This window comes from Mirounga leonina, unplaced genomic scaffold (assembly GCF_011800145.1).
Source record: "Mirounga leonina isolate KUSES-001 unplaced genomic scaffold, KU_Mleo_1.0 Mir_114, whole genome shotgun sequence".
Lineage (NCBI taxonomy): Eukaryota > Metazoa > Chordata > Mammalia > Carnivora > Phocidae > Mirounga > Mirounga leonina.
Genome location: NW_023270265.1, coordinates 16,550,746 through 16,694,924, shown reverse-complemented (window position 1 = coordinate 16,694,924; position 144,179 = coordinate 16,550,746). Strand labels below are relative to the sequence as shown.

The window sequence follows — 144,179 nt, the reverse complement described above, 5'->3', positions numbered from 1 at the left end:
GGGAGGCTTCAGGATGAGAATCACAGGTGTGGGCTGAGGCAACAAGGGAGGAGGGGACCTGGGGTTTTCAAGGATGGAGGAAAGGCAGATCTTATGAGCCCTTGACTGCTCTGCTCGTACCTCGAAATGCACTGATGAGGACCCCAATTGGAGGCAGGATCTGTTATGAAGGTATTGTATGTAATCAGGAAGACAGATGTTGGAATGAATTAACGCAGTGGTAGTGGGTAGAGAGAGGGTTTAAGAAATCTAAAAGTGACAAACCTGAAAGAACCTGGGAACTGACTAGCAAGCCGAGGGAAGAAATGCCAGAGAATGTGGGGTTGTGAGGGGCAGACTGAGGGAAGAAATGCCATGGAATATGGGGTTGTGAGGGGTGGGCTGAGGGAAGAAATGCCCAGGAAATATGGGGTTGTGAGAGGTGTGGGCTGAGGGAAGAAATGCCCAGGAAATATGGGGTCACGAGAGGCGGGCTGAGGAAGGAAATGTCCATGGAATATGGGGTTATTAGGGATGGGCTGAGTGAGGAAATGCCCAGGGAATATGGGGTCATGAGGGGCGGACTGAGGGAAGAAATGCCCAGGGAATGTGGGATTATGAGGGGCGAGCTGAGGGAAAAAATGCCCAGAGAATGTGGGGCCGTGAGGGGTGGGCTGAGGGAAGAAGTGCCATGGAATATGGGGTTATGGTTGGCAGGCAGAGGGAAGAAATGCCCAGGGAATATGGGGTCATGAGGGGTGGGCTGAGGGAAGAAATGCCATGGATATGGGGTTATGGTTGGCAGGGAGAGGGAAGAAATGCCCAGGGAATATGGGGTCATGACAGTGCCATTTAGGTTGGGAAGAAATTGTGAGGGGAGAGCCCTCCACTCAATGATTGCCCTGTTGGAACTAGACGCTGGGGGAGGGTAATCACACCAAGAGGGTGGGGTGGAAGCTGTGGCCTTGCAGCCATCCCCTGCCCCATGGGGTGAAGGTCTGTCCCCTGTGAGCTATTCTCGGGACATGGTGTGAGAATGCAGCAGGAGCTCCAGAGCTGCCTGGGACCTGCCCTGGAACTGGCTATGTTGGCAGCTGCCGAAGGGAGGAGGGGCCAGAAACTACTTCCAGGGATACTGCTAAGGAAAACAAACTAAAAAGAATGAATGACTGAAAGAAAAAAAGGAAGATTGGAAGGAATGGATGGAAGTAAGTAAGGAAAGAATTTATGGGTCGCTTCCTATGTGATAGTGTTACACATATTATCTTATTTACTCCTCATAATAATCCTAGTTTGTTGCCCTCATTTGAAAGATGAGGAAACAGAGGTGTTATGAGGGTAAGTCATGGTCGAGCTGGGAATCAAACCCTGGCAGCTGGGATTCATGCCTCTCAGCTCTGCTGCCTATAAACGGGTAATGAATGAAGCGAGTGGGATGGGGAATAAGATGTATAACATAAGTAATTTATTGATTGCATAAAGAATAATAAGGTAACTGTGATCTGAATGGTCTATCGTGGATTCATCTATGCTGTTAGAAGACAGGACAGTGGTTACCCTTGGCAATGCAGGGGCTAGGAAGGCATGCCGGAGGCTTCTGTGGCACTAGTCATTCTGTTTCTTGAGCTAGGTGCTGGTTACCCGGCCTGAGACATGGGGAAGCTTAGATTATTTAAACGTGAAGTCTTACTGGCGGGCATGGCATCTTTGGGCAGTTGAGATTATGGTGATGCAATTAGTAGAGTAATAGACTGTGTCACTGAGTTAATGGTTGCAGTGTTCCTGAAATGTGAGCACAATTTTCAACTTTCAAGATCTATTGCCATGGATGAGGGAATCTGTTAGAACTCTCCAAGCTCCATGGGGCTAGAGACACTCGAATGCTGAAGCAAGGCAGGTTGTTGTGTCGGTTCTGAGACGCAGCTGCCAAGAGCCTCATCCAGCTGGCTTTGTGCAGGTTGGGATCGGAGATCCATCCATGCACAAGCACTTCTGGACACAGATGCCTTGGCTTCAGTCTTTGGTTCAAACAAAAGGCATTTTTGTAAGCCTCTGTCTCCTTGCCCAGTTTTGAGTAAGTTCAGCTCAAACTCTGAGAGTTGCTCTTGGCTCTGGCCAAATTCTGCTGTTTGGAGATTTGTTTTGTTTCTTTTTGATGCTCTGTAAGTCAACAATCACAACATACACCAAGGAGAGACCATGTGGTGAAGACAATGAAAACCAGATCCATGGCTGCCAAATAAAGAGGTGAAAAGACAAAACCTTCTAGTTACATAAGAGCACAGTTCAGGGTGTGCCCTTCCAAGGCAGAATACTCTCTGGCCTGGTGGTGGAATTCCTCATGGGCGAGTGCCTCTCTATATCTGGGTTCAGTAAAGATAATTCATTTCATCTAGTGTAATCTTCAAGCATTCTGTGGCTTTTTCCCCAAGATCTTTCACCTACTTTTTAAGTGCAACTGAGTGTGGATTTAGGGCTGGGCTGGAAGAAATGATGAAAAGTTGGTGATTTGGGGCTTTATGTTCCAAAAGCCATCTGCATCTCACCATTGCAAGGCGGGCTTCTGAAATCCTTTTTAGTCATAAAAAAAAACTCATGAAATTCCATGAACAGAAGAAGACATGACACCCCACCTCCCACAGAATCTGTTCCACCAGGTGGATAGATGTTGGCATTCCAGTGATTTGAAAGCATTGCCCATCTGTAAGGCTGATTTGCATTTACAGAAAGAGGCAGGAGCTCTCCAGTTTGTCACTCAGGCTTAGAGTATCAGTGAAAAATTTGAGTGAGATCCCCTTTGACATTAGAACACAGGACAGAAACACATATTTCTGACTTCTTGAAATCTGGCTGATGGTTCTGGTAGGGGGAAGTGAGGATACTAAGAAATGATTTATCATCATAAGGTGGATGACACACTTTCACAGTTAATATAGCATCCAAAAACAAAACAAAAAACCCCAGCCTGGTGGGGTGGAAACAACAGAATATTCCTTCCTAACATCCTTAATCATTTTAAATTATATATCCATATGTTTATGGTATTAGACATAACTATATATCATTTTTCCCCCCTGAAGATTGTTAGTTCCCTGAGGATGAGGACTCTTCTCCCCCTCACCCCACTATTTCTATTTCCCAGCTCTAAAACAATGCTTGGAAGATTGTAGCTGTGTAATTTATATAGTCATTTGCTTATTTAACCAAGATTTATTGAGTGTCCACTATATCCTGAGTACTGTTCTAAAGCATATCATAGTGAACTGTCCTCCCAAAGCTTACATTTGAAAGAGATGAGAAAGACACCCCTCCCTCTTTCTCCCCACCCACTCCCCTAAAAAAAAAAGGGGAGATGTTCTGCTTAAGAAGAACAGGAAAATAATAAGGTGGGAAAGAAGGTTATAGATTATGTGAGTATATATACTTACATAATGTGGGAGAATGTGGGGAGGTATTGTTGGAATTTATATAGAGCTGTCCAGGAAAATCTTCATTAAGAAAATGCCATTGTGTAGGATTATCAAGGAGGTATGAACTTATGGGGGTAAAGTATTCTAGCTGCAGGGAGCCACAAGTGCAAAGGACCTGCAGAGGAAGCATACCCCAAATTCAAAGACCAGCTCAGAGGTTAATATACTAGAGCAGAGGGATCAAGGGAGGCAGAGATAATAGATGAGGTCAAAGAAGAATGGGGACTAGATCATGGGGGGTCTTGTGGCCATTTGATATTATTAGCTTTTATTCTGAATGAAATGGAGAGCCAAGGGAGGATTTTGAGCTGAGGGGTAATTTGATCAGACTTGAGTTTAATGGGATCACTCTGGCTGAAAATACATTAAAAGCCAGCAAGAGTAGAAACAGACTGGTAAGAGGTTACTGTGATGGTCCAGGAGAGAAGTGATTGGGATGTGGACCTGAGGTCACTGGTGGAAGTGGTGAGACATAGTATGATTCTAAATATATTTTGACATAAAGCTAATAGGCTTTCTGAGGGATCAGATGTGGTATGAAAGAGACAGAGGAGTCAAGGATGGTTCCAAGACGTTTGATCTAAGCAACTGGGAAAATGGAATTATCACTAATGGAAATGGGGCACCTGTATGAGAAGCTAGTTATAATGGAAGGAGGGTTATATTGGATTCTAGGGTATGCTAATCCTTAAATTTACTGGATATTTCCAAATTTTTCCCCAATGTGGTTGTCTAAATTATAATTCCACCAGCAGGATATGAACATTTCCATTTCTCTACTTTTTCTCCAAGGATTGCTGGACTGATGGCTATAAGGGATATTATGTAGTCATTTCAAGTTGTTTCCCTGATTGTCAGTGAGTTTGAAGCTAGTTCCTACATTTATTGACCTTTTGGATTTCTTCTTTTTTGAACTGCCTATTCATATCCTTTGCCCATATTTTCCATTTTTATTTTTTCTTATTTTGTAGGAGCCCTTTATATACTCTCTATATTTCTCTTCTATCTGTTACAAATGTCTTCTCTCAGTCTTGGGTTGATTTTAAATATTAGTTTTGCTATCTTTAGTTGGAAAGATTTGTAAACTTTAATGTAGTCCAGTTCTTTCATCTTTGTCATTACGTTCATGATTTTTGCGTCTAGTTTTAAAAATTCTCACTTTCCCTGATGTCACAAAGTTATGTGCATATATTTTCCTCCAGAAGTTTTCAGTTTTGTCTTTAACATTTGACTTTAGTTTACTTACTTAACAAACACTTCAATGTGCCAGATACTATTTTAAGTGCTTTACAAATAATTACCTCACTTAATCTTCATGACAACCATAGGAATTATGTACTATTATTATTATTCCCATTTTACAGATGAGGAAGCTAGGGGATGGGGAAATTAAACAATTTGCTAAAGATCGCAAACGGTAGAATATTTAGTCTATCTGAAATTAATTGATAGAGTATGAAATAATTTTTCTTTCTCCATATGCATAGCTGGTTGTCATGGCACCATTTATTAAATAGCCCATTTTTTATCAACTGATTTATAATGCCATATCTGTCATATTTCAAGTTCCCATAAATGTGAAGGTCTATTTCTGGGATATTTTGTTAAATTAGTCCCTTGGTGAATGCCATACTATTTTAATCACAAGAGCTTTTTCGTAAGTGTTGATATTTGGTGTGGTATATCAATTTTTCATCTTTTTCTTTTTATTCTTGACTTCAAAATTGTCTTGGTTATTTTGTGCCCTTACTCTTTCAAATGATCTTTAAGATCACTCCAACAAGTTCCATGAAAATTCTATTTGGAATTTTGATGGGAATTTCATTGTACATGTGAATTATTCAAGGGAAAATTAACATCTATATGATATTAAAGTCTTTACAACCATGACTATGGTGTCCCATCCAGCTTATTAGGTCTTCTTTTATGTCTTTTAAAAAAGCTTATAAAACTTCTCCATAATGGATTTGCATCTCTTCTGTTGGATTTTTCAACAGATTTCATATCTCTTGCTATTGTAAATGCAATCCTCTTTCTTAAAATACATTTTCTATTTGGTTGTCCATAGTGAATATTTTTTGTTTGCATATTAGTCTCATATATAAACACTTTTTTCTTAGTGGTCCTAATAGTTTTCCTAAAAACACTCTTGGATTTGGGGGAGTTGCTCTTGCCTTATGCCATGGTCTCTTCTATGGGCCTTTGGCATTTGCTGCTCCCTTTCTCTATAAATCTCTCCCCCACTTTATCACTCCCAGCCAATAAGCCCCTTTCTTTCCCTTGGCCCATAAGCTCAATATTTATTTTGCTAAAAAATATATCCCAATCTCCCCAATATGGTCACTTTCATTAGCATTGGGTATTTACCACAGAGGCTTAAGAAAGTAATATGTGTTAGTATAAACAAGATGGATAAATGAGTCCCAACCTAAACCAAACACAAGTACAACAAAACAAAAATTAATAAAATGGCTTCTTTAAACAACAGAGCAGTGAGTGACAATGATTTCAGGAAACATTTCATAATGGATTTTTAGAAATGATTGTAAGTCACAACAAAATGAAGCCATAATCATCAGTTGCTTTAGTAGATATCATCTGACCATAAGACTGGGTTATTTTAAATGAGTCAGTTATTCATTTGCAGGATCACTGGTCTGGGAGAGTTGGATCTTGTTTGGGTATTTGAGGTTCAAGACATCAAGAAGGACCCTTAGTGTTTCTGTTCACTGCTTTAGTTAACCATTTTGGTCATTTTCATGGTAACCAACACCTAGCACACATTTTACACTGACTATCACTTGTTAAATAATAAACTCAAATTTAGATTTGTGTGTACCTGGATAAGTGAAACTATCTGAGGAGTGATATCATGTGGGAGGGAAACTGTTCAGAGGCATTTTAGTGAGACAGCTGCTGGCTTCTTGCCTTAATGTGGGGTTGATTCAAAATTGACAGAACTGGGAAATATGTTGGAGTACAGTCCAAGATTGAAAAAGAATGTCTGTGACTTTTGGCATGTGGAAGAAATTAATTGCATCTTGTCCAAGTGGAGGACAACATGTAGAAAGAAGAGCCATCCAATTATGAGACCAGACATACTGTGACTTTCCTTTGTAAAGTGCATTCATAGGGCATGTTCAGGATGAGGCAGAAGCATTGCTTGTAGGTAAGATTGTGTGACATGTACTGTTCTTTTTAGCCATCACATTCCCTTCATTATGAGATTAGTACTGAGAGACCCAAGGGAAGATAAGCCTTGCCTCACTTCAGTCCTGGTTTCACAGGCCCATAGACTGCTGTGGCACTTGTTGCCTGCTATGTAACAAATACCTTTCCCAGTGAAGGAGTTTCTATTTAGCGTGCTTTTAGCAAATTTGTTTATACAATGGCAAAGGATGAAATCAGCAGCCAAGTCCCAGGACCTGTGATCTCAGGTGTGTTGATCCTCAGTTTCCATGTGTAAAGAAATGAATAATAACTGCCCATAGTGTTCCTGAGAGGCACAGTGAGATCATGTATATAAAATCTATGGTGACAACAATTATGACAGCCATGAGATGCCAGAAATATTCTCATTGGTGCTTTTATTTGATAGTTAATAATAATTTGTTTCAAAATTTCAGAACTCCCAACAGCTACATAGATATAAAAATTATCAAAGAAACTCATAGCTTTATGTTGGGTATTTTCTTTTTGTTTTAAGATTTTATTTATTTATTTGATAGAGAGAGACACAGCGAGAGAGGGAACACAAGACGGGGGAGTGGGAGAGGGAGAAGCAGGCTTCCTGCGGAGAATGGAGCCCGATGCGGGGCTCGATCCCAGGACCCTGGGATCATGACCGGAGCCGAAGGCAGACGTTTAACGACTGAGCCACACAGGCACCCCTATGTTGGGTATTTTCAAGGATAAGATAGATGTCTGTTAAGTATTTTGTGTAGATACAAGGGAATGAGATCCAGTGATTCTAGAACTTTACCCCATGTATAAATATCAAATAGCTATGAAAAGGGAACTGCCAACCTGCTAGTGGCTCCCCAAGTCCCTAAAATTCATGGGTCCTGAAATGCGTGAGTCTTCCTACTGTCCCCTGGGCCTTAGAATATCTCCCTCCAGAGGGGCAATAGGTATCCCCCAAACCTGACCTCTGCAGTTGTCCACATGTCCTCATCCTCATACCTCAGCAGACACTGCTGCAGCTTATGTATCTGTACCATTGCAACCCTTGCATTTGTTGAGGTGGCTGGAAAATGTCGTGGCGGTTACTAGGTGAGAGGAAGGGCAGAAATATCTACTGTTCTACTTGTAGCTACCTTCACACACACACCGCAGACCTGTATGGAGATGACCAGAGCATTAGTCAAGATTTGACCAAGGCAGATTTCTCTTTCAACTTGCTTGACCGTGTTCAAGTGCTCATATTCTATTTCAGAATTGGAAATGATAAACTATGAGTCTCAAATTAATTCAACATTCAAACATTGATGAAGTGTTTACCATGCTCTAGGTTCTGTGCTGAATTTGGGGTAAAAAAAACAAGATTTCTACCAATCAGAATCTGGTGGAGGGGCAGACACATGCACACACTACACTGTCACACATATCCCATCACACTCCTCGCCACACACACATCCCCCACACATCATACACGCACACCTCGCACACTCCCACACACTCTCCCCCCCACCACACACACACCACACATATACACATACCATACACACACACACCCCTTCCACACACACCATACATATACACACACCCTCCTTCCTACAGCACATGCATACATAGTCAGTGTGAGAGATTATGAGGACCTAGGCTAAAGGTAGTGGAGCTAGAAGGAAGGCAAGTAATAGTCATGTTATAGTTATACTATGTGTATCATCACATTCAATAATAGTTACCCAAGGTCACCTGTACAGAAATAAAAGAAAACAATGGGCATTGTGAGTCTATGGATAAGAATTGTCCAGACAAGGAGTGGGGTGGTGTTATTGGACCAGGAAGTGGGATTATCTCCTTGCTGCTAAGTAATCATAACTGCTGTCAGCCCTGAACATGGTTGCCAATCCAAGGAAGGCTTTTAATGGGCAAAGCATCCATTCCTCAGATCTACCCTGAATTCACTCACCTATCTGCTAGGTTAACCCACAGGAAAAAGGGAGAGTTGGAATTGGGCTGTCAGTCATAAGTTCTTGGACTGGAGGAGTCAATAAAAATAATCACAGCTATTTTATTTTTTTTTCTTTTCAAAGATTTTATTTATTTATTTGACAGGGAGAGAGAGCACAAGCAGGGGGAGCGACAGTCAGAGGGTGAGGGAGAAGCAGGCTCCCTGCTGAGCAAGGAGTCTGACGAGGGGCTCAATCCCAGGACTCTGGGATCATGACCCAAGCTGAAGGCAACGCTGAACCGACTGAGCCACCCAGGCGCCCTGATCACCGTTATTTTAACAGTGATAACACATGGGATTGTGATGAGAAAAGGGCACCCAAGGGAGAAATGCCAGCGCTCTGAGTAACCAGGGAAAGAATGTTTCCCTGAAAATTTTTTATTTTATTTTATTTTATTTTATTTTACCTTATTATATTTTATTTATTTTTTTGAGAGAGAGAGAGCACAAGCAGGAGATGGGCAGGGGAGAGAGGGAGAGAGAATCTTACCGACTGAGCCACCCAGGCACCCCCTAGGGAGAGAGAATCTTAAGCAGGCTCCATGCCCAGTGTGGAGCCTGACATGGACCGCGATCTCATGACTATGAGATCATGACCTGAGCCAAAATCAAGAGTCAGACGCTTAACCGACTGAGCCACCCAAGTGTCCCCTGAAAATTATTTTATATCAGAGCTGAAAATAATTTTAGAGGATGAAGTGCTGGGAAAGTTACAGGAAAACATGACCTCTCTCAAGCTGATGAAGGGAGAATGGGGCAAATGCAGGTAGAGGAGCTGTGGGAGTGGCTGGAACAAGGACAGGGTGCAGCCAAGATTGGTCATGTTTATGCAGGATGACCATGCTGTGGTCACAGCGACAAAGAGGGCACATTTGGCCTTCATCATTTTCTCCCCAACTGCTAGCATGGGGCCTGTGCATAATAAAGGATTGTCATAGGGAAATACCTGCAGGGATGCAGCCTGGCACAGCGTCGTCTTTGACTCTCAGCTTTGGGGGGGTGGTTGGCGTCAAGTGGAGTTGGGATGGCTCTAAACCTCATGCTTCTTCATGCTGGCATTTATCCCTCTCTTCTCCAAATCCAAGGGGAAATCTCATCTTCCTCCACAATTAGTTCCACTCAATCTTGTGGCTTCTTTGCTGCTGGTGATGCTGAATGTCCTGAGGGGCTTCTCTGCAGGTCTGCCAGGCCCCATCCCCAAGTTCTCAGTGGTGGCTAAATCAAGATTCAAACTCAAGTCTGTTGACTCAGACCTTTCTACTCCTTCCTTTGGGCCATCACCTTCCCTGGAGCAAGGGAGGAAGGAGCATTTGAGCCATAGTCATCCCAACTTTGATAGAAAATGTGGCTTCAATCTGGAAAACAGTATGGAGGTTCCCCCAAAACAGTTGAAAATAGAACTACCTTATGATCCAGCAATTGCCCTACTGGGTATTTACCCAAAGAATACAAAAATACTAATTTGAAGGGATACATGCACCCTGATGTTTATAGCAGCATTATCAACAATAGCCAAATTATGGAAAGAACCCAAATGTCCATTGACTGATGAATGGATAAAGAAGATGTGAGATATATATATATAACGGGATATTACTCAGCCATAAAAAAGAATGAAGGGCGCCTGGGTGGCTCAGTCGTTAAGCATCTGCCTTCGGCTCAGGTCATGATCCCAGGGTCCTGGGATTGAGCCCCGCATCGGGCTCCCTGCTCGGCGGGAAGCCTGCTTCTCCCTCTCCCACTCCCCCTGCTTGTGTTCCTGCTCTTGCTCTCTCTCTCTCTCTCTGTCAAATAAATAAATAAATAAATAAAATCTTTTTTTAAAAAAAGAATGAAATCTTGCCATTTGCAACAACATGGATAGAGCTAGAGAATGTAATGCTAAGTGAAATAAGTCAGTCAGAGAAAGACAAATACCATATAATTTCACTCATATGTGGAATTTAAGAAACAAAACAAATGATCATAGGGGAAAAAAGAGAGAGGTAAGCCAAGAAATAGATTCTTAACTATAGAGAACAAACTCATGGTTACCAGAGGGGAGGGAATGAGGGGATGAGGATTAAGGAGTGCACTTGTGGTGATGAGCACCGGGTGTTGTATGGAAATGTTAAATCACTAAATTGTACACCTGAAACTAACATTACACTGTATGTTAACTAACTGGAATTTAAATAGAGACTTAAAAAAATAAAAAAGAAAAGAAAATGTGGCTTCACACATTCTGACCATCGACCCATCTTCTCTTCTCTTTGGAGCCCGAAGTTCTTTTCTGAATATTTCAGCTAGATCCTAACAAAACTGGGGCCATGGGTTGTTTTGAGAGAATCTTGGGGCATTTTCTCCTGCCAGAACTCTAGCTTGGAGCTTAGCAATTCTATTTCTGATGACTGCATCCCACAATTACTTCTGTCGTAAAATGGAACTTTGGCAGGTGCATAAAAGAGGAGCTGATTTACAACACACCCCATTCTTTTTTTTCTTACCATCCCTGCATTCTCTTCATAACCTCTCTTTGAAATAGTTTTTTTTTTTTTTTTTTTTTTTTTTTTTTTTAGTGGTTTATAGTCTTTGTTTTAGGTTTGTGTTTGTTTTAGATGTTCATCTTCAAAGGAGGATTGGCATACAGGGCTCTCTGGTTATTTCCTGATAGAATATCCACAATGCAGCAGATAGTCTTGTTCTTTTATTTTGGAAGCAGAAGCTCCCAGAGTTTTGTGCTTTTCACAATGGTGTCAGGTCAAGCTTAATGGCCCAGGACCATTGGAAATCCACAGTGGGAGTAGAGCCCACCCCCCCAAGCTCTGTATAAGTGGACTACTCACCTCACCAGGGTACCCATCACCCCCGATTTACCTTTCAGTTACCTAAAGTTAACCTACTGACAAGGTCCTGGGGCAACAATTTAGTTTGCTTCTTCAGGGCCGGATGTCATCAATGGGAGAGAATGGGACAGCTGAGTACCTGTTCATGGAGTGTCCTGGTGCCCAGGATCTCCCAGATGCACTAAGCCTTCCTTTCCATCTGGAAGCTGGCCCTCAGTCTACTTGCACCCACTGCCCACTGCAGAGGGCACACAGGGTGGGATTCTGGCTCCAGCTTCTCTCTGGGGGGTGGGGGGGTTTCCTTCAGCCTCAACAAAGGGCACCTTCTGCAGAATTGCCCAGATAGTGTTAGGGAGTGCCCTCTTTTTAGAGAAAAATGTGCTATTTTTCTGACACGTTTCACCCATACAACTTTTTCCCTCTGGCATCCATCTGCCTAGATAGAGATCCTCTCACAGAGCTGAAAAGAATCCTGCCATTAAGGATTAACCATGAGTCTTGAGTGGGCACTGATGAGGACAGCAAAGAAAGGAGATTTGCATCTTTTGTTGTATAGGATTGTAGAAAGAGGGGGCCATGAGGGAGGAGAGAAGCAGATGTGCACAATGACATTTGTTCCCTGGATTTGCCCCAGACAGCAGATATGCTGGAAAGCAGAGAGCAGGGAAGGGGACAGGGGCCTGGTTCTGCCCTGCTCCCTGCGTGGGGGGCAACTGCCATGCAAGGCAGGGTCAGACAGAGAAGGATCTCGTTGGATTCTCTGCTCAACCTTGGGCTCCTGTTTGTGGGGGACATTGAGTTGAAAGCCAGGAGTCCTGCCATAGGGTTCATCATGATGGATAAACAGTTACATCACCTTCTGGCACAGGTGAGACAGAGCATGAGGCGGCATCATGGGGCTGTTTTATGGTCAGCTGATTCAGCGGAGAGGAATGCTGGGCCCGACTGAGCTGAGAGAGGATAGACTTCCTTGTGTAGCTGGTTCCTAGTACTGGGTCAACATGTTCACACACTAGAGATGTTGCTTGGCACCTGAGCATATGTTGTGGAACTCATTGCCTTCCATCCACTGCTATAAGACTATGTGATTCATCTCCACATCCATCCAGAGACTATATTGGAGAGAAGTCAGAGAAGGATGGTGGGAATAGGAGAGATTGAACAGTTACCCTCAGAAGGCATTATTGCTCTGAGGGAGGCTGACACTCTGGAGTGAAAAAAAATGGGCACCTTCTGACTGATGAACCAGGGCTGTAACTTATAGGCCCTTCTATGCTTTACATAGTACCAATTTATTTTGTCTATTTTCTCTAACATTTTGAGAAAACAACAAAGGACAAACTAAAAAAATGCCAATTGTTAGAAACTTTCCAGAAGCTTCTTTTGACAGAATCCCTCTTTGTCTCTCCAACAATACTTCCTGGAGGACGAAGAAATAATCTCAGAGTCACCTTAAGGGCTCTGGTGGAGCCAGACATACTAGTGGGCTGTGTTCTTGGGACGTGAATAGCATGCTCGTTTGCTCATTCATGTAGTCAACACCTCCTGCTTCCTCCTTCCTGGGGCAGAACATGAGGGCCATATAGTGGCCTTTTTTCTTTCTCTCTCCCATCATCTGCTCACATAACAGATGTGATAACCAGAACCAAAGCCTGTAGCCCCAGATCAAGCCTGACTGCCTGATGTCTGTCTTTGTGGCTTCCTCTGCCCTGGGGGGGAGCCTGGAGTGAGGGGAGGGCAGGGAATGTGTCTGAAACTGATGGGATGGGGTAGTATGAGCCTTGGTTGCTGCTCTGGAAATAGGAAGAAAAGAGACATAGATATGGTGGGTTCTGACCCCCTGGCTCCCGAAATTTCCACAAGGATCTGCAGCTTATTTATTCCCTTAATTACTAAGATCTGTACAGGGGCTGCCTTGTCTACTCAGTGCCAGAAACAGTTAGTGATTCTTTAGCGTTCCCCACACATTACATGCTAACGACATCAAGATAAATGAGATTCATTCCCCGTTTTCAAGATGCTTGCAGTCAAGTGTGGAGAAAAAAAGCTGCAGTATCTTAATTAGTGCCCCTACAAAGCACATTACAGTTGTAGAAGGAGGAAATGATCGGCTCTAGAGAAGGATAACTTAATACATTAATATAAAAAATTTAGGGGCGCCTGGGTGGCTCAGTTGGTTAAGCATGTGCCTTTGGCTCAGGTCAGGATCCCAGGGTCCTGGAATCGAGTCCCGTATCGGGCTCCTTGCTCAGCGGGGAGCCTGTTTCTCCCTCTCCCTCTGCCTGCCGCTCCCCCTGCTTGTGCGCTCTCTCTCTGACAAATAAATAAATAAAATCTTAAAAAAAAAAAAATTTAGGTAGGTGGTTGGGTGGCCAGGGTCCTTAATCATAAAATTTTTCATACATTTATTTTTTTGGGGCATTTAAAATCAGAATATTTTTTTTTAAAGATTTTATTTATTTATTTGAGAGAGACAATGAGAGACAGCACAAGAGGGAAGAGGGTCAGAGGGAGAAGCAGACCCCCTGCCGAGCAGGGAGCCCGATGCGGGACTCGATCCCGGGACTCCAGGATCATGACCTGAGCCGAAGGCAGTCGCTTAACCAACTGAGCCACCCAGGCGCCCTAAAATCAGAATATTTTTAAATGTATAAAAACATAATAAAATCCCACAGCCCTTAGACACTGTGGCTGTTTTATATTCATAAATATGCTCAGAATAATACATTTATGATGCCAAAAGAGAGACATGCTGAATTTATTGAGCCAACTAAAGAGAAAGAGAAGTTTCTTAGGGTATTTTTTTAAACCACCTGGCATTAAGTGATATGCATGCCAAATACTAGGAAGCCGAATAAGATGAATAGTTTTGACCAAAAATACCTTTTTGATTTTGTATTTGGTATATCTTATTTTTTTTGTATCGGGTGTATTTTATTTATCTAAAAATTATTTTTATGATTTTAAAAGTGGATGAGGAAACGATGTAAAAAATAGCAACTCCTCACTGAGTACTGACCTCTGTGTTAAGTGCTCATTCCAGGAACAGGAAGCCCTTGAAGAGAGAGACTTGAGAATGAGTAGAAGTGTTTCTGATGCGAACGGGGCGGGGTGGTGGGGGAAGGGTGGCATGGCATCACACAGGGGGCATGTCAGCCCTTGTTCTCTTGTCTGCAGGGATAAGAGGGGAAGCATCTGGCAAGGCTGGGGGAAAGGAGTGATGAATTTCTGTCAACTGCATTATGGGGAGGGGGTCTCCAAGTCTGAGGAAGGTGCACCAAGAATCAGGCACACCAAAACTGATCTGCATGGCCAACGGTCATAGCAAAGCCAGGCTCTTACCCGAGGGAGGGCAATCTTAAAACCAGCTGGTTTTAAATCATTTCCTAATCCAAGGGCAGTACAGTTCAGGGTCAACAGGAAGTGACAGGGGTAATACAGAAGCCCGCAAATGCAACCTGCACATAACAGCTTTACTCAGCCCCTCCCATTTAGGAGATGAGCATCCTGAGGGAGAAGGAGCATGGCATCTCAGTAAGAACTTGTGGTTCAGTGTGACCAGAGAGGGTTCTAGACAGTAAGAGGTGGTGGTAGTGAGGGAGGAGCAGGGCCACAAGAAGAGCTTAAAGCATAAGGAACTTGAATTGTTCTTTTTTGCTGTAGACAATAGGAGCCTGACAGATTTTTAGCAGGGGGGCTTTGTTTCTGCTTTAGAAACAAAGGGAAAGGCTCAAAAATCCTGGAATTATGATATCAGAGCTGGAAGTGGTATCAGCCTTCATTGAATCCTAATGCTCTCCTTGTATAACAAGCAATTTGTTAACATAATCAAACCCTTTATTTAAAAGCAAAAACAAACAAAATGAAACAAAGCCAAACAATACAACCACAAAACCCTTCCTGTTACTTGGCCATGGGTCAACATCCTTTTTCTAACAGACGCATCTTAATTTTTGGTAGCACGGCTTCTTGATTCTATTTCTGTAGCAGGCCTGAGTCCTTACCATTAAAGAATCCTAGAATGGTAAGCTGATGTCCCATTTTTCCTTTATCCCTTAGGCTGTACTGACCCTGGGCAGAAATGTGATATTGGTGACATTTATTTTTTACTCTTTCACTCTTCCTATAAGAAAATATGAATTAAATAACATTATTTAATTATGAAAGAAAGTTTTAATGAAAACAAATTTAAAATGTTTACATAGAATGAAAATGACTTAGACTTACAGGTAACTGGTCTAATCTCTTAAATTAAAATATTTCCCCAAATAAGACCTAGAGTGGTTATATGACTTCACTGAACCCACACAACTAGCTAGTGTCAGAGCTAAGACCAGAGAACACAGTTCCTAATGTTCTTTCTGTTTCACCAGGTATACTGACCTATCCATCATTACTTCTTTACTTTGGTATTGATTAGAGAGTATTCCTGTTAGCCACTGTTGCCTAGTAACTTAGTGACTTGAAACAAAGTCTCAAAGTCTGGGTCACATGACCACACACTAGCTCAAAGAATCCTTGTCCCTTCCTTGGTGGGAGGTAGGCTGAAGGGACTGAATTTATCTGAAAGCTCAACTGGGTCAGACATCCAGGATGGCTCACTTGCCTGGTTGAGAGTTGATGTTGGGATTGTTGGCTGGAGCTCTTAAACATAGACTCTTCATGTGGCCTCTGTGTCTCATAGCATTGCAAATGGGTTCTGATAATGAGAGTTCCAAGGGACCTGCACAGTAGCTGCAAGGTTCTTTATGACCTAGCCTTGAAGTCCCAGTAGTTCCCTTCTGCCATGTTGTTTATTAGTCAAGCAAATCACCAAGACCAGCCCAGATCCAAGGGGAAGGTAATCAGAGCCCACTTCTCAGTGGGAGTGAATCAAAGGAATGTGGCTATCTTTAATCTGCCACAGGGAAAGTAGAGAGTGGGGTAAGGAGTGATTATACTGAACAGCTGAACTTGAGAACCATGGCAGTGAGAGCATAGGACAACAGAAATGGGTTGAATTAAGTCAGCAGAAGGCTTGTGTCATAGTTTTAGGCACTAAGTATATAAGAACCCAGTCTCTGTCTTTCAACACTCATATTTTAATAGGACACAGACATTAAGCAATAGTCACTCAGATTTTCAGTGTTATAACAGAACAACAGAAGTACCTATTGATTCACCTACCCCCATCCATCCATCTGCCCATCCTTTATTGAGGTCCTAGAGCTAACATCACTGAGATCAGTGAGCTTATATTCTTATGGAGGAGAGAGAGACCACACCACACCACACCCAGAGAAGAACCATTGTAGGCAGCGATAAAAAAAAATGAGATGGGGAAATAGAGTGAGAGGCTGGGACGGGGGTTAGGTAGAGTGATTAGGGAAATTCTTTTAGAGTACAGGAGAGAGAAACTCTTACCTGAAGGATGATAAGGGCTCAGCCGTGTAAAGATCTGGGAAAAAAACCTTCTAGGCAGAGAAGACTAAAAATAAAGGCCCTGAAGCATGAATGGTGTTGGGGTGTTCAAGGAACAGAGAAGGAGGGGCTGGAGCTCTGTGACTGGGGAGTAAGAGGTGTGATGTGAGGCCAGAGAGGGCCTGCCTCAGTGCTGGAGTGCAGAGAGTTCTCCTTGGGAGGCACTGCTCCTCACAGAGCAGGTGGTTTGTGAGTTGAGTCTTGAAGGATAAAAACTGCATTTGGGTCAGGTGGGTTTATGATGATGTGGGGTCATGGAAGGCTCAGGTTGGAGGCAAGGAAGGATAATAATAAAGACTACTAATATTTATTTGTCCCTAATTATGTTCCACACACAGTGCTTCAGGCTTTATCCCATTTAAACCTTATAATCTCTTTATTAGATGGGTCCTGTTATCCTTATTTTACCAAAGACTAAATAAAGGTCAGTGGTCAGATTTGGGGTTTGTTAACTTTGAGGTACTCGTAGGAGGCCTTTAGGTGGAGATACATAAATAAACCATTGGAATTGTAGCTTGCTCATATCAGGCACTGGGTAAATCAGTGTTGAATAATATAGGGGTGATATATGGACTTGGAAGTAAACCTTCAATGGGTGGTACTGACCTTGAGAGGGTAGATGAGTGCCTATTTTGCAGCTTCGTGAGCACCAAGATTGTGTTGCTGATATGCTAATTAAAATCTGCTTTACTTTCCAATAATGACTTTTTATGATCACTGTGGTGGCCATGTGTCCTTTCTGGTCAATAAATCTCTGAACCCCATTCCTGTGTTTAGGCAGAGCCTTTGTGCCTTTATGAGCAGAGCCTACCTCCCACCAAAGAAGGGACAAGGCTCCTTTGGGCTATTGTGTGGTCACGTGACCCAGACTTTGAGAACCAGATGCACCTGCCTGAGCTTTCAAACAGAAGCTGGGCCACGCAGCATCTATTTTGGAGGTGTCATTAGAGGGACTGGATGTGGTGTGCCAAAGCTGCCTGGATAGAAGTTCCAGGCAGGATCTAGTAACCAGGGTTGAGGCCCTGGGGGTCTGAGGTACAGATCTGAGCCCAGTAATGTCCCTCTGGTCTATTCAAGTTTTCTCATTTTGGCTTAATTTTGTTTATATTTCCTTTCTTAAAAAAATTGCCCAGTTCACTTACATAATTATATTTATTGTGTAGAGTTGAACATGGTCCTCTCTTATAATTACTTAGTCTCCACTGTGTCTGTGTTTATATATCCTTTGGTATTCCTTTTGTTTTACATTCATAAAGGGATGTATTTTATTGAAAGATACTTATCAAATGTAACATATGAAAGATTAAGAATGAAAAAATACGAATTTTGTAAAACTTAGGTGTAAGAAAATGTGACATATATGTACATTTTTTTCTCCAAGTGGTTAAATTATTGTTTTTTAAAAAAATGTCTTCTTATATCTTACTAGATAATTCAAATTTTGTGTAATGAGCCCATATTTCCTTTGTACTCAGAAAAAAACAAGATGTTATATGAAAAACAAACTGATCACATAGCAATGAAAAGTTATTCTGAAAGTTATATTTAGGCAAGTATTTTATATATATAACAAGCATCAGATACCCATCCTCATGTATCTTTAAAAACGTTTCCAATGGAAAAAAAAAATTTTTAATGATGCCGGATTCCTCACTGCTTTCCTTGACCAAACTCCATAGGTTTTGGTATGGGGTATCCTAATTGTTATTCGGTTTCAATTTTGTTTCTATGTTTAACTTCAGATTTATTTGAATGTCAAGGTGCTTGCAGTTGTTGGCTCTTCTTTTGTTACTAATTTCTGGTTTTATTGCATTGTGGTTACAGAAAGTAGCCTGAAAGATTTTAGTTTTAAGCTTTTTTTTTTTGCCTAGAACATGATCAACTTTGTCAGTGTTCCAGAGATATATAATGAAATATATACTATCTGTCCGGGTATAGTAAAACACACAAATATATGCACATAAACACATTGTCACGTGCATATAGTTATATATCTGGTCTGCTGGTTAGCTGTATTTGCCAAGTCCTGGAGTCATTTCAGTGCAAGTTTGTTGAGGCAGACTTGTCCATTTCATTCTCAGCTCTGTCCCAAATACCTAAAAGGACCTCCTTCACATAGGAATTAAATAAGTATCTGTTGAATGAATTAAAAAATTCTTACACCCTTAGTTTTCTTTCTATATGAGACATCATTTCCAAAGTTGTACCAAACTCTTCTGTTTTGGCCATGTAGTTTTGTTAAATTTGTCTATTTAAAATATATTCTAGTAGCTTTTTTTTTTTTAAGATTTATTTATTTATCTTAGAGAGAGATTGAGAGAGAGCACGAGCAGGAGGGGCAGAGGGAGACGGAGAGAGAATCTCAAGCTGACTCCACACTGAGAGCCCAACTTGGGGCTCAGTCTCAGGACCCTGAGATCACGACCTGAGCCAAAACCAAGAGTGAGATGCTTAACAGACTGTGCCATCCAGGTGCCCCTCTAGTAAGTTATTCTTGAAGCTTTTGGGTGCCTAAAGATATGTGATGTTTATATTGGTATTCATTTCAAGAGTACTTAAATACTTGTTATGTCCTAGCCACTGTGCTAAGCCCTAGAAATAGAATGGCAAATTAAAAAAAATCTAAGCTTCCTGCATTTCATGATTCATACATGTATAGTTATGGAAACAAATAACCAAGTAAATAAATAAGTAAATATTGATTTAAAAGAATTTTGATTGTTCTATGAAGGAAGCAAAGGAGCACATATTAAAAAAGGTGAGGAGAGAGGGATTATCGAAAAATTTTTTTTATTCTTATGTTAATCCCCATACATTACATCATTAGTTTTAGATGTAGTGTTCCATGATTCATTGTTTGTGCATAACACCCAGTGCTCCATGCAGAATGTGCCCTCCTCAATACCCACCACCAGGCTAACCCATCCTCCCACCCCCCTCCCCTCTAGAACCCTCAGTTTGTTTTTCAGAGTCCATCGTCTCTCATGGTTCGTCTACCCCTCCAATTTCCCCCCCTTCATTCTTCCCCTCCTGCTACCTTCTTCTTCTTCTTCTTTTTTTTTTCTTAACATATATTGCATTATTTGTTTCAGAGGTACAGATCTGAGAGTCAACAGTCTTGCACAATTCACAGCGCTTACCAGAGCACATACCCTCCCCAGTGTCTATCACCCAGTCACCCGATCCCTCCCACCCCACCCCCCACTCCAGCAACCCTCAGTTTGTTTCCTGCAATTAAGAATTCCTCATATCAGTGAGATCATATGATACATGTCTTTCTCTGTTTGACTTATTTCACTCAACATAATACCCTCCAGTTCCATCCACGTCATTGCAAATGGCAAGATCTCATTCCTTTTGATGGCTGCATAATATTCCATTGTATATATATACCACATCTTCTTTATCCAGTCATCTGTCGATGGACATCTTGGCTCTTTCCACAGTTTGGCTCTTGTGGACATTGCTGCTATAAACATCGGGGTGCACGTACCCCTTCGGATCCCTACTTTTGTATCTTTGGGGTAAATACCCAGTAGTGCAATTGCGATATGGTAGCTCTATTTTCAACTTTTTGAGGAACCTCCATACTGTCTTCCAGAGTGGCTGCACCAGCTTGCATTCCCACCAACAGTGTAGGAGGGTTCTGGAGAGAGGGATTATTGATGGGATGGAGTTGTCCTCTCTGGGTGGGGACATTGACTCGGAGGCCAAAGGACAGGGTGAGTCAGCCCCATGAAAGCTGGAGGGATGGTCCACCAGGCAGGGAACAGTACCTTCTATTAATATTAAATCACTTCTCTCTCATGTGTTTCACTTTGAGTTCAGTATTGATGCTTCCTTTTTTTTTTTTTTTTTGGTACTTACACGATACACATGTTAATCCATACAATCATACAACCCATATAATTAGGTGAATATTGTTATATCATTATTATTGGTCTTATTAACAAAATAATCTTGGATTCTGTCACACCTCCCCACAGCCCATCTGTAATTTTTTTGATTTGTAGTACAGGAATTTAATCCATTCCCATTTTTAGTAATCTGATAGCTTTGGTTTCTTTCCTAGATGTTTTTGGATATTACCCGTTAGTTTTCAACATTGCTTCTTGCAAGTTTTATATTGGAGCATTATTTATTTCTTGTCCTTGGATGGTTCTCTTAGAGAGCAGCCTAGTTTCTGTGTTAATCCACTTAATTATCTTTGAATTTCTGTGAGGATACTAACTGACATCATTCCTCCTCCCAGCTTTATTGAGATATAATTGACAAGTAAAAATTGTGTATACTGAAGGTGTACAACATGTTTTGATATGTGTATACACTGAAATAATTACCACAACCAAACTAACATACCTTTCATCTCATATAGCATAGCTACCTTTTTTTTTTGTGAGAACAATTAAGATGTAGTCTCAACAAATTTCTAGTATACAATACAGAATTACTAACTATAGCCACCACACTGTACATTAGATTCCCTAGAGCTTGTCCATCTTCCATAACTGAAACTTTGTACCCTTTGACCAACATTTCTAAGTTCTTTGTTTCCTGCAATAACTGTTTCCTCAAGGGCAAATTATTCTACTGATCCAGCTTGTTGTATCTAATTAAGTTTGGGGTGAACATTTAGCATTCGAACTTATAAAGAAAGTTCTAGATTGGATACTGGGTTGTACATTATTGTACCAGTTGTGATGGTCAGAGTTCAGTTTTCCCTGCCACGTTCTCCATCCTGCCCCCTACCCAGGGTCATTCTTCCCTGGCAGGAAGGCGATGTGCAAGGAGTAGGCAGGTGAGCTGCCCCCTCACCCCCCACCCCTAGCCCCACTCCCCCCATTGGGGTGGAAGAGAAGGTGTTGGCTTGGGGTCAGAGTGCATTAGGAAATGTTAATACATACTACCCCAGATAGACAGTTCTTTTCCTTTTAACCTGTATCCATGAGGGCAGGGAGACACTCCTAGGCTACTGTTGTGCTGTTTTGCTTGGCCCAGTGCTCTTCTGGGACCCTTCCCTGGTGCTTCCCTCTTGACCCAGAGTCAGAAATTCCCTGGAGTTTTTGGTCTTCTGATGGGAACATTTCCTGCTGCGTGCTTTTAAACATTTGCTATTATTTTCATATTTTTTCATTATTTTTATATTTTTTTCTGTTATTTCAATGGGATTTGGGGAGGGAAGAGATAAATATGTGGCCTAACTTTTTATTTTTTTTATTTTTTAAAGATTTTATTTATTTATTTGACAGAGACAGAGATAGCGAGAGCAGGAACACAAGCAGCGGGAGTGGGAGAGGGAGAGCAGGCTTCCCGCAGAGCAGGGAGCCTGATGCGGGGCTCGATCCCAGGACCCTGGGATCATGACCTGAGCCGAAGGCAGACGCTTAACGACTGAGCCACCCAGGCGCCCATGTGGCCTAACTTTAAAAAAAAAAATGTGCCCTAATTTGCCACCAGGTCAGAAATCTGCATATAGAGTTCTGCATATTGGCTGGTGATATAGCAACAGACACTGATTTGCACCGTTTCCTTTTCCAATTTGCTTGCCCCAACAGGAAGGCCAAGGCAGAGATTCTTAAGTTGGAATTAAAAAAATCAATGAGACTTAAGGAATGCAGATTTAAGAGTTTGCTGGTTTTTAATTAATCTGTCACATGGGGTGTTTCAGGAGTCCTACTCAAATAATTCATAAGAAAGTTATTTTCCGTGTTCAACACCAAGTCAATTCTGCCATTTCACATTTGGTGTTTCCTCCCAGCCAATGTTTAACCGGGGCTGGTGGGGGCTGGTGAAGGTGGTGGGGGCTGGTGAAGGTGGTGGGGGACAGTCCTTTCCAGGGGAGCTGTGGGGCAGGCAGGCAAGAATAAGAGCAAATAGAGGCATGCCCCCAGTTCTGAGGAAATACAACAGAGGGACAGAAAAGGAAAGAGATCTCATGTGACTGGAACAGAAGGGGGAGTTGGGGGGATGCCATTGAGCAAGCTGAGTGGGTGGATCCAGGTATTTAAGAGCCTTACTTGCTGAAATAGTTGGATTGTATTTAACAGGCAATGGGGAATCAATCATGTAAAGCTTTCAGGAGAGCAACAGTATGATTACAGAGCTGTATCAGGTGCCAGTATATGCCATGAAGAATAGACACTGACTATTTGTGACAAATATGGGAATGCAGGGGAGCCTGGGTGGCTCAGTTGGTTAAGCGTCTGCCTTCGGCTCAGGTCATGATCCCAGGGTTCTGGGACTGAAGGCTGTGTCTGGCTTCTTGCTCAGGGGCAAGTCTGCTTCTCCCTTTCCCTCTGCCCCTCCCCACCACTTGTGCTCTCTCTCTCTCAAATAAATAAATAAAATCTTTTTAAAAAAATGGGAATGCACTTCTGGGGTGTTGGCAGGCAGCACTACTCAGACAAGTTGACTGACAGGAGCGATCCTATTGTTAGGGGCCTCAGCATGAGAGTGGAGCATGTCTGGACCCCTTTCTCAGTGCTGGGCTTAGGCTGATACAAGAGTACAGGGCAAGATGGGCTCCAGCCTAGAAGAGCCTGGTCAGGATCCCCACAAAAAGAGCTTGCCTGTGCACATGAAGATGCGTGCTGGATAAGGGGAGCACTCCATGGGGGAGCCAGGAATACCCCGGGACAGTGGTCAGTGCTGACAGGGAGCATCAGAGCTCTGGCACCATAGTGATTCAGGGCCCAGCATGATGGCAGTGGCTGAGGTCTCTGGGATCACAGGTGGTGTTGACAAGGATGGAGAAAAGAGGACGAGGGACACACTTGTGGGAAAAGATACTGAGTTGAGTTGGGGGCATGTGGAATTGGAGGTGCTTATGGAACCCCCATCACTAAAGCTCAGTAGGCAAGTGGGGACATTCAATTAAGCACTGGAAATGGGGCTCTGGATCCTTGAAGAGAAGTCAGGAATTAAGTCATTGCCTAAGAGATGGTTATGGTGGTGATGGGAATTGGTGAGTTTGCTCAGGTTGAAGCAAAGAAAGCAAGCCAAGGAAAATCATGGTCAAGGCGAGTACAGTAAGGATCTACTGCATCCTTGAAGTATTTCTTTATCTATAAAGGGCATTTTTATTTCATGTGCAATGAGAATCCCAGCATTTTATTATTAGTAGTATTTAAAATAAATGACTCAGAGGGAATTCTGGCCCAGCATGAGAACTGCTAAATGGGCAAGGCTTGTTGTCTGCCTTTCTGAATTCTTGTGGTACAATTGGGCCATTCACTCTGTTCCGGGCGCTCTGTGTTTCCTCCTTTCCTGGTTAGACCTATTTGCTAGGGAAAACAATCCATTTCTCAGGGCTTCAGTTTTATGTACTGTTGATCTATTACTTTATTTCTCTAATCTTTTTCCCACAGCAAATAGTTTTTATTACCTGGAGCTAAAAACAACCTACAGATACCGAAGCACAAGTTAAGGAAAATCATCTATGATTCCAGTGGGAGGAGTGGGAAACAAATAGTCCACCTACTCGCTTGGAAGAACATGTGGCCTAAACAGCTATTTGATTTTTGTATTCACTTTTCCACTAGTTGTATTGACCTTATGTTTTTTATTACACTGTAAATCTCTTTACCATATTGAAAATTGAGGAACACATTTCTTCTCCTTGGTTCCATGCGTCTGAAGGCCAATGGGAAGACAAGTGTTTAAGTGCCAATGGAAAATAGCTTTTCTGGAATATCAGGTTTGGTCCTCAGAGATTAAGAGCACTCCATGTGGTGAGCAATAAATCTGGATTCTGCTGTGTTTAATTAAGGTAATTTTCCTTCTTAGCTCCAGATGAGGAGATGAGATTCAATTTTATTGTATTTAAAAGAACATGTCCTTCCAAACATGCATGTCACCAGCATAGAATGCAACCACAGACTGGCTTCCTTCTACTTGAGGAAGAGGTTCTAGCCCCATCTTCTGCTCCTGTGTTTTTCCATTGCATGGATATGGTTTGTAAGGTGATGGAGTCCCACTACGTAGATTCCATATGTCATAGGAAGAGCAAAAAAAGGGAAAGAAGTTGAGCCAGTGGAAGGGAGAGATGGTTACATGATGCTTTCTTGCCAGGTATAGTATCAGGGAATAAAGACTTTGTTTACTGAGAAAGACCAAGCTTCCATGCTCCTGCCCTCTTTTTGCAAATTAATCCATAACTGTTAGGAGAATCACATAGTAGTTCTTTTTTTTTTTTTTTTTTTAAAGATTTTATTTATTTGAGAGAGAGAATGAGATAGAGAGAGAGAGCATGAGAGGGGGGAGGGTCAGAGAAAGAGGCAGACTCCCTGCTGAGCAGGGAGCCTGACATGGGACTCGATCCCGGGACTCCAGGATCATGACCTGAGCCGAAGGCAGTCGCTTAACCAACTGAGCCACCCAGGCGCCCTCACATAGTAGTTCTTAACCAGTCCCTGAAAAGACTCTCTGAAAACAGCAATATCATCACCAAGTGAACAGCAAATTCTAGGACAAAAGAGAGCTAATAGCCATGTTAAACATGTCTGAACTTCCACCACAGTTTTCTTGTTAATGAGGTAGCCTGACCTTGCTTGACTACATCCAGAAAAAGGAAATGCATTGTCTCAAAGGGAAGCCCATTCCACCTCTGGAGAATTCAGACTGTTGAAAGTATCTTGCTTATATTGTTGTGACAAGTTCCTTCTCTCTGAATCTTTCTCGCTTTTGTTCTAGTTTGTTCTCTTAGAGGAACACAAAGCAAGTAGAATGTTCCTTATTATTTCTTGTCCAAAGTGATAAATACTTGTCTTTGTCCTTAAGAATATCATAATTGAATGGAGAGAGGGAGAAAAACCACCAACTCCCCAGGGTTAGGGTCACACCTTATTCATCTGTATTTTTAGTGACTGGTAGAGCAGGTGGCATAAAGTAGGCAGTGATATTTTTGATATATCTATAAAATATAAAAAATATTTTTGATCTTGTATTTAATAATATTAATAAATATTTGATAATTGGAGAAAAGCAACATTGATCTGGTACACAGAACAAAAAAATTGCTTTTCTCTGATTATTATGTCCCATGTCAAGCTCTGGGACTTTCTGTGTCATGTTGGGTGGAAACTCGAGTTCTAGCTCCTTTGCTGCTCTCCTACCTGGCTTACAATGTCCAAGCTCTGCAAGGTGTCAGTGCTCCATTCTGATCGGCCACGTCTACCCATGTGTCTGTGTAGTAGCTGCCTAAGGATCCCATCCCCGCTGGCCTGATTGCAGTTAGCCGGGCCTACACCAAGACTCTAGGGAGCATTTGAATGTATGAGCACCTTACAATGCATTCTACTACTGTGGGGTTAGCATTTTTTGGATGCTCGCTCCACACTGCTACTGGAAATGGGAAGTGGTCTCTGCTCTGTATGAACTCAGTCTGACTAGGGAGATAATATAGCTATGCCAGGAATCCCAAGACAGTTTTGGTGACAGAGGAGTGGTACAGATTGGCCCAAGAATGGAAAGGGAGAGTAATGTGCAGTGTTAGTGTGCTGTCCAAGAGTCCTGGACATGGCTAGAGGCATTTCATACCAGAAGGGGTAGTTGATAAGACCACTGGCACAAAGCTTCCCAGGGCTGGTTGGGGGAAGCTTCATGAAGAGGTGACACCCGAGCTAAGAGAGAATGACGGCAATGACCAGCATAGTCTGGGGTCATACAAGCAGGGGTCATGAACTGGTCATGAACGTGGTACTGGACTCACCAGGGAGGAGACAAAGACCAGCAGTCTCCAGACCCTCCACGTTTGTGACCTTTTCCTGTTACATAAGCAATCCAATGGCATTTTTTTTTTTTTAAAGATTTTATTTATTTCTTTGACAGAGAGAGACACAGCAAGAGAGGGAACACATGCAGGGGGAGTGGGAGAGGGAGAAACAGGCTTCCCGCAGAGCAGGGAGCCTGATGCGGGGCTCGATCCCAGGACCCTGGGATCATGACCTGAGCCGAAGGCAGACGCTTAACAACTGAGCCACCCAGGTGCCCCTCCAATGGCATTCTTTATTGATTAGCTCCTAGATAGGGTAATCAGACTTAGCAAATGAAAATACAAGACACCCAGGGCGCCTGGGTGGCTCAGTTGGTTAAGTGACTGCCTTCAGCTCAGGTCATGATCCTGGAGTCCTGGGATCGAGTCCCACATCGGGCTCCCTGCTCAGCGGGGGGTCTGCTTCTCCCTCTGATCCCCCTCCCTCTCGTGCTCTCTGTCTCTCATTCTCTCTCTCTCAAATAAATAAATAAAATCTTAAAAAAAAAAAAAAGAAAAAGAAAATACAAGACACCCAGATAAGTTTGAATTTCAGATAAACAATAAATAATTTCTTGGTATAAGTTATGTCCTGCAAAAAAGAAAATATTAAAATTATCTGTTGTGGAAGCAAGTACAAAAATGGATAGAAGAAAGGAGAGAAAGAGGTCATAGACACCATCCTAGTTAGAGGGAGGTAACTAGGTGGCAACTTCTGGGTTGGTTGGCCTCATCTCAGCTTTGCAGAGACCAGTCTAACCCAGGGCCAGTGTTGGACCCAGCCCAAAGTAGAGACAGGAGTTGCGTGGGGGAGCGTGTGGATGACCAAGCCTGGTCCTTCCCTCTCCCAGGACCCACTAGAGAAATGAATGGTGGGGGAATCCCAGCTTCACCCTGGAGCCAGCATGGGTGGCGACAGTGTGTCAGAACAGCTGTTCAGAGCCAGGCCTGGGGAGGGGGGGGTGGTACCTGAGCTGGGTACCAGCGGGGTGCCTTGGGCAAGTGATTGAGCTGAGGACAGCAATCCCTTGATCCATCTGACGCAGATAAGAAAAGGTTGAATCCCCTAAGGATGTTGTGAGGATTAAATGAATTAATGAAGAGAAAGGCATTAGTTAAATTCCTGGCCCACAGTAACGACTTTTATTATTTTTTTTAATATTTCTAAGAAAATAGAGTATCTGTTTGCTTCTTCAGTCAGACTGTATTGCAGATGACTTAAGACCAGGCAGCAAATTTGAGGCGGAGCCATGGTTATCAAAAGGGCTGCCCAGACCACAAAGCTGATTTATCTCAATCATAACAGCGGCAAGTTCCTGTTATTGTAATGAATCACAGCATGTATGCACACAGATGCAGGGTGCTGGGCCTTGCAATATCCTAACGAGGTGTAGAGCAACCAAACCTGTAGCCTGGTTACACAAAACAGGCCATAATGAAATCCAGTTTTTTAATGGAATATTTTCCCTACATGATAAGGTATTGCATATGGTTCTTTCCCCCCTTGCACAGCAGTTCCATCCAAAGCAAACATTTTAAAGATTTTAACTGAGGTTGGGAAACGAAAACTTGCCTCGGCCTAAGAATGTCAAAGCCATCTGCTAGAAAATCACAGCTCTGCAATATAAAATACGAAGATCTGTGTTGCTCAAAATAATTTAATCATAAAATACTGTTTCCTGGAGCTGAACAGAAACGTTTCTACTTGGCACTAGAGCTTTCTGGAGAAAGACACTATATATCTGCAGTGTGGTAATAGTGATTTTGAATTTCAAAGGGAAAACAAAGGAGGGATTTTGGAAAACAAACTTTGAAGGGATCATCATTTCAATTCTTTGCAGATGATTTCGAAAGTTTTTGTTAAAACAGCTTTGACAGAGATGGAGAAACATAGCCATCAGTTTGGAGGAAAAGAATCAAAATGTGCTGTTTGTATTTTATTTTGGGCACATTTAATAAATAAGGACTTTTCTGTACCATGAGAACAAGATCCCAAATCACCAATGGGATGGGCAAGAGTCAAGAGTCAGGATGAGGCAGCACACGCAGCATTGTGTTCAAGTGATGAGGACCACATTTTGGAGAAGTTTCTCTGGAAGGAATCTTTATATATATATCATATTATATATATATATATTTCCACAACAGGACCTTTTTCAGAGTGATTGTCTAGTTAGTTCTGGAAAATAGGTTCTGATATTGCTCTATTCATTGAATATAAGTTTGATCTTATTTTAGTTTTTTTTTTTTTTTAAAGATTTTTTATTTATCTGAGAGAGAGAATGGGAGACAGAGAGCATGAGAGGGGGAGGATCAGAGGGAGAAGCAGACTCCCCGCTGAGCAGGGCGTCCGATGCGGGACTCGATCCCGGGACTCCAGGATCATGACCTGAGCCGAAGGCAGTCGCTTAACCAACTGAGCCACCCAGGCGCCCCTGATCTTATTTTAGTATTAATTGACAATTATTTTCTTAGCTTTTTGCACAAAATGGTGCTCAGTGAACTAATGGGGTTTTAATCATGACATATTCCTATATTTGAAAAACATTTTATGCCATATATGCCAATTCTTTAGTAGTTATGAACTTAAATGCAAACTTCTCACTCTTTTAGACATAGAGCCACACAAATATTAATAAAATCAGCTGTGTGCATTAATCCATAATGAGCATATATTTTTTAAAGGGGCCTCTGATTTCAAAATTAGAAAAACTTCAACATTGTTTTAGGCATTCATTAACCTGAGGAGGGATAATCCGGGTAATCAAATGTAACCAAGAGTCCCATCCCAGTCCCTTCTCTCCCCTTCCCTCCCCCCCCTTCCCCCCCCTTCCCTCAGTGCGCACACCTGCCCTTTGGACCAGCTTCTCGATAGATGCACACTCACACACCCAGCACACTGTAACACGCACTTCACTTTCGTGCTTTTGGAAAAACGCCACACAGTTTTGAGGATATTTTACATGAATTTTCCTTAATTGTCAATTTCACAAAGCAGCACGCGTTTAGACATTACTCTTACTATAATCTGGCTGGTGCCTGGTTAAATAACTTATCTAGTAGACATGGATTGAGAATTATTTCTATATTGTAACTACTTATACAGCGCTTTGGGATTTTTAAAGTGCTTTCACATAGGTGATTCTGTTTCATCTTATGGGAACTACTATTTGTCCATATCCTCATTTATACCAATAAGGAAACTGAGGAATAGAGATATTAAATAGTGTAATAGTGTAAATATAGTGTAAACGTAATAGTATCATAGTGTAAAAATAACAGCTCTGCTTCTGATCCCATTCATCTGGCTGTCATATTGGACCAGGGATCCTCAGCCCAGACTACCCATCAGAATCACCTGGAGTTTTAAAAAATCCCAATGCCCAAGCTGCACACCAGACCAAATAAATTACCATTTCTGGGGGTGGGACCAGGATCGGTATTTGCTGGATCTCCCCAGTGATTCCATTGTGCAGCCCAGGTTGAGAACTGGCTCTCTAGATCAAGTGCCTCCTCTCCCCAAATATTCATTGAACTGTTAATACATCCTTGATACTACTCTCTGTGCCAAATTGGGAACACATCCTGAGGACTAGGGCTCAGAACTGCATCCAAGATTTTATTGACAGATGTTCTTTCTGGCTATCACCTTCCATTTCTTCTTTGGTTTGCCTTTTATTATGATGCCAGATTTTCTAGTTGTCATTCTAAAAAAGGAGGAGGGTGGGGTAGGGGCAGGAATCTCTATTCCCATCATGAAAGTCAACGTCAGTCTTTCCTCTCCTGATGACAAATCAATGCCTCATGTTTCTGGAAATATTGCAGCATTCCATTCAGATTTGAGTCTGGATAAGCCAAAGCATTTCCTCAAAAGTCACCATTGGGATCAGCTCACAGACTCACTCATTCTGTTTACCGGTGCTGTTCCCCAAGCTATTTTACGTGTGTCATTCATTGGCTTTATCAGATGGGCTGCTGGTTGCTGCTCTGCTGTGGATTTGCTTCTCCAGGCACCAGGAGCTTTAGGTCTTCAGGCTGTGGTTTGCATGGATGTGTTGAGGCTGATCTTCTCTCCACTGTAGCTGGCCTTTAACTGCACTCAAAACAACACCTTCGCTCTTAGAACAGAAGACTTGGGCAACTCCTTCCCACAAAGACTCACTCTCCTCGGGTAAAGTGCAAAGCAAGCACACTGGACAGTGCATCTCTCAGTTTGTGGGTTCTCAACGATTGGTAAATTCCCCCACAATGGCTGGAAACCCATGAGAGGAGTCCTGTAGCAATCTAAGGCCGGAGAAAAAGCAATCTTCTGGAAACATCCAAGAATACATCTTAGGGAATCTGGCTCTATCTTCATGTCCTGGATCATACAAGGGAACAATTTCCATTGTGAACTAGAACTTGAGTATTGACCAATGGGTGTATTTTCTGGAACTGTGCCAATGTGTTCACTGAGCAGATTAAGATTCTGAGACCAAAGAGGTGATGTGACTGAAGAAAACTCTTTTCTTATTTTTTTAGTCTTATGCACAAAATGGTATCCAGTGAGTCAGTAGGTTTATGATAGGTGATTTATACATATTAGCAAAAATAAACACATTTTTTTCCTTAGATCCATTCCAGTTATTCAGTTGCTATGGAATTAAAAGTAAGTGTTTAGTCTTTGGGATAAGAAGAAAACCAAGTCATAAGAATAGGGCCAACACCAGATTTCAAGCCTTCTGGCCATTAGTTGAAGTTCTGAGTCATGCACTAATAATTTCATATGGCACCTAGAGAAAACTCTCTGTGCTTAACCCTGTTCACAAAACTACCACTTTCTGATTTTCACTGTTGATGAATAAATACCTGCAAGAGGAAACGCTGGGGCAGAGGGCATGAATGAGGTTTTGCTACATACAAATAGGAAGTGTGAACCAGTTTCCAGGTCCATCAGCAGTCAAGGGGAAGGGCAATCTCCGTGAGCTATTATCCATGTTCAGACTATTGCATGTTCTTTAGAAGTATGATAATTTTGTCAGTACTGTGTAGACATTGATGTGCTTTTTAAATATGCACTGATTTTATTTATTTATTTATCTATCTATCTATCTATCTATCTATCTATCTATCTATCTATTTATTTATTTAAAGGTTTTATTCATTTGAGAGAGAGAGCAGGGGAGGGGGAGGGGCAGAGGGAGAGGGAAAAACAGGTTCCTCACTAAGCAGGGAGCTGGATGCCGGGCTCTATCTCAGGACCCTGGGATCATGACCTGAGCCGAAGGCAGACGCTTAACAGACTGAGCCACCCAGGTGCCCCAATATGCACTGATTTTATTACAAATGAACCTGGCCTTGGGGGCGCCTGGGTGGCTCAGTTGGTGAGCTATGGAAACATTAAACATACACAGAAGTAGGTCAGATAGTATAACGAAATCTCATTTATTCATCTCCCAGCTTCAATAATTATCAATACTCAGCGATTTCATTTCATCTACCCCTTCTTTTTTTCTTTCCTTTGAAGCAAATTCTAGATATTATGTCATCTCACCCACAAATACTTCAGTATGTATCTCCAACAGAAAATACTTTAAAAACACAATCACTATTACTTTCATATCTAGTACAATCATTACTATTTTAATAGATATTCACATAAAAATTTCCATCAAACTACCTTCTTACAGATACTTTGCTGAATTCAAGGATGCAGAGAGGATCCCCACACTGCATTTAGGTGATGTGTTTCTCAGGTCTCTCTTAATCTGTAACAGTTCTCCCTCCCGTTCTCATGCATCTGTTTGTGGAAGGAACTGGGTCATGGGTCATGTCCTGTAGAGTGTATTATGTTCTGGACTGAGCTGACTGCTCTCTCATTGCATAAGTTTTTTATCATCTATGCTTCCTGCAAACTGGTGGTTATACCCAAGGCTCAATTAAGCTCATTATTTTTCTTCTCTTTTTTGGCAAGAATACTTTATATGAATGCTTTGTACTTCCTATTGCATCATATTGGGAAGCAATCATGTCTGTTGTCACTTTTAATGGTATTAAGATTGATTGGTGAGTTCAAGTGTTGTGGGCCTAGGAGTCACCCAATTGTCTGCATTTCCATTGATAATTTGCTCTAGGATTCAGAGGCAGTGTTGGATATAATGGTCAAAAGTAATAGGCTGGAGTCAGAAACTTGGGTTCAAGTATTTGTTCTGCCAGTTACTTGTCCTGCCTGGACTAAGCTCCTTGATCTCTCAGGCTTTTTTAGGCTTACTCAATTTTCAGGAGCAGATAATCCATTTTGTGTGTGGGGCTGCTGTTGGAGATGGGTGCGTTCTTTGTGCAGGGCCTTGGCATGGTGCGGAAGAATAGTAGCTGTGATTTACTGTCATTGGTTTAAGCAGATGGAATGTGTTTAGAGGACCTTAAAGGTCTTTCTAAATCTGAGGTCCTAGGGTGAATTATCATGCAGCTCTGATAGCTGGGTGACCTGTGTATTCAGAGAAAATCTGTGGGCAGGAGAGCTCATCAACCAGTTGTAATAGCTCAATAGAGATGACAATTCTGCCAGATTAGGGTCCTGTGGGCAGAGCTGAGAGGTCTATAAATTCACATTTACTTTTCAAGTCCCAGTTTATAACAGCTCCCCAAATGTGTCACCAAGATGAAGATAGATTGTAATGACTATATTTTGGTAATTCCGTACTTTACTGAAATCAATGCTCAGTCATGTTACAGGCGAGACTCCATCTGGTTCCAATCAATGGCAGAGGGAGCACCATGTCTGGACAGAGGGGCTGAGTCTGTGTCTATTCAGGAAAAGCTGCATGGAGAGCTCCAGCTGAGCAATTACACAACAGATAATGGTGTAGTGGGTGGTGTGGACCACCAGCTGGGCCAGTTCAGGTCCAAGATAGTCAGGTCACCCTGTAGGTCCATTCGTTCACAAATATTGTGAATATCTACTATGTGCCAGGCACAGTTCTAGGTGCTTGGGGTAGATCAGTAAGCAAAACAAAGTTCCCTGTTCTCCTGGAGCTGATGTGTATTGTAATTGAGGGGCGTGTGAAGGGCAGCCAATAAATAACTAATATAATCCATAAATTATAGAGCAAGTCAGAAAGTGATGTAAACTGTGGCGGACAAAGCATAGGATGGACTAAAAGGGGTTTGGGGGGCCCTCAGAAGGATGTGGATTGTGGTTTTAGGTGGGATGGTCTGGGCTGGGAGGCCTGGTTCACAAGAAGAGGATAATGATGGCTTCTTCATATCTCATACACTCAGTAAACTATTTGCTCAGCACTGATTTTTGCCCCAAATGAAATTTCCATGCTCAGAAGATCGACTGCCCTCTAACATTGCTGCCCTGTATGCCCCAATCATGGGGCTTCCCACCCCTCTGCTATTTGCTCTCTGTGCCCTCTAGGTTGTCCTGGATTACCCTCCTCCCACCCCCAGGCTCATTTTTAGGCCAGGATTTCAGCTTCAGCTCCCTCTGGGGCTCACTGTGTTTCATTCATTCCCTCAAAGGTCCCTCCCGCCTCCTCCCCTAGCCAGATACGGTCTAGGAGATTTCCTGGCCCCACAACTTTGCCAGGACAATATTGCTTCCCAGAGAAGACTGCACTGGGAAGTTTTGGGCATTTTGGAAGAGGACTATGTCATCGTCACTGCCATTATCATCATCATGATCATCACCACCACCATCACCACCATCTTACCATCTCCAAGAGTCTGACCAAGGAGAATCTCATGTAAGCCATACGTGGACTTGGTTAACAAGCTCAACCGAGCCTGGCCTAATGGGCTGGGCTGGGCAAGGCTTTTGTTTGTCACAGGAAGACAACTTTGTGCAGGCCCTTGTTTAACCTGCTTTTCCCTCTTTAGAAAGAGAATTTCCACCAGATGAATCATGCCTAACATGCTTGCTGGAGCCAGAGACATTTGGCTTCCCAGGCTGTTTACTATAGCACAGACTTTGTCTTGTAAGTGTTCTTAGGAAATGACAACAGACAGAAAATTGTCATTGTTTTTGCTTAAAAAAAAAGCAGAGGCCTGGAAATAAGCCAGTTCTGGGTAGAAGGGAGTTCCTATCTGCCGACCTATTCAGTGACACTTGGAACAACAACTTTGGGGCCACTGTAGGGACATGCCTTAGGTACAGGTGAGGCCTGCTTGCCAAAGCAGTGACAGAGCACATTCCTGCGTTCTGCACGAGGTCCTAATCACTGCCCCAGCAGGTGGCTCTTATCACTTATTACCATCATAGGTGTGGCCCTCAAGCTCAGAGCCTGTGTATAATAAGGACAAGAGTTGAGAGTTGTTACCTCACCTGCACATTTGAAATTCTGGCTTATTCAGAGCCAGGCAGGTGTCACTTCACTTGTTCTGGTTTTTTTTTTTTTTTTTTTTTTTTTTTTTTCATGCAGTGTGGTTCGATGGACTTGTACTTATTTTAACATTTTACTCTCGAGCAGCTGAGGCTCTAAGGACACCTATATTAATAGCATAAATGTTGCTATCTAACAAGCTGGATTCAGAGCCTTTGGAAGTGGAGGGGACCAGAAAGGTCTTTCCTTCTACCCTCCCCAGTCCGTGTACGGAGGAGGAGAGTGAGGCCAGGGAGGTTGAGGAGGATAATCCTGCACAGGCTGGCTGATGGCAAGCCTTTTTTGACCTTGGGAAGCCTCTGCACCCAGGAGGGTTTTGCCCTTCCATTCTTACTCTGATGGTTAGCTGCCCGTGGCATGCTCTAGCTATCCAAGGAGAGAGCCCATTGCTGGCACACGAGGCAGTGATCAGTATGTGTTGGTATTTGACAGAATCAAGCAGGGCAGCTTTGTGCCTTGACTGTGCCAGTGGGCTCTGGCTCCCTCCCCCAGCTGACTTTCTCCCATCACCTCCTGGTTTGTGGATAGAAGGGACACTGATGGACTTAGGGAGGGAGCAGAGTATGGTGGATGGGGCCTGGGTTTGGGTTTTGACAGCCTGGGTCAGCTCCTGGTTCTGCCACTCAGGAGCTGTGTTTCAGTGGTCTTAACTCAGGGCTAACTTCCTGTGCTCACTTTGCTTTGCTTCTGCACCTTGAATATGGTCTCTTTTCCCTTTCTGGCAGTAGAGGCAATCTCCGATACACCCTGGAGTGGCTACTGAGCTTGCCTGGCATAGAAAGCATGTCCTGCATAGCTCCTGGGAGCCTCAGCGGCCCTTCAGAGGTCTCCGTGCACATCTCTGCACAAAGGTAACTGTAGCCAGGTGGAGGAAACAGCTGCCCCACGGGGAAGCAGGAAGAGCAAGACATACCACGGGGGCCCAGAGAACCCATCCAGGTGTGCTGACAATAAGGGCCAGGAGGGCCCACGGTGCTGGAGCAAAGAAAAACTGTCCTGTGATATTTGACCCTATTTTCATTCCCAAATGGTGTGACTGGAGAATTTGGTTGTAAGTATTTGTTGCTTTGAGAGTTGGAAAATGTTTCATTGTCTTAATTACTGATTGATCTTTTTTCTTTTTTCACATATTTATCGGCCATTTCTACTTCTTTATATCCACCTCTTCTCTACTAAAAACACATAGCAGGGCAAAACAAGGCAGCTGCAGAATTCCTCTCCTTGGACTCCACTGAAATCTCAGGCCATTTATCTTCCCATGTCCTCTCAGCACCTTCTCTTTACACTTCCTCCTGGCCTCCCTCTTCCATCTCCAGCCCTTTCCATCTGGCTCCTACTCCTACTGATGCATAGAAATCATGCCCTCCACACCCTGAAGCCCGGAGGAGATTCACTCTCCACCCTGACCCTCAAGTCCCACGATGCTGGCCAGGCTCTCTGACCTCTGCGGGGACATGCCTGGGAGTGTCCCTGCCTGGCCCGTCCCCCTCTCCTGACACCTCCCCTCCCCTTCTTCTGGTCCTTCAGGCCCTGCTGGCGACCCCATCCCCACCCGCCCTGAGTCCTCCTATGAGCCAGCTCTGTAAGTCACAAGCCTGGTGAGCATCTCCCTGTAATATTCTACCGGGATCTAAAATGAGAAAAGCAAACTACAGTGTTCAATATAGAATTCCCGGCCGTCCTGTTCCCGATGTGGAAAGTGGGGACCTGCTTCTCTTTGCTGTCCGTCTCTTAGTTGTACTGGTGCCTTGATCACCTCGCAGTCCAGGTAACCTCAGAGTCCGGCTGCATCTCTCTTTCCAACTCTGCCATCATCCTTATTTGGTTCCCATGACCTCAGTGACCGCGACTGATCATCAGCCCTTCCTTCTCCACAGCCACTCTGGACAGCTGCTGTACTCTGGACCTCCTTATTTCTTACAAGACTGTAGTAGTCCCCAGATGGTGGAATTCCTAGCTCACTTTTTCCCCATTCCAAGCTACCTAATCATAATCATGATCTTCCCTGAACCAAGATCTGATTATATTTTTCACCTCATTTCCTCACTGGCCCCAGCTGTTCTCCGCATGCCTCTGAGTCTCTCTATTCTGCCATCTATGGACTTTTTAGCGTTTTTAGCATTGTCTACCAGTACAGCCCATGAAATGCTTTTTTTTTTTTAAACCTCTTAGCAGCTTTTGACATTGTTCACTCTTCACCCCTTGACATGTTCCCTTTTCTTGGCCTCTGGATCACCCCTCTCTTCTGGTTTCCTTTCTCTCTGCCAGCTCATTGCTCAGGCAGGTAAATAGTGGCATTCCACCAGGCTCAGCTCTGGGCCTTCATTCAGGACCATTGCTTCGCTGAGCTGCTGTGAGTGTTGAAACATGGTATTGAAATCTTCTAGAACTTTCTTCTCAGCTCCAGAAACACATATCCAAATGCCTTCTTGAAGCTTCTATTTAGATGGCACCTCTTGACATAATCAAAACAGAATCTGACTCTTGAGCTTGGAGTCACTCCTTGTTCCTGTGTCCCTCGTGCTAGGAAATGGCCAGGCAGACATCGTTCTCTCAACGACTCCACATGCAGTCTGCCTCTCCTAATGTCACCTGCCAGGTATTCTCAAACACATCCACCATGATCCAGAGGCAGCGCCTAAGTGGGTGCAGCATCTCTGTCCTGTATCGCTGAAATCGCCTCCATACCTTTTCTGCGTCCGCTCCTATTACTTGCAATCCTTTTCCTACACTGAGTCTGGCCAGTGAGATCCTTTTCAAAACTTCATTATACCACTTCCCTGCCTAAACCCCTCAGTGACTATGTACTTCTTTCTTTTTCACTATTTTTGTTGCTGTTGTTGTTTTTTTTCAGAATGAAAAGCAGAATCCCTAACTGGACCCAAAGTTTTCCCCAATCAGGCCTCTGCCTGTCTTTTGAGGCTGTTCTCCCCCACGCTCTGGGCCTGGCCGCTCTCTGCTTTTTGGGCTCTTGCATGTTGCTTTGGCTGCCTCGCTGAGCTTCCCCCTTCTCTGGTCTGTTCTTGTGCACTGTCCTCCAGACTTCAGTCCAAGAATGGTTCCTTAGAGATGCTTTGCCTGAGTCTCGGAGGGGCAGGGGCTGATAGCCTCATGGTGCACGAGTCACGCTCTGCACCCTTACCGCTACTGCTCTGGAACTCCTTACATGATGGCCAGATGGATGGAGGTCTTTCCAGTGCTGTGAGAATCGTGCCTCATTGTCCTCTACCACTAGTTGAGAGAATAAACCTTTCTTTTTCTAATACAGCTTGGCATCACATAGACCGTGTTTAATGATCCTCTGCATGCCACTGTGGCTTTGATAAACCTCCTTCATGGATGAAGAAAATGAGGCTCGGATGACTTAAGGATCATCACAAATTAGACTGAAAATCTGGAGGCTTTGGGTCCCAAGCCAGCAGAGCTTGCTGCCTTTCGGTCCTTGGAGTGTCCTAATTTGGCTCTAGTTTTCTGCCTGAGAAAAGCCCACAAAGGCCAGAGTGGGGTGAGAATGACTCACCCCGTGGCCCCTAATTGTGCCGGTTTCACCCGGAGGAAGCTGTGTGTGAACATGGGCATCCTTGAGACCCATTTCAGAGCTATCCGGAATGGGAGCGGGGTTCCTGCATTTGTGGTGAGCAAGTTCCTGGCTCCTTTCTACCCTGCCCATCACCTTCTGTCTGTCTGTCCCTGTGGCTTCCTTATTTTCCAATTCCTCTGCCTTGGGTGGACCCACCCATGTCTGACTTCTTCCTGCAGGTCTCATTCTGTTCTGCTCTGTGGCCCTGCTCAGATCCTCCCCTCCCTGAGGGAATTCCTCCCCTGACCCATCAGGGCCTCACCTCTGGAGGCAATTACTGCTTGGCCCATGAAAATATAACAGGAGATTCGAAGAGCTATCATGTTACATCCTTCATATTATACCAGCAATAAATCCAACCCTTTGCTCTTGAGTGGACTCACAACTCTATGAATTAGGAGTCTATTTCTAAGAAGGAGGATTTCATATTCCCTGAGATTCCCCATGACTTGCTCATATTTCAAGTATTGTACCAGGGTTGGACTAAGAAGCCAGGGACTTTCAGAAAAAAAGGAAGTTATGCTCTGGGAGCTGAAATCACACACTTCTTGCCTCTCTCCTTTGTGCCCGCTCCAACTTCAGCTTCTCTCGGATTTCTGTGCTGTGCTCTGGCTCTGGTCATCTGGCCTCAGGCCATCCGTGGATTCACTTTTGCTTTATAATCTTCCCTTGGATCGCCTGTGTCCGCAGGCCTGCAGGGCTTACTATAATGCAGCTTCCTCAGCTCCCTGTGCTGAAGCAGAATCTCTGGGGCAGAGCCCTTGAAATCTGCATTTTCATCTCTTGCAGGTGATTCTTATGCATAGTAAGGTTTGAAAAACCGCTCCTCTATGTGCTGAGTTTTTGGGATTTGAGTTCCATTTCCAAAAGCCTGGCTTTAGCTTGCTTCTTATTTTAAACTCTACCCTGTAGGTGCTGACCCAGTACTTCTCTACAAAATAGTTGTCCAGACAGCGAGAGAGTAGTCCTCTTTCCCTCTCCATCCTGTACACCTTCTTCCCCCAGGCCTGGAGAATACCTCGCTCCTGGCTGCAGAGAACTCTGGGAAGGTGAGAATGGCCCTGCCATCAGCCCCTTGGTGGCTTGGTGTTGCCAGGGGAGAAATTTTCTAGGGCAGTTAAAAAAGATGTATAGCCATGGGGTGCCTGGGGGGGCTCAGTCGTTAAACGTCTGCTTTCGGCTCAGGTCATGATCCCAGGGTCCTGGGATCGAGCCCCGCATGGGCTCCCTGCTCAGCGGGAAGCCTGCTTCTCCCTCCCCCACCCTTCCTGCTTGTGATCCCTCTCTCGCTGTCTCTCTCTCTGTCAAATAAATAAATAAAATCTTAAAAAAACAAAACAAAACATGTATAGCCAAAGAGAGAATAAATATTGTTTGGATAGTGGCTTAAGTCCCAAAGATAAAAGACAGGGACTTAATCTATGTGAAGGGAAGAGGCAGAGGGGGCAGAGGTGGGGATTTAGCAGAGGGGAGGAGAGGCAGGCCAAGAGTGGTGCACAGAATGGACAAGGCAGACTGGCAAATGGGGTCTACATGAAGGGTGGTCCCTGACATGGAGTCTGGCTCCTCAGGGCCCCGTGCCTGTCTGGACAGAGTAGACTGGCTCACACCTGTCTCCTCCCCTTGCTTCCATCCTGGGATTCAGGCTGGAATGAGGCATTACTACATCTCAAGTGCTGGGAAGGCCACTCAATGGATTTGAGACAGGCTGAGTGGGTGAGTGTTCCCTAGCATATCCTCCCTGTTTTAGGCTCCTTCAGTCAGGGAAACTGCAGCTGAGAAAGATGCCTTCAAGCAGGCTGGCCAAAACCTCCAGCACCCCTCCTTTCTCCAGCTAAGCAGCCATGCTTGTGTCTCTTCTTGGACCTTACCAGTCTCAGAGCCCTCAACAAGTTGTGAACAGAAGCTTGCTTTCCCAGGAGGAAGCTCCACCTGTGAGCCCCTCTCTCATAGATGGCAGAGACTGGGGGGTGGCCCTGGTGGGGAAGTGACAACACCTGGGGTTGGGAAGGTGAGTCTATCAGGACTTTCCTGTTGGGCCACATGGACTCACCCTATTTTGTTTGTTTCATGGACAGAGAAGCTAGAGACCCAACATTGCATGAGCACATGGGGCACAGATCTCTGGCCCCGAATCAGGCAGGGTCCCACATGACACTGTTCCTGGGATGGAAGGTGGAGAGGATAGAAGACTGTCCTAGTGATTGAGGACACTAATTTCTGCTCAGGGATAGTTCTCCAGAATGGATTCTGGTATATGGGGAAAGAGGACGTTAAGGAGGGGACTTTAACTTGGCTCAGATCCACAGGAGGGACGATTGGCTCACAACTAATACTATTAATTTATAGGCAGCAAGCACTGTCCAGGTGATCACTGATGTGAATGAGAATAGTTGTGTTTGTCCCTGAGCCATCTCTTATGCTTGGGAAGGATTAGGCCAGTTCTTATTGAATTTCGTGGGCATCAGGTTCACCTGGAGAGATTTGTGAACTCCCAAGGCCCATGTCCCAGGCTTCTCTGAGGGGCATGGGGCTTGTGGTCCCTATGATCCTCTCAGGTGATTTAGACACAGGTCAAAGTCCAAGAACAACTGACTAGACAATATGGAGTCCTATAACATGTTTGTGGGACAGAAACACTACCTGTGTGGATAGAATTGCAACCAGGCTGATGGGAAGAGCAATAGAGTTCAGTCAGAATGTCTCTTTAGGGCCTGTCCAGTGTTTTTTACCCTGGCTGCCTATTAAAATCAGCTGGAGAGTTTGAAAAAATAAAGATGTCTGACTCCCCTCCTAGAGAAATTCTGTTTTCGTTGTTCTAGGGTGGGCTCCAGGCCATGGTACTGCTAAAACTTTTTAGGTATCTACTGTGCAGTCATGGCTGGTGATAACCCTTGGCCCACATGCCTGCTGTCATTTTTATCTTGGTTTTAGATGCTATCTTTGCTTGCGGGTAATGCTTGGAAAGGCTACTTGATAAATGGCCAACCTTACTTTTTTAGATTGAGAATCAGATATTGGGAATCATAACCATAGTCTACCCCTAGGCATTCTGGGGGAAGATTCTATTGTGGTAGAAATGAGGAATTTGTTAAAAGCTGATTTTGCCTTCACATTGTTGCCTCCCCTGGCCCAATACATGATAGGGGGAGAGTGACTGATGCAAATGGACAAACTTCCATAGAGACTTGTCACAGGACTGAGAACATAAACCACTTCAAAGAGAGGGTGGTGGATGGTGATGACAGTTTTAGCTGTACTCATTTTGTTTCCATGGCCCTTTTACTAGAGGATTACTACTTACCTATGTCTGTGTCTGAAAGACCTCATGAAGATGCAGTCAGGGAGCATGGCTCACACAGAGCTGCTGTTGACAGAAACAATCTTCAGGACTTTGCAGGCTGTTATTGTGCATTTTCATTCCCAAAGGCTCAGCTCCGGTGGAGACCTAAGAGAACAAAGGAAGCAGTGCTTGCCATGTGAGGCAAACGTGCTTCATGATCACAGAGGATGAGGGCTCAGCCAATGTAGCCTGTAGCCTGCCAATTGCCTGATGGCCCTACTGGAGACTTACTGCTGTGTGCACTCGGCTGACCTCCTTCTACTTCCCTAAGGACCATGCCTTCAGCATTTCCACTGAAGTGGACTCCCTTCCTTTACTGGCCTCAGAGTTGAGAGGAGAGGTTCAAGGTTGACCAAGTAGGAGGGGAAGAACACCCATGGTCACTCAGTGCTATGGAGGGCTGTACTATAGGGCAGTGTGGACACTTGGTCCTACATTTGTCAGGCAGGAGAGGTTGCTCATGGGCAACATCCTGCTTATACAGCCCCCCTCTTCATGTAGAGATCCTGTAGGCACATTGTAGTTTCCATAAATGACAGGCCAGGAGGATAAGAGAGTGGAATGTGACTTTAACATATCTTGAATAAGTAAACCAAGCATACTAACACACAAAACACTTGTTCTTGTCCAGGACAGTCCTTCTTTCTGAGATGTTCTTGGTCTGTTCAGGCTGCCCAGAGGTAGATGATGCACTGGCAAGGGAAGCTTTGGGGAGATCCAAGCTATGCCAGGTTTCCACTGGGACTTAAAGCTTATTTTCCCCAGGACAGTGGTTGGAGTATAGGAAAAGCAGCAAGGGCAGCCTACTTCCTTCTCAGTTCTACTGTTTCTATATTCAGTGCCCTAGGAGACAGAGCTCTATCTCCATTTCAATTCTGTCCTCTCCCCTGGGAGAGTATTATGGTTTTGACAGACACTGCTAGGTGTTGCTATTTCTCTTGTTTTCCAGGCTACCAATGAGAAAGATTTTACAACAGGATCCCAAAGACACTTTATGCTTCTTCTATTTGAACATTGCTAACAAGGATACAAGAGGGTTGGAACTGGGACCAAGAGCTAAATACTAGAGTGAAGCAGATTTGGACGCAATCTGGAAGTTTCAGTGATTGTAGTGGCTCACATGGAGTACTCTCAGCCTTGTGAGGAAGTAGAGCCCTATGCCACAAATACTACAATCAGAGGTAGATATTATAATTAAATAATTCACCAAATATTGGGTACCTTCTTTGTGCCAGGCACATTGTGCTGGGCCCTAGGGTTATAACAATGAAGGAGAACACCAGGATCCTTCTCATCTTGGAGTTGAGAGTGAATGTGGGAGGCAGAGAATGTAAACATGAAGCAAATACATCATGTAGGTTGGGACAAGTGCCTGATGGAAACAAATAGGGTGCAGTGACAGAGAATACGATAGGGTACTAATTTAGACAAGGTTGTCAGAGACCATTTTTGTCCAGGAGGTGCAAATGTAGCTGATTATAACTACAAATTCTGATTGCAAAATCCCAGATCTGAAACTAACCTTGAGAGCAATTGAGTATAAATATGCGTGGTCACAGATGCAGAGATGTATGGGACCAGAACAGAATTACACTGGGGTTAGAGGCAGAGTGTGGCCAGGACCCAGCAATCTGGGCTCCCAGTGTAGTCATGTCTCTTCCATTGGACTTCACCTATGAGTTCCCTCATGTAAGTTACGTTCTGAGATCTTATAGCCCTTTCCAATTCCTAGGTAGTAGAATTCAAAAAGTTTGAGAGGCATTTATAGCACCTGGTTGTTGAGACAGTTAAATCAAATTCACCAATCTCCTTGTGGAATTGAATTTTCTTGACTGACAAATTACATTGATTTCAAATCAGATGGATAGCAAATCATCTTGGCTTGCTATTGCATTGCTTCAGCTAGGAAATTAGCTCATCTCCTGACTTGAAAGACAAAAATGGGTAGTGGATGCTTGAGAGAGACTTATGGGAAGCATCCAGAGAGCTGGTGCCTTCTGCTAATAGTGAGCTTAGCACTCTTTGTTTCACTCAGGCCTTCCTCTGAAGAGCATATTCCTGGAGGAGACAAGCTTTTGGTTTCCAGCCTTTAGGTGTGGGTGTTTTTGTTGGAGCCTGTAGTATTGTCTTTAGCAATGAAGCCATGCATGAAGGCCTAGACACTATTGGAAGGGAATGGAAGAGGAGGATCTGCCTGGAGCAGCTAGGGTAGACAGGGCTCCCACCATCCAGGAGCCTCTGCCCTACTGCCCTCAGCAATGTTCTAGAGTGAAGGGCAAGGGACAAAGGCAGAGGCCTGCAGCTGCCTGAACTGAACCTCACTGAAGCTTTCTGACAGACTAGTCTACTTTTGCTAACCTCAGGTCCTCTTCATATGTCTAAGGTTCTTCCTGGAGCGACATCATCCATCACATGGCAAGTGCAGGACTGTGCTCAAATCAGGACTTGGCAGTGTTGGAGGGAATCTGGAGCAGGGTGGCAGGACTCTAGAAGCAGACTCAGGATAGCTGGCACACTGGGTGCGTTTTACCCAGAGAAGAGATGACGCAGAGGGAAGGAGTTTGGTTTCAACACCAGAAGGACTGTCATATGGATCATTCAAGACATTCAGTGGATGATCTTTGCATCTACGTTTTCTAGGCCTAGTTCAGTTCTAGCGTTGATCCAAGCTGACAATCTAATTGAATGAGGGCGGTGGGAGACAATAAACAAGAGGAAAGTATGATAATACTGGAGAGTGATAAGAGTAGTAAAGAAAAAAAGATAATGTGATAGAAAGTTACAGATCTGGGGCTCCAGACTAGCAATGCCTCTATGAGAACATGTCAGATGAGAACTGAATGGCATGAAGAATCAGCCACAAGGTGACATGAGGCAGGGAAAAATGAACAGGGCAGAGGTCCCCAGGCAGGAATTAGGTTGGGGCATTTGTGGCCTCTCAAGGGGGTGAGGTACCCCTTTATATCTGTATCATCAGAGATAAAGTGTGAGTGGGTAGGATCATATCAGTGCTTCAGTAGAGAGTACTGTAGTCAAACTGAGGAATTTGGATTGTTTTCAGAGGACGGGGGAAGCCACCAGGAAGTGTTAAATAGGGAGTGAAGGATTTCATTTGTGTGCCCGGGGGAAGAATGACTTGTTGGCAGGCAGAGGGAGAGGCTTGTTATGGAAGACCGAAGAGCAATTGCAGAGCCAGATACTGTGACCTGGAAGACATCACAGATGAAGAGAAGGGGACCCATTAACGATTTATTTCTATAAACAATATGGATTAGGTATGTGGTTTATACATAATGTGGATTAGATTCAGAAAGGCAAATTAGAGCCAATGGTGGACACTTGATGCAAGGCATATTTCAATTTGACACGTTGCCATTTGAGAAGCAATACAGTAGCAAGAGCATAGGATTTGGTGTTTGTCAGGCTTGGATTCCACCTCAGCCCTTTCACTCAAAAGGCGAATGACATGGGGAAGCTCAATCTCTGGACCTCCATGAATCTCTGTGAAAGGGAGAGACCCAGATGCCCCTGCAGAGTCACTGCAGAGTGACCACAGCATGTGCTGGGCACACCTGTCCAAGGAGCTCAACACCAGTTAGTTCCTTTTCCCTTTTGTTGTTTGTTGGTTTCCCTTCCTGTTGCCCACAGGAAGTGCTCAGCCTTGGGGGGCTCGACTGCAGGCCCTTCAAAGTTGGAGGGCCGTGGGAAGGTCTCTCTTCCAGGTGGGAATTTGGACTTATAACTTTAAAGGTCCCTCTCTGTTTTAATGCGACATGGTTCTGTGCATTAATTCCCTCCACGTGTAGCCGCTGATAAATGCATGAGGAGGAGAGAGAGTCAAATGCTCGATTTATGAAGACTGTGGCAGTGTTACTCGGACAGCAAGAGCAGTGGCTGACAAAGTGCCATGGCAGGCGTGAATTGCAGGCCTCACGGAGGGCCCTCACGTGTCAGGGAGAGTTCTTCCACGTGCTTGGTTTTATTAAATTGCAAAGAATGCGTGATAGGGAAGTTTCTTTGAGCTTTTCAAATCAGTTCCTAATTTTTTTGGTCTCGTTCTTAAGATTTGGCCTTTAGAGATAAGGGTATTAGGTTTGGTTAAAATTTATTAAGTCTTACGAAAGCTGTTGTGCAACAGACAATCAGATGAGTCCGTAGTTGAGTAAAACTGTTGAGTTGACATACATGTCATCCCAGTACAGTCAAGGAACTGTCTGCAGCTTAGAAAATCACTGGTGGGAACAAAAATAAGTCCAGTTATTTGAAATGATAATTTTCAGATTTTGGATTTATGTAAAAATACAGGCAAATCCTGAAGTTTTGTATAAATGACGAGCCTTGTTTGTTCAATACCTGGGAGTTCTAGTGTCAGCGTGAACAGGAATCCCTGGTGATGGAAGGTAGAGACTTTGCTGGTTCAGCTTCTACTTAGGGAGAAGTTCTGGCATGGACACATTTTCTGGAACTGTGTATAGGTTATGTATACCTTAGAAGTCAGAATTCTTGAGGTTATAATACTCTTGAGCTTGAGTTCTTGGGAGTTCTGGAGTGTAACCTCGATTCTTTAAAATGAATAGAGGGTGAATTTATCTTAGCCCTAGTTTCTCTGTGACTCAGTTTCTCCCTCTGTGAAGCAGTGGCAAAAACACTTGCTCCTTTTACGGTTCTTAAGGTTGGGGAAGGTTTTCAGAATAGTAAAATAATTTGATATTCTTAAGTAAAATGTGCTCTAAAGCTGTGTTTCTCTCCATGGAAATGAAAATTAGCTTGTTCAATTTTTTCTTAGTTGTAATGGCCACTGGGAGATTATGCTAAAATAAAGGAGTTTTAAAAATAGTGCTGTTCAAGGGCACTCTAATTAGATTACTTCTTGTCCAACTTAAGGGTGAGTTTCATTAACTCTGATTTTCATAAGTTGGAGGCCACTTCTGTTGTGCTCTGGTCAGAAGTCACCTCTAACATTGCTCATGGGTAATTGCACAGCTAGTTGTTAGAAATGCTACAAGTAGTGATTAGAAATGCTATGGTGTGGCCTCTTAAGGGAGTCCACACTGCACACATTTAAGGTTAATGTAAGTCATGAACTTTGATAAGGGTGTGTTTATGTCTGCCTTTCATGAAAATTGGTATTCCTCTCGTCTTTTATTTCAGCAATTATAGTTAAACTATAAAATAAACTTGACAAACTAAGTGTGTGTATTTTGCTTTCTTAGATCCAATATCTTTGCAGCTTGCAAGGAAATTTGAGATGATACAATTTCCTACAAATCATGTGGTGCAGGCTCCAATTTTCTCCCCCCACTGCTAGCAACCTTCCAGCAAATCGAAATGGAAGCTAAAGAATGGAAACTTCTCTTTTCCCTTCATGCCCTTGGCTGTTTTAAAGTCATATTTTATAGTTCTAGTGTATTACAGTTGAAGACATGTTCAGGGAGCTGAGGAAAGGGAAACAGGAGTCTTCTTGCTCTGATGTTTAACTACCTTCCTTCAGGATTATGCTAGAGCTCTATATCACAAGTTATTCCTAGCAGTTAGTCGTTGTGAACTCAGGAGTCCATGTATTAAGAAAACAAAAAGATGGCACAAATGATTTGGGTTGTTAAATGCTACAGGAGGACAATTTCCAAGTCTCTGCTCAGTTGTGGTTCCTCCAGTTTTAATTCTCAGCCATTCGAAGGTGACTGACCAGAAGGATGGGACTCTGTCATTCACTCTGACACGTTTGCTTCAGGTGGCATTGTGCCACCATCCGGAAGCTGGTGGACACTGGTGTCCTTGGGCTCTGGCAACAGAGGAATAGGAGTTGGGTGAATGGAGTGCTCCCCTTTGTATCTTCCAGCCTGTTTGCCTCCCCTCTCCCACCCTCCTTCACCTTCACCAGTCCACAAGCGTCAGTCATGTACTCGGCCCCATTAGATACTGAGGATCCTGAGAGAAACTGTCCTTCTCCCGGGAGAACCACTCATTATGAGACTCTGTAGAGAGTGTCAGGAGGACTCAGCTTAGACTACTGCAGAAATGCTAACTAACCAAGAAGTCAGTTACAGGGAGTTGATCCTTCTGCATTTTGAAAGATCCCTCATTTCAGGGCTGGGGGCCCGTGAGGTGCAAAGGCTCCGTAAAGTCCGTGTTTACACATTCCCGCTGAGTTGAACTACACACAGAAAACAATTAGTAGCATTTCTTATACCTCGTTATGCAACTTCACTTTGTGTTTGTGGCAGGATTTCTCTCCAGGTTTCTGACAGTAGAACGTCACTCATTGTCCCAAGCCACAGCAGGAACGGAGAGACCTGGAGACAAGGATGGGTCCGAGGCTGCTTGACCTGCACAGCCCAGGCTTGGCTCTGCAGCCTGACTTCCTGCCACCCGGGCTGCCTGGCGCTCCATCCAGCAGTAGCTGCCAGGGTGGCTGAAGCTGCTGATTACAAAGCCACAGCTCATAGGTTAATAATTTTGTCTGGACTTCTATCAAGGCGGGGAACGCCAGTCAGCAGCAAATGCAGGAAATTTTAAGAGATCAAGAGCAGTTGACACAAAATCCATTCTGGGATGTTTTTAACAAAACAAGGATTCAGCACTTCCTGGGGGTGAGGACCAAAATGGAACATGACTGATAGCCAGCATCACCTCTCCAATCTTGCACGTCTGTTTTGAGCCATGAGGAATGGTCTAAAAATAATGCCTGGACCTCACAGTCTTGGTGCTTTTGTTATTTATCCTTTTATGCTTTGGTCTTTTTTTTTTTTTTAATGCTTTGGCCTTTTGAAAAACATCTTTATATGGGTTGAGAGTTTCCTATCATTTGTATTTATAAAGTCCTTTATTCTGAAGGCGTCCAAGTGCCTACTCCCATTTCTGAGAACTAGGTGGCAAGTCTTCCCTGGGGGAAGTGTTAAGATGGGTTATAAAGAGAGTGGTGGAAAAATTAGATGAGAAGGCCAATCTTTTGGCAACTTAGGGGTTGGCTTGCTCATCAGTTGCTCTGATTCTTCCTAAGAAAGGATAGCACTCCCTCTTGATTTCACCAGGGCTGTGGTCCCCACTCGAATCACCCCCCCCCCCCCCCCTGTGGTCCCCACTCGAATCACCCCCCCCACCCCCCCCCCGTCTAAAGCACCTTTCCTACTCAGTCCCATGGAGTCGGGCCCGACTTGTCCTTTGTTTCTGACCACTGCTCCCCTCTCTGATTTCTGAGGGCTCTTATTGTTGGTTGTGACCCCTCATGCCACCTTCAAGTCTGACTTCACATGCATTTGTCTTTCCAACATGGTCTTAGGCCCCTTGGGGACAGACACCTGACCAGTATATTTTTCCAAATGCCCACTGTCCCTAGTGCGACCAGTAGGGCCTTCATGTAGCCAGCAAGTCTGAATGGAAGTAGTTCCTAGTCCCTAATGCTAAAGATGATTCAGACCCAAATCACAAAAAAGACAACCATCTGACAGCTGGGCTATAACCCTGACACAGTGAGGACCATAGCTTATGATATCTGTTCCCTGCATTACTGTGTGATCCAAGGCCCACTTCATTGTTTCTCAACATTTCAATTAATTCATCTGAGTTAGAGTAAGATACTACAGAGAATTGTGCATAGAGACTGAGAAACCAAAAGGAAGCCCTCTCCCCGTACTGGAAGAGTTTTATAAATGTGGAATAATTCTGATGTGCCAATAGTCCTCATAGGAACAATGGAGTGAGAAGCTGTGGCTGAGTGGGCACCCCAGTGGGATTTGGTTAAGATCTAGCACTGATTTGAGAACACTGATTGCAGCCATGGGATAGGAGACTGAGGAAAATGCTACCCTCCTTGGGGGCAGTTCACACTTTACTGCACACGCCAGGCTTTTTCATGAAAAGCACCTGGCTTGATGGATATAAAATAAGGTGCAAGCTGGACGGACCACCTGTGGGGAAGGCTCTGGTCTCAGTCCCACTGCCACAGCCAGCCTCAGAATATCAGCTTCTTGGCCCCTAGGTACCTCCAGAGTCCTGGCCACCCTCACCAGGTATGGGGTGCGTCCTGGCGGGCACACTACAGCCCTGTCCCTCAGATGTCTTGTGATCTGGTCTTGCTTTCTATGTTGATCTTGATGTGTCTAGTGGCCTGATGACTAATAGCTTCCAAAATGGGCACAAGGAAAATAGGAGTGAATATTGCCTATTGAAAAAGGAAGTTACTTACTTACAAACTTACTCAGAAAAGGAGGGAATTTTGGAAAGGGTTGGAGAGAATGTGGACATGTGGGGAGGCAACTCTGTCCAGATAAAGACATGGGGGATTGGAGGTCCTGTGGGTAGTCACGTGTGGAGGAGGTAAAACGGTGAAGGGACCAGGTCCCAGGTTCTCAATACCTGTGTGCCTAGAAGAGCCATTGCCAAGAGCCATGGAAACAGCACATAATAATGGAGACAGCTGACTGGGAATCAGAGGTCGTCTCAACTGCTTTATATTCCTCTTCTCCCACTTGATTGCTTAATATATCCTGAACGATTTATTAACCTCCCTCAGCCCTGATTTTGTCATACATAAGATGGTGGTTAAAAGACATACCTTTCCAGAATAAGAATATTTAATGAGAAAAATACACATAGAATGACAACAAATACCATGAAACACTTAGAAGTATTTTTAAGGAAAATTGATGTGATCACAATGAAGAAAATGACAAATTTTTACTGACATATAAAATGTACACATAAAATAATATATACATTTGAACAAATATTATGTTCCCAGATAAGAAAATGACTATTGTGAAAATTTTATTCCCAAATTAAAGCACAAATTTAATGTAAGTCACTTCAATATCCTAATGGCTATTTTAGAAACAGAAGAAATTCTGAGACTATTAATGTGAATATTTAAAATAAATCTTTGAATAAAAAGTAAAAATAATTTAGCTTTATAATTATTAAACTCTGTTATAAAGATACAGTTCTCAAAACAGGTTGTTTTTTGTTCATGAATAGACAAATCAATGAAAAAGAAAAATAACTCAAAGATCTTGATACATAGAGATACAGATATGTTGATATGTGAATGAATGAAGAGCTATATGGTACATAAAGCAACATGAGTAAGTACAAAATAAATGTATTATTCCACAAATCACATAGGAATAACCTGTTAGAAATTAGGGAGAAAAAGTAATTAGTCTTAAAACAAACACACAAAGAAAAGTTCAAACTAATATAGAAGTTAAAATACAGAACAACTAAAGAGCGATGAAAGGGAAAACTTCATCAGATATTTGGTAAAAGGATCTGCCCTTCATCCTGTGGGCGCAGAAACTCAATTTTTTTTTTCATTGTACCAGAGTTTATCAAACCCCTGAATGCTGTGTGTGTGTGTATATATATATATATATATATATATATATATATATATATATATATATACCAGTGTGTATATATATATATGTGTGTGTGTGTGTGTATATCTATCTATCTGTCTATCTATCTATCTATCTATCTATCTATCTATCTATCTATACCAGTGTATACCATTTAGTGACAACTTATTAATTCAGAGGGGATGGGGATCTGTTAAGGCTGTCTTTTGTCCCACAGGACACTACAGGGTGAGTGTGGAATAAGAACAAGGAGAGGCTGAAACCTCGCTTAGAGTTTAATCTGCATCCTGCTGGATCATGTGGGAGTTAAGAATTGTGACACACAATCAAATGGCATCACATTCCTTTGTGTCCCCAGATACCGCTAAACCTGCTTTAGCACTCCTCCCCCAGCGTTAGCAGGAAGGCTATTGCAGTGTTGGCTCACCCTTCGGATTTGGATCATTCAAGAAGCCCAGGAAACCGTTTGGTGAGCCCTCCATCTTTCCAGGTGGAGGGGTCTGGTCCTTCAGCTCACTGGTGCCATAACCACAAGGCAACTCCGGGTCCAGGCCAGCGAGGGGATGCTTTGGGTGCCCCCCACTTTGGCTAGCTTGGTGTGGTTTCAGAACTCCTCCCACTAGCTCCCAGAGGTGGTAGAGTGCTTTCAGTTCTTTTCAGCTTGGCCTTCTAAGGCCCTGTCTCTTGGGAGCATCTGTGCTGTGGAGGAACCGGTTACAATCACCTTTCTTTTATGCTCCCCTTGCCCCTTTCCAACCCTCGAGACGGGAAAGGGTCCATCCTAGCCTTTTTGTGCAGCTTTCTGGTCCCCTAGAAGAGGGAGGCCTGGCATTGTCAAATTATCCATAGGAAGGTGACCATGTAATTTATTTTCTGAGACAATACAGTTTGGAAGTGAAATGGAGGTGAGTGAGAGGTATTAATAATAATGCTGAGAAAATGGGAGTAAACCAGGACTGTCTAGCCCCCTCCCTTACTTGTATGGTCTTTTATTTTCTGGGCTTGCCTGGCCAGCCCACTGCTACTTCTGACTGTGACATACTTTAGTTACATTGATGCCATTAATACTGTTTCATTCTTCCCTGCCTCCGTCCCTGCAGGGTAACATCTCAAATTTCCGAACTCCCTGATTATGGGTTGGTTATTATAGTAGAACTCTCAAAGGAAATCTTGTCTCCAAGTTCCTGAGGGCTTCTCAGGATGGTTGTCCACCTATTTCCTCTTGCCTTCCCTTTTCCTGTCCCCTGCCCACCGTGGGGGTGGGGGTGGGGAGTGGATTTATCTAAATAAAACAATCTGAAATTGTAGTATTATTTAAAATAATGCAGTAATAAAATCCCAGGAGCAATGCAAATGTTCCACAATAAGGGAATGTCCAAATAAAAGTTGACAGTATCTAGATGATTGGTTAACATTTAGGAAGGTGATGATTTTGAAGAATTTGACAACACAAAAAATGCATATGCGATAATGATTAGAATGCTATAATGGTTAGTGAAAAATTAAGACGGAGGCTATAAAGTTGTACCACTTTGACTATAATTATGTGAAAATAATAACAAATATGTTAAAATGTCAGGATGGAAAATGATGCCAAAATGGTAACAATAGCTTTGTTTCAATTATGGAATTAGGAGTGATTTTTTTTCTCTCTTTTCCTATTCTACAATTTTTCTGGAATGTGGTTAATATAATGGAAACAATGTCCTCTCCCTCCCCTTCTGCAGGAATTAAATGAGGTAATTATTATAAAGTGCCTTTCCTTTGTTTCTTCCTTCTCTGTAACCCCATTGTATCCTTAAGACCTTGTCCTGAAAGAGAGAATGGGGCTTGGGTGGATTCCCTTGTTGATAGGGGGTATTCTCAGGGCAAGGCTTTCTCCTGTTTTCTCTCTTGTCCTCCAACTATGTCAACCTTGAGTCACAAATGATATGCTCTTGACAACCCCACTGAACTTATCTTGGGGACCTCCTGCACCTGCAAACCAAAGGCTTCCATATCATTTCCATAGAAACTTCAACCCTGTCAAAAACAGCTTTGTTATGTGAAATTTTATTGGGAAAGGATTGTCCTGAGAATTTTCTACAGTTCAGCGTGTTACGAAAGTTCACTCCTCCTCTCTGACACTCACTCAGATTCCTGGCCACCTTGGTGGTCCTGGCTCTCAGCGTGTTGAACTATGATTCCCTGTTCAGGTTCTGAATTCTGAATTTAACCTCATCTTGATGGATGAGGCTATAGATAAAATCTTCAATTTTATTTTATTTTTTCTAAAGGATTTGTGAAAAGGAAAGGGATTCTTCTTGAGGACGATGCATCTTTCTACCATTAATTAATGAAGCCATCTCCAAATAGGACTCCCAAGACAGTCTTGGAGGAACCGATGTGTCCTGACAGCACAGAGCAAAGGGTATGAGCCTTGGAAAGGCCAAGGTTCTGCTGTCAGGGGGACCCTGAACACTCCTCTCAGATTTTCTTCTATGAGCCAACTAAACCCAGAAAACTGCCCCTTAGAAATATTTCCTACACCCTTTGGCAAATCCTAACCTCACTGATGTAAAAGAGCCTTTGAAATACATCCCCAAGGGGCGCCTGGGTGGCTCAGTCATTAAGCGTCTGCCTTCGGCTCAGGTCGTTATCCCAGGGTCCTGGGATCTAGCCCCGTGTCGGGCTCCCTGCTCTGCGGGAAGCCTGCTTCTCCCTCTCCTGCTTCTCCCTCTCCCACTCCCCCTGCTTGTGTTCCCTCTCTCACTGTGTCTCTCTCTGTCAAATAATTAAATAAAAATCTTAAAAAAAAAAAAAAGAAATACATCCCCAATATTTCAGCATGGCTTCTAAAGCAGACTATTGGACTCATTCTCATGACCATCAACAGAGGCTGGTTCATTCTAACAACAAAAGTCCTAATTTAAAAAGTGAAGTGCATTCATCTGTGGGTGGACATCTTTCCATAGTTTGGCTATTGTGGACATTGCTGCTATAAACATTGGGGTGCAGGTGCCCCTTCGGATCACTACATTTGTATCTTTGGGGTGAATACCCAGTAGTGCAATTGCTGGGTTGTAGGGTAGCTCTATTTTCAACTTTTTAAGGAACCTCCATACTGTTTTCCAGAGTGGCTGCACCAGCTTGCATTCCCACCAACAGTGTAGGAGGGTTCCTCTTTCTCTGCATCCTTGCCAACATCTGTCACTTCCTGACTTGTTAATTTTAGCCATTCTGATTGGTGGTATCTCATTGTGGTTTTGATTTGGATTTCCTTGATGCCGAGCGATGTTGAACACTTTTTCATGTGTCTGTTGGCCATTTGGATGTCTTCTTTGCAGAAATGTCTGTTCATGTCTTCTTCCCATTTCTTGATTTGATTATTTGTTCCTTGGGTGTTGAGTTTGATAAGTTCTTTATAGATTTTGGATACTAGCCCTTTATCTGATATGTCATTTGCAAATATCTTCTCCCATTCTGTTGGTTGTCTTTTGGTTTTGTTGACTGTTTCCTTATACAATGGAATATAATGCAGCCATAAAAAATGAAATCTTACTATTTGCAATGACGTGGATGGAACTAGAGGGTATTTAGCTAAGTGAAATAAGTCAACCAGGGAAAAACAATTATCATATGATCTCACTGATATGTGGAATTTGAGAAACAAGGCAGAGGGTCATAGGGGAAGAGATGAAAAAATGAAACAAGAAGAAACCAGAGAGGGAGACAAACCATAAGGGGCTCTTAATCTCAGGAAACAAACTGAGGGTTGCTGGAGTGGAGGGGGGTGAGAGGGATGGGGTGGCTGGGTGATAGACATCGGGGAGGGTATGTGTTGTGGTGAGCACTGTGTATTGTGTAAGACTGATGAATCACAGACCTGTACCCCTGAAACAAATAATATATTATATGTTAATTAAAAAAATGCAAAAAAAAGTGAAGTGCAGAGCAGTATGTGCCCTGAGGTGTCATTCGTATTAAAATGTATTTAGCATGTATATATTTACATGTGCATAGGATATTTCTGCAGAGATGAAATCAGTAACATACCTCCTCAGGGGTGAATAAGTGGAGGGCTGGAAAACAGGAGAAAAGACAGATTTTTCTTTTAATTAAATTAATTAATTAATTATTATTATGTTATGTTAATCCCCATACATTACATCATTAGTTTTTGATGTAGTGTTCCACGATTCATTGTTTGTGCATAACACCCAGTGCTCCATGCAGAACGTGCCCTCCTCAATACCCATCACCAGGCTAACCCATCCTCCCACCCCCATCCCCTCTAGAACCCTCAGTTTGTTTTTCAGAGTCCATCGGAAAAGACAGATTTTTATGTGTATCTTTTAAAAAAAATTTCTTTTGACTTTTGTATATCTGTATCTATATTCTTATATCTTAGCATTCCTATTTATTATACATTTAATTTTTTTCTAGTAAATATATGTATATAGGTATGGATATATGTATATATTATATTTATATTTACTAGAAAAAATTTAAATGTACAATTGGTGGAAATGCTAAAGAGACTTTTCCATTTGGGTAAATTACTCCTTAGGACAGTTTTCTTATTTTCATCTATCTGCATTAAAAGGGAAATAATTTCCATGCCTATATTTTTGGCAAGCCCTCTAACCCTACATTCTTAAATTGTGTCAGGCTGCTGCAAACACATTCAAGGTTTGCCTTCTTTGCTTTTCAGCTCCTCACTCTCTTGGGAGTCACTTTAAAAATTTTCTGGCTAAGAACCCGCCCCACCCTTCCCTGCTCCATCAGCAAAAGGTGCAAGAAATCTAAAGCATAAATACTGGATTTTTGATAAGAACTTAAGACATAATCTTTATATAAACTTTAGCTCTTGCAAAGTGCCTTGAATATTCTGGATATTGAACGATAAGGAGAATGCAGTTTTCAGCAGCGAAGTCAAGGTGATCTAAAATCATTTACACATGGACAGAAGAATTAATAAATGGATGGTGTAAGTTATGAATTGCTCCTCCACATTCAGGTGCAAGGAGCATCACATTTCTTTATTTTTCTAAATCAAATTACACCTGGCTCCACACGTCTATTCCCCTTACTAACAGGGTTAGCAAGAAACACAATACTGCCCATCCTTGGGCCTCCCTCCCCTTCAGTTAGATTGCACAAGGATGCTGGGACTCACGAGTCCAAGGAAAAGGGGCAGCTGCTTCTTGGCCTGTGTGTTGGGCATAATTGTCACTGCTGCCTTCCCTTTGCCGCACGGTGGCCCTGTCACCTGTAGGGCACTGGGGTCTGGAAAGGCTTCTCACACCGCATCATTGGCCAGAGGGAGTGTTTGCCACTCGCTGGGCTCAGAAGCAGCAGAATATAATTTCCAGCTTCCCTGCAGCCCTGAAGGACTGACTCCCCTACTCCCTAGAGACTTAGCTCCCCCCACACGCCCCCAGACATTGGTGTGGGATAGGGCACAGGTTCTTAAGGCTCATTTGCCTGTGCTGCCCTGGGCATCTTCCCACTCTTGGGAACACCATCTTTCCTCTTTTTACTTACACAAAAAGCACTGTTTCTTTTGAATGCCCAGTTTTCTGAAACAAAAGCTGGCGTTTTCAAGGCTGCTATCCTGTCTTCTGAGATTTGGGACTTGAGTGTTGAAGTCTCAGGAAGACAGTGGCTGTTTCTCTGAGTAGCAGTTTTCTCTGGCCCTCGTGGGTCAACAGCAACAACGCCTCCAGGGAAATGCTTGTTTCCTCGCTGTCCACCTTACGCTCCCCTCTTGGGCTCCCGTGAGCCACACAACACAGCAGCCGTGGGGCTCCTCTCCCGTTCAACTAGGAGAGGGAAGTGCAGGCTGTCTCTGCCTCGAACATTTTAGTTCCTCTCTGGTCCTAGGTCTCCGAGCTCGGTCACTCAGTGCTGCCCAGGATGCCCAAGGTTCCCGGCACCTGTAAGTCACCTGGGAACAGCAGGTTTTATGGCTCACCATTGGGCAGCAACACCCTTGTGCTCTTAGTCATCATGTGTGGTTTCCTCTGCTCCAGGGAATGAGGTGCCTGCAGGATGGTTGGAAGCTCTCATTCAAGGCTTTGTAATATCTGGCTCACCTGAGCTTTTGCAGTCTGTAGAAAAGTGGTTCTCAAACTTTGGTTGTGTTCAGAAATCACCTCTCTGGGTACTTAAGGAATGCAGTATCTGAGCATCAGAGACAGTAGGCCATGGGAAAGGGGACTGTTAACCACTCTCATAGTTAATTCTAATGTGGCTGGCCCTTGGAAACATTCCTTATACTTCCAAAAGACAAGTCGATTCTCACATTTACTCTAAAATCTCCACTCATCTTTCCAATGGCATATTCATTTCCAGAAAGTGGTTAAGTAGGGCCTTTCAGTGCCCTAATTAGCATTATTAGCATTATTTAATTACAGTGTGATGAGCTCTTCTGTTTGCTTTTGTCTACCATGCTATGCTGAGAACATCTCCAGCTACACCTCAGCTCCTGGCAGAGAGGCTGGGCTGGGATACTGAGTGCTTGTTCTATGACTGAAGGATGGACCGAGGGCAGGTGGATAAAGCAATTAGCTGTAAGGTGCATTGAATACTGGAAAATGAGAGACCAAAACAGAAGGACAAAGGAGCTAGCATTCTGAAGAGAACTTTAAAAATTATTGCCTCGTATTGTTGAAATCTGCTTTCAAATTTTATTTTTTTAGATGATAAAGAGTAATAAATGTTCCAGTTCAATTTACACAATACAAATGTGCATGAATAAAAAGTTAATGCCCATCCCTTCCCCCAGACTCACGCCACAGAGGTAATTGATGTTAAGGCATTGGTATGTATCCCTCCACATTTTTCTTAGTGATCCCAAACTTATATAAACAGGGGTATGAGAATTTTTTTTAATAACCAAAAACAAATACAAAAGTGAAGACTTATTATTTTATTTGTTTCTGTCACCTAACATTAAATAAATGGACCTCTGTCACGTAACAATAAATCCTAGACATCGCCTAGGTCAAATCAAATAGATCTAGCTTATTCTTTTTAAATTATTTCATATATTCCATGATATGGCTACCCTGTAACTAAGTCTTTCTGAGTTTCTTGTCTTTTTCACTCTCTTCCTCTCCCTATGCTCTCCCCTCTACCCCTGTGCCTTATTTTCTCCTCCTCTTTCTTCTTGTTTATACAAGTAATTTTGTAAAATCTTTAAACCCTCCAAGCCTAAATGCTGACTTGGTGCAGTTAAGAAAAGACTCCCCAAGACATTCTACAGCCAGAAAGCTGTGATAAAATATACCTAAATCCATTTTAACATTGGGAAATGGTGTGTCTTAGAGCTCACAACTGTACAACCTTGTGCTGTGGCTTTCACTCTCCCAACATATTCATGTCTCCATGACATAAGACCCCTGACCAATGCATATGCACACTTTAAATTTTAATAGCTTCTGTCAAATTACATTATAAAAAAGTTGTAATATTACAATGTGTACAACTCATTAACCACACTCTTGATAGCATGAATTTCTAGTTTGAAGATGAATGCTTTAAAAATAATGTTATTGCTTCATTTTAAAATGATATAAGTTCATTGCTAAAAATCTCTAGATTCCCAATAGCCTAAGGTAGTCGTTGTTAACACTCAGATCAGCATTTGTTTTGGTATTTCTTTATGGTCATTGACACATATGCCAATACTCTTAAGTGAGTGGTATCACATTAAAACAGCTATTGTTTGACCTGCTTTTAAAACTCAGTGCTGTTAGTATGTAGAAATACATTTGATTTTGTATATTAATCTTCTATCCTGCAATCTTATTAGCCTTATGTACTAGTTCTATAGCTTTTTATAGCTTCTACAGGATTTTATATGTAGATAAAAGTGTCATCTGCACATAAATATAATTTTACTTCTTCCCTTCCAAGCTGGATGTCTTTTTTTTAAAATTTTATTTTATTATGTTGTGTTAGTCACCATACATTACATCATTAATTTTTGATGTAGTGTTCCATGATGTCTTTTGTTTCTTTTTCTTGCCTCACTGTCTTGGCTAGAACCTCCGTTTTGATGTTGAATTAAAAAAAAAAAAGAAGGTTAACTATGGGGGTGATGGATATGGTAGTTTGGTTGTAGAAACCATTTCACAATGTATACACATATCAAAACATTGCATTGTACACCTTAAATATATACAATTTTTATTTATCAGAAAAAAGAAAGAAAGAAAGAAAAAAAAAAGAAAGAAAGAAAAAGAAAGAAAGAAGGAAGAAAGAAAGAAAAAAAAAGAGTGGTGAGAGCATGTGTCTTGTTTTGGACCTTGGGGGAAGTATTCAGTCTCTCACCATTAAGTGTGAGGTTAGCTGTGGGCTTTTGTGGAGGACTTTTATCAGATTGAGGAAGTCCTTTTTATTACTAATTTGCTGAGAGTTTTTTAAATTTTATTTTTGAGATAATTGGTATTCTAATTTAAGAAATAACACAGAGAGACCCATAAAGCCTTCACTGTTTCCCCAATGATAACATCTTGCGTAACTGTTGTACAATTTCACAACCAGGAAATTGACATTGATACGACCCTTGACCTTATTTAGATTTCACCAGATTTGTGATTTCATTTGTGTGTGTGTACGTGTGTGTGCAAGTGTGTGTTTGTGTATGTGTGTGTATAGTTCTATGCGGTTTTATTGCAAGTGTAGATTTATGTTACCACCCCCACAATTAAGATATAAACAGTCCATCACAAGGATCTTTTAAGCTAATCTTTTACTTCATAGCTGCCTCCTTTCCTTTTCTCCTTCCTAAGGCCTGACAACCACTAATCTATTCTTTATCTCTATAATTTTGTCATTTCAAGAATGTGATATAAATGGAATCATACAGTATGTAACCTTTTGAGAATGGTTTTCTTCACTGAGCATAAGGCCCTGGAGATCCATCCAAGTTGTTACATATATCAATAGTTCATTCTTCTTTGTTGCTGAGTAGTATTCTATGGTATGGATGTATCATAGTTTGTTTTAGTATTCACCCATTAAAAGACACTTGAGTTGTTTCCAGTTATGGCTATTACAAATAAAGCTGATGTGAACATTTGTGTGCAGGTTCTTGCGTGAATGTAAACCTGGGATAAATTTCTTTGGGATAAATGGCCAAGAATATGATTCCTGGATCATATGATAATCCTTTTCAGTGAAATGTCTCCCATTTTTTGCCTATTTTCTAATTAGATTGATCTTTACTCTTGAGTTTTGAGAGTTCTTTATACAGTCTAGATACTAATCTCCAGTTGGATATGTAATTTGCAAATATTTTCTCCCAGCCTGTAGCTCGTGCTTTTATCTTCTTCATACAGACTTCTGCAGAACAAAAAGATTTTAATTTTGATGAGGTCCAATTTATCAATTTTTCCTTTTGTGGATTGTACTTTTAGGGTCAAGTGTTAAGAACTCTAGCTTCCAAATGAACGGGGGGAAATCAGAGGGAGAGATGAACCATTGGAGACGATGGACCTTGAAAAACAAACTGAGGGTTCTAGAGGGGAGGGGGGTGGGATGATGGGTTAGGTTGGTGATGGGTATTAAAGAGGGCACGTTCTGCATGGAGCACTGGGTGTTATACACAAACAATGAATCATGGAACACTACATCAAAAACTAATGATGTTATGTATGGTGATTAACATAACAATAAAAAAATTAAAAAAAGAAAGAACTCCAGCTTCCAAAGACTTTCTCCTGTGTTTTTTTTTCCTAAAAATTTTATAGTTTTACATTTAAGTTTGTGATTCATTTGGAGTTAACATTTGTACAAGGCATAAGGTTTAGGCACTTTTTTCCCCCTATGAATGTCCAATTACACTAGTATTTTTCATTAAAAAGGGCCACCCATCCTTCCTCCTTTGAATTGCTTTTGCACCTCTGTCAAAGATCTATTGGGCATATTTGTATGGGTCTAATTCTAGGTTCTATTGACCTATGTGTTTATCTCTGCTAATACCAACTTTCTTGATTACTGTAATTATATAGTAAGCCTTAACAGTGAATAGGGTGATTTCTCCCACCTACTTATCCTTTTTCAAAAATTGTTTCACTACTCTAGGTTCTTGCCTTTCTGTATAAATTTCAGATAAGTTTGTCTTATTTTATTTTATTATTTTTTTATTAATTTCAGAAGAATTTAGTGATTCATCAGTTGCATGTAACACCCAGTGCTCATTACATCAAGTGCCTTCCTTAATGCCCATCACCCAATTATCCCTTCCTCCTACCCACCTCCCCTCCAGCAACCTTCAGTTTGTTTCCTAGAGTTCAGCATCTCTTATGGTTTGCCTCCCTCTCAATTTTATCTTATTTTATTTTTCCTTCCCTTCCCCTATGTTCATCTGTTTTGTTTCTTAAATTCCACGTATGAGTGAAATTATATGGAATGTCTTTCTCTGACTGACTTATTTCGTTTAGCATAATACTCTCTAGTTCCCTCCACATCATTGCAAATGGCAAGACTTTTTATTTTATTAAGTAGGCTCCATGCCCAGCATGGAGCCCAATGCAAGGCTTGAACTCACAACCCTGAGATCAAGACCTGAGCTGAGATCAAGAGTTGGATGCTTAATGGACTGAGATACCCAGGTGCCCCAAGTTTGTTTTATTTTAAAATCTTGCTGTAATTTTGATAGAAATCATATTAAATCTAGAGATTAATTTGGGGAATATTGAAATCTTTACTATGTTGAGTCTTCTAATCCATGAATATGGTGTGTCTCTCTATTTATTTAGGTCTTTTATTTATTTCATCACATTTTGTGAGTTTTAGGATACAGATTCTGTGCATGTTTTGTAGAATTGTACCTACGTATTTCATTTTTGGAGAAGTAATTGTCATTTGTATTGTGCCTTTAATTTCAGTTTCCATGTGCTCAATTTTTGTAACTAGAAATTTGGTTGATTTTTGTGTTTTGATCTTATGTAACTTCACTGAACTCAGTTTTAGGGTTTAGTTTTTTTTTTTTTTTTTTTGTAGATTCCTTAGGGTTTTCTATGTACACAATCATGTTATCTGCAAATAATGGTTTAACTCTTGCTTTTCAATTTGTATGCTTTTTATATTCTTTCTTATAGCACTGGCCAGGACTTCCATTACTTTGTTTCTAAGTGTGGTGAGAGAGGGCATCCTCATTCTGTTCTTGAATTTAGGAGTAAAGCATGCAGTCTTCCACTATTATGTGTGAAGTTTTTTTTTTTTTTTTTTAAGATTTATTTATTTATTTGACAGAGAGAGATACAGTGAGAGAAGGAACACAAACAGGGGGAGTAGGAGAGGGAGAAGCAGGCTTCCTGCCGAGCAGGGAGGCTGATTCAGGGCTCAATCCCAGGACCCTGGGACCATGACCTGAGCCGAAGGCAGACGCTTAAGGACTGAGCCAGCCAGGCGCCCCATGTGTGATGTTCTTATAGGCATTTTGTGGATACTCTACACCAAGTTGAGGTAGCTCCCCTCTATCTAGTTTGCTGAAAGCTTTTTTTTTTAAAAGATTTTATTTATTTATTTATTTGACAGAGAGAAACACAGTGAGAGGGGGAACACAAGCAGGGGGAGTGGGAGAGGGAGAAGCAGGCTTCCCCGCGGAGCAGGGAGCCCGATGTGGGGCTTGATTCCAGGACCCTGGAATCATGACCTGAGCAGACGGTAGACGCTTAATAACTGAACCACCCAGGTGCCCTTTGCTGAGAGCTTTTATCATGATTTTGGATATTGGATTTTTTTTATCATGGCTTTGGATTTTGTCAAAAGCTTCTTCTGTATCAGTAGGTATGATGATATAACTTTTTCTCTTTAACCTGTTGATATGGTGGATTATACTGATTGATTTTTCAAATGTTGAACCAGCTTCATATTTTTTGGAATAAACTCTACTTGGTCATGGTGTAAAATTCTTTTTGTAGATTGCTGCATTTGATTTGCTAATATTTATATTGATGTATCTAGGTATCCGAGATAAATTATCCTGCAGTCTTATTGTATTGTTAAAATGAGTTGGGAAGTATTATCACCTTTTTTATTTTCTGTAAGAGATAGCGGAAATTTGGTATGAATTCTTCTTTAAATGTTTGGTAGAATTCTGCAGTGAAACCAACTGAGCCTGCATATTTCTTTTGGGAACTTTTAAATTACAAACTCCATTTCTACAATTATTATAGGATTATTCAGGCTTTTAATTTCATCTTCACAGAGTTTCAATAGTTTGTGGTTTTCAAGAAGTTAGTCTATTTCTTCTGAGTTGTTTTTTTTTTTTTTAAAGATTTTATTTATTTATTTGACAGAGAGAGACACAGCGAGAGAGGGAACACAAGCAGGGGGAGTGGGAGAAGGAGAAGCAGGCTTCCCGCGGGGCAGGGAGCCCGATGCGGGGCTCGATCCCAGGATCCTGGGATCATGACCTGAGCTGAAGGCAGACGCTTAATGACTGAGCCACCCAGGCTCCCCGATATGAGGAATTCTTAATCTCAGGAAACAAACGGAGTGTTGCTGGAGTGGTGGGGGGTGGGAGGGATGGAGTGACTGGGTGATAGACATTGGGGAGGGTATGTGCTATGGTGAGTGCTGTGAAGTGTACAAGACTGTTGAATCACAGATCTGTACCTCTGAAGCAAATAATACATTATATGTTAAAAAAAAAAAGAAGAAGATAGCAGGAGGGGAAGAATGAAGGGGGGGAAATTGGAGGGGTAGACGAACCATGAGAAACGATGGACTCTGAAAAACAAACAGGGTTCTAGAGGGGAGGGGGGTGGGGGGATGGGTTAGCCTGGTGATGGGTATTAAAGAGGGCACGTTCTGCACGGAGCACTGGGTGTTATGCACAAACAATGAATCATGGAACACTACATTTAAAACTAATGATGTAATGTATGGGGATTAACATAACAATAAAAAATATGATTGTCTTAAGCATTTACACTGCATACACTGCATCAGTAAATCACTGATTTACCTATCAAATATGACTTAACAAACTCGTGAAAATTATATTTGGTCTTTCAACCATTCTGATATTCTTTCCTTCTCTCTGTCTTTTTTAAGTTCTGTTATCATTTCCTTTCTGCTTAGAGAACTTCTTTTAAGCATTCTCTAAAGTTAGGCTTGCTAGTGACAAATCAGTTTTCTTCATCAGAGAATTTCTTTATGTGCCTTTCCTTCCAAAAGGAGGTTTTAACCAGATGTAGAATTAAGAGTTGTTATACTTTCCTTTCAAAATTTGAAAAATGTTGTGCCACTTCCTCTGGTCTCCATGTTTCAGGTGAGTTGGTGATCCCTTATAAATAATGTATCTTTTTTCTTTGGCTTTCAGGTTTTTTTCTTTGTCTTTTGGATTTTGGAAATTTAATTATGATGATATGTCATGGTATGGATGTCTCTGAGTTTATTCTATTTGGATTTCACTCAGTTTCTTAAATCTGTAGATTTTTTTAATCTTTGGGACATTTTTATCCATTATTTTTTCAAATACTCTTTTAGTCCAATTGCTCACCTTTCTTTTGGAACTCTCATGGTACAAATCAGCTCTTTTGTTATTGTTCTACACATCTCTGAGACTGTGTTTACTTATTTCAATCTATTTTCTCTCTGTTACTCAGATTGGGTAAATTCTACTCATGTTCACTGTTCTATCCTCTGAAAGCCCCACTCCACTATTGAACCCATCCAGTCATTTTTATTTTTTTTATTTTTATTTTTTTAAAGATTTTATTTATTTATTTGACAGAGAGAGAGATAGTGAGAGCAGGAACACAAGCAGGGGGAGTGGGAGAGGGAGAAGCAGGCTTCCTGCCGAGCAAGGAGCCCGACGTGGGACTCGATCCCAGGACCCTGGGATCATGACCTGAGCTGAAGGCAGACGCTTAATGACTGAGCCACTCAGGCGCCCATCATCCAGTCATTTTTAAATTTTAGTCATTACATATTATGGACAGAGTGTGTTCCCACAAAGTTCATATGGTGAAGCCCCAACTCCAAATGTGACCGGACTTCGTGATAGGGCCTTTATAAAGGCTACTAAGGTTAAATGGGATCTTAAGTGTGAGACCCTAATTCAAAAGAACTGGTGTCCTTATAAGGAGTGAGGGACATTGAGGCTCTCTCTCTCCCTCTGAGCATGCACAAAGGGCATGGGAGTAAACTTGTGAGATGGTGGCTGTCTGCAAGCCAAGAAGAGATCTCTCACCAGAAATAGAATGTTCCAGCAATTTGATCTTGGTCTTCTAGCCTCCAGAACTGAGAAAATAAATTTTTGTTAAGTCACCCAGTGACTTATTATCACTTAAGTGATATTTTGCTATGGCAACCCAAGCAGACCAACACATTGCATTGCTTAGTTCTAAATTTCTATTTGGTTTTTTATCTTTATACCTTCTATTCATTTGTTGAGATTTTCTATTTTTCATTTTTTTTTAAGAGAATTGGTCATTGCTGATAGAAGCATTTTTATGGTATATGCTTAAATATCCTAGTCAGGTAATTCTCACATCTGATTTATCTGAATGTTATTGTGTGTTACCTCCCATTCAAGTTGTGATTTTCCCGGCCTTTGGTATAGGTGATTTTTCAATTGTATTCGGAATATTTTAGATATTATATTATGAGGCTCTGGGTTTTGTTTTATTTTAATTTAGTAGGTAATCCCCCTTTTGAGGAGTAGCATTTGGGTTGGGTGGGTGAATTTATCACGTTTCCTGCTGGGCACCGCTGATGGAGCCTCAGCAAAAGTAGAGCACTAATTCACTGCAAATGACTGACGCAGAGGTTCAGCTTCCCTGAGGTCCTGCTGACACTGTCCTGGTGAAGTAGAAACCAACTCTCACCAACTTACTGCCTCTGAGTGGAGGTGTAAGCTCAGTTCCTTGCTGGGTGTCTGACACCAGGGAGGGAGGAGTGAAGGGCTGACCACTGCCTTGTTGCTGTAGGATGAGTAAGGAAGCTCCACTGCTTTCTACGGAGATCTGCTGAACCAGGGAGGAAGGTGGGGTGAGGGAAGTGCCAACTAGCTCTGCCTCTGACCAACCAGTTCCACCTCATTGAGGCAGCATGGGAGAGGAGGCTTGGCTCTCTCTGGGCTATGTGAACACTGTGGAGAGAGAGGAGAGGAAACATCAGCCAGGTCAGGGTGGAATCTAATTCCGCACTTGGCCCCACTGACAGTGGATGGAGGAGAAACAGTCTTGTGTAGTCCTGTTTCACATTGCCTTCTTCGGTCTCCATGATGCTGGCTGCATCTGGAGGGTCAGCTCCCCACTGGGCTCTGATGACACCAGGAGTAGGGAATAGGGGAGTGCTGAACTGTCTCACACTGACTCACTGATAGTGGGTAGGGATAGAAAGTGACCTCACTGCTGTGGTCTTTTTCATGTTTCTCTTTTTAGGGTTAATGGAGGTTTTTGGATTTGTGGGTTTATAATTTTCCTCACCTTTGGAACATTTCCAGCAATTCTTCAATATTTTTTCAGTCTGCTACTGACTCCTTCAGGGACTCAATTTACACATATATTTGGCTGCTTGAAATAGTCCCACAGTTTGCTAATGCTCTTTTCATTTTTAACAATTATTATATCTCTGTTTCACTTTGAATGGTTTCTATCTCTATGTGTTCATGTTCACTAATCTTTTGTTTTGCAATGTCTAATTTGCTATCAATCCTTTTTTGTGTATTTTTTATCTCACACTTTGTAGTTTTCATTTGTAGAAGTTAAATTTATTTTGGTCAGTTTTATATGCTCCAGATCTCTATTTAATATGTTCAATATTATACCTTTTTGAGCATATGGAAATCAGTCATCACTTTTTAAAAATGTTCTAGTCTAGTAAATAAGTCATCTGTTTCATTTCTTGGTTAGTTTCAGCTCATTGAATTACCTCCTCACTGTGGGTTGTATTTTCTTGTTTTTTTGCATGTCTGGTAGTTTTTTAATTGGATACCAGATATACCTTGTTAGATGCTAGATATTTTTTTCTTTCTGTAAATATTTTTGAGCTTTGTTTTTGGACTCAATTTACTTAAAATATAAGTTCTATTATATTTAATTTTAGGTTTAAGTAGGTTAATTTTTCACTATAAGTTATTTAATAATTATGTTCCCAATTGATTAGTACTTAATTTTGATTAATATGCTGGATTATGTTTTCCATAATAGTTATCAGGAAGTTTCATGGATCATCCAATTTGGATGACTTACCCATTTTAGATGCATTTCTATTGCTGATAATCTAGACATACGACAACTTGGGAAGTACTAGAGCTCCTGAGTCACACTTTTCCCTTCAAATTTCTATAGTTTCACTGTGTTCTGTAGAAATGCTGAGGAGAAGATTATAGTCAGCTAATAGTTTTCTTTTTAGGATACCAATTTTTACTTTCTCAATGAATCTGTGATTCTTTATTGGACAAATCTAGATTTTTTTAATCTTATATTTTTTATTGGGACATATTAAGACTTTGTATTGTATTTATGTTTTCTTTCATTGAAAGAAATATCCTATTTGTGTCTGGATACATTTTGTATCTTACAATTTGTTTCCTAGAATTTACTTAGGTATACTAATTATTTTTATGTTAGATTTCCATTTCTCTCCTATTTGTCTCTTTTATTTTCACTCCTGTCCCTTTCATTTCTTTACTTGTTTCCCTCTGTGTTTCTTATCATTAATTTTTTTCTTCTTTGTTTCCTTGGAGTAAATCTTCCACAGTTTTCTCTTCAACTACTGTTTCCATACTGTATGCTTTCCTTCCCTCAGCCTCTTCTCTTTCACCTCCTTCTCCTTCTCCCTTACTGATCCTATATCTTCATCTCTTCCTCTGTCTACTCTTCTTCTTCTTCTTCTTTTTTTAAGATTTTATTTATTTATTTGACAGAGAGAGAGCACAAGCAGAGGGAACAGTAGAGGGAAAGGCAGGCTCCCCGCCAAGCAGGGAGCCCAATGCCGGGCTCGATCCCAGGACCTTGGGACAATGATCTGAGCCGAAGGCAGATGCTTAACCATCTGAGCCACCCAGGTGCCTATTCTTCTTCTTTTTGTTAAAATTTTACTTAATATTGAATGCTGTGGTTTTAAATATATTTGTCTTTGAATAGAGTGAGTTCTATTTGAATTCGATAACCAAAATAACATGGGTAGAATTTTCTTGACTCTGTCTTTTTTTTTTTTAACATAGACAACATTTTGATTGTCTCCTTAAGATGAGTTAAAATAATGTATTGGACTCTGTATTAGGACAAAGGACATGTTGAGCTAGGAAGGAAACTGCAGTCATGATTCCATTTCATCTAAGAACCAGGGAGGCAAATCTTACTCAATGTTTGCTCACTGAATGGATGAACCACTGAATGCTTGCTTGACCTATCTCATAGAAAAGTGCAAAGTTAGGTTGGAGGATTAAAGCCATCTTGATCATTACCAAGTAATCCTGGGCTGAGAATCTCAGAATAAGCCAAGGTGGTGCTAGTTGCAGGATAATGCATTTTGGTAAAACATTTCACTTTCCCTGACACAGCATAGGTTTTTATCCCAAAGAAATTGTACCATGTGCACTTGGGCTCTTTTGCATGACCACAGAACAATCAATGACAGTTATTACAAATTAGAAGTCTGTGGTTATGACCAAATTCCTGGAATGGGTGACTCTAGGGCCTCAGACAGACAATGTCTGCCCTTCTAAGTACAGACTGGGGAGGGAAGTCCCCAGGCAGTACTGCCATTGATGCAACACATCTGTGCAGGATGCTCAGTACAGAGCTCTCTTTTTCCAAACATTTCTACACTGCTGTGTGGGAGTAGATCCCTTGAGGTACATTAAATCTGTGCTCTGCTGAGAGGCCCATGACTCCCAGCAGCCTTCAGGGATGGGCAGTGTGTGTGATTTGGGGAGGTCACTGGGTCCCCTATCACTCTTGTTCTCTCTGCTCTGTGGCATTTTATGGAGAGTTCACACTCAGGCATGTCAGAGCTAAATGGTGCAGGCTGATTTGGTGTCACTTGCTAATGCCCTAGATTCTTTATTGCTGTAGATATGCACATGTGAGGGACAGCTCAGACTCCCAGTCGCCCAGCTCTGCCCGTTACCATGCTGAATGAGACAGTGAGCCCAGTCCTTTCTTCACCTCCGGTCAGAGCAAAGTCTTTGCCCTCATCCTGTTTTATATAACTGCCTCTCAGATATTGATTGAACCTAGAATTTTAATATTCATTTGCTACTGCTTGATCTAGCCCATGATTCTGTGTATTGAAGACTAAATGCACCAAGAGAGAAAGGACCCAGAAGTTATTTGCAAAAACAGACGTGAGATTTGCATCACTGAAATTAGGCTTGAATTGATTAAGCAAGTCTCAATTAAAACTTAAAGAAAACTTCTTCTTGGATGTGTATTATAGAAAGTAGATGTCTAGCTCACAATTCTTGCTGAGTATGAATGGGATCATCTACCCTGCTCCATGCCATGGCTGAATGATTCAAGGGAGAGGAGCCTGATCCAAACAACCGCATTTTCTCTTTCAGGACTATGAAAACCTGAGTGGAGATAGAAGAGCCAGAAAGTGTGGGAGCACATTTACCTTAGGAGAGAACCTTAGGCCTGAGGTCCACCGGCTGCTGTATCTGAGGTACTTGGCCTCTCCTCTGAGGTCCTCTCATTTCTGCCATACTTCTTCACTCTCGTTTCTACTCATTGTGTCCTCTGAACTCAAGAGTCTGAAAATTACCACAGCCAGTCCCCTGCTGTTGGCCATGCCTGTTAGACATGCCCTATAGCTTATCCATGACACAGCTCGACGAAGCATTGCCAGAATCCAGATTTCTAAGCTCACTTCTAAGTTCCACCTTCACCCCCTTCATAGGTCACAAAACCCCAGCTAGGAAATAAAATGAAGATGGAGGTATGTGGGGTATCTGCCTTTCTAAAATCCAACAAATTTGCTCATAGATCCTTCTGGTCCATTGAAGTAAATATTACCCACTGTATTCAAGAACATATCTAAAGGCTCTAGGATTATTATTTGGAACTGAGATATATGCACTCATTTAACATATTTAATAATGATTATCATTTCAAGTTTGTGCTTTGTGTTAATGATGGTAGGTAAACAAAATATGGATATTGAGTCAGTCACAAGGAATTTAACATATAACACTGATTTACTTGTTAATTGATGAAATCATTATTTAATTTTAATGGCCATTCATCCCTTCAGAAAACTTTATAGAGAAAAACCTCATGGCAAGGCATGTGTTGGGGGAGATCAAGATAGGAGCAAGACATAGCACTTGTTCTAAGGGAGTGAGGTGGGGAGTCAATTCTAAAAAATATCAATATGTGTTGATAGGCATGAGAAAAGACTTGTGGGCATGAACTCGATAAAGTAAATTTATACGGGCATAACTGAAGGGGAGTAGACTAGAAGTTTCTTGCAGTCATGCAGGTGAGAGATGGTAATCTACACTACAGTAATGGTAGTGGGTATGAAGAGACATTGGCAATTCCCAGAGATATTGAAGCAGTAGGAACTACGGAACTAAGTGATTGGAAGGGGTGGGGGCGGATGCTGAGGGAGGAGAGTTGAGGGTACAGACTGTATTGCTGAATTAGAGAGCTTGGTAGATGGTGATAGAGATAAAGATAAAAAAGAACATTTGTGTGGGAAGTTTGTTTCTGTTTCCTCACAGGGACTGGTTAGATCCAAGTGGAAATGCTGAGTAAGTCTGAACTTAGGAGACAAATCTGTGCCAAGCACCTGATTAGAGACTCATTTTCTATTTTTTTTATTATGTTATGTTAGTCACCATACAGTCTCATTTTCTAAAGAGATGGTAATAAAGCCATGCAACTGGAAGAGATCACCAGAAAGAGTGATTCAGGACAGAACGAATAGTTTAAGGATCACCAAAATTTAAAAGAAAGTGTGGGAAAAGGAATATGGGAGATAAGTGAAAAAAAAGACAAAGAGATAGAAGAAAAAGTAGCAGAGTGTGGTGTTAAGGAAGTCAAAGAGAGTGTTTGGATTAGAAAGGAGGAATCATCTCTTTTGAACGCTACTGAAATGCAAAGAATGATGTGTACCAAGTTCTTAATTGATGACTTCTATTTTCTCTGAGCTGTAGGAGAAAAAGTGTTCTGAGGAGACTGAGTTTTAGAGATTTGAGAACAGAATTTCTGGGCAACTTTCCAGCCTGATGTAGGAAGCAAGATGAGATAATCTATGTAATGTGCTTTGAATAGTGCCTGGCAAAGATTAAACTCTCAGTAAATGTTGGCAGCTATTATAATGGCACCAAATTGTCCAGCTTTGTGGTTTTTCTCTAACAGTGATTAGCACCTGGAATATAAGCACAAAAAAAGTTGGACAAATTCATTAATTCTGAGGGGGATTTTTCAAGAAGTGAAATGGAAGAATAAGGGAGTTGTGAAAATTGGCAAGTGTGATAGAAATATTGTTCTGTGGAATCTTAACTGGATTAAAAAAAAAAAAAAACAGAAGACAAGAGAAGGCTGCTAGATAATGAGAAAATAGACAGTTCCTGGGCCAGAAAGTCTTGATAATATTACAACACTGGTGCAATGGGAGTAATTAAGTGAAAGGACTGAGGATGGAAGGTTGAGAAAGTGTGGGATTTGTAAATTTTGGACTTACGAATTCAACAGTAATCGATGATGACAAAGTTCTGGGGAGACAATGGAAGCAAGTTGACAAAGTGGAATGGGGTGAAAGTCATTGAGCTCATAGGGCTTGAATGTTAAAGTCATGTGGAGGTGGTAGGACCTGGAGGTAAGGGAGTGGCCAGGAGGCTGGCAGATGGCAGAGGTGGTAGCGAGAAATAGGGGATGTATCTTAGTCTGTTTTCCCCAAAAGCAAAGCCTGAAACAGAGACTTGAGTGAAAGTTCTTTATTGGGACCTAAGGGGTAGGAGTAAGGGTCAGGAAGTGTGAGGCAAGGGAAGAGGAGAAGCCATACGTCATGCTGGCACTGCTTCAGGCAACTGGTTGCTGGATCCCATTGGACAGTTTAAGGAGCCACGTGAAAGGGATCTCAGGATCTTCTCTATGGAAAGAAAGAGAGGAACATTTATCCATTGGATCTCATCCCCATTAGTCAAAGAACCCCTGGTATAGTGCTATCACCCCTAAATTTCTGGGTTGAGCATCTGTGAACAAAGCAGTTTGGACAAAGAGAAACAGTGGGGCAGGAGAAAAGATGCTTCCAGGTTGTACCTGCGTGAAGGATGTCAACTTCTACAGAGTACTGGTTGATCCATAGTGGCTAAGAGGGAGGTGAGGCTGAGAGCATCTGAAAGGATGCCCAAGAGGCATCTATTGCAGGCCACCCCTTGTACCAGGTATAGCTGTTCATTCCATCCATTTAGTCCCACCTCAGACTACTTCTCCATACAAATTCATCAGCCACATGGGTTCTTGCTACTCTGCCTACCAGGAGGATTTTCCTTTACTCTTGTCCTCTGGGGACCCTGGAGTGGATAGAATACAGTAGAAGTCTACTTCAACTAGTTAGCACCAACTTATGCCAACTCAGGTGTGGGGGCAGGCCTAGTTAGTCCCTCCTCTGGCAGCTGGCAGCAGGGAAGCTCCATGAGTCTATGGATGTGAATAGAAGGAGAGACACTGGTGCCACAGTGGCGGTGATGTGGGCGACGGGGCCATCGATTTATGGAATGTTCTCTTCCTTTTGGGTCTGCATAGATCAGATCTTAAATGTACCAGTTCCTCTGTGCAAGGATTGCTGTTGTACCCACCCAAACTTGTGACATGTGGGACATGTGAGTACCTCCAGGCCCAGCTCCATGGTACTTTGGTCTCCCCTGGCTCAGAGCTTGTTTTTACCAGGGGCCCAGTGACATGCCTGGAACTGTTTTTTTCAAATAGTGAGTAGCTTTCAACCATAGAAGGGTGACCCTGCTCCAGCCCCCTCAGAGTCTGTGAGCCAGCTCTGCTACAGGGACTTTCTGGATGCTCTGCAGAATCCTGTTCCACCAAATACTGAGGGGCAGGGCAGTTTGCACACAGCTGGACCTGTGGTGGAGTCTTTTCTTTCTCTGGGCCCCACTTAAAACTGGCAGCTTACTGGATCATCTGATAAATGGGTCAAATCAGTACTTCTAAGTGTGATCTATGATGTGTCCCAAATCCACAAGGCCTATCAAACATCATCTGCTTTCTTAGTGGTGGGAAGTACAAGATGCAACAGTATGCCCTTTACCTGAGAGGAAGTGTCCCAGCATATCCCAGACCACTGGACTCTACTGACTTCACCAGTGGGGCAAACCCTGGTGGGATTTATCTCCCATCTTCTGGCCCACATGTGTCCTTGATTACATCTAGAGTATGTTCATGTTTTCAAATCCGAGAATTCTGCACTTCATGCCTATTAAAGGTCAACCAAGTTATGATTTACAACATTAGGGTTCTCAAAGGCCAATTCACTTATTTCCAGCTGAAAAATGGGACCTTTAAGGTCTATCCTATATTCCTCACAGTTTTATAATGAGGGTCATATGAAATGATATACACAAAACACTTTAAACTGTAAAGCATTGTTCAAATATTAAATGATTGATATTACCCTTCCTTCCTTCCTTCCTTCCTTCTTTCCTTCCTTCCTTCCTTCTTTCCTTCCTTCCTTCCTTCCTTCCTTCCTTCCTTCCTTCCTTCCTTCCTTCCTTCCTTCCTTCCTTCCTTTCTGAAGGTTGAGAGAGAAATGGATTAGTGATGTTCAGAAAAATCTTGGGAATAAAGCAAACAAGGGACTGCTCTTATTTATGCAAGCCTATCCTCAGGATTCCCTAAGTCCTAGCTGGTGACCTGGGATTGATAACTGAAGGGTGAAATAGAGCATTTCCAAGGTCTGACTTTTTAATTTATCTCTCTCCTTTGTGGGGATACTAAATTGTAGCCAAGTTGTAATGAAACTCATCTTGAAAGTTCGCCAAGTACTTTATGAATTCTATATTGCATGCTTAGCCGGTTATTCCATGAAGAAGGCTGTGAGGGTTGATGCCCTTGGTGTGGGCCTTTGAGAAGGAGGGCAAGGTCCACATACTCTCAGCACCGGCACACTATTTCAGTCTGGGAGCTTGGTCTGGGGTGGATTAGATTTTCCTAGGCTTTCATTTCTCCTTGAGTAGAAGGTGTGCCCCAGAGAAAGCAATTTGACTTGGGAGCAGATGGATGGCCAGGTGCATGGATTCCTAGGAATAATGATTGGAGCATCATGACAAGTTGATGACAGTGGCACAGGAAGGTGCTCTAGGAACAAACCTGGGGGATTTAGCTGTAGGAATGAGTTCCGTCCAGCCTCATTTGCACTATTACTGGGCTGCACCCAGGTTGAAGATGGGGAGGAGGCCAAGTTGCTCCCTTGCAGGTCGGCTTCCTGGGAACAGATATGTGCTGGAAATCCAAGCCTTCCTCCTGCATGAAACTGAAGGAAATAACTAGAAATTCAGCTTCAGTGTGGATGTTGAACAAGTGTGACTTGCAAGGTACACTTTCAAAACAACTTTTATTGTCAGTGTGCTGATATTTATTTTTCCTGGTAATGTAGGAATCTGAAAGGACACAGGTACATTCATAAAGGTACATGAAAATGAATATCCAGTGAGAGAGGATGGGAGAGCAAAAGTCAAACTATTCTTTCCACAGCTTCATGGTTTTGGGCTGCTGACATCCAGCCTGACCTGAATCAAAAGCCCTCTTCAGAAAGCAGTGTCGGTCTTCATAAACACTTAGCTGTCTGAAACTTTGGTGTAGTATATATATATTTCCCAGAATTAATTTTCGAACTCTTGGAAAAATCATGGCAAGTTAAAATAGTGAGGAAAAATACATTTGTTAAAGTTTAGGAACAAATTTGATGGAGTATTATTACCTTTTCTCATTAACAACAATTCTAAAGCTGGTCTAGCAAATGGAGTTTAGTCAAATAAATCCAACAACATCGTAAATATCTTGAGAAAACCAGTTTTCAAGCGGCTGCCTTTGGCTCAGGTCATGATCCCAGGGTCCTGGGATCAAGCCCCACATCGGGCTCCCCACTTGGCAGGAAGCCTGCTTTTCTCTCTCCCACTCCCGCTGCTTGTGTTCCCTCTCTTGCTGTGTCTCTCTCTGTCAAATAAATAAATTAAAAAAAAAAAAAAAGAAAAGAAAACCGGTTTTCTTTGTATCATACTACAATCTCAATTTCAAAGCTCCATAGTGCTGTAACAAACAGGACTAAGGATTTTTGCTGGTGTCTCAATGGAAATATTTTATTGCATTGTAAGGAAAAAATACATGTACTCTGTGAAAGAAGAACTTCACATATTTGTAAATGTTCCCAATACTTTTCTACATTTCTTGGGATTACAATCTAAACAAGAAAACCCATAGGAATCATTTCACTTGTGAGCCTGCAGAGAGCTCCCGTCTTCTCTGGGTCACAAAGCATGTCCTCAGAGACCAGTGTGGTGGAAAGGCCCACCACAAGGGCCGAGTCACACGGGCTGGCCAGGAGTCCCAAGGCTTTTGTTTATTTGCTTTTGACTATGGGAAGTTATATCACCTTTGTAAACCTGTATTTTCATTTGTAAAATGATGATAAAAAATAGCACCTATTTCATAGACCAGTTGTGAGAAGTGATTATAAATGTGAAGTGCTTATTAGCATAGAACTTAAAACTTTGAGGAGAGTTGATAAATGACACCTTTTTCTATTTTTATTATTACTATAAGGAACATTCATCAGAAGCTGAGTGAGTTGTCCTAAATTGAAATTATAAAGCACTTACTTTGTGCAAGACACTGTGAAAGGCTGGCCCATCGCAAGTACCTGAAAGGAATAGCAGGATGTGGAGGAGCAATGCTAGGACACCTGGGGAATATAAAAGGCCCAGGCACACACACACAGGTACACGCCCCAGAAGCCCTTGAACACCCACACACCCACACATACACACCAACACACACACCAGAGCAGAGCTCTGCTCTTCAACATTTCATGTGCTCCCCGCATTCCCCAGCCTCCCTTGCAGGGGGTTGATGTTTTGGACAACAGATTGTAAGTGGAAGTGACAGGGTCACTTCTGGAATGAGCAGGTAAGGGCCAGCATGCCTCCTTTTTCCCTGCTATCAGGACCTTGGAGGCCATTGTCCTGGGTCACATAGCTCAAGGTGGAGGGGACTGCCAGAACCACATCAAATATTGAGAGATACACCTTTGTGTGTGGAGTAACTGAGGTATTGGGGTTAGTCATAGGAACTAGTCTCATTCACCCTGAGACATTTACCTATAACCTAACAGGGCAGAGCTCTAGAATAAACTCTTGGCAGAGGCAAGAACAACATCCAATGGTTGCTCTTATTGGAGATCTCATTTAGGGTTGATTTTCAAAAAACATCATACCTATTAAGATGTACCCCTGGAAAGACCATGATGGTGAACTGTTGATGTGTCCATCAAGCCTGTATTTAGAGAAACTATTTTCATCACCATAGTGGTTATGCTCATAGTGGTTGGAAATCTCTGAGAAATGGACTACTTCCCCATCTCTTTCTGGCCTTTCTGGTGATTGAGGCTAATGTCCCTCCCTAATCCAGATTCCAGAGCAAGGGATGTGGCTTCTTGGAAGAAGACAGGGAGGGGCCTGTGAAATACCAAAGGAGTCCTGGTCACAGGCAGAGAATATGACAAGAAAATTGGGGATGGGCAGGGGTGTTGCTATACAGTCTGTGGGAGACCAGTGGAAAGTGGCAATCTGAGGTCCAGGCTATGGATGGCATCAAGCAGGGTCAAATGCCCTTACTGGTGATTGAGAAGAGGGAAGAGGCTGGTGGTCACAACTGGGCAAAGTGCTGGTTCAGGGCTAACTAGCCAATGAGTACAAATGTCTGTCTGTTACAGGCTGAATATCTTATGAACACGATCTTTTCTGATCTTCCTGACAACTTTATAAAATAGGATCGATTACATTTTAATAGTAAAAAAGCTGAGGCTCAAAGATGTTAAGTAAGTTGCCTGAGATCACAGAATTATTAAAGATCCAAAGATTCAAATTTGAGATTATTCAAGATCCAAAGACAGATTTCTCAGACTCCAAAGCCCTTTCCTCTTTAGTGTATTACCTCCCAAGAAGAAGTAAAGCATGAAAAAAGGGTCATTACCCATGCTACTTGGCAGAGCGTGTGTTGGAGCTTCAGCCAGGAGGAAGAGGAAACGGGGAATAGGTGTGGTAGATGCAGGCAAGATCCAAGCCAGTGTCATTTTCCAAGGGGAAATCTGTTCCAGTAGTTGGGCTAATAGCAAATGCTTCCAGTAAACACAGGTGGAAAATGAAGGTAACGCTATTCTTGTTCCGCCTGATCTATTTGGCTCCTTGCTGGAAGTATAGGGCGGTGTCCAAGCACTTGAGAAGGGGTCTGGTCAGGACTGGGCGGGGCATCAGTCCTTCTACCTGGATCCCTGGGGCAGGGCTCTAGTCCCAGTGGGTGGCCTGGATTCAAATGAGAACATGGATGTGACACCCGGCACACTGACTAGGGATGCGGCGGAGCTCAGCAGAGCTTTGAGTGCAAGGGCTGTGATGGTGTCCAGACTTGCCTGTTGGCCACGGGATGTGGACAGGCAGCAGTAGGGTCTGCTCTTCTGGCTGGTGGGTTTAAGTCTCCAAATACTTGGGCTGCGATAGGCCTACAGCTGAGGGTTTTGCACAAAGTCAGCAACTGACAGAGGTTCAGAGGTAACAAACATGGTTCCAAGTTGCATGTTACATTTCACCCTATGTGAGGGTTCAATTCTGAATGGAATTTAGGACCGTGAGAAGTGAGGACTGAGGATCTGTAAGGTCGGGAGCTTGGCTGTGGACTAGCATGAAGATGAAGATGAGCCAGTTCCCAAAGACTTAACTCCAGGCAGATCCCAAGAAGGGTGGGACGGGAGATAAAGCAGCCATTCTTCAGATACCTACTGACAGGCTGTGGTGTGAGTCTCCAGGAGCCCCATGGAGGGGGTGCCTCCAGCCTTGCCTTTTGTTCCATGTAGACACACTGGTCTAGCTTCCGACTTTCTGGTGTAGGACTGACAGTGAAGGGAGGGCCAGCCTCTCACTCCCTGCTGCCCCTCTGCAATCATCTTCCCCAGGACAGGACATGGAAATACACCCGCGGCTCCCACCACCATCCTGCCCAGTCTGGAAAGGGAGACCAGGGAGGAAGAAAGGAGAGCACTTGTTGAGAAATGATAGCAAGACAAAGGTTGAGAGGGATTAGTGGAGACCAAGGGAGAAAGAATGGCTTTCTCTTGGCAGTCCAAAGGCAATGCTGCTATGTCAAGGTGCTTTTATTTCCCAGGTTCTGGGGTTTTTAATCATAAAGTTTTACTTGAACTATTGAGTAAGGAGGACTGATGGAACAGCCGAAAGAGCCATGCTTCACGTACCACCTTCTAGGAGCTGGCAGGCATGGTGCCTTCGAGAGATGTGTTTGGGAGTCTCCAGAGGAGGAGGAGACTCAGGTTTAGGGAAGCACAAAGATGTGAGCAGAACTGAGTAAGTTAGGACCGAGAGGGTGATCGTTCTTTGTTGTCCAGCCTGCTCCATCCCACAAGCTAGAACATGTGGCTATTGAGACGGAGAAGTTGCTAGTCCAAAGGGAGATGTGCTGTGGGTGAGGGTAAAATACACCCCACATTTCAAAAACCTGGAGTGAGAAGAAAAATGTAACCTATCTCAGTAAGTTTCACGTATGTTGTGTATTTAAGTGATGTTTTGGATATATTAGGTTAAATCAATATTATTATTAAGTCATTTTATGGGTTTCTTTTTGCTTTTTAAAATGTGGCTACCAGAAAATTTAAAGTTATACATGTGGCTTGTACTATACTTTTATTGGACAACACTGGACTATGCTCTTCTTAAAGTTCCAGGAGCAGAATATGAGAACCCACAATGACAGACAGACAGACGGGGACACACACACACACACACACACACACACACACAGAGCTGAGAGTTCCAGGCAACTCTAGCATCTGGTAGATAAATCTGAAACGTTATAAATTCTCAAAAATAATGCAGACCCCTCCTCAGCCCTGGTGACTCCTTGCTATTGATCAGTTTCCCCCTTTTCTCTTGGTCATCAGCTCCTCCATTCCTGATATTTCTGCTCCCCACATGTCTCTCCTCAAACTTAGGCTGTTTTCCACTTTCTAAAATGCCACCATAGATTCAGGGTGTGAGATGGGCGGGGAAAAAGCAAACAAGTACTTACATTTTGGGAATAAGAAATTGTTTTTCCCAGACGGTGGAAGAAAACATAATGGGGCTTTTCTGCATTCCAGTTGCAATGTTGGATCTGGCAGGCTGGCTGCTCTCGGATATAATGTGAAACATAACTCAGTGGTCATTTCAATGTGTAAAAAGTTCAGCAGTATTGTTGGAACTATCATCATAAATCAGGAACAACTTTCTTTAGGGACTCTATTGCCACTTGATTTAGTATTTCCTGGCAACTTGCCTATCATGGAATGAAGCCACGATTGCTTCCTACACAAAATGTTATCTGCAAAACATCCCGCCAGAAACCCTCAGAAAGAACGCTGACCAGCTTGCGGGTTTTGATAATCTATGGCTGCTCTTTGTATTGAGAATAAATTTGACAATGGGACTCATTGTTAAATTGGACAATATATTCCCTGGAACAGCTTCCAAATTAAAATGGGGTTTATACAGTGTTTTATATACCACGTGTTCCAAAGGAAAGAAAAGGGAAATCTTTCAGTTCCAAGAAGAAAATTCAGCAAACTATGTATACTGTGAAACATGAGAAATTATCCTAAGCAACTTTCATGCTAATGTGTTCAGTTATTGTAAATACAGGGGGAAATGTAAATTGCAGAGAGTAGAGGAGCATGACAGTCTTGAGTATAAGATGTTGGGGAATTTCTTTTAGGTTAGTTCTGCGAGGATGTGCCGTTCCTTACAAGTAAAGGAATGATTTACCTGGAAAGTACTAGGAGTGAAGGCTGGAAGAATCTCCTCAATACCCTCTAGTTTTGCCTGGCAGTGTGGTGTCGGGGAAGGGGTTGGGGGTGGATGGGCTGGGCCTAGGAATTCAGTGGATGCAAATGCTGTTTAGTTCACAATCCTGCAGTGGCACCAACCCCCAGATGGCCCTTGTGGGCCATGAACTCAGGAGCTCAGGTCAAGGATAGTACTCTGCAAAGAGCAAGGACACTTTCCCAGGAAACACCCAACACCCTCCAAAACTTAGAAAAGACGATTGAGCAGAGATGCAGAGCTCTGTGCAGGGCTATGTCAGAGTGGCTCACTCCGTAGCTCCCTGTCTTCCCCAGGCTGCTGAATCAGCAAAGTAAAACCTAAATCTATCTTTACTTCCTTTTCCATTCCCTTGGGTTGGAACAATTCAGACTGGGATCTCAACTACTGGTTTTGAACAAATATTGGACTCCTGTGTAACAATGAACATGCGGAGTACAATTGCCAGGCAAGTGAAAAGACAGCACAGTTCAAAAGAAGGGACCACTCTGAGGAATCAGAGAAAATATCTTCCTATGAAATATAATTTCTGTAAGAGATAGGGGAAATCTTAAGGACACTCCCGATTTGTGTTTCCAACAAACTTCAAAAGGACATTTCTTTTATGAAATTCAAGTAGAGAACTATAAAGAGAAAAACAAATTTTGTTCATTTCAAATTGAAACGGAGGGAGTGAACAGCAAAATAGATCTTGTAGAAAACAGGTAAGTTGGAGCAGAAGTCAACTTGGACATCACAAAACTAAGAGATAAAGGATAAAAAGATACAAATATGGGAGAATATATAAAAAGCATGGACAAGAGATATTGTTAATATATAAATATTAGGAATTTTTAAAAAATATATTTATTTATTTATTTTAAGTTATCTCTACACTCAGTGTGGGGCTTGAACTCATGACCCCAAGATCAAGAGTCCCACGCTCCCCCAACTGAACCAGCCAGGCATCCCTATAAATATTAGGAATTTCAGAAGAAGAACCAATAAAACTGGAGTCATCATTGAAGATCTATTTGGTGGAAATTTTCCTGAGCTAAACAAGACTTGCGTTTTCTAAATACCAGACAAAATTAACAATAGGTTTTTTTTTTTTTAAGATTTTATTTATTTATTTGACAGAGACATAGTGAGAGAGGGAACACAAGCAGGGTGAGTGGGAGAGGGAGAAGCAGGCTCCCCGCCGAGCAGGGAGCCTGATGCGGGGCTCGATTCCAGGACCCTGGGACCATGACCTGAGCCGAAGGCAGACGCTTAATGATTGAGTCACCCAGGCGCCCAACAATAGGTTTTTAATACCTAGACTTATTTTGGTTATTCATTTATTTATTTATTAAAGTTTATTTTATTTTATTATGCTATGTTAGTCACCATACAATACATCATTAGTTTTTGATGTAGGTGTTCCATGATTCCTTGTTTGTGAATAACACCCAGTGCTCCATGCAGTACATGCCCTCCTTAACACCCATCACCCGGGCTAACTCATCCCCCCACCACCCTCCCCTCTAAAACCCTCAAGAATAAAAACAAATTCAGTGAGGATCCAAGCAGATAAAGCTTACCTCCTCCCACTTCTGCTTTGACACATGAAGACAATGATCATTGTCTATTGGAGTGTGAGGAAAAAAGAATTGTGGCCCAAATGTGATTGTCAGATAAAATGTGGGTGCCAGGCAATATTGCTGATATCTTATACTAAGAAGTTATTTGGTATTTATCAGAAATGCAAATTTAACTAGGTATCCTCTATTTTTATTTGCTAAATCTGTCACCGTGAGCTCCTGTGCCTGGCCAGGTTGATATGCATATCCTAGCCCACCAGAGTGACATTGTCTTGTACACAAGAGCCCCAAAGTACATATCCCATTGGAAAAAAAAAACTTAAATAATTTTTAAGTCAACTGAGTGAGGAATCAAAACATCAAATTCAAGAATGGAGAACTCATGATGTAAAAGACTGGTGAGAAAAATAGTCAAACAGATAAACACCTCCCCCCTCCCCAAACAAACAGCCATTAAACAAAATTAATGAATTCTCAACATGATATTAAGACATAACGAAAATGCCAAAAATAATTTCCAAAAGAGGACACGTGACTAAAAATGATAATTTAGTAATGATGATCTAGTTCGGATCACCCACTAAAAATCACTAAAACAAGAAATTAGAGGGCCAGAAGATAAGAAGGACAAGCTGAGTAAATTCCTCATATTATACAGGAGTAACCAGTTGAAACTGATTTATTTTTGCTAATGAAAATTAGTGAAAATAGATTCCAATATATATTTATTAAGTATCACTACTAATAGAATAAAAATTATAGATCTGATTTCCAAAATCTCAAGGCAAAAGTTAAAATAATAACTATAGTCAATCTAGAAAATTAAAAAGAACTATAAAACAAAATAGTAGAAACAAAACTAAGCATTATAAATCTTGTTAATAAAATGGTTGGAAAGAAATGTTTGGAATCAACTCTCATTTTGAATCACAGACTCATATTGGGTTAAAAATAAAGTATAAATGTTGCATTAGTGTACCCAATCAATACAAAAATAATAAAAATAAGGCAATGGGTAAAGATATAGTGGAGAACCCAAACCAAAGGAGAGCAGGAATGGGAACATAAAGACAGGGTGGAACCCAAGGGTGAAACAATCAATATGATAAAATAGCATTATATTTATCCCACTAAAAGAAAAAAATCCACAAAGAAGATATGACAGGGTTGCACTTTCCATGATGAATATAAAAGTATCAAATGTAGTAAAAAAAAGTTTTCAGCAATACAAGGAGAAAAAGAGAGAAATGCTATTGTAGTGGGCTATGTTAACATCTATTGGGATAAGAAAGAAACCACCATCTGTTGGGACAGATCAAGTGCAAAAAAAAAAAAATATGAATACATATGTAGAGGTTCAAACAGTGTAACATATTTGTATCCCAAACATGGAGAATGTATAACTTTTTCAAACATACTTACAACATTTCTATAAATTGATCACAAAAAATATTTTAATAGATTCCCAACCAGCAATTAAAATTCCATCAATGGGCCCAGGTTTTTGGTAGTGTCATTAAACTACCCAGTGCTGTTGAGAGATCCTCATGATGATGGTTATCAGCATCATAAAACTCTGACCTAGAGCCTGCACTGGGCATGTCCTCTATAGTGTGCCATAGACTGGGAGATCAGGGGAGTTTTCGTCGGTTGTAAAAGTACCATTTCCTGATCCCCAGACTTTTGTTCTTTGTCCAAGTAGCAACTGCTGACTCTTCAGTCAATGATGGAACCAAAATCTAGTTAGCATCTCTGGGGTAAATCATTTCTACTTCCAACACAAACACAGAAACCCGTACTGACCCTCACTCCTGCTCCAGATTCCAGACTTAGTCACTTTGGAGGGCTGCTCAACTCTAGAAGGGTTGTGTTTCAGAAAGAAAGATTTTTATCGTGGAGCCTAAGTTGCTCTGGAAATATTAGCTGTGTAACCTAGGAAAGGCACATCTCATTTTGAGAAACATTGCAGGAACATGCGTGATCTTTATAGATTTATAAAGTGATTTATAAAGTGATTCTTCACTGCACAAACCAACTCAAGGGACCTTAAATACTCAACACTGTTAGTATGCTGCAAATCAGATTAGGTTTCTGTGCAACTTCTCTGGAATACGTTTAGTACACAAGGTAGAGCCAATGGGCACCTAGGAGGAAAAATCATTGAAGCTCTGCACGGCTGTCAGTGGAATGTCAAATGAAGAGAGCATGTGTCAGGAGGAATATGTGCTTAAGGACAAAGTCACCTGGTGCAAAAAGAGTAAATTATTTTAAATACGTAGATAATTGAGAAATAGCATGGAAATAGTTCCTCCAACATAGGGCAAGGGCTCTAACCACTGATGTGGCAGTGACTTTGTGTTTGTTTTTTTATTAAAGATTTATTTATTTATTTGAGAGAGAGCGTGCTCACTCATGAGCGAGTGAGCGAGAGTGGCAGGATGAGGGGAGAGGGAGAGGGAGAGGGAGAGAATCTCAAGCAGAATCCCCGCTGAGCTCGAAGTCCAAGGCGGGACTGGATCCCATGACCCTGAGATCATGACCTAAGCCGAAATCAAGAGTCCCACGCTTCACTGACTGAGCCACCCAGGTACCTCATGACCTTGTGTTTTTAAGGAGCTGACCTCCTTGGCTATCCTCAGCCAGGTTAGTTGAATCTGAGCAAAAAGAATGGCCCTGGAAAGCACCTCAGCCGCCGGGGTTCCTGGGTTCCCGAGATTGCAGGAGTCCTGCTGGTCTGGGCGGGTCCCCTGCTTGGCAGTGACTGAGTTGAGTTCACACACTTGGCGTCTGAGACATGCACGCCTGTTTACATACATACACAATCTCACTGAGAGCTCCTTTGAATTTAAACACTTAATATCGGTTCTTTATAACTGTGTGATTTCATTCCACATGGTGGTGATATTTTTTTCTCCAAATAAGGACTCATTAGATGGTAATAAATAAAGCGGTCTGGGTGTAGGAAATGCAGTATCCTTCCCCGGGGTTATTCCAGGGAAGCAGGGACGGAAGCGAGCCTTGCTATTTCAGGAAAGCTGGTGGAGGCTGGATTGGAGGGCTGGTAGCTGGGCGGCAGCTGTCTTCAATCTTGCAGCTTTAACGGAGGGGAGCTGCCAGATTTACATTGTTTAAACACTTAACTAAATTAGCTATGAAAAGAAGGATGGGAGGAGCCCTGCTTCGTGGGGGAACTCAGGCCCTCTGGCTTCACACACTACTTTACACACACACACTGACTTTTCCTTAGTGTCTGCCCGGAGGAACTGGGGAGAAATTGTGTGCTCCTTATAGCAAGATTAAAAACAACAACAATAATGAAATGCCTGTTTTGGAAAGCTGCGTCTGGCAGGGGCTGGTCAGGGCTTCTGGGCTCAGGGCCTGTAAGTCAGGCTGAGGGTTGGAGCTGGACTCTGACTCAGCAGAGTGAGGACTGGTCTAGGGCAGTGGATCCGAAAACCTAAGGACAAGAACCTAGGGGCTCCAGTGCTGGGGATGCGAAACACTGGGGTAAAGGGAGGTGCTGTAGGTCTGGGTCTCTGAGGCTCTTTGGAACCACCCTGGTCCACTGGAGTTTTAGTTTAGCTACTGCTGATTAGGAGACAATTGGACACGTTCTCAAGGGAGAAATTTGTAAAGGGCGTTGGGTTATTGATCCTGGAAAAAAAGACTTTGCAAAGACATGATCTCCATCTCTGAGGACTCTCATGGAGGACCCTTGAGCGGCTGAGCTCCATCTTCAGCAGGTGGAAAAAGAAGTTCAATCTTTTAGCCAGAAAAATGCTCTAGGCTGAGGAGGCCTCGCTGAGACCAAGGCATGTTCTGGGCCCCACTTGACCTCCCAGGTCCCCCAGGCTGTGCCTGGGCATGCTGGGGACCCACTGCCCTCAGAGATCGAGGTGTGTGCACCAGAAGATTAACCTGGCTGTGTGTTCATGTCACTGGACTATGGCCAGATTGGAGCTCTTCCTGTTCCCATTCCGGGGGATGGCAAGAAAACTGGTGCCTATGTTTTGGGGGCCTGGGGATGGGTGAGGGAGCCTTTGATAAAGCTGCATAGGTCCCAGAACCATCACAGGTCCCCAGTCTGTAATTTTCTTCCTAAACTGGGAGCAGAAGTTTTCCCGATTGCCACGGCTCTACTCTGGGCTTGTGACAACCTCAGTCCAGGTTCCATTTCTGCTTGTGCTTGCTGGATGACCCTGGACATGTTATTTGGTCTGTCAGAATTTCGGTGACCTCATCTATAAAGTAGGGGGAATAGTGGCTAACTCGGTGATTGTTGTGAGGTTTAAAAATATAAGTGTGCAGACTATGTCTGTAGCTCACACACCACAGGGAGAGGCACATATCGAGATCCTGGGTTATTATTGCTGTTGTTCTCACTATTTTAGGTGATTGCAAATATCTATTTTTCTTCTATGTCACCAGCTTTTTGAAGATAGGACTTATCTTATGTATAGGTCTTATACATTTTTCTATAACCCAGGACTAGTTCCGAATTTGGCACGTAATAGTGGCCCAGGGAATATTTATTACATAAATTAGTAGTCCATATTTTAATATAATGTACTAATAATTACAGAAAGACCATCAACATAATGAAGTAGCTTTGAGGTAACAATAAAAATAATGAGCAATTATTAATCGCATCCTTTGTCCAGACACTTCACATGCAGTACTGAATCCTCACAATAACTCTCAGAGAAACTACTAAATCCATTTTACAGATGGAGACATCGAGGCTGAGAGTGTAGATAGCTTGCCTAAAAGCCTATAGCTTGGATTTGAACCCCCAGGGATGTCTCATGCCACAGCCTGTGCTCTCCACCACCAGGGGACCAGACCTTGGGGCAGGTCTCATTTTATCCACAAGATCTGCATGCAATGGGAATGGCCCCCAACCCCCAAGCCACTTCCGGGTCTGATGCAGCACTCCATCTAGCCCTTACATGGAGCCCTGCAGAAACCATGTTCCTTAACCCAGATTCTAATCAATAGCCTCACACTTTCTATGCATGTCCTTGCTGAGTGTGACTGCATGGAGAGCATCTGTTTGGGAGGCCGGCCACCCTTGATGGGTTCCTCTGCTTCCTGTCCGCTCAGGGCATTGATTTATGGCACACAAACAGTGAAAGACCCAACTGCATGAGTCTTGACAATCATTATTATCATCAGTATTCCTTTGTGGCCAAGAACATTCTGGAAGTAAAGGTCCTCCTCCTAAGTGAAACTCCTTGTACAATTCTGGGGTGTCATTCCCTTTGAAGGCACTCATCACTTGACTTTAGCACATATACTATGACTAATTTATCTCCCAGAAATACATAGAAAAAATGAGAATGAGATTGACTGGGAAGTCATCTTAAGTACCTGTTAATTTGGATGTGTTTACTAGACTTGAGCTAACCCGACTGATTAAAGGTAGAATTACAGTTAAGTGACAGGCTGCAGATTGTGTTATGCCATGAATATCAACAGGTTCACTTATTTCTGCTTGTTCTGAAGCCACAGAGCTCAAAACCAGGGCTGCCTGTGTGATTTGTTGCATATCCTGCACTGCCATGATCTTGCTGAATGTATTTGTTAATACCCTTTTTATCTGTGCTCTTTTCCTTAGTGGGCTGGAAGGAACTGGGATAAAAAAAGAAAAAAACAGATAAAAACTTCTCCCCAGAAAATTTACCTACAAAATATATTTCTTTGATATTTTATTTTATTTTATTTTTTTTTAAAGATTTTATTTATTTATTCATGAGAGACCAAGAGAGAGAGAGAGAGAGAGGCAGAGGGAGAAGCAGGCTCCCAAGGAGCAGGGAGCCCGATGCGGGACTCGATCCCAGGACGCTGGGATCATGACCTGAGCCGAAGGCAGCCGCTTAACCATCTGAGCCACCCAGGTGCCCTATTTCTTTGATATTTTAGTAGCAAAACAATTTTGCATGGAGAGCTCCTAATATACATTTTCTTATATTTTTATACAAATTTCTTTCTCCCCCCTCCTTCAGAGGAACCGAAATACCCAGACATATTTGTGAAGGTGGTCGACTGCTGGGAGGGGTAAAGCAAGAGGCTAGAGCAGGGGTTGGAAAATTTATTTATAAAAGGCCATGACATTTTTAGTTTTTGTCCGCCCCCACCCCCAAATTCTATTTACAAAACCAGGCAGATTGGTCTCTCAAGTGTAGTTTACCAACCCCTATTCTAGAGAGTTAGACTTCAGTTCAAGGCTTGTCTCCACCACCTATCAGCTCTGAGTGACGGTAGGCTGTAAGCCTCACTTTCCTCATCTGTAAAATGGTCATTATAACACATATTTTAAAGCTGTACTGAGGGTTAGATGAAGTGTAGTGCTTCTGAAGCACTAATTAAATGTGTCCCCCTAGAATAAAAAAGAAGGGTGATCTATACCATAAATGAAATCAATGCAAGAATTTTCTGGTGGAATTTCATGACTATTCTTTGGTCTTTAGACTTTGTCTTACTTGAAAGGATTAAGGAAGAAATAATTGCGTGGGATTTATTTATTTACTGAAAAGATAATGTTATAGATATTTTCTCCTATATTTCTCATCAATGATGATCTGGGCAAAACAAGTTCTCAGACAATCTTGTCTTGCCCTGAAAGGTTTTTATGTTGTTTTTACTTCAGGGATACCATCAATCACATTACTTTCCTATTTTTCCATGGCCACAGGGAAGCTCCACATGAAATCTGGGGCTCAACTTTCAAAACTTTCAACAGAAGTAATAATTTTATAATATTAATCAAAATAATGGTGGGTACTTTTTATTGGGCACCTAGTAGGTGCTTGGCACTGTTCTAGGTTACTGGGATATGGCGAGCCACATGACTCGCATGCTCCTGATCTGTTAGAGCGTATCTTTTAGTGAAGGATCTAGATAATAAACATGGTAGCAGAAATATTAAATAATTTCAGAGACTGACAGAGCATCTGATGAAGATAAAGCACCATGACATGATAGTGATGGGGGTGCTTCCTAGGAGTGATTGGGAAAGGCCTCTGAGGAGCCATGTAGGACACGTGTAGCGTGTTGGGCCCCTGCAAGAAGGACAGAGGAGCGTCACCAGGGTGGTCACAGAGATGAAGCTGAGTGCGAGTACTCCAAGAATTGCTGGGCATTTCAGTATAATCAGAAGGCTCCAAGGACCTCCCAGCTGGGGAGTCTGGAAGCCTGGATTTCCACCACACCCTGAACTTGTCTCATTGCCAAAATGACATCTCTCCCCTACCTGCTACTCCTCTGAAGTCTTGGGATCACCAATGCTCTCCCAGTGGCAAGTCTAGTGGGCTTTTTGTTCAATTTAGTGAAAAACTTTACATACAATAAAATTCACTCTTTTTGGTGTCTGGTGAATATTGATGGGTGATAAGAGTCGTGTAACCACCCCCACAACCAAGCACAGTTCATTTGAATTCCCCATCTTATTATCCTCAGAGCATCCACACAATTGCCCATTTTCCCTCCTGACCTCAGCCTGCCTCTCTGGCCACCAGCTCCTGGTGTCCTGTAACCTTTTCTTAAACACGAGTTTTTCTCCAAGTTTCATCCTCCATCCTTTTCTCCTCTCATTCTGTATGTTTTCCCTTGAGGTCACCCACCCACCCCTGGCTCCAGTTGCTAGCCCACTAACAGCCTCCCTTCCCAGATGCCCTCAGGGACCGTGTGAGTCCTTACCTCCCTCCGGTCAGTGCGCAGGTCTGTTCTGAGTGGCGACTTTCCTTGACTCCCTGTCTAAAGCCGCCTCTGCCTTCCCAACTTCCCAGCATTACATGTTCATCTTTCATAGCTCTTCTTATGCCCCATGGTGCAATCCATGGATTTATATGCTTATTGTCTGTGTCCCCCACTGAAGATAAGCTCTAGGAGGGAAGGGATTTTACCGGTTTCGTCACATGTACAGCCTCTAGAACCAGGCTTGCTACACAGTAGGGTTTAATAAACTATTTGTTGGATGATCAAAAGATAGAATAGTAATCTATGACCTGGTGCTCCTTTGGACATCTCATTCTGATGCTCCTGGTTCCTCAAAGGCTCCTCGCCCAGCACTGTTCCCCAGCATCACTTCCCTCTGGGGGCAAGAAGGAGCCGAGTCATTTGACCAGGGATTAAGGCTCCCAAAGCTAGGGCTGCTCTGGGGAGAGCCGGACGGGGAACATAGCCCAAGCACACAGTGTGCACAAACCCAAGCAGGGAGGTTCTGAGGCGCGAGGGCTGAGGGATATGCCTCAAGAGGGCAAAGGTGGTGTCTGCAAGGGAAGGGCCTGAAACGTGGATTAGGATGTTATACCAGGATCCATTGCCTCTTGTGGCAAATGAGATACCCCTTCATCCTTGCGGGAACAGGGAATTAAAGAGCCTGAAAGAGACCATTTAGTTTTGGGAAGCACATTGGTGAGCTGTTGTATTTTCCCTTCCTTGTTGTGCTCCTCCTTTCCTCAGGCCAAGTGGGGAGCTTTGAGATTAGTCCGAGGTCTTGAATCTGAGTCTTGTACAGCATGTGGGGCTTCAGCCATATCTAGGTCTGGCTGCCTCAGGGTTGGCCTCATGTTCTACATTTTGTCAAGGGGTAAGGGGTGCATGAGTGTGCCCCTCTACCAGATGAGACCCAGCCTGGAGACACCTTTGAGACTTGCCCAGCTGGGCCACCCCCCAGGGCACTGGTATTCCAACAGAGGCTCTTTGCATGGTGGGTTACCAAGGCCCAGTCAGGGGGGCTGCAGGGGAGGGAATTCCAGAGTCAAGGTTCTCTGGGGAGTGCAGAGATCACCCCAAGGGACCCTAGGGAGGAACACCATTGGATGATGGTAGTGCCTACCAAGTAAAACAGTTGTAGAACACCTCACCTTTCCTTCCTTGTCTTCCCCAGACCAGAGGAGTGAAAAACTTGGCTAGCAAAGCAGGGAGAGGGATGGGGTGGAAACACCAGACAGGGTGGGGAAATAGAGCAGGTGTGCACACTGGGCTTCAGCCTGGGTTGGAGCTATGCTGAGGACAACTTTCATCTTTAAGAAGTTCATAGTTGTGGCTATTGCAGGTGACTGGACACTTAGTGACTGAAATGGGACTATATTTGTGAGACGTGATCGGAAGAAGTCTTTATTGTCTGAGATAACCCAGCAGATGCCATGACTTACTCCAGGCACAGCAAGGAAGGAGCAAACATGGTGGATTAGGCAGTGAACGCTGCTGGTGCTGTGTGATTGCATGGATGGATGAGTTGGATCCTTTCTACCCACTTTGAGGGGAAGAGACGCAGCTGCTGAGACCCCGGGACAGAGGCTTGGGGAGAGCAGGAGGAGGGGAGGGGCTAAGCCTGAAGCAGGAAGGGGGTCATGACAGCCTGCAAAGGTGTTGTGGGCTAAATTGTGCCCCCCCCCCACCACCAATTTCATCGGTTGAAGTTCTAACCCCTAGTACCTCAGAATGTATTCAGAGATTGGGCATTTTAAGAGGTAATGAAATTAAATTAAAATGGGGCTATTAGGGTGGGCCCTAATCCAATCTGACTGGTGTCCTCATAAGAAGAGGATATTAGGACACAGACGCACACACAGGGAAGACCATGTGAAGTCATGGGGGGAAGACAGCCATCTGCAAGCTAAGGAGAGAGGCCTCACAAGAAATCAAACTCCTGACACCTTGATCTTAGACTCTTGCCCTCCAAGACTGTGAGAAAATAAACGTCTGTTGTTGAAGCCCCCCAGTCTGTGGTATTTTGTTATGGCAGCTGTTGCAGACTAATACACCTCCTAACTATTTATTTTCCTGATTTCTCTTGGTTATTCTTGTATATTTAGTCTTGTTATTTAAAAAAGATACCCAAGTTTCTATAAAGGAAAACGTCAGGTTCTTTATTTCTAAATGTCTGTCTCAGCTCACCTCACTTCCACAGGGCTTCATCTACATTCGGTGCCCGTGAGTCCTTGAACAAAACGTTTTCATGGGGAGAAGACTCAGCATCAGGGGGTCCAGCACAGAGGATGGGATATAGGCACTGGGCGGAAGAGGCTGCTGGCACCATGGATGTGGGCTCCGGATTAATAGCAGGGTGTGGGAAAGTCATGCTTTAACTTGTTTGGTGACTATCCCTCAGCCTGACCTGCTGATCGGCAGCTTTTGGAAACACATTGCTTCGGGTCCCTATAGGAACTCAGGCGGACTATCAGGAAGACAAGGCACCTTTCAGCCCCACAGTCTCACAGGATTTATTACCAGGAAGCACGATTTTCACAGTTGGAAAACAGAATATGGACCGGGGTTTTCTGTGGTCCTGGGCAGCCCCTTGCCTCCGGGAATATTCGTTACTCCATGCCAGGCCACAGGCCTACTCACGCCAGACCTGGGAGGGAGCGTGGGTCATGGATATTGATCTCAGCTGTTCTGAAGAGTTTTCTTAGTCCTTTCTATCAATTAAAAAAGATCCAGGGCACATTATTAGATTCTGGCTAAACTAAACCAACCTCAGGATCTATGGACCACGTGTCACTGATCTGTTCCCTAAATGAAGCTTCCATGAGTACTTCCCATTCCAAACCAAACTCCTGGCATCATCTTGCTTTGCTGCCTCTCCAAAGGGAGTGAAAATCTGGCCTTCTCAAATAGATGTTGATGGACATTAGTGACTAGTGCTAATTTTGGTGTGGATTCCATAAATAACATAAATTTTTTTTTGGGGGGGGGTGCCATTCTCAGGCAGCCAAACCCATCCAGAAAATAAAGGGTGTGTACTTGACCTCTGATCCAGAGAACTAACCTGAGGGTGACCCTGAGCAGATGCCCTGTGTGGCCTCAGCACTCTCTCATCTTCCCACCCTCCCCAGAGTGGGGTAGCAGGGGCTCAGCTGCCACATACTGGGCACAGAATCCGCCTGGAGGTGTGCTCAGGTCTCCCCATCTGGAGACTCCTGGAGACCACAGGAGGATTTGGGACCAGAGGAAGCTTGAAAATAATCTGATTTTTAACAGATGAGGTATAAAATGTGCTGCTTGTGTGTAGTTTTAGAATAAAACAGTTTCTAAAGATTTTAAATGGAAGGAGATAAAAGAATGCCCATTGTGAAGGCACTGGGCACTCAGAGGAGGAGGCCATGCACAGCCAAGCTGCTAAAACAAGCGAAGCTGGAGGGCTTCCTGCACCAGAATTCAAGAAGGAAGGCAGGTGTCGGAGCCCCTTCATTGACGCCTTCCCTACCCTGGCTGGCCAAGAGGAGATGTAGTGTGGTGCCCCCAGAGCAACAATTTTCCACTCATTGAAGATGGGTCTGGACCTGTCTTCAGTGTTTCCGATCTGAGTTCTGTCTCCCTCCAGATTCCTCCACCAAGGCCAGCCTGTGTCCTAGTCACACCAATGCTGTTCCACTGGGATACTCTCGGTATTTCTCTCTGCCCTGGCCGTCCTGTCCTGGGGTAGGGACCATCCTTTCTAGGTGAGCTTCCCCGCCCTGTGACTTGGCCAGGCCCTGCCCCTTAGGGCTTCCCTGTGTTCCTCCCTCAGATTGCCCTCCTCGTGAATGGGGTTTTCCCTCCTGCTGGACTGGGAACAGCTCAGATGAGGGGCTGAGTCCTTCCAGGCTGTCCTCCAGCAGGGGAGCCAGGCAATCTGGATCTAGAGCAAGTTTGTCAAGGAAAGGAACAGAAAATGTGGTTGTGGTGCAACTGCTTTTAAAAGTGATCCTTTTGGGACACCTGGGTGGCTCAGTCGTTAAGCATCTGCCTTCGGCTCAGGTCATGATCCCAGGGTCCTGGGATGGAGCCCTGCATCGGGCTCCCTGCTCCACAGGAAGCCTGCTTCTCCCTCTCCCACTCCCCCTGCTTGTGTTCCCTCTCTCGGGTGTCTCTCTCTGTCAAATATATAAATAAAATCTTAAAAAAAAAAAAGTGATCCTTTTTCCTTCTCCATTCACATACAGCAGGCAGGGGCAATTGCCCTTCATAAAATAGGAAGGGGCTGCTGCCCACATGAAGGAACAAAATCGAATCACTTCTCTGGCATCCCTTGTCCTTTGACAACTCCACCCTTTCCCATTTGTCCTCCTCTGTCTCAGGCTGGACCGCCAACTGAGCCTCACAAAACCCAACCTCGGCTCAAGGGTGTGACAATGCCAGACTGTTACTTAACCTTTCTTATTTAAAGTTCTTAAGCCTCAGTTTTCCCGTCTGTCAAATGGGGAAACTGGTACTTATCCAACAGAGTCGTTGTGAGGATTAAGTGAGGTAGCACAGTACAGAGTCAGTACTGAGCCCGCCTCTAGCGGGCCCACACTGTTCATATCATTGCATCCTTATGATCAGTTTCTCCTGTTCCAGGAACCGCATGGGAACCTCCCTTAGCCATCCCTCCTTTCCCTGAATCTCGTGGCATCCATTCTTATATCCCAGCTCAGCCCTGTGGCTCCAACACCCATGAAAATTCCCTTTACTGCCCCAAAACTCGCATCTTTGCCTGTGGGGTGGGGGTCATGATGTTATCTCGCTCACAAGGTTACTGCACCATTGAATAAAACAACCAAGTGCTTCGGGAGTGTCTGAAACAGATTACAGTTCCATAAGTGTTCTGGGAGTGGGGTTGTGTGTGATTGTGAAGCTGGCCTGTTCCAGAGTCTCAGCCTAGGAGACATCTGGACAGGAAGCAGAATGGACGGAAGCTGTGTGGGCCATTGCTGGGCTTGAGTCCATGTTCCAGACTGTATCCCCATACATGGGCTTTGGATAAGACTTGTCATCATGTTGGCCTCACTTTCCCTGGCCAAAATGCTTCCTTATACTTGGAGATGTCTGGATTCTGAAGTTGAGCCGTGCACGTGACTACTTAGGCCTATGTCATCCTCTAAGCCCATTGGTAGAGTTGTGACCCATTTACTTCATATTTCTTTGTGTGCTTACAATATTGGGCTTATTCAACTGTCAGCTTTTTGACCAAAGGAATTAGCACTAGGTCTGCATTTCTCTTGCATCTTTCCTCAGAGACTAGGTCAATGTAAAAATGTACAATTTTCCCTCACATGCCCATTTTGTGCTCTAGGGATGAGATGAATGAGCGTACTTTTTCCTCCCTTTGAATCCCATTGCCTGTCCACAATAGCCAAACTGTGGAAAGAGCCAAGATGTCCATCGACAGATGAATGGATAAAGAAGATGTGGTATATATATACAATGGAATATTATGCAGCCATCAAAAGGAATGAGATCTTGCCATTTGCAACGACGTGGATGGAACTGGAGGGTATTATGTTGAGTGAAATAAGTCAAACAGAGAAAGACATGTATCATATGATCTCACTGATATGAGGAATTCTTAATTGCAGGAAACAAACTGAGGGTTGCTGGAGTGGGGGGTGGGGTGGGAGGGATGGGGTGACTGGGTGATAGACACTGGGGAGGGTATGTGCTCTGGTAAGCGCTGTGAATTGTGCAAGACTGTTGAATCTCAGATCTGTACCTCTGAAACAAATAATGCAATATATGTTAAGAAAAAAAAAAAAAGAAGAAGAAGAAGGTAGCGGGAGGGGAAGAATGAAGGGGGGGAAATCGGAGGGGTAGACGAGCCATGAGAGACGATGGACTCTGAAAAATCAAACTGAGGGTTCTAGAGGGGAGGGGGGTGGGAGGATGGGTTGGCCTGGTGGTGGGTATTGAGGAGGGCACGTTCTGCATGGAGCACTGGGTGTTATGCACAAACGATGAATCATGGAACACTTCATCTAAAACTAATGATGTAATGTATGGGGATTAACATAAGAATAAAAAAAAATTAAAAAAAAAATTGAATCCCATTGCCAACAGGTGACTTGGGCCTTTTAGAGAAGGTGGTAAAGAGAAAACTAATTCTTTTTTTTTTTTTTAATTTTATAAAACAAGACTTTTACATTAGTACTTTTATTATATTATATTAGTACCTTTTATTATTAATACTCTAATGGTAATATTCAGAAAATGGAATATAAACTTATTATAAAATAGCACACTTGAGTTAATGAAGTCACTGTAATACACAATAGTAGGTTTTCATTGGTCAGGACTCTATTTGCAGAAAGCATCTTAAGAGAAAAGTAATTCTAAAAGAAGATCATGTCAGAAATCTCTAGGACTCCCTAAACATATAGTTTAAAAACAAAAAAGAATAAAACAAGACTGCAGCGTATGTAGTAGAAAGACACAGGGGGGCCCCTGCAGTCTCCTGAAGTCTCAGCCGAATGGCTCCAGGCCCTGCACGGGGGGGTGGGGGGCGCGTTTCATGACATCGAACTGAGGTTTGTGGGCATCAGGGGAGATTAGCTGTGTCACTGTGGCCACGGTCTCAAGAATGCATGTCGTGGCCCTGCCTTCAAAAGGGCCCCACACTTGGTTTAATGCTCTGCTGTTGTCATCTCGAAATTCTAAATAATTTTTGAACAAGAAGCCCAGCATTTGAATTTTGCACTGGGCCTGCAAATTATGTAGCTGATCTTACACCACCCTTACCCTAGACCTTTTAGAATCTCTGAAGGTGGGTGCCAGTTGCATGATCTTTGAAAAGAGCTGGACAGGTGACAGCTGATGAGCAGTCACAGCTTCCTGAGAGACCCCTGTCTGCTGGCTTTCCTGTTGTCATTTGCTCCTCTATGAGTGTTCAGGGTAAGCAAGAACAGATCTACTTAGAATTGTCTTGCCAGTTGACGCCCATTGAATTAATAAGCAGGATGCTAAAAACCCACCTGTCTCTTCTGAGAGTTCACAGTATAGCCCCAAGTCATCAGGTCCGAGTTCTCATTTAGCTCCCACACGTTCATGCCAATGTGTGGCACGGCCTGGGCCTTGGTTTGTCTTAGTTTCCAAACACTCTGCAGCTTTTATAATCTCCTGATTATTTTTAGGAATAACAGTCTTCTATGTGATACTGATGATTTTAAACTGCTGTGCCTTTGCTGGAGGTCATGGTGATCAGAAGCGTGTGGAGCCCATTGGGGAAGATGATCATGAATCAAATTGACTCAACATAGGCTATGAGTTGTGGAGGAGGGTGTGCAGGTTACACAGGAGGAGGCAGTGGTGGCACCCAGGCTATCTGGATGCTCAGGAGTGAGGGTTGAAGTGAGTCTCAAGGATGAGTGGAAATAGACACATGAGCATGGCTGTAGCTGAGCACTCCTGGCAGAGCAGGCGGGGCTGATTGAAGGCTGGAGGAGGCTGATAGGAAGTCCTATCAGGCTGAAGCATGGAGATTGCTGGGGAATAGGAAGAGATAAGACACACAGAGACTGAATCCTGGGGAGGGTAGCCAAAGCCACGTTCCATTCTCAGGGCCAAATCTGGAGGCAGAAGCTGACCAAATGGCTCAACAAGTGGCTCGATCCTATCCCCACTCTGACTGCAGAGGAGAGGGTGAATCCCACATTGGGAAGGGGTGAGGGAATGAGGGGAGCCAGGAAAAGTGGACCCCTGGGTTTCTGAAAATCAGCATTTGCAAGTTACCTAATAAGGTGGCTGGATCCAGGGGAGTCATGGGTGACAGATTCCATGTATTTAGAACTAGGACTTGGAGACTGAGATTAGGTAAGTGGTGTGGGGAATGGTGACCTGGTGCCTGCTTGGGGGGCTGTGTGGAGGGCCCTATCCCTGAGATAACATCCCCTAGGAGAAGCAGGTTTGCAATGAAGGCAAGGTGAATGAATCTCACTCTGCAAAGGCTTAGTCTGTGTCCTTGTGAGACATCGACCAAGTGTCCTGCGGGTAGCTTCCCAGCTCAGAGATGGGGTCTGAGGGCCCCATCTGAGGGCCCCATCTGCTGAGCAATCAGCAGACAAATATACACAATGCTAGGGATGCTGAAGGGTCTGTCCAGAGGAAGATAAGGGTGAGAAGGATAGGGCCAGGTCAGAACCCAAAGGAGCACCAGCCTTGTGGATGGGTGACAAAAGAGAGCCAGAAAGTTTCTGTAACCCTTCGTACAAGCTTCTATTTCACTCCCTTCTGAAATACCAGTGGACACCCCTTTGGATGCTTGCCTCCTCTTGCTTGGGCCTACTTGTCTCAAATGTCTAATGTTCCAGAGAGGCGACCCACCTAATTCAGTGGTCCTGGACAAGGAGAAGTCCCCTTAACACATTATTTTCCCCAGAATGTCATGGGATGTGACAGCTATCACAAGTAAAGATTAATAGTCAAAATTGCTGCACTTAATGATTGGGAGAATGCTTAAGAGAGTAGTCACTCAATAAATATTTGTTGAATAAATGAATACATGCTTAGCAATTTTAGATATTTCCCGGGCCAAACTGACTCATCCTCCATCATGATCTGGGTGATTAGTTTCTTCCTCTGGGACTGAGAAGACCTGATGTGGCTCAGTCATTCACTCTGTCTGCTTAGGGCTTCAGTTCCTTAGAGGGGCTCTGTATGGTGGCCATTTCCCTCTGGGTACTTACTAGAGCACTGAGGGACAGACAGGGTTGCTTTTTAAAAAAGCATTATTCAATTTAATAGAATTTATTAAAAATTTTTCCAGTTTTATTGAAGTATGATTGACAAAATTATATATATTTAGTTTATACAACATGATTCTTTTTTTTAAAGGTGGACAATGTGATGATTTTTTTAAAAGATTTATTTATTTATTTATTTGAGAGAGAGAGAGAGAGAGAGAGAGAGAGAACTTGGCGGGGAGGAGCAGAGGGAGAGGGACAGGCAGACTCTGTGATGAGCTCGGAGCCCGATGCGGGGCTTGATCTCAGGACCCTGAGATCATGACTTGAACAGAAACCAAGAGTCAGAAGCTTAACTGTCTGAGCCACACAGGTGCCCCTCAACATGATAATTTAATATATATGTATATATATATATATATACACACACACATATATATATACACACACACACATATATATAGTAAAATGATTACCACAAGCAAGTTAACACATGCATCACCTCACATAGTTACCATTTTGTGTGTGTATGTGTGTGTGTGTGTGTGTGTATAGTGAGAACACTTAAGATCTACTCTCTTAGCAAATTTCAAGTATACAAAAGAAAGGAGAACAAACCCTACTTACCCTCATGAATGACCAGTAGGGAGCCTGGGCCAGTGACCGGAGCTCCAGTATATATAGAGTGAGGCCAAGAGACCTAACTGACCCGGACAAACATATCTGAAGAAAGAGTGTTTTTACTTTTTTTTTTTTCAGTTTATCTTAATTGTGGTATGATATGCATAACAAAAAATTTACTATCTTAACTTTTTAAGTGCACAGTTCAGTGGCATTAAGCATATTCACACTATTGTACAACCATCAGCACTATCCATCTCTAGAACTTTTTCATCTTCCCGAACTGAAACTGAACATTTTCAATAATAACCTCCCATTTCTCCCTCCCACCAGCCTTAACAACCAAACTTCTATTTTCTTTTTATGAACTTAACTATTCTATGTTCCTCATTGTTTTGTGCTGGCCTCAGCCTATCAATAACCAATGTTGTGGCTGGACCAGCCCTTGTAGTTCTTACTGTAATTGCAAGATGCCCTTCAACAATATATAACTGTCAGGAAACTTTGAAGAAAAAAGGTTTATTACTCACAAGACCTGGAAAGTACCCAGCACACTGGGGCCACACAGTGAGGTCCCGGGTGCAGAGAGAGAGAGGGAGGGAGAGCTCGCCAGTGCGTAACCTGGGGTTCTGCTTTTATTGGTGTTGAGGGTGAGGGCCTAGGATTTTGCAGACTCATTCTTTATTGGTGAACTTAAGACGTAAGAGTGGGAATTTAAAGTGTGGGAAGAGAAAAAACAGTGGCTCAAATAATTAGTTATCTCAGAAGCAACCAAGATCTCTAAAACAAAGGAGCTTGGGGTGGAGATTGGCTCTCTTATCTAGTCATGTGGCTGGCAGTGCGTTTATTCAAGATAGCCCTTTTTGAAATAGATGCCTAGGCATTAAAAGCTTAAGTCAGATACTTTTATTATGAAAGAGGAAAGCCGACTGTCAAGGCTTACAGTATACTTGTGTAAGCGGAATCATGTGGTATTTGCCTTTTTGTAACTGGCTTATTTCACTTGGCATAATGTTTTCAAGGCTCATCCATGTTGTAGCATGTGTCAGGATTTCCTTCCTTTTTAGGGCTGAATAATACTCCACATTCCACATTTTGTTTATCCATTTACCCATCAATGGACATTTGGGTTGCTTCCACATTTTAGCTATTGTGAACAATGGTGGCCTTATGAACGTGGGTGTATGAAGATTTCTTCAAGACCTTGTTTTCAATTCTTTGGTGTATATACTGAGAAATAGGATTGCTGGATCATATGGTAATTGTATTTTTTTTTTTTTTTTGAGGAACCACCATACTATTTTCATTAGTGGCTATACAATTTTATATTCCTACTAACAACACACAAGTGTTCCAATTTCTATACATCCTCACCAACACTTGTTTTTTTTTTTTTTTTTTTGATAGTAGTCAACCTAATGGGGTGAGATGGTATCTTATTATGGTTTTGATTTGCATTTCCCTGATGATTGGTGATGTTGAGCATCTTTTCATGTTCTTTTGGCCATCTGTTGCTTATCTTCTTTGGAGAAATGTCTACTCAAGTCCTCTTGCTTGGGCCTAGGCCTTTTCCTGGCTCCCCTCATTCCCTCACCCCTTCCCAAAAAACATGTTGTTTTTTATGCTATTTTAAATGAAATTATTTTCTTAATTTCCTTTTCAGATTATTCATTGTTAGTGTACGGAATTGCAGCTGATTTTTTTGTGTGTTGAGTTTGTATCCTATTACATTAATTAATTCATTTATTAGTCCTAATAGTCTTTTTATGAACTCTATGGTTTTTCTACATAAGAGGTCATATTCTCTGTGAACAGAGATAATTTTGCTTCTTCCTTTCCAATTTGGATGTCTTTTATTTATTTTCTTGCCTAATTGCTCTGGCTGTGTCTTTACTTTTACACTTATGTTTTTATATGTTAGGCTTCTATATGGCATTGAGTAATTACAGGTTCCTCCCACTCTCCCCTTGCCCCACCTCCCCACCAGGGGAAAAAACAGAAAAAGAAAAACAAATACTTGTTTAAGCTGAAGTACAAATTATGACAACTATGTTGGCTGACAGAAACTACACCTACATAAGCTGTCATCTGGGATCCTTGCCTTGGTTAGACAGAAAATGCCATGTCAAGGAGAACACACCCGTGGAGAAGGTTAGCGATCCTATACTGACCTTTGGAACTAAGGCATAGGGCAGCAGGGATCTAAAATGTCACTTTTGAAAACAGGTAGTTTTTCAAATAATTAAAATAGAGTTATCATATGACCCACCAGTTCCACTCCTTGGTACATAGTCAAGAGAAAAGAAAACATATTTCCACACAAAAACTTGCGCACAAATATTCAAAGCAGCACAAGCATGATAGCCAAAAGGTGAAAACAACCCAAATGTCAATCAACTGCTGAACTGGTTAACAAAATGTAGTATATTCATGCAGTAGAATATTGTTTGACTGTAAAAAGAATGAGGTACTGATGCAACATGATTGAACCTTGAAAATATTATGCCAAATGAAAAAAGATAGTCACAAAAGACCATATATTATATTATTCTGATTATATGAAATGTCCAGTACAGGAAAAGCTACAGATACAGGAAGTAGTTTAGGGCTACTTTAGGTTGGTTACTTAGGGCTGGAGGTGAGGGAAGGGAGTAACTAGGTGATAGCTAAAGGGTGTAGGGGTTAATTTTCCTTTTTTTTTCCTTTTCTTTTCTTTCCTTTCCTTTCCTCCTCTTTCCTTTTTTTGAGGTGATGAAAACATTCTAAAATTGACTGTTGTGTTGCACTTGTCTGTGAATATACAAAAAACCATAATTGTGCCCTTTAAATGATTGAATTATATGGTATATGAATTACATTTCAATAAAGACATTTAAAAAAGTAAACTGAAGATAACAGTAGCACAAAAAATGGAAGGGCAAGAATGGAAGTACACTGTTAATATTCTTATAAATTTATAAGAATCTTATATGCTAAAAACCATAAAGAAATCATTAAAATAAAAAAGAAAAAGAGTGGTCATAGGCTAATAAGGAAGATAAAATGAAATCATAAAAATGTTCAGTTAATCCAAAGGCAGAAAGATAGTGGAACAAAGAACAGTTGGGAAAAATAGAACACAAATGGCAAGATGATAGATTTAAAACTAATCAAATCAATAACCACACTAAATGTTAATGGGTTAATATCTCAATTAAAAAGAAGACATTGGACTATAAAAATTATATGCTGCTTAAATAAAACTTACTTTAAATATAAAGATACAAATAAATGAAAATTGTAAGGAGAACTATACTATTCTAACACAAGTCAAAAAAAACAAAAAGCCAGAATGACTATTTAAATATAAGACAAAATAGATTTCAGAGGAACATATACTACCAGAGATAAGGAAAATCATTTCAAAATGAAAAAGGGATCAACTTATCAAGAGGACATAACAATCTTAAATTTTTATCCATGTAATATGAGAACTTCAATATACATGAAACAAAAGCTGGGAGAACTTCAAAGAAATAGACAAAGCAACAGTTATAGTCAGAGATTTCAATCCCTCTTTCTTAATAACTGATAGCCCATTTAGATAGAAAAGCAATATGGATATAGAAGATTTGAACAACACTATCAACACTTAATGAACATTTTTTCCTACAATGGTGGAATAAATATTCTCTTCAAGTGCACTCAGGATATTTACCAAGTTAGACCATGTTTTGTCTATAAATTGTCCATAAACTTAAGATCATTCAAGTTATAAAAAGAATGTTCCTTGACCATAATATATTAAATTAGAAATCAATTGAAAAATCTTTGGAAAGTCCTTGAATATTTGGGAACTGAATAAAACACTTCTAAATACCCATGGTCAAAAAGAAAGAAATCTACAGTGAACTTATAAGGTACTTTTAACTGAATAAAAAGAAAATACTACAGATCAAAATTTGTAGGAATCCACTAAACAGTACCTAGGAAGAAATTAATAGCATTGTGGGTCTATTATAGAAAAGGTCTCAAATCAATGGCATCACTTTCTACCTTAAGAAATTAGAGGAAGAAGAATAAATTAAGCCCAAATCAAGTAAAAGGAAAAAATTAATACAGATCAGAGTAGAAATCAATGAAATATAAAACAAAAATAAAATAGAGAAAATTAATGAAATGAAAAGCTGTTTTTTTTTTTTGAGAAGATTAATAAAATTGATAAACCTTATTTCAGACTTAGGAAAGAAGACACAAATTACCAATATCAGGAATGAGAGAGGTAACATCAGTACAGAATCTATAGATATTGAAAATATAACATAAGAATATTTTGAACTTTACACAAAGAAACCAATGACTTATATGAAATGAAATTCCTTGAAAGATAAAATCTACTAAGCTCACTCAAGTGGAAATAATCTGAATAAATGTATATTGAAGAAAAGAATTTGTTGTTGAAACTTTGCCAAGAAGAAAACTCTAGGCCCTCTTCACTGGTGAGTCTTCCAAACATTTAAAGAAGAAATAATACCAGTTCTGTAGATATTATTCCAGAAAGTTGAAGTGGGACAGATACCTCTCAACTCATGCTATTAGGCCAACTTCACTCTGATACCAAAACTCTACTAGAAAAGAAGATTACCTACCACTATCTCTTATGAACATTAATGCAAAATTTTTTTTCTCTGTTATACTATTCTTAAGCATTACAGAGTGTGTATCACTTCCATTCACTGATATAGCAGTGGTCTGAATGTAGCTTTCAAGTAGTGTTCTTAGAATCATCTTTATTACAAGTGTTCTTAAACACTTCTCTACATGAATTACAGATGTGTATCATTTCCATTCACTGCAATAATGCTATTTTAAATGCAGTTGATACAAAAATTCTTAATAAAATTTTATCAAGTTGAAGCCATCAATATATAAAATGGATTATGACCAAGTGAATTTATCCCAGGAATGCAAGATTGATTTAATATTTGAAAATCAATCAATGCATTTCATCATATTAATAAACTAAAATAGAAAAAAAGGAGATCATCTCAATAAACACAGAAAGAGTATTTGACAAAACTTAACATCTATTCCTGATAAAAACTCTCAGGAAACTAGGAATAGAGAGGAACTTTCCTGACCTGATAAAGGGCATCTCAGAAAAAAACCCTTACAGTTCACATTCATACTTAATGCCTAAAGACTGAATGATTTCCCCTTATGATCCAAGACAAAACAAGGTATATGCCTTTAACACTTTTATTCAACATTATACTGGAGGTTCTTGCCAGGGCAATTAGGCAAGAAAATGAAATAAAAGCTATCCAGATTGTAAAGGAAGAACTAAAGCTGTCTTTATGTACAGAGGACATGATGGTCAATGCAGAAGATTTGATGGATTTTACAAAAGCTAATGAAAGACCTGAAGAATATACTTCAGCAAAAAGAAAGTTTTAAAATCAGAAGGAAGATCCCCCCATAAAATAGCATTCAGAAAAAAACAGTACAACTGTCAGCAATTTTTAAAATGACTAAGATTGGGGATTAAAAAAAAGGTAGCCCTGAACACTAGACAGTACAATAAGTTGACAGATGGGAGGAAAAGATGTACTGGGACAAAAACATTCTAAAGTTCTTGTGTCATCCAGGAGGAAGTTAAAAAACTTAACTTTATATTTTGCGAAGTCTAGTATGCACATTAAAATGTAATGGTAGGGACGCCTGGGTGGCTCAGTCGTTAAGCGTCTGCCTTCGGCTCAGGTCATGATTCCAGGTCCTGGGATCGAGCCCCGCATCAGGCTCCCTGCTCCGTGGGAAGTCTGCTTCTCCCTCTCCCACTCCCCCTGCTTGTGTTCCCTCTCTCGCTGTGTCTCTCTCTCTGTCAAATAAATAAATAAAATCTTAAAAAAAAAAAAAGTAATGGTAGCTGATAAAAATAATAGAAGTAGAATGTGTAATTCTGTATTATTAGAGAAGAAAGGAGTAGGGTGAACTAAGTCTGGTAAATATAATGGCAAGTAGGAAAGGAGAAATAAAGAAGGAAAATATACAATAAATTAAAAAATGAAATAATAGAATGGCAAAATAAATCTAAATGTATCAGTATTTATAATAAATTAAAAATAATTAATCTTTTTAGTTAAAAAACAACTTTTCCTAAATTAGATTTAAAAAATCCAGCTGTGTTTTATTTACTAGAGGTTCACCTAAACCTAAAACCTAGAATAAAAGTAAAAATTAAAAACTAAAACAATACCAATGTTAGATTAAGAATACTGGTAAACCAGAAAGCACTAATAGGAATAAAAAGCATAATTATTCAATGATAAAAAGAAAATACAAATCAGGAAGATAAAACAATGAGAAAATATGTATATATGAAAAAATCATAGCAGGAAAAGGATAAAATAGGACTGATTAAAATCTTGCATAACTATTGATAAACTTATAATAATAGTGGGAAGTTTTCCCCCACCCCCACCTGGCAGGAAAGAATAAGCAAACAGAAGCATGCTGACACCAGAAAGAAAAGCCTCTTTTTCCTGCAGTGTCCCTCCAGTGTCCTCTACTGACAAAGTTGAACATGTGGGTACCAGTTGCAGACAAGAAATGCTTATGGCTCTGTCTTTGCTGAGCAGGAAGTAAAGGATGGATTTGGAGCTGAGAGGCATTGAATTGATAACTGGTACAGATTGGATCCAGGGGTAAGGAATTAACTATGACTCCCAAGAAACTGGCTTGAGTCACTGAAAGTGTAGTTGGTGGCATTTACTGAGATGGAATCTTTGAGGAAAAGAAGTTTGGAGCAAAGTATAGACCAATGACATTCTGAAAATGCTCAGTTTAACAAACTGAGAAATGATCAGTGAAACGACAAGAAGGCAGCTAGTTTCTCATAGGTCTGGTGCCTGGAGGGAGCTGGACTGGAGGGGAGATGGGCAGGTCACCAGCACACAGAGTGATGGTGGCATGTACCAGATTATTGAGAACCGTGAGTAATATCCAACGGTTTGGTGGAAGAGGCTGAGCAGATGCACTCAAGGTGGTCAGAGGCAGAGAAAGAGGGGAGTGTGGTGTCATAGGAGATGGGCAAGTTCTATTGGGGATGTAATGGCCCATGTGTCACATGGGAGGAAGACTGAAAAGGGACCCTTGACCTTGGACCCAGAGGCCCTTGATGGCTTGTGAGCAGAGAAGCTTCAATGGGGGTGGGGGCAGAGGTGATGTGTGTTGAGGAACAGGAAGTGAGGAAATGGCCGGTCCATGTGACAATGTATGCGCAGGAATTTGCCTTCAAACAAGAGGAGGAAAGGATCGGAGTAACTGGAGAGATGGGGGATTGAGACAAGTTGTTATTCTGTTATTTGTCCTGGAGAGAAGGGGCATTTTCAGGTTGATGTGGAGGCTGCAGAGAGGGGGGCGTGGGAGTTACATGTTGTTATGTGTGTGAGTGAAGGAACGAAGAGACAGCAACACAGCTTGTCCCGGACCTGGCAGTCAAGAGATGGTTTAACACGCTCTCTCACCAGCCGGGGAGGGCCGTAAATGTCGTTCGGATATCTTCCAGAAATGAGCCGAGAAACACAGATGGATTTAGTAAGGATGATAGAAGATAATTCTGTTTTTGAATAGGGTCACATGGAAGTGTGTGCTCTGTGTGTATGTGTGTGTGTGATTGTTGCCAGAGCTAAGGTTTCAAAGTGAAGTCATTTGCAAAGGTGAGGGGGAAGGTGGGGGAATCAAAGACTGAAGGACTTCAACATTTATCACAACCTTTAGTTCTGGCCTGTGAGTAATAAGAAGGCATCATTAGCACAGTCTGACTTTCTTTCCTTTTTATTTCCATCTGTGGTGATATCCCAATGCAGCTTTCAATAGGCCACAGTGAATTTTGGCATCCATTGCCAGTACACTCATACATAAAATACATGATCCTCACGCTCAGATCTCCAGAATGCCATGCTTCTGGAAGCAGCTTCCTTGTGCACCTAGGTATCTTTGGCTAGTGAGTTTGTTTTGCATTTGCAGTTTTGTCAGTTTTGAGGTGGACTTCTCTTCTACTTTATCTGTCTGTTAATGTTTCCTTCCTCTAACTTGCTCTCCGATGTGCCCAAACCTAGTTTTCTACCAAGTAGGGAGGTGGTGTTTCTCAGGGCTGCCAGAACATTTGGAAGGTTGTGGTACCTCTCTTCCTCTAAGCCTCCCGTGCTCGCTGCAGTGTGGGGCCCCTGGACAGCAGCTTCCCTCCCTTCAGGAATCTTGCAAGGGGAGGCAGGAAAGGAAGTGTGATGATATTCTGCTTACAAAGGGCTCTGCACACCTTCAGTTAAAGATGCTGCATCAGTAGAAGCATTAAGAGTTCAGAGTTAACAAGGCACTGGGGATACTGTTTAAACAACAGCTGGTATTTTGCATTGTAATGTACAAAAATCGCTGTCAGAGCAGACTTGGGGCTTGTCCACTGTACTTTATTTTATGCAAACGTGTGTGGGCCTGAATGGGGCATGCTGCCGAGGACCCACGTCTCTGAGCATCCCTGTGAGGCAAACTGACTGTCCAGCTTCCAAGAGTCTGGGTAAGATTGCCCTGCAATGCATCAGCCTGTCCCACCATTGCAGGAAAATTCCTACTGTTTTGTTTCCGGAAGACATCAAAGTGGATTGACAGTAGCAGCCCACAACCCTGCTGCTGGCCCCTTTTGGCCTCAGGGCACTGGTCTGTCCCTTACTGTATGTACTTCAACAACGTTCAGCAATGCTGTCTTCCTCCATGTGATCATTTAGCCAAACCTTGCATGTTTGTATTCCCCTGATGATGTTTAGGTGAATCTGGCAACGCTAATTGAAGTACATACTCCATTTCGTTAACTGAGCTCCTAGAATGTGCCATGACTTTCCTAGGGGCTGGGGAGCAAAGATGGAGTCCATGTCCACAGTTCAGTGAAGGCCACAGTTCCCAAGGCACTGCATTATGCCTGAGAGAGGCGTGGTGCAAAGCATCACAGGAACTTAGATGAAAGAGTCATCAGTCCTGAGTTGACGAGACAGAACAATGACAGGGGATGACAGGGGGTCAGGGAAGGCCATCTGGGCCCAGAAGCATGATCAGGAGTTCATCAGGTAGGGAAAACTAGGCAGAGATACAGAGGCAGGAATGCGCCCTGAATGTGCAGAGAACAGTAAGTATCCCATGTGACAGGGCAGATAGAGAGGTAGAATGAGGGGACCCATGGGAATGAACACCAAAGAGAGTTTTGGTACCCACTTTGGAGGGCCCACCCTATCTGTGGGAGCCATAAAAGGAATCTAAGCTGGGGAGTGAGTGAGGGAAGCCATCATGATAGAAGTCTGGGCAGGGCAAAAGTGAAGGATGCGGAGGACAGCTCCTGGCTCACCTGTCATCATGGAGGCCTCCCCACATTCCATGAGGCCTGAGGTTTGTGAAAGTACTTCTTTTTTGGATCCCTCTGGGGGAATTCAGTGTGCTCGGGAGAGCCTGGTGGCCTCAGCAGCTTTGCAGAGATCCTACCATTCAGACACATGCTGTGCCTCTTGGCACAAAGGTGGGACTTTCAGGGAGCAGCACCTCTTAGCAAGGAGTGCCTTGTGCTCTACACGAGGGGCAGGTGGAGGACTGAGGGACAGAGAGTCTGTCTGACCATGTCTTCTCAGCACCGTCAGGTGAATGTGTGGTTTAAGAAGATACATCTCCCATCTTACGGAAAGAAATAAAGCTATCACTTAAAAGACTCAAGCTGATTCCATCAGCTTTTTGCACTATTCCCTTCAAACTCTTATATCTAACCTAAATCAGTACTGGCAAAACACTCTCTTTGGGCTCAATGGCTCAGAGCGTGCATGGATTTTACTTAATTAATACAAGGCGAAGTCTTGACCCTTTCCTGCTAGACAGTGAGTGTTACTTCCTGGGATCCTGTCAGAGGGAAACATCCTATTCTCTTCTGTCCATGGAGCTTCGAAGCAAACTGTCGAATAAAACTTAAAAGCTGGAGGCCTCAAGCTGATCCTGGGGCACCAGAGGATCCCCAGTGTATGGAAGGTTAATTTTGTGTAGCATAGTGTTGGTGGCCGTTATGTTGGTTGTTCTACATCTTTGAAAATGAGTATTTTGTGAGAAGTCTAGCTGGCCACCATAGGCTAACAAGAATTTGAGTCAACCTAAGAGCAGAGGTGTGGGTTCAGAGGGTAGTAGACACTGACTCCTCTTCCCATGTCCCAGAGCCACCATTCGAAGGCGAGTGGGGATGAGTAACTGTTCTCTCATTGTAGTGGAAGAGAACAGGAACTTAGCTCCGTTCTTAGGGAAAGCAAATTACCTTTCTATTTTTCCTACTATGTACCATCACAGGCTTAAGACATAAATTAAAAAAAAGATAAACAGGAGTATCACCTCATAGTGGGAGCTGCCATGGTCTCAGCAATCCATGCCAGACCCGGTGCCCTGGGGATGTGGGGGTGTGGGGGTGTGGGGGATGTCACTGGGTGGGGGAAGCTGGGTGGGATTCCTCCTGAGCTGTACTCCCCACCCCCAACTCTGTGGATGATCAGAAGTTGGATTTGTCAAGAAGACCCAGTTTATCAAGAAGGTTCTTGTTGAACTGTGGTGAATAGCACTTTGGAGGAATTCTCTTTGGGAAGAGAATCTTTTTCTTTTTTTTCACAAGTCACAGTGATTTGGGTCCTGAGGTGCCTGGTGAGAGACCCACTACTTGCCCCCACCCCTGTCTGGCAGGGGGCGTTAGGCCACCTCAGGAACTGGGCCCTCATTTGCCCTCTGCTCTGTCACAAAGGCATGCGGGGAGCCCTGGACCTGAAATAACTCAGGGTCTCGGAAGATGCCTGTGAGTAGCAGCAACTAGGTGAGAAGTTGGACTCAGGACAGTGACCAAGTTGGGGCTGGTGGCTGCCTTTTTGTTCCTTCGGTTCCTTGTCTGTCAGGGAAAATGCCCTTGCGGGGAGGGATCACACAGCATCCCCCAGCCCTCTGTGCCTCGGTGGGCAATGCGCTTCTCAACCAAGCACAGAAGGAGGGACACACAGCTCATCATGGGCCCAAAATGGACCCTAAACCCTTCACAGACTTGTGATCCTGCCTCATTATGGGCCAAAAATGATTTCTGTTGTGGTTTAATCCTGTTTTCTGGTCCTCAGCGAGGATAGACAACGGTCAGCCATTTCTCAGTGAAATCGTGCTCATCATTAGCAGTGTCAGGCCTTCATCTTAAAAGTGCCTTTGCAAAAATGGTACCGAACAAATTGCTCATACTATTTCCAGCCACACATATTTACTTATCCATTTGTCTCAACGTCTTGGCTCTTTTCTTGGAGATAAGTGCAAGGAACCCAGAGAGACACATAAATTATCTGACTGTTTTATTGCTCTGGTTCTCATAATAGGCTGCATTGTGTGACCCGACCATATCTTTTTTCAGGAAATTTATGTTGTGGCAATAATAATTCCTTCTAACTGAAATAGCCCATAACAGAGTGGGTTTATTAAGAGAGTATTTATGGATAATTAAGCTGCCATGAGCACTCTTTTCACTCTCAGGATGCCAGGGAGCAGATGCACATGGGGAGACGGGGGAGCATAGCAGGAAGTAGATGGGTTTGAAGGCAGGAGACCCGGGGTCTGCTTGTGGCCTTGTCACCAACTACCTTAGAACTGTGGGCAAGATGCTTTCCTTCTCTGGAGAAAAGTTTTGTCAACTGGAAGATGAAGGGGTTGAATTGGTTGACCTTCATGCTCTGTGATTTGTGAATCTGAGGGTGGAGGAGAAGCCATGTGTTTGTACAGGGATGTGAGCTGAGTGACAGAGCACAGTCTGGTTAGCCCTTCGCTCTTGAGACTTCAGCCCCCCAGTCCTAGTTGTAAAGGTGACAGACGGTTTAACCTAGTCCAGCAGGCAAATCCTAATGTAAAAATAAATTAGACAACCCAAAGAATCATGTCCTCTGTGTGTGTGTGTGCGTGTGTGAGCCTGTGTGTGTGTGAACTCCCAGAATCTGTCCCCGACCCACACCAAGAACACCATCAGGTAAAAATATACCAAGTGACATAACTGGAGGCCATCTGTTAGCAAGAAAGTGCTCATCAATCATCACCTCCCTTAAGTGTGTTTGCTTCCACATGGGGGAGACTAACAGCAGTCTTCCCCCTCAGGAGTCCTCTATCTCCTGGTCTCAAATCCCCAGACAGATGCAGTTGGGAAGAAATTATTCTCACAATCACGAATGACACATCCTTCTTGAAAAACCAGTCAGCTCTTAGAAGCTAAAGCTAAAGTTTCTCCGTGCCGCCCCCCCCCCCCTGCCCTTATTGAGGTACTGGGTGAGTCCCAATCCCAGGAAATCAACTTCGGCTGACCTAACCCTCCCCACTCCGTGCATTTACCAGGAAAAGTAATTGCAGCCTTCCCTCCAACCATGGTCTGACCCCGCAGAGGCGCCGGATGGTTCACACTGCCCCATCCATTATGAGCAGACACGAGTAAGTGTGTGGCTGTTACAACCAAATACACAAGTAGTGGGAAGGCATGGTCGCCTCTGGCCAAAGACAGGCATCATCACCATCACCTCAAAGGTGCGCCCTCTGTGCCTCCCTAGCAAGGTTGCTCTAGGTAATGGCAGCATTATTTAAGATATGGTGCTGGCCCTGAAAGGGTTTGTTGCTTGAGAAACTTCCTCTTCGAAGGAAAAATATTAACAGAATTACTAATTGCTATCAGTTCTGGGAGCTGTTGCTGGACCATGCTGAGAAGGACGAGGGAATCTGTGTGGCAAGGTGGCTGATAAGACACTGGTTCCCACTGACTGCTCTTGTTCGGATCCCTGAACCTCTTTCCATTCCCACATTCTCAGTGGGAAAACAGCAAGTTCCCCTACCCCAGTATTCAAGGGTCAGACAACCACTTGGAAGAGATGTACTTATCCCATCAGCTACCAGAATCCAACCGCTAATTTCAGCTGGATGCACAGCTGGCCTTTGGCTGCCAACACCCTCTGCTGATGACAAGACTAGAAGCAAATCCCAATGTGTTTTCTTGTAGTTTCCTAATAACACTTTGGAGAGTAGAGTGAGAGGTTCTTTTTAATAGGAGTCTGTAAATATTGAGAGTTTAATAAATGACATCTAGCTCTGCCCAGTAATCTAAGGTGAAATTAGTATGAAATAAAAGCTGGATGATTGGAGTGTATACATAGTCATTGGGTGCCTTAAGGTTTTATATGTTCCAATTCGGTTCCTTTAACTAATGATAATAACAATAACAATAACAATGATACTATTAAATACTAGTAAATAAACGACACTATTAAAATATCCACAACATTGACTATTTAATAGTCAAAACTTCCTAGGCTGTCAAAACTACCATTTATCAGGTATTATGCTAAACATGTTAGACATGGGACTTACTTTAATACTTCCAATAACTCAGTGAAATAGACCCTAATTTCTCTAAAGAAAGACTCAACAGAAATTAAGTCACTTATTTAAGAGAAAATAGTGACCAGCCCAGGAACTGAGATTTGAATCCAGCTACTTGAGTCCCTTATCTGTGCTGCTTCGTACTCTGTATCCACCCATTCAGTCCTGCTGCCCCACGGGAATTATACTTTCTAAAGCCAGATTGCCTACAAAGCTAGAGAACGAATCCTTTATTCTTTCAGTTCAAATCTCTTTAAAAGCTAATACACATCTCGCATTTTATTTTTTAACAGCTTTATTGAGATATAAACCACATACCATACAATTCACCCATTTAAATATGTATTTAATGATTTAGTATATCCATCAAGTTATGCAACCATCATCATAATCTAATTTTAGAATATTTTTGTCATTCCCTCACTCCCCACTGCCAATTCTACTCATTAGCATTCACTCCCAATCCTCCTAACTGTCCATAGACTTGCCTCTTCTGGACAATTTATGTAAATTAATTATAGACTGTATGGTCTTTTGTGACTGGTTTCTTTCACTTAGCATAATGTATTTAAGGTTCGTTTACTTTATAGCATCTATCAATACTTCATTCCTATTTATTGCTAAGTAATATTCCATGGTGTATTTGTGTGTGTGTGTGTGTATCACATTTTATTTATCCATTTAGCAGTTTATGGACACTGGAGTTATTTCCACATTTTGACTATTATAAATATTGCTTCCGCTAACATTCATGTACAAGTTTTTGTACAAGTACCATATGGTAACTCTATGTTTAAGTGTTTGAGGAACTGCCAAAATATTTTTCAAAATCAGCCACATCATTTTACTTTCCCACCAACATATGAGAGTTCCATTTTTGTTTATTCATAGTTGACACTTGTTACTGACTGTCTTTGATTATAGCTATTCTAGGTGGTAAAGTGGTATCACATTATGGTTTTGATTTGCATTTCCCTAGTGATTAATTATGTCGAGCAGTTTTTCATATGCTTATTGGCCATTTGTACATCTTCACTGGAGAAGTGTCTATTCAGATCCTTTGCCCATTTTTAATTGGTTTATTGATTTGTAAGAGTACATTTTATATTCTGGATATAAGTCCCTTATCAAATATACGATTTGCAAACTCTTTCATTCTGGGGTTGTCTTTTCACGTTTTGTTCATGTCTTTTTAAGCACAGAGGTTTTTAATGTTGATGAAGTCCAGTGATCTATTTTATGTTTTGTTACTTATGCTTTTGGTGTCATATTGAAGGTAACATTGCCTAACCCAAGGTTATAAAGATTTACTCCTAAGTTCTCTTCTAAGAGTTTTATAGTTTTAACTCTTACATTTAATCTTCTGACCATTTTGAGTTGATCTTTTAATATGGTCGGAAGTGGGGTTCTTGTTTTTTTCTTTTGCATAGGATATCCAATTGTCCAAGCACCATGTTTGAAAAGACTTCTTTCTTGGGAATGTGACAGTCTCCCTGATCACCAGAAGTGTCTGTGGTTTATTTGGGCATCTTTAAGTCTCTCTTTCCCTGATATGCCTGTTAAGTTCCTGGCTGGTCTGCCTTTATTTACTGGTATCTCACCTAGATGCTAGCTTCTACTAATTGCTAGCTGTTGGCTCTATTGTTTTGACAGGACCTTGGTATTGTTAGACAATACTTTGGTATAAATTGTTCCACAGTCTGATCCAGTTAAAGTCATGTTTCTTTTAAGGGATGGGGTGTTCCCAGTCTTTGGGTCTTACTCTGACCCCAGAAGGGCACTTCTTGGCTGTCTCTTTCCTTAGTTCTCTCTGTTAAACATCTAGCTGGTGTACCATCTTCTTTGCTGCTACTAGCATCATGGAACCACCAGCCTCTTCTTACTCATCACCAAGATCTGCCTTGTTTTTTTAACAGTGTCCTTAAGCACGCTCTTCCTAAACTATGTTATAAATGAAGTTAGTCACTTTAGGGAGAGATGAGGACCTCTGTGTTCTTAAGACCTCCTTCTCCCACTAGGCAGAAGCTCTGTGTTAGTAAACTGGAGTTAGGGGTAGAGATAGTGGATAGTGGCCCTCTTCTCCCTCAGAGATAGCCCTTCTCTATGAGCAAGAGGCCTTATTCTCTTGTTCCTCCTGGTGTGGGCCTCCCCTTTAAAAGTCATCTGAGGCAGGGTGATCAGGGCCCCATATCCTTGGCCCTATGAGTGAGGACTCAGTGGGAGAATGAAGCCCCAGTTCTCTTGGGCATGACTGGCTGGATCAGAGCTCCTGTGGAAGGGAGCTAGGGAGGGAATAAAATTTGCTGACAACTTCCTCATTCTGGGGGAAAACTATAACCCAAGGATCTTGAGGAGAAGGAGCCCCATCTTCTTGGCCACACCCACCTGGAGTAGAGCTACTATTATACTGAGCTGAGGGTAGGGATGAGAGCTAGTTGTGGCTCACATGCAACAAAATCTTGCTGTTATTACTGACATTTAGTAGATTTTCATGAACAAATATTTTTCCATTGTATGCCCTTAGAACAACCTCCAGAGACTTTAAATAATTGTTTCATAAAACTTTCTCCAGTTGAATGGTTGCTTTGCTGTGGAGAGGATCTACCAAGTCCCTCATGCTACCGTTTTGCATGTCGTCTATCTCCATACCTTTTACACACTGAAGATGGATCATACTCCACCCTCTTCTCTATCTTTCAAACACCATTATAACACAGGTCCTCTATTGAATGTCAAGGGTTTCTTCTCTGACATTAAATGGCCTCAAAACTTTTTCGCTTTAATTTCACAGTTTTTCACTTCTTTCCTTCCCTTTGACAGCCAGCCATTTCTTTTTATTTTGGTAGTCTACATATCTGTCGTTACCTTCTTTTATGCTTTCTAATTTTCAGATTAAAAACTGATTGTTAGAATGATGGACAATTACAGTGAAAACATACTGACTGAGTGTCCAGAGCAATCATCTATGAACCAAGTGTCTAAACTCTAAATCATGTCACTCCATGAAGACTAGCCAGAGCCTTTGTTGAGTCTGTTGACTTCCTGGTGTTGATAACCTTCCAGCCAGGGAGGGCTATTGAGGAACTGACAGGTGCTACCTGAGAGACCTCAGAAACTGCTTCCAGCTTCAGCGGTGATGATTGAGCCAAGCAGTGAAGAGGTATGCGTAGATATACAGTGACTGTCAGAAAGGGCTAGTCATTTAGGATAGAAAAGGGGCACCTTGCCTCCGAGCTTACATTGTGTGACAATCCATTCTGAAGTAAGGCAAGAAGAAGGTGGGAGGTTCTACCCAACACAAAATTTACCAGCAGTTGCTTTGCTGCTGGTCCAGCCCAAGGAAGGAGTGAGTGATTCCAGTAATCTAGGTGTTGCCTTTTCTATGCTTCTGAGTACTGCTATGGAGGACTGCATCTTCTCAGAGCCTCCATTTTTGGGGGGTGATAGTCTGCCTTTCCTACTCTCCCTTTTAGAGTTTTGCATGAATAGCACTGCCAGTTGTACCCTGCTACGATGATGAGCTTTCCTGAGCTCATTGCCAGCTGTCCGGCTGTAGAAGGTTCTCTCATGCGTGTGCCTGAAGGTCCGTTTGTCGGACCTCATCTGCCTTCTGTGTTCCAACTGCTTGCTGTGGCTCTCACCTGTGGCTTTGCATATATCCTGTCCTGCAACCAGTCTGTTGGAAGGTAAATGTGCAATATCACTTGGGAGTTTTTTTTTTTAAAGTCCTTACCTCTCCCAATCTACTTCTCCAATAGGCAACCCAGAGGCAGTTAATGGAGCCCTGATGGAAAAAATCACAGGGCTTCTCAAATTTCAGCATGCACAGAATCACTTGGAGGGACCTTTAATACACAGAGTGCAGAGCTCCACCCCCAGAGTTTCTGATTCAGTGGGTCCGAGGTTGGGCCAAATATCTGCAGAAATTTTCTAAGTGATGCTGATGCCACTGGTCCAGGGATCACACTCTGGGTATCACTCATCTAGAAGGTAACATTCCCCAAATGGTTCTAGCTGTCATCCCTGGGGAGATCACTGAAGCTGATTTTTAAATTTTTTCCGGCAGTCTTTAATTTGTTTTCTTTTTCATAATTCAAAATAATAACATAACAGAAAAGAACACAAACACCTAATCCTTGAAATGCATGTCTTCAAATTCCCCACTCCAGTCTCTTTTCTCTGGTCCATTGGCCTTCTTTCTCTTCCTTGATGAGAACATTCTTGTTCTTCCCTCAGGGTCTTGGCAGAGGCTGTTTTCTCTGCCTGGAAAGGACCCCACAGAATACCCCTGTTGTTCAGGTTAAAGTTCACCTCCCCAGAGAAAACTCTTCTAATACTTGCCACTCTCGATCACCTGAAATTTTATTTTATTTGTTATAGTATTTCTCATGGCTAGAAATTCTTATTCTCTTATTTGCCTATGTGTTTTCTGTTTCCTGAACTGTCCCTCTCCTTTCACCTCTGCTTCCCCACCACAGTCACTAGAACAGAAACTTCATGAGTCTTCCTTGTTTATGCTGACTCCCAGGGGCCTGAAGTAATCCGTCATGTAGCAGGTGCTCAATAAATAATGATAAGAGCAAAAATATCACTAAAAAAACCCCGAAATGAAGCCAGACCCTCCCACCCATTCTCAGCTATGACAAGGATGTATACGTTAATTAAGCTAGAACAGAACCGTGGGGAGATAGTGCCTCTGATCAGGACATGGAGGAGGAGAAGGGATATGCAATGAAGGTGCTGGGGGAGGCATTGGGAGAGACAGTGGACAGAGTCCTGCCTCAGAGGACAGAGGAGTTTAAGCAGGGCTGGCTCACCTTGTCAAACAGAGCAGAAGCTCAGGCAGGGTAAGAGGAGAGCATTCCATGTACTTGTATTAATTTCCTAGGGCTGTCATAACAACATCCTACAATACTGGGGGCTTAAAGCAATAGAAATTGATTCTCTCATAGGCCCGATGTCAGAAATCATGGTGTTTGTATAACCATGCTCTCTCCAAAGTCTTTACAGGAAGATCCTTCCTTGATTCTTCCAGCTCCTGGGAACCCCAGGTATTCTGGGTTTGTGGCAGCATAATTCTAATCTCTGCCTCCATAGTCACATAACATTCCCTCCCTGTCTGTGTCTGTGTCTCTTCTCTTTTTCTTATCAGTACATCAATCATTGGATTAGGGCTCACCCTAATGACCTCATCTTAATTTGATTATATCTGCAAAGACCCTATTTCCAAATAAGGTTACATTCATAGGTATTGGAGGTAGGACTTCAACATATCTTTTTGGGGACACAATTCAACCCATATTAATGACCCGAATAGAGCAATTTTTACGAGGTTGTGCTTTATTTGTCAGACAATAGGTTACATCTATCTAACTGAAGGACATTTCACTCCACAGTCCCTGAAAAAAAGAGTGATTTACTGAACCCCAGGAAATGTGCTTTAGTTCAGGACCGCTCAGAATAGAAAGTACCCTCACCCTAGGCCCCCAAAGGAGAAGTGCCTCCATTCAATATCCTTCAAATAAAATACTGTCATCAACCTACCCCCAAGCATATCATCTAGGCCCAATAGGGCCAAATTGGAGCCCATTTTGGGATCGACTGGGAGGACTGCAATATTCTGATTTCAGCTGTATCAACAAGGCAAGCCTGAACTGTGTCTATGTCCAGCCAAATTCAGACCCCTGGAGGTTTCAGTGCCAGCTGATGTGGAATGTTTGGACAAAGTCTATTCTTTCTAAGTGTGTGCTGGGCACTTTCCTAAGAGCAATGTACAATGATCCCTTTACACCAGGATGGGATAGAGGCTAAGAAAGGTCATGTGACTTTCCAATGGTCACATGACTCAGTAGTAAAGCCAGGTCTTTTGGTACCATTCAAGTGTTCTTTGCATTGTACCATAGTGATTTTTTTTTTCAATCAGGATGTATGACTTTTTTTAAAATCAGTGAATCCATGCCTGGACCCTGAAGACTGGAGTGTATCTAATGGAGGCTGAAGGGAAATCCTGGAATCTGGACAGTGAACCTAGGGCTAAGGGCTCTTCATATCTCAGAGGGCCATTATTTTGTGTTTGTTGTTCATTAATGTTGGTTAAGCACATACAAAGTGCATAAAAAGCATGACAAAGAAGTTACTCCCAAGGAGCTTGCAATCTCATAGATACAAGCCTTTACATTCAGCATTGTGAGTGAAGGAATTCTGGGAGCAGCTACCTAACCCAGACTGGAAGTTTGTTCCTTGAGGATGTGACCACTGCACTGCAGAAGGATTCTAAGAGTCAGGGACATCATGTAGAAAAGCCTGGAGGAGGCAAGAGAATGGTCTTCATGGGTTTGAACCATAAGAAACAAGGAATCCTAAAGCTGAGCCTAGTGGCTGGTAATCAGCGGTGTGGCCATGAAGAGCCCTGATACCACATGAAGGAATTTGATGTTCTTCATTGAAGTCCTCAGAGATTTGGGAGTCATCCAAGAAAGATAGGTTTCAGAGGTCCAAATGCACCCACATTGTGCAAAACTCACTGTGTCTATGTTCCTGGGCCCTGGCATTGCTCAGGGTCACTTTGGGCCTTCCACCATGACTGGAAATGAAACAAAAGCTGCATTGGACTGTGCCTTGTCACAGCTGGGATGAGACTTTGTTGGGGCCATGATCCCTGTAAGATCCTGGCTTTTTTTCTAAGTCTGTGATCAGAGAGGGAGGATGAGCAGGGTGAGGGAGAAGCTTTGATACCTCAACACCCCAGTGAGCAGGGGGTGCTCTCTGAGCCTCTGGATTTGTGCCTCATGGCCACAAACAAAGACCATAATGGCTTTGGGACATATATGGTAAGAAAACCGAGGCTGGCAGATAGTCTAGAATTTAAGAGAACACTTAATATAGGCATCTATTTCATTATTCAGTCAAACATTAAATATTTATCAAGCATCTACTGTGTGCATGACCACCAGCTTACCACAGGGACACAGAGGTGAGGAAAGGATATCCCCTGAATCCTAACCTGCCCACAGTGCAATGAAGCAGACACCCAGAAAATGTCCCATTGTTGTAGTTATTACAACAGAGGTGGGTATAAATCCAGATCTGGGAGCTCAGAGCAGAGAGAAATTAACCTAGATTCAGACACCTGAGTCCATGGATGAAGACAGTCTCCAGTCCTATCTGAAGTTGACTGAACTGCTCCTTTCACAGGATCCTTCCATAAGGAAGATCCTTCTCCCAATTCCTTAAAAGACTGTTTCAGACCTTTAGACCCTTAGCTCTAATCTTCCCACCTCACTCTTAGCTGATGACCAAGGAGACAAAGCCAGTCCTTAGATACCAGTGCTCCCCAGTACCCATTCTTAACCACCTTCAGCCTTGGGACCCCACCATCCCAAGCTGATGACTCTCAGAAGGATATCCTTAACTCTGACTCTCTCCTGAACTCTATATCTGTCCCCTCACATATTCAAAAGGTACTTCAAGCTCAACTTGTCTCAGACTTAATATTCACCAAATCTGTAGCCTCTCGTCTTTCTGAATTCCATAACTTTGTTGGTGGTGGGAATGCTTACCAGCTCCCTGATCCAGAATTCTAGGGATTGCCCTTGAATTCCCCCATATGCGTCTTTGTATGTAGAAGTATCTGAATATCGCTTAATTCTCTCTCCTCACTTTCAATGTTACTGTCACATCATCCCTCACCTGAACTATTGCCATAGCTTGGCTGTGGTTTCTTATAATCTGCCCTTTGCGAGTCCACCCACCCCATGGTTCCAAGAGTGAGTTTTCTAAAAATGCAGAACTTATAAAATCCACTATGACATTCCATACTCACAAAGCAGACAAGATCCTTCAAAATTTGTTCCCTACCTATCTCTCCTTGCATGTCATCAACTCTCCCCATCACCTCTCTATCTTAAGCTTCAGCAACCCCTAATTGTCCTTGCTATGAACACTGTTGACTGCCCACTTCAAACCCATTCCTCCCCAGTTCCTTCAAGGAGGGCTGCTTTAACACTTTTTATTTTTATTTATTTATTTTTAAAAAGATCATTTATTTATTTGACAGAGAGAGAGAGAGCGAGAGAGTGAGTGCATAAGCGGGGCGAGGGGCAAGGAGAAGCAGAGGAAGAGGGAGAAGTAGACTTCCTGCTAGGCAAGGAACCTGATGCAGGGCTCCATCCCAGGACCTTGGGATTATGACCTAAAAAGAAGGCAGACGCTTAACCGACTGAGCCACCCAGGAACCCTTCTTTAAACCTTTTTATACATGATGTTCCTCTGCTCCATAATTGGTTCAGAGAGGACAGAGAGACTGAAGGGAAGGTGACTTTGGGGAGGGGTTTCACTCCCACTCTATCTTGTTGGGTGTGAACAGTGAAACCCGTGGGTCCATTGCCACTGGTCACTATGTTGAGACTAGGCTGAGAGGCAGCCCTGGGATGAAACTGACAAAACACAGAAACACAGAAAAGGCACATGGGTGCCTATTGGAGGCATGAAGCCAGTGAATGGCACCTCATCTGCAGGCTCCCTGAGGCTCTAATCATGTGAATTTAGCAAGGGTTTCAAATAAATACTTGCAGCACAAATCTGAAAGATGCTGATTTAAGCCTCCAAACCTGTGTACACTCTGCCTAGATGTAGGATGAACCTATGACCCAGATGGCCCAGGACCGCCCAGGTTTATGTCTCTCAGTCAAGCATAATTGTTAACAGCATCCTCTTTTACTCTCCAAGGTTCTGAGATCTGGACAACAGAGTATATATATGTTCTCCTGGAATTACTCTGCATGGACATCCTCTGCCTGGAGAACTCCTACTCAGTCATCCACAGTCTCTGTTTATGCATTGCCTCGATGGGGAGGCTTATCCAACCTCTCTCTTTACTTCCCAGCTTGCCTGAAGCAAATCTCTCTACCTCTTTGTAACAATCCCTGTCACGTGGACATGTCTGGTACTGCATATAATAATTTTCAGTAAATTTCCTGAATATAAAAATAATTTTCCTGAATATAAAAATTTCCTGAAAATAGAAATAATTTCAGTGGTGAAAATTTATTTACCGAAATTATTTATTTTTATTTCTATTAGATTGTGAGCTTAAGGTCAGGTACCACGTGTGCGCAATGAACGATTGCTAAAGACACAAATGTGTTTTTCAAGCTATGTTATTTTGATGCAGTAGATAAGAACATCTAAGCCACAAAGTGGTCTCATAATTATTTATGGGTGACACAGTTTGACAGAGCTTCGGGCTCCTCATCCCAGGTACAGACGTACAGTGACCAGCATGGAGCAGGCATCGTGAGGTATCTCCTGATGACACTCTTAGTCCACTAAGCAGCCTTTAGGGTCTGCCTACAGAACTCAGCTCAGTGCTCTGGGTTTCCATCTGGCCCAGGGAGCCCACAGTAGGACAACACTAAGAATGTTCCTAAGGACTCTCAATTGCTCAGCTGAGCTGGGTGGGGAGCACTCCCTATTTCCAGAAGTCAAGGGTCATTGCAATGGACAGGACCCCTGGGTCCCCATTTCCCATCTCAAAATGCAATGCCCTTTGTTGTTAGGCAGACTTCAGGTATCTTAGAATTGAGCAGTGTTTGTATTTTTGTCTGGTGGTCTTTGTCCTATGCAGAGGAGGGCAGCCTGGCTGCCACAAATAATTTCTCTATTGGAAAGACTAGAGTAAAAGGAAGCAGATTGGTGTCTTCATTCCATTTTTCTGGACAGTCTACTAGGTCTATGGGTTCTGAGGAAGATGCTGCACAGCCATGTCTTTGGCCATCCTGAAAACCTTAGCTTATTAGGAATTCCTAGCATCCTAGAACTTCGAGGGGGTCAGGGAACCTGGGAAAAGAGTTTACTCCTTAACAAAGATCACTGGGCACATTGACAAGGAGAGTCATGCCTGCCTGATTAGCAGGGGGCTTCAGGAAATACTTTGCAGTCAGGAATGAATATAAAATCAAGGAGACTGAGAAAGAGCAATCAAAGATACCCCACCATTTTCAAGCCAACACTACCAATGTGGGTAGCATAACCACAGCCACCGAGAAGCATGTGTGTGGCCCATGGCCAGGCTGCTTGGTGTCCAGGAGTGGCATTGTGCCCTGCCTGCTCTGTGCATGGCTCCCTATATGGTTCTGAAAGCCCAGACATGCAGGGGCAGGAGGTTTTACAGAGAACTCTCACAACTGATACACATTTGTCAGAATAAACTGAACTCTGTAACAGGAGACTCAGGATACATTTCCAGCATGATCTCTGCACCCCAGCCTGCTATCTCTGGGACACATGCTCACAGCACCTCAGCATCACTGAGCATCACCAGGCGCTCACACAATTCTCAACCTCTGTGTCTTTGCACATCTATTTACTCGGCCTATAATGTTTCTCTGTCTTTGTTACCCAGCAAAACTGTAAAAAAAACTTGAAATCCCAGTCGAAACAACCTCTCCCAAAGAAGCCTGTCTTTTGTGAGCTTCCGAGACCAAAGAAATTAGGATCTTTTTTTTTTTTTCTCTCCAAAAACTTTGGACATACCTTGACTTCAGATGTTAGGATGCTAGAGTAACTATTTGAGTGTGTGTGTTTGTGTGCCCCATTTGCCATCTGAGATCCCTTAGGGAGGAGGCACTGTCTTGTCCAGGCTTCTAGAATGTTCTCCATTTCACGATCAATGCTCTGAAACATTGAATGAGTTGATTGCTTGCCTGTGGGGGCTGTGAGGAGATAGCCATTTTCGGGAAGATAAACTTTAGAACTATGAGAAATTATCTTTTCTCCTGGTTTGGCAAATAACTTTCATTCTCTAATGGAGAGCTTTAATTGGAACCTTGACTCTGTATTTGGAGGTAATGGGCCTTGCTAAAAATGGATTAGAGCGTTCATAAACTCTTCCCCTAAATGTTAACATATTGCAGGGCCTGCAAAGGTTACTTAGCTTGGCAAGAAAACTCACATTAAAGATCAAAATAACAATTTCCTGGATTCCTGGGCAGGCTTCTAACTTGTCCCAGTATCCTTGGGCCATGAGTAAACAGCTGTGACATAATCAGTAACTGCTGTAAATGGACAGAAATCCCAAGCTCTTTGCAGTTCTCGTGGAGAACTGGAGGAAGAAATAGGACAGAGTGGACATGAAGGAGTAATTACTGATAACAGCCAATTTTTAGAGTGCTCATTGTGAGCCAGCTTCTTTTCTATGTGCTTTGCCTAAGTGATCTTTAGAACCCCTATGGGCTAGGTGCTGCCATGATTCCCACCTGGAAGATGACTCACCTGAGACACAGAGTGCTTGGGTGCCTTTTCCCAGGTCATATAGCTGAGACCCTACCTGCATTTGATTTTAGAGCCCTGTTCTTAAACGCTCTGTTAACACTGTACTTAATTAGAAACAAGAACCTTGTTGAGGTTCAAGTTCAGAGAGGTTGGCTGAGGCAGACACAGAGACATGTTCTGAAGGATCTCATGTCCTTCACTCCAGAACAGGGACCAGTGTGCCTTGGGGGTAGCAAAAATGGGCTCTGGAAAAGGGCTGGACTGGGCTCTGAATGTAGCTCTTCAAGAGGCAGGTTGCCTTTGGGCATGTTGTTGGAGCCCTCAATACATTGATGTCCTCATCTGTAAAATGAGATTGTTTTGAAGTTTAATTGAGATATTTCATTACAGAGCTCAACATGGAGTCTGGGCATATGAAGAGATGGAAAAGAAGTGGGAGGAGGAGGAGGGAAGGCAACAGTGGTGGTAAGGGTCTTCTAGGGCAGAAGATAAGTTTGACAGATAACTTCTGTCCTTCTAGGACAGAAGATAAGTTTGAAATTACTCCCCCTTCTGTGGTCATAAGAGTATTAAAAAAAAAAGAAGATTTCCAGAAAGGCTGTCAGGCATCTATTTGTTCCTTTGTGCCTTTCTCTTCTTGGACCTGGTACCCAACTGCTACTTCTCTTTTACCTCTTTCCCTCCAACCCAGCCTTGTCCATTCCCTAGATTATGGACTGGCCATTCAGCTGCAAGCACAGGCCGTTGGTCTGTGTGTGGTTGCCAGCTTGGACTCAGGCACTCACCATTGCACAAACACAGCTGTCACTTGGGGCCTGGCTGAACAATTTCCTCCAAGCCATGTCTACTGGGGCGGGGGTAGGACCAACTGGAGACACTCACCTGTGTCTGCTTACAGAACGTCCTGCTTGTATGGCAGATTGGAGCCAACAGGTGAGGGTTTTCCCTCATTGAGGCTGGGCCAGCGAAGCTAGGGTCCCCTTCTAAAGAAGTCATGAGGGTGTTTCCCATTGGGAGAGGGGATTGGGGACTATTTCACTGAGACATCACAGTGACTTTAAAACCAGATGGAGAAATTTGTGGATTTCAGGAAAAAGTCTCAGTGTTAATGGCACTCAAACACCAATGGTATGGGCTCTGGTGGTAGGCATGGCCCTTCAGTTTAGCCATCCCTAGCTCAGCCATGTTCACAGCCTGAGCCAAGGTGACTGAATTCCTCTCATAACCATAACACTCATTCATCATGTGTGTTTATAGTAACTGACACACTTCAAGGCCATTGACAAAAAGCAGCCTGCTGATGGCCGAGGGTCTCACTGGTCATGCAGTGGGAAAGGACATTGGCCAAGCCTTGAGATCTGGGTAATATGTGGCTTATCTCAGGAATGCCTGACTTTGAAAAATATACACAGAGCGACCCACAATGGACCCTTAAAACTCTATTTGCTGGCCTTATGCATTCTCTGCCTCATTAAAAATGTTGGTTGTTTAAAATTGCTGAGGGATAATTAAACAGGCTTGCAGTTGATTTATGGGAGACAAACAGAGTGATGAATGCACAGGAATATTGTGTTGTGAGGGAGGTGATTTATGAAGATAAAGCTAAATACTGATGGGAGAAGCCCAACTCAAGGTTGGCGGCAAGAAGTGATATATCTCGAGAGTCTTTTAAGTCCATGGAGGCCAAAAACATCCAGGTGAGTGTCATATCTTCCTATCTTGATATCTTGGCCTACATTTTGAATGGCAGCTTTTTAATCCTATCTCAAGGCTGAAAAAATAATGAAATGAAAGACTGAACTTACACACACATACACACGCATCCCCATATACATTATGTAACTGCAGAGGCTAAACTATGTTTGGAATTTGATGTGGAATCAAAGGGAGTGGTTGTGTAACAGGGTCTGATGAATGACTTTTTCTTTTCTTTTCTTTTTTAAAAAGAATTATTTGTTTATTTTAGAGAGAGAGAGCGTAAGTGGGAGAGGCAGAGGGAGAGGGAGAGAGAATCTCAAGCAGACTCTATGCCTAGTGCAGAGCCCGACACAAGGCTTGATCTCATGACCCTGAGATCACAACCTGAGCCAAAACTAAGAGTTGGATGCCTAACTGACTGCACCACCCAGGCACCATGATTTTCTCTTTTTAACATGCTGTGTTTCCTAGCAGTGTGGCTAATACTTGCTGTAAGGCTGTTTTTACAAGTTGGAGGGTGTGGGTACAGTTCATGGAGTCTGAACTTTCAGTCTGGGAGTTCTATGGGGAGGTGGGGAAGGTTTCCTTTATATCTCTTCTTGGTGAAGCTCATAGTAAGAGAACAAACACAATGCATGGAGGCTGATTCCCATGGAGGGATACTGTTTTGGAAGGCAGAGAATATCCGAGACTTTCAGGCACTTCAGTTCTTCACTTGAAAAGCTCAGTGTTCTGGGAGCAGCCTCAGTCAGCAGATGGGCATCTCGACAAGAGCCCTACCTTGCTATGGTTTCTGGCTACCATGGCAGGTTCTAGCAGTTGCCCTGAGGTCAGTGCTTATGAAGTCATAGGCTTTGTGCTGCCCTCTCTTGTCTTACCACTCTAGTTCTTCAGCAGTCATTCAAGCCTGTGAAGCTCTTTGAAGGGTTGACTCTCTTACCTCAGAAGATAACCCATTCCATTCTGAGAGCTAGTCCTAGCTTGGCCAACACCCACTTGGACACATACATGCAGTTCCACATCACTCACTTCTGGGTGCCTTTTCTCTCACCAGCTCTGCCCTTAGCATGTTTCAGTTTACCCTAGAACCACTTGTAGGGTTCAATACCCAACCTGGATCCCCAGCTTAAGTGTGCTTGGGTCTGAGGTCCAGCTCCACTTTCTCTGCCTGTGTCATCCCAGATGGGCACTCTAAATGTCCCATAGCTTCCAAGGGAAAAAGAAACTTGAGCTCTAAAATTAACAAGTCAGGAAACGACAGATGTTGGTGAGGATGTGGAGAAAGGGGAACCCTCCTACACTGTTGGTGGGAATGCAAGCTGGTGCAGCCACTCTGGAAAACAGTATGGAGGTTCCTCAAAAAGTTGAAAATAGAGCTACCATATGATTCAGCAATTGCACTACTAGGTATTTACCCCAAAGATACAAATGTAGTGATCTGCAGGGGTACATGCACCCCAATGTTTATATCAGCAATGTCCACAATAGCCAAACTATGGAAAGAGCCAAGATGTCCATCAACAGATGAATGGATAAAGAAGATGTGGTGTATATATATACAATGGAATATTATGCAGCCATCAAAAAACCCCCAAACTCTTGCCATTCGCAACGATGTGGATAGAACTAGAGGGTATTATGCTGAGTGAAATAAGTCAATCAGAGAAACACAAGTATCATATGATCTCACTGATATGAGGAATTCTTAATCTCAGGAAACAAACTGAGGGTTGCTGGAGTAGTGGGGGTGGGAGGGATGGTGTGGCTAGGTGATGGACATTGGGGATGGTATGTGCTATGGTGAGTGCTGTGAATTGTGTAAGACTGATGAATCACAGACCTGTACCTCTGAAACAAATAACACATTATATGTCAAAAAAAAAAAAGAAAAGAAGAAGAGAGTAGGAAGGGAAAAATGAAGGGGGCGAAATCGGAGGGGGAGATGAACCATGAGACTATGGACTCTGAGAAACAATCTGAGGGTTTTAGAGGGGAGGGGGATGGGGGGGATGGGTTAGCCCAGTGATGGATATTAAGGAGGGCACGTATTGAATGGAGCACCAGGTGTTATACACAAACAATGAATCATGGAACACTACATCAAAAGCTAATGATGTAATGTATGGTGACTAACATAAAGTAATAAAATAAAATTAAAAAAAAAGAAAGAAAATTGAGCTCTAGAAATGGTCACAGGTCAAAATAGTGCCCATTAAATAGCTGACGTACATGGTTCCTTTCTTGAAGGTCCTCCTAATAAAAATCAGGGTGATCATAAAGAAAAGGCCTGACCCCAGCTTCCTTCTCGTTTTAGCTCTACCTTCCCTTCTTATGCTCACCAAGTCAGAAATCCCATCTTCCTTTGACCCCTTCCATCTTTCTGCTTCCATGTTTGTTTGAATGTCACCCTCTTTGTTGGGAACGACCTTCCTGTTGCTCCCATGAAAACATCAGCTCCAGCATTAAACTCTACCTGTTTCCTTCTGTCAGAAACCACCTCAGAATCTGAGTGACTTCTTTCTGCTCAGAATCACAGAGCTATTCACATATCACCACTAAAGACCTCTTTGTTCTAACAAAGGAAACATTTTGCCAACCTGGTTTGAGTTACTGTGTGAACTTGGAAATACTTAAAATGCTTAAAATACTCTTGAATGCAGAATTAAGTTGATTTAAAATGTCCTTGCCCTCAGTTTGTTTGAATTGGTAAATTTATTGCATGGAAAAATAAAAATCAATGACTATATTTCCCCTCCCCAATAAACCCAAACCCGAATCTTAAAAAAATTGCCAATGTTTACCTTATTCTATTTTAATGTCTCTAAGACTTAAAGAGACAATCCCATTCTTGAGCTTTCAGTGTTTCTGTCATATTTATCAGTAATTTAAACCTAAGCCCATTAACAAAGTAGAACTTGTTGTTTAGATTGGAAATGAGAGCGCCTCTGTTCTGTGAATCACCAAGGCAACTCCCCATCCCCAACAGTGGTGTCTTGAGCTTTTACAACCAGATCCGGGATAAGTTGGTTTCCTTTTTATATAAATAAGAAAGCTGTACTGATGTACATGTGACTCTGAGACTGGCCTTGGTATTGCCCTCTGGTCTGGGGAAAAGGTCATTCTCTTCTATATGGGAGTTAAAGTATTTGGATGATCTATGACAACACTACTAGGAGCCAGAACAGGAAGCAGAGTCATCATTATCAGTAAATAGAATCAAGTTGTCGATTCAGGGCAAACTGACCCTGTGAAGATTTCAGGGGCAGCAAGGCCATCAGACCCGAAGCCTCACATTGAGGTAGGTTATTGCTGTGCCGTCTTGCAGAGTCTGGAGATGGACAAATGTTGGGTGTGTGTGTGGGAAAGGATGCAGTGGGGTGGGGGTATCTGTGAGTGTTAAGATTTTGCGGGAAAAAACCCACATTGTCATCTGAAAGAAGATAAATGAAAATTGTTGGAGCAATAGGCCTCCAGAGACTAATTACTTGTCTGCTATAATTCAGGGACTGCTCCAGTGACTTACATTGACTCAACGTGTCAAGTGTCAGTTCTGTGTTATGAAATAAAATACATGTTCTTTTAATGTAAACAGTACAGAAATGTTCTCAAATGTCCCAAGTCATTAGTCACATTGGACACATTCAGTGCCCTATGACTTGTCCCCACGGCTCCGTGCCTGGAGGTCACTTGGTGTGTAAAAAGAAAGGGTAGAGGAATTAAATGGTGCGGCCATGTAATTAAAACCCACGTAGGCACCTTGTTCACTAGGTGCTGAGGAACATCCAAACAGCTGCTCAGAGAAACTCAGGCTTTAATAGCATGTGGGGTTGCACATTCAGAATCCCAGAGTGATCCCAAACAAAAGTCCCCCAAATGTCCCTATCTGCATTCTGCTTTGCTGTTGTTGTATGTTGTTGCAGGAGATCGGAGGGAGGGGGCTGGCCAGTTGGTGCCTTGGTAGGGTTTGACTCAGCAGTGGCGGGGGGGTGGGCGGTAAAATGCATGGGCTTCCCATCATACCCCCAGCTTCCTAGCATCGCAGTATGCTGTGTGAGCTGCCTCAGTTTCTCAGGTATCTTGTACAAATCAAATACAAAATTTACTTAAAACAGCCAAGAAGTTGCACACAGAGAGCAAGCAGTAAGTGCCAACATTGTTTAAATAGCCTTTTAGGGACAAATACACACTGACATTTACTCTGTGCCAGGCTCTGCACCAGGGTGAAGAGGAGTGAGACTATGCATTCAGGAGCACAGGCCCCTGTTCTGGCTGCTTCACCTCTGTCTCCTGGTTCAAGTTCTAACAAATGACAGAAACCCAATGTCTGTTGGTTGGAATGAAGACAGGATCTCTATGTTCACACTTCATTCTTTTCATAGTTTGGAAACAAAATCTTATTAATCATCCAAGGATCAACCAGGGAAAGAGAGACCACCCTAAGTATTTATAACAGAGGGACCTGGTTACCCAGGTAATAAGATGGCTGCAAGGCAGAGCATGTAGACATCGGAGGGACCTATGAATCTCCTGAGTTAGAGGAACCAAGGGGGCAGATGTTGCTACTGGGGTCCAAGTTCAAGGGTCATCCTGGGGAAACTGGGAGCTTGGCTTTCCTGGAAGGAGCTGGAGACCTAGGGAAGATTGCCAGGGACACCACCTAGGTGTGAGGAAATGGTGAAGCAGAAATACCCGGGCTTCTCCCTTTCTTGTACTCTCTCCACCAGTATCTCTCTGTGGGTGAATCCTGCCACAAACCAGCTGGCACAACAGTCCAGGCAACACAGTCTAAAAGGGTCAGTGCCTCCTGCCCTGAAGCTCCTTCCCCGTAAAGCAGAGAAGGAAAAGGTTTGGAATGGCTCTGGGGGGAGACAGGTCCAGGATCAACTTATCTTGCATTTGAACTCGACAGCCTAGGAATTAATTTCCTTAATGTACTTAGAAATCCCCACAAAATCTCTACGAATGGTGCATTCTCACCTCATTTAATGTGTTAGGAAGCTAAGTCTCAGAGGCATCTAGTAAATGGCTCTAGGTCACCCAATTTGTGCATGGCCTAGCAGGACTCAAAGTTAGGTCTCCTAACCCACATCTAGCGACCCTCCTTCCTCCATGCTACCCTTAGAAGTTTACTTTTCTTCTCTTAAGCATTAAGAAGTTCCTTTCACTCATGAAAGTTTTGCATTTTACAGTGTTGTTCGTGTTTTTCAAGTTTTCTCTTCCCTTGTTGATCTTCTGCCTAGTTGTTCTATCCATTATTGAAAGTGGGATATTACAGAGTCCAACTATTACACTTGAATTGTCTATTTCTCCCTCCAGGTCTATCAGCTTTGCTCCATGCAATTTGGGGCTCTGTTGTTAGGTACATACATGCTGATAATTGGTATGTCTTTCTGATAAATTAATCTGTTTGTAATTATAAAATGTCCCTCCTTTTTTTAAAGTAACATTTTGTGTCTTAAGGTCTATTTTGTCTGATATCAATATAGCCACTCTAGCTTTCTTATAGTTGCTGTTTGCATAGTACATATTTTCTATCTTTTTACTTTCAGCCCATTCTTATCTTTGAATCTAAAGCATGTCTCTTATAGATAGCATATAACTGTTTTATTTTTATCCAATCTGACAATCTGCCTTTTGATTGGATTATTTAATCCATTCATATTTAATATTATTACTATAGTTGGATTTATATCTGCCATTTTACTTTTTGATTTCTATATGCCTGTCTTTTTTGTTCCAGCTTTAGCATTTTGAAAGGGCATGTTCCAGAACTATAGATTTGGGTTTTAGGTGCAAAATTTAATAACAAAGTATTATTTTGCTTTCCTTCCTTTGTGCAAGAATCTCCCTCAAGGTCTTCCTTATGAGGAACACAAAAACCTCTTTTTCACCTTGCAGGTCCTGGTGAGCTGCTCTGGGGAGGGGTTTGAGGAACTCTGGGACAGTCACATGCCTCTGGAAGAGGGGGTGAGATGTGATTATGGAAACACCCACTAGCACCTCAGCCACCACTCTCCCTGCCCTATACCCCTTTAGAGAAAACTCCTCAAGTTTTCTCTCACTTCAGGCATGTTAAGAGTTCAGTACCTGAATGGCAAAAGAATTCTCCTGGACCAGACCATCACTGTGCACAAGGACCAGAAAGGCAGCTCTCTGTGAATTGTGATCAGGCTAAAGCACCTTCTCCTACAGCTACCAACACCAAGGCACAATTCCTTGAAAACTGCAGGCTTCTTGCAAGTGATAACAGGAAAGCGTCAAAGTGGAAAACATCTTTATGATATTACCAAGTAAATAAAGCAAAGGACAAAATTATACTCCTTGCTGAGAGCAACAGGTACAACAGAAGATGCATGTGGACAGCATTGTGTGTAGGGGGGGCGGGCACAAAGCTCAGAAAACATTTTTTCTTGTCATAGTTGAATGGCAATGTGTCTGCAGCTTTACTTTTGTTACATGTCCTTTATTGTTATAAAACTTTTTGGTTTTTGGTTTAAGAAGCAATAAAAACATGAAAAATTATCAAAGGACTGATAAAAAGGAATGAGGGAGGGAATGAGGTAGAAAGGGAGAGAAGACAAGGGAAGGGAGGTCAACCTTATTTGGGCAGCAGGCAAAAGATAATCCCTTCAAGTTTTAAGGCAGCTACAGTTGATGAATAATGAAAGGAGATCTGAGCTCCATTTGTGTTTTAATATTTACTTAGTGTAGTAAAAAATTGGGGAAAAATAAAGTAAGGTATCAGGGGGAGTTCAAGACCTAAAATGGACCATCTGAAACATGATCTTAAAAAAAGATACTGTGATTCCAGTCTAAAGGCTTTAATTTCACATAAGGGAGTAGGAAACTTCATGGCCGGTAAAACATTTTTTATGTCTGGTTATTTGCCTTGGTGGGGGAAGCAGAAGGCTCATCTCTGCACCCCTGGCCTCCCTGAGCTGCTTCTGCCCGCTCTGGGCTCCTGACCCGTGCTGTTGCTTGTAACTCACCCTGAGACCTACTAGGCTAGCAGCACCTGAGCCCCCACACCCAGGACCCCACTTCCCCTCAGATGTCACCTCCATGGACCCCTGTATCCTATTTTTAAAAGACACTTCAATGGCCTACAATTGTGTCCCAGGGCTCCCGGACTCATCTTCCTAGAAGAAACGATCACTACCTAGGTTGCCTCATGCATTCCTGCTGGGTGGATTCATATTGTGTCACCTCGGCTAAGCTGGGACGGCATTTGTCATTCTCAGCTTGGAAGTGCTCTGAGTGAGCATGGACCACACTTGGCAGGAGGCAGGGGAGGCTGTGGTGAAGAAGCAGTCGCCTGCCGAGAGGTCAGCGTGGGCTGTGTTGCCCACCCACTGGCCCGCCCAGTCTGAGTGGGGCAGCCACCAGCACTCTCCCTGTCCTTCGGCATCTCCTGCCCCTCCTCTCAGACTAGAGATCAGAAGGGCTCCAGTTGATCCTTCTCGGTGTGGTGCTGCTGAAAGGGGGTCCTGGTTGTCTCTGCTTCCCGCACTTCATGCCTGTCATCCCTCTCCAGCGGCCAGTCCGCACACCCCAGGCTCTGGCATCAGATGCAGGAGCGACACCCTCACATGGACTGCGTCTGGCCAAATCCCTGCAGTAAATGTCCGACATAGGCCCTGGCGGTTCTGCCCAGCAGTGGAACCCTGCCCGAGGCCCACCTGCAGGCTGCCCTTTCTCCCTTTTGGGCTGGGCCAGGGATTAGGTCTGATTCTTTTCTGCAAGTTCAGGTACTCGCAGAACACAGGCTAGTTTGGGGGCTTCATTATCTTCAAGCTGATATCCCACTGCAGGGCCCCCGATGGGGCGAGTCAGAGCCGAGCAAGGCCTGGCTAGCATCCCACAGCTGGAAGAGGCTAGGTTTCCTGGGGTTCCCTTTGCCATGAGACTACTTCTCAGAGCAGGTGCTCAGGGATAGGATTCACTCTGATGGCTGTAATTTCTCTGATGCCTTCATGTGATCAGATGGCCTGGAGATGGTGTGCGCCCCCAGGGATAGATGGGGTATGCCCCCAGGATAGGGCGGGGCTCTCAGTGCATCTGGGGCTCTGCGGACTCATGCTGCTTCCTTGCTAGGAAGCCCTCGAAAGGGATTCAGCCTCTTTGCTCCCTTTTGGCACAGGTGTCTACCTCTTTGGTCTTTCTAATCCGGCCCCAGGTTCTTCTGACTGGAGGACAGACTGTGGCTGCTGCCTTGGTTTATGGGTCCTGATTATTAGGGTCCAACCATGCTCTGGGCCCTACTGACATACACCCTGTCACCTAACACGGGCTCAGTGCAGTCACCACGCTTCCGCCTCTGAACATCTTTCCCACCTCAGAGAGTTTCTCTGTGTAGGACCAGGGTAATTTGTGGGGTTTCCAGTGAAGGAGGGAGGCCAAATTATCCCTCCCATGGGTCCTTTCTGTTAGAAATGTTCAGTTGGTTGAATGGTGGCTCCATCTCGTCCTTTCTACACCAGAGTCCCATCATGAGAAATGACCAGGTCAGTGGAAAGTCACACGAGGTGTTTTAGAGAACTAACCTCCAGGCTTACTTCTCTCTTATTCTTCCTAAAGCTCTCTGATCTGCATGTTGCCATGGTTACAGTTATAGACCCATTGGAACATTAGCTCTCCAAATGACAGGAGACATTCCACTGCCCCCAGCAGCTCTCTGTCACTTTCCAAAGGGCAGTGGATGTCCAAGAAGGGGCACGGGCATATATAGGGTGATCCACTGACTAGTGCCATACTCCCGGGTTCGGAGCTCCCAGGGCTGAATTGTGGACTCACAAAACTCATATGCTGAAGTCCTATTCCCCAGTACCTCAGAATGTGGCTGTATTTGGAGACAGGTTTTTTTTTTTTTTTTTTTTAAGATTTTATTTATTTGACAGAGACACAGCGAGAGAGGGAACACAAGCAGGGGGAGTGAGAGAGGGAGAAGCAGGCTTCCTGCGGAGCAGGGAGCCCGATGTGGGGCTTGACCCAGGATCCTGGGATCATGACCTGAGCCGAAGGCAGACACTTAACGACTGAGCCACCCAGGCACCCCAAGGAGACAGGGTTTTTAGAGTGGTGATTAAGGTAAAATGAGGACATTTGTGTGGGCCCTAAGCCACTATGACTGGTGTCTTTATACAAAGAGGAGATAGGACACAGACACACATACACAGAAGACTCTGTGAGGACAAAGGGGGAGATGGCCATTGACAAGCCAAGGAGAGAAAACCTCAGAAGAAATCAACCCTGATAACTCTTGATCTCAGACATCTAGCCTCCAAAATTGTGAGAAAATAAATTTCTGTTGCTTAAGCCTCGCGGTCTGAGGTATTTTGTTATGGCAGTGCTAAGCAGTGACCACAGGTGGTGACTTAACTTACCCTCCGTTTCCTCTAATGGCCCTCACACCTGACTTGGATGTATTTGGTTCCCACTCAGTGTTCATTCAGCAGAACAACACTGAAAGCACATGGTTAGCTTCCTTTTTTACATTTCCTGTGTTTTTCCTGATGTCCCAAACCTGCCAGTTTAAGGTTCTGGAGACCATGCCCATAGGCCACCTTTGAAGGCCCCACTGTGGTGCCTGGCCTACACTGGCTGCCTTGATTTAGGGGGTACAAGTTGGGGAGCATTTTGACATGGAGGAGTAGGGACGCGATTGACAGGTGCAGGACCCCGAGACCCAGGCCTGCAGGTCCTGCTCTGGTGGGGTCCGTTTCCTGCCCCCCTTCAGTGTCCCTGCATTCTGTTCCTGCAGCTTCTCCTCCATGGCCTCCTCTTTCCTGGCCTCCACCTTGACTGAGGAATTCCAAGGGCACAGACACAGAGAGGGCCAGGTCACAGATCTGAGAGCAACTGTGCCTTGAATGTGGATGTCATTGACTTGGGACCTCCCTTTGTCTTGGTCTTAATTCCTAGAGATGGCAAATTGTACTTGCCAGCCTTAAATATTCTGGCTCAGGGATGTGAAAAAACCCTGTATATTGGCCTGCTTTCAGTTTAGCCGTATATATGGAACAGCAGGACAGTCTGCATGTAAACCAAGAGTGTCTCTATTCACCACCACTGCCCATCTGTTGAAGGGTTATTGTAGCAACAGTCATACCTTCACTGTATGGTGGTTTACAGTGTCCTGACCACTTTTACAAGCTTTTTTTGTTTTACTGCATTGTGTTATTGTCTCTGTTTCATAAATATAAAATTAAGATCTGGGAAGGCCGTATTTTCCCAATGCTCATGCAGCTGTGCTGATTCCTAGCTCAGGACAAATGTCCCCTTGGCCATCTCTTGCCTGTGTCATAGCATCTTCTTAGTTGCCTCCTAAGCACAAGGGACCCTGGGTAACTCAGCCCAGGGCACTGTTCTGTACATGGGCTAGGGGAGAAGAAGGCTCCCCCAAATCTGTGAGATCAAGAGAGTCCCTTTTCAGGGAAGTCTGTTTCTGATCTCCCCGGCTTTCCCAGTTCCCAGGATCTGGGGCTGGGAGGAGCACCCTGCCCTCCACCATCGGCAGACCTCAGCCAGCCCGTGCCTGCCAAGAATATCAACAGCTGTCTTTCCCGCCCTGGCTCAGAAAATGCCACTGTTTTTCCAAGTCCCAGCCACACTAACTGGATAGTAGAGAGAAGTAGTCATTTTTTGAGAATTACGGTACCTTCTCCCACCTGTACCATTGAGAAATCATTGGCCTTCTATTCTGAGAAGGTTTGGTGATTGTGTGTCGAATTCTGGCATTGCTCAGAATCTACTTATGCTCTGCTAGCTTGAGGACTCCTAGGCTCCTGAGCAGCCCTTGATGGTCATCAACACCCACCTGTCTTAAGACTTGAGGTGGCATAGAGCACCTGAGTTTTAGCTTATCTCAGCCCCCTTCTGCATTGGTTTAATGTAGAATTGGGTTCTGCCTTCTTTCCCTTTTCTGCCTTCTTCAGGAGAGTTTGCCATTTGTCCTGGCCTGGACTCCAGTCAGTGCAGGGCCTGATGTTTCAAGCCCTCTTCCTGGGGTTCCACATCTGTAGTGAGCAGAATTCCCAAATTTCCACCACTGGTATACACACCCCAAGTAATCTCCTCCTCTTGAGCAATACTGAAAATGATGGATTTAATTGCTCTGATCAGGTTTCAAAGGTGAAAGTCAATTTACAGATGAAATTAAGGTCCCTAATCAGTTGACTTTGATAATCCAAAGGAGAGATCACCTAAGCCCTTAAAAGGGACTGGGCCCTGTCTGAAGAGAGATTCCAAATGTGAGAAAGATCCTATCACTGACCTTGGGGAAGTAAGCCTCCATGTCGTAAGAGGGCTTAGTGTGTGGGCAGGAGCTGAGAGCAACCTCTAGCCAACAACCTCCAGCTGGCAAGGAATCTGGGCCCAGGGTCCTACAGTTGCAAAGAGCTGAATTTGGCCAATAACCATGTGAGCTTAGAAGTGGATCCTGAGCTCCAGAAGGGAATGCATCCTGGCCAACACCTTGATGCCAGCCTTGTGAGGGATACTACCCAGACATCTGACCTATAGAAACTGTGAGATAATAAACACAAGTTGTTTCAAGCTGCCAAGTTAGTGGTGATTTGGTATACAGCAGTAGAAAACTAATGTAGTGCCCCTACTTTTATCTCTACCCAGCATATGGGGTTGGTTTTTATCATAGCTATTAGAGTTTCATTGTTCTCTCTGCCACTGTTTGACTTCTTGATTGGCTTGCATCCTGGAATCCCATTCTTCAGACACAACCTGAGCCCATGGTATACATGATAAATCCTGGGCTCTGGGCTATAGTTCATCCTCCCCAGGGTTAGCACCCATTGCTCCATGCACCTGAGTGAGTAGAAAGAAAGGAGAAGGTTTGGATCCCATGGTTCTTCTCCAGTGGGCTCCACTCCACATAGCTATGCTCCTAGATCCCATCAGATCCTTTCCAAGAACTTACAGGAACAAAAAACCCCAGCCACTTGAGATCAGGAACTCTCTCCCAAGGTTTCCCTAAAGAAGGTAAAAAAAAAAAAATGTTATTTCTTAAAACCCAGACCACAGTAATTTGAGACTAGAGAGGAGTAAACATTTTTTTGGATTACAGTGGCTTCTCCCATCTGCAGGGTTGAGAAATTATCGACCATCATTTCTTGGGAGGCATGATTTATTTGAGAAATTCTTAGGAGGGATTGCAGTGAGAGAAATCTCAACAAAGTCTCAAAGCTGCTGACCAGCCTATTTAAAAATATGCTATATATTCAGCAAGCACTTAGGGTAAACCACAGGAAAAATACAGAAGAAAATTAATTCCCTGTCAAATACAGTTGGAAACATAAAACACAAAAATGTATTAGTGAAGATGGAAAATGAAGTAAGACCCCTGCTTAATTTCTGTTTATCAAGCAATATTATTAGATTTTTTTTTATATTGAAGTGATTGTAGACGCATAAGAAGTTGCAAAAAATGGCACACAGAGTCCCATGTCCCTTCACCCAGCTTCCCCCAATGGTTATATTTTATATAACTATAGTATAATATTAAATACAGAAATGACATGATACACGTTATAGGTTGAATTGTGTCTGCCCCTCCCCCCAATATATGTTGGAGTCCTAACTTCCCAATGTGAACTTCTTTGGAAGTATGGTTGGCTGATGTAATTAGTTAAGATAAAATCATATTAGAGTAGGATGAGCTCCTAATCCACTATGACTGGTGTCCTTACAATAAGATGATCATATGAAGAAAAAGACACACAGGGAATTTTATATGATGATAGGCAGAGATTTAAGCTATGCAGCTGCAAGCCAAGGAATGTCAAGGATTGCCAGCCAACCACCAAAAGCTAAGAAGAGGTGAGGAAATATTCTCCCCTGCAGGTTTCAGAGCAAGCATGTCCCTCCTGACAACCTGGTTTTAAACTTCTATGCTTCAGAACTGTGAGAATATATTTCCATTGTTCTAAGCTGCCCAGTTTATAGTACTTTGTTAGGAAATGGATACAGTACAATACTAGACTAAGACTACTGACTGTATTAAGTTTTCACTACTATTTACATGCATTCATTAGTGTTTGTGTCTGTATGCATGTGTGTAGTTCTATACAATTTTATCCTATATATATATATCCTGTATATATATAGATTCGCATAACCACATAAATATGAAATGTTAAGAGGATGAAAATACTGGGAGGTATGGACTGGAGAAAATATTTGAAAGCCACACATCTTGAAAGAATGTGTATTATACTGCTTTTGGGTGGAATATTCTATGAATGTCTATTAGGTTCTGTTGGTTGATGGTTTTATTAAGTTCTTCTATATCCTTGCTGATTTGTGTGTGTGTGTGTGTGTGTGTGTGTCTAGTTGTATGATGAATTTTTGAAATCCCTGGTTATAATTGACATTTTGTATGTTTCTCTTTAAAATTTTATGAGTTTTTGCTTCAGATATTTTGAAGCTCTATTGTTTGGTTCATACACATTTAGAATTGCTACATCTTCTTGCTTTCTTTTACCATTATGTAATATTCCTCTTTGTTCTTGATAATTTTGTATGCTCTGAAGTCCTCCTTATCTGATATTAATACAGCCCTCCTTCCTAAAAAATTTATATTTTCATGATATATCTTTTCTTATCAACATTTCAGCTACCTATATCATAATATATCGAGTTTCCTATAGACAGCATACATACAGTTAGGTTATGTTTCCTACTCACTTTGCCAATTTCTGTCCTTTAATTGGTGTATTTAGACCATTTGCATTTAAAGTAATTACTGATATGTTAAGGCTTAAGTGTGCCTTTTTATTATTTCTTTCTATTTATTCTCTTTTTCTTGTTCCTCAATTTCCTTTTTCTTAACTTCTCAGAGGTTATTTAAAAATTATTTAGAATTTGATTTATTTGTAGTATTTTTGAGTGTGTTTATATGGTGTGTGATTTTTTCTTAAAATTTTTTTTGTGGTTGCTCTTAGTATTACAACATGTGTAAAGAACTTAAAATTATCTATTGGTATCAACATTATGTCACTGAGTGAAGTGTAGAAATCCTATGTCCACTTGGTACCTTTATCCTCCACATTTTATTTTATTTTATTTTATTTTATTTTTTGAGAGAAGGGGGAGGGGCAGAGGGAGAGAGAGAATCTTAAGTAGGTTCCATGCTCAGCATAGAGGCCCTCACGGGGCTTGATCTCAAGACCCTGAGATCATGACCTGAGCCAAAATCAAGAGTTGATGCTTAACTGACTGAGCCACCCAGACACCCCATGCTCCCCATTAAAAAAATCTACTTTTCTTAATATTTCTTCTACATAAATTGAACACACATTAGATGATGTTATAATTTTTGCTGAAATCATCAATCATAATTTAAAAACATGATGAGGAGAAAGTTAGTCTACTCCCCTTTTTACCCATTTTATTATTCATTGTACCAAGTTTCCTTCTGTTGCAATTTCTTTTGTGGTTGGAGGACTTTAAGCCATTCTTTAAGAGTAGGTCTGCAGATGACAAATTCTCTTAGTTTCCTTCATCCAAGAATGTCTCTATTTTCTCTTCATTCCTGAAGGATAATTTCAGTTGGGATAGAATTTCGGGTAGACAGTTCTTTTCATTCAGTACTTGAAAATGTTTTGTCATTTCTTGTTGGCTTTCATGGTTTTAGATAAGAAATAAAAACTTGCAAAAACAACAACAAAAAGAAATCTGCTATCATTTGAGTCATTGTTCTACTGGTAATGTATCTACCTCCTGGTAATGTATCATTTCGATCCACTTTTAGGATGTTTTCTTTTTCTTTAGTTTTCAGAAATTTGACTATGATGTGTCTTGGCATGAATTTCTTTGAGTTTTCCTATTTGGGGTTTGCTCAGCTTCTTGAATCTGTAAGTTTATATTGTTCATCATGTAAATTTCAGCCATTATTTCTTTGGATATTTTTCATCCCCACACTCTTTCTTCTCTCATTCTGGGTCTTTGATGGCATGAATCTTAGATATTTTTTGTTGATGTCCCACAGGTCCCTGAGGCTATTCCCACTATTTTCCCAGTCTATTTACTCTCTGTTGTTCAGATTGGGTAATTTATATTTTTGTATCTTCCATTTCCTGATTCCTTCATCTGTCCCCTCCATTCTTCCATTGAGACCATCCAGTGGGTTTTAAAAATTCCAGTTATTGTAGTTTTCTGCTCAAATATTTTCATTTATTTCTTTTATTTTTTATTTATTTTAAAACTTTTTATTGTCATATAAAAAGGACTTTATTTCTTTTTATTTCTTCTATTTCTTTGTTGAGATTTTTATGCTTTTTTGTTTGTTTCAAGATGGTTCATAATTGCTCATTGAAGAATGATTACAATTGCTGCTTTAAAGTCCTTGTTGAATAATTCCAACATCTGAGTCATGTTCTTAGAATCTTTTGATTGCCTTTTCTTATTCATGTTATGATTGTTCTGATCTTGTTATGATGTGCAGTTTTTTTTTTTTCTTATTGTATCATGGACATTTTGGGTATTATGTTGAGAATTTCTGGATCCAATTTTGTTCTTTTTTTAGAAGACACTCACCCTGGTTGTGTGTAGTGCACAGGTTCAGGTAGGGATAAATGTTTCACCCCATTTAGCATTACTCATATCAGGATGGGGGAGTTACAAATGGGGAACTGCTAGCTTTACCTTATTGATGATGAGTTGGAGTGGAAGGTCAGTTCCCCAGTCAACTCTGCTGACACCGTGGTAGGGGTGGTGAGTTGAGGGTATTTTCCATTGATATTGGCTAGAGGAGAACAATTATTGTCGTAAAGGTTGTCTGTTTTTTTTTTTTAAGATTTTATTTATTTATTTGACAGAGAGATAGAGAGAGAGAACAAGTACGCAGAGAGGCAGGCAGAGGGAGAGGGAGAAGCAGGCTCCCCGCTGAGCAGGGAGCCTGATGCGGGGCTCGATCCCAGGACCCTGGGATCATGACCTGAGCCGAAGGCAGACGCTTAACCGACTGAGCCACCCAGGCACCCCAAGGCTGTCTGTTCTGTTAGATTGCCATTTTACCAGTCCTACAGCTATAGGAATCAGGCTTTGCTTGGGGCTTTTTGTCTGCACCTCTTGGTAGTTCCATGTTGCAGGCTTCTCCAGTGCCCTGGCTGAATTACATGGAAACATACAGAAAATCTAGGGACTTCACAGCTGTGTTGTTCCTCAAGACCCAAGGTCCCTAAAAAGATGCATTATTCTTACTTTTTAAAAATTTTTAACTAATCTCTACACCCAACTTGGGGCTTGAACTCAACTCCAAGATCAAGAGTTGCATGCTCTACCGACTGAGCCAGCCAGGTGCCCCAGAAATTGCATTATTCTTTCCACCTTTTGTAGTCTATGTTTGATTTTTAAAATTGTGGTAAAATATAGATAACATAAAATTTACCATTTTAAGTGTATAGTTCTGTGCAATTAAGTATATTCACATCTATGTGCAATCATCATCCCTATAAATGTCCAGATCTTTTCAGTCTTCACAAACTGAAACTCTATACTCATTTAATAATGTCCCTGGCAATCACCATTCTGCTTTTTGTCTCTATGAATTTGACTACTGTATGTACCTCATATAAGTGGAATCATAGAATATTTGTCTTTTTGTGACTGACTTATTTCATTTGGCATAATGTTTTAAGGTTCATCCATGTTTTAGTATGTATCAGAATTTCCTTTCTTTTAAAGCTGAATAATATTCCATTATATGTATATACTACATTTTGCTTTTTTCCATTCCTCTGTTGGTGGACATTTTGGTTGCTTCCACTTTTTGGCGATTGTGAATAATGTTGCTATCAACATGAGTATATATGTATCTCTTTGAGACCTTGCTTTCAGTTCTTTTGAGTATATGCCAAGAAATGGAGCTGCTGGATCATAGGTAATTCTATCTTTAATTTTTTTAAAGATTATTTATTTATTTGAGAGAGAGAATGAGATAGAGAGAGAGAGCATGAGCGGGGGGAGGGTCAGAGGGAGAAGCAGACTCCCCACTGAGCAGGGAGCCCGATGCGGGACTCGATCCAGGGACTCCAGGATCATGACCTGAGCAGAAGGCAGTCGCCTAACCAACTGAGCCACTCAGGCGCCCTCTATGTTTAATTTTTATGTTTGACTTTTTGTGTTAGTCCAGCATTTTTTATTTTTAAGAGGGAGGACTAGGGAGGAAGTGAGACTACTCCACCTTGGCTGGAACTAGCAAGCTAAATCAATTTAAAAAATCTTTTTCTTAGAGTTAACAGATAAACCACATTACAGCATAACTGGCAAGGATCTCTTGAAGTTTGTGTTAAGATCATGAACACATATCTCCTTGGAATCCATACCTCCTTCTGACTCTCAGAGAATTTTCCTAGAGAGTAATTACGTTCCAGACTCTCCGGTCAACCATGGAGTGTGAATCTAGTGAGGCAAATTATTTTCTACTCCAGTGTGATTTTTTTCTTTATTGGAACTGCTAGCATGTAAGTAACACATAGGTATTAAAATAAAGGTCATAATAATCCTCTTCATTTTCCAAGAAACTTTCTTTTGTTTAAACATACAGTGTTTTATTAGTTTCAGGTGTACAATATAGTGATTCAACAATTACATATGTTACCCTGTGCTCATCACAACAAGTGCACTCCTTAATCCCCATCACCTATTTAACCCATCCCCTTACTCCCTTCCCCTCTGGTAACCATCAGTTTGTTCTCTATAATTAAAAGTCTGTTTCTTGATTTGTCTCTCTCTCTTTTTTCCTTTGCTCATTTGTTATGTTTCTTAAATTTCATGTATGAGTGAAATCATATGGTATTTGTCTTTCTCTGACTGACTTATTTTGTTTAGCATTATACTTTCTAGCTCCATCCATGTCATTGCAAATGGCAAGATTTCATTCTTTTTTATAGCTGAATAATATTTCACTATATATACATATACATACACACACATCATATATATATATATATATACCACATGTTCTTTATTCATTCATCAATCTATGAACTCTTGGGCTGCTTCCATAATTTGGCTATTATAAATAATGCTGCTATAAACATAGGGCTGCCTGTATCCCTTTGAATTAGTGTTCTTGTATTCTTTGGGTAAATACCCAATGTATGATTGTGGGATCATAGGGTAGTTTTATTTTTAACTTTTTGAGGATCTCTAAACTATTTTCCACAGCCACTGCATGAGTTTGCATTCCTACCAATAGTGCAAGAAGGTTCTTTTTCTTTACATCCTTGTTTATTGTGTTGTTGATTTTAGCCATTCTGACAGGTGTGAGGTGGTATCTGATTATAGTTTTGATTTGCATTTCCCTGTTGGTAAGTAATGATGAACATCTTTTCATGTCTCTATTTGCCATCTGTATGTCTTCTTTGGAGAAATGTCTGTTCATGTCTTCTGCCCATTTTTAATTGGATTATTTGTTTTTTGGGTGTTGAGTTATAAGTTCCTTATCAGATATGCCATGTGCAAGTATCTTCTCCCATTCTGTAGTTTGCCTTTTAGTTTTGTTGATGGTTTCCTTTGCTGTGCAGAAGCTTTTTATTTTGATAGTCCCAATAGTTAATTTTTGCTTTTGTTTCCCTTCCCTTTATCTAGAAAAAAGTTACTTCAACCGATGTCAGAGAAGTTACTGCCTGTGTTCTCTTCTAGGATTTTTTGGTTTCTGGTCTCACATTTAGGTTTTTAATCCATTTCAAATTTATTTTTGTTTATGGTGTAAGAAAGTGGTCCAGTTTCATTCTTTTGCATATTGGTGTCCAGCTTTCCCAACACCATTTCTTGGAAAGACTGTCTTTTCCC

At 42.6% G+C, this 144,179-nt stretch overlaps 1 long non-coding RNA gene across 1 annotated transcript; it reads left to right on the top strand.

The window, feature by feature from the left end:
• Positions 1-69,805: 69,805 nt before the first annotated feature.
• Positions 69,806-131,749, top strand: LOC118023092. The gene is made up of 2 exons (XR_004682660.1): positions 69,806-69,930; positions 131,268-131,749. It is a non-coding gene; the product is annotated as an uncharacterized LOC118023092 (long non-coding RNA).
• Positions 131,750-144,179: the final 12,430 nt, after the last annotated feature.